Source organism: Somniosus microcephalus, chromosome 8 (assembly GCF_052327205.1).
Source record: "Somniosus microcephalus isolate GS21.2 chromosome 8, FLI_Smic_1.0, whole genome shotgun sequence".
Classification (NCBI taxonomy): Eukaryota; Metazoa; Chordata; class Chondrichthyes; order Squaliformes; family Somniosidae; genus Somniosus; species Somniosus microcephalus.
The window spans coordinates 71372763-71516941 of NC_140994.1; the positions used below are offsets into that span (position 1 = coordinate 71372763).

Consider the following 144179-nt stretch of genomic DNA (forward strand, 5'->3'; position numbering starts at 1 on the left):
AGGTACAGGCGGCGATACAGAAAAGACTCGAGTAGACAGGTGGTTTGGATATGAGAAAACCAAGATTTTATTGAAATGGAAATTAACACAATCTTATGAGAAGTTACTAGTATAAAATTACAGACAAATACAAAATAACCATACTTATACGGGGAATGGGGAACACACGGCACATCGAGAGAAAACAACTATCTTAACAATCCCCCTTATCCTTATCCCACCCCTTATACCTAACTAGATTAAGCTATGAGGGGCCAGAATTCATGCTCACCAATCCAAAATAAAGCCAACTGTTAACGAGTGCGAGTTTTGAAGTCTGGTCTCTGGTCCTTCTAGGTACCCCATTGCCACGTGGTCTTCAGGGGCGTGGTGCTGGGTCTGCTACTGCGACACACCTTCTCCCCTCTGCTGCCGTCATCGTCTCGTCGCGATGGGTTCTCCTCTTCTCTCTCGGGCGGTCGTCGGCGGCACCGTTGTGCCTGCAGGGCAGTTGACAGTTTTAACTGCCTAGATTTTCCTACCCAAGCTTAAGAACACCAGTCTATTCGTCGTGGTGTGGCCACCTGCGTTATTGCAGTGTTCAACGAGATACTTGTCTTCCCAAGTGCCAGCTTATAACTAGGCGCTTGGTTTTCTTATCGATACGGTTTTCGCTGCTCTGCTCTGCCCTTATTGAGTTATTATCGTCTTCTTTGTCTCTACTCGTCTCGTCGGACTACTATACAAGTCCTGGGCTACCTGCTCAACTTCGTCTCGCCCCTTTCTGCGGCCTGGGCATCCTGGATGGCTATGGACTTGGGTCTCGTTCCCCTTCCCTGCAGTTGGTATGGTGTAACTGGCTACTGAAAATCTGCTACGGGGAGAGAACCCACCACGAGGCCAGGGCACGAGTATGAGCGGCAGCCCAAGAGGCCGGAGCCACGAGAGCAGAGCAAGAGCCAAGAAGAGCAGAGTCAAGAGAGTGATTGCTACCCGGGGCCTCCAGTTATACTCCTCACGAAAACCCTTATCTGCGAACCAAATCAGGTTACTTCATTGTCCCAATCTTGGCGGGCTAGTTTAAATAATTGTAGCAATCTAAACTAACTGTTTTTAGATGGCCGTTGATCGCACCTACTGGCCTGATGTCTGAGCTGTATTGTTATTAATGCATCTTAATCGGCCTGTCCAGCCTCGATGGCTTTTAAAAGCTGTTTCCGATTATTTATGCAAACAACTTGATGGCCTCAAGTATTTGGCTTAATGCATATTCAGAGTCCTGCTGTCTGCTTTTCAAAATACAAAAGTCCTTCTTCACAGAAACTGCATTTTAGGTTTCGATTTCCCCACAAGCTGCTTGGGCCACAGAGTCCAAGCTTTTAAAATCTTGCAGGCTTTTGGCCACGAGGTGCGGACGCCATCTTTGGGTACCCTTTTAAAAATGTCCACGCAGGGTCCCTTTTATTAATAGTAACCTTTGGAGAAATGTGGAAATTTTGCGAATCCTACACATTCTCCCAGGCGGATGACAATTCCTGTACCACCACCCTCTGGGTTCTATCGGTCAACCAGTTGCATATCCATTGATTCTCGCTTTGTTTATTTTCAGTACCAGCATTTCCCAAGGAACTGTATCAAATGTCCATACAGTAATCCAAGTACACCACATCCACTGCCTTACCCCTATCTAGCTCTTTTGTCACAGCCCCAAAGAAAACGGGCCTGGAATTTGCAGTCAGCGGTGAAGCAAAGGCGTTTGCCGATGGCCCCCAAGTAACAACAACAAAAACAACTTGTATTTATATAGCGCCTTTACATAAGAACATAAGAAATAGGAGCAGGAGTAGGCCAATCGGCCCCTCGAGCCTGCTCCACCATTCAATAAGATCATGGCTGATCTGATCCTAACCTCAAATCTTCTATCACTCTCCATCCCACCCGAACCCATGTGATCTCCCGGGAGAGGCGAAAAACCAGATAAAAAACCCAATGGCCAATTTGGGAGAAAAAATCTGGGAAATTCCTCTCCGACCCATCTAGGCGATCGAAACTCGTCCAGGAGATCACTCTGTCCCTATATTTTCTACAGTACTTACCTTCTGTAAAGGCGATCTCCACCCCAGCCAGGAACAGGAATAAAACCATCTCCTGAAATCTAACACAGAATTAGAACACAAGAAGTAGTAAAGTAGTAAAACATCCCAAGGTGCTGCACAAGAGTATTATAAGACAAAAAAAATTGACACAGAGCACATATGGATAAATTAGGGCAGGTGACCAAAAGCTTGGTCAAAGAGGTAGGTTTTAAGGAGCGTCTTAAATGAGGAAAGAGAGGTAGAGAGGCGGAGAGGTTTAGGCAGGGAATTCCAGAGCTTTGGGCCTAGGCAACAGAAGGCACGGCCACCAATGGTTGAGCAATTATAATCAGGGATGCTCAAGAGGGCAGAATTAGAGGAGTGCAGATATCTCGGGGGGGTGGGGGGGTTGTGGGGCTGGAGGAGATTACAGAGACAGGGAGGGGCAAGGCCATGGAAGGATTTGAAAACAAGGATGCTAATTTTGAAATCAAGGCGCTGCTTAACCGGGAGCCAATGTAGGTCAGCGAGCACATGGGGTGATGGGCGAACAGCTCTTAGTCCGAGATAGGACACGGGTGTCTCTAAGCTCTGCACAGGGATCTCGCAATCTCTGTGGCGAGAATTTCGGGTTTTCTAATGCGTAATTCAAATCAGCTGAAGGGGATTCCCAGCGAAGCTGTGACATCAACAGGCTGTCTAAGCAGCCAATCAAAATGCAGTATTCTCACAGACAACGAAATAGGAAGTGAGTAAGCTCTTAAAATTCTAACTGTTTAAAAATGTTAGAGAGAGTAAAACAAAGATTGGGACTCTCCCATGGGGAAAGGGTAAACATGAAATAGAGATGAACATTCAAATTAAAATTTTTATTAAAATGGATAAATTTGACACTCCACAAAATTAAAATTAGTTTTTCAGGGCCATAGCCTTTGTTTAGCAGTCAAGACGCTGTTAAATCCCCAGTTACACCTAATCCAAATGGGTCTAACTTTTAACGGGGTATTTAACAGCGGTATTACCGTGGAAGAACTGAAGTTTTCATCAGTTTCCCTGATTTGACAGATTTCACTGATTGCAGGCTCTGTGGGGCGGTGGGGGGGGGAGTTGGGTGGGGAGAGTGGGTGTGGGTGGGTGCACTGCGCAGCCTGTGGAGGAGCAGTGGATGACAGTCCGCAACTTCAGGACTTCCGCGTTAGGCTGCGCAAGTGCTAAATCCTGAAGTGGCGGTCAGTTTCAAAGGTGAAATGACAGTGAACGCAGCCAGTTCACCATCATTAGGACCACAAATTCCGGGCCATTAAGTTAGATAAACAAGACTTCCCCTTCAAGAAGCCTTATTGGCTATCTTTTATGATTTTATTTCCATCCAGATGCTACATGAACTTATCTTTAATAAGGGGTTTCATAACTTTACGAGCAATGGACATCAAACTGACTGGTCTAGTTTCCTGAGTCACTTTCGCTACTTCTTTAGGAGTAACATCTGTCTTTCTCCAGTCCTCAGGCACATCTCCAGTATTCAGTTACAGGTAAGAAGTCACACAACAGCAGGTTATAGTCCAACAGCTTTATTTGAAATCACAAGCTTTCAGAGCGCTGCTCCTTCGTCAGCGCATCTCCACACCACAGTTACAGGTAGACTATCCTTTATCCGCACTTCTGAAAACCGAAAACCTCTGAAAACTGAAAGTTTTTTTGTGGAGCGTAAGTTGTGCGCACGACATAACCCGAGTGGCGCAAAACATGACCCGGCGCGGCCGATGCTTTTCTGACCTGATTTGCGGGCCAGCTTAGCATAGGAGTCAGCCGATATATTCCACTGAGAAGAAAAGGGTGTAAAAGAAAAGACAGCCATCCGTGGCTAAGTAAAGAAATTAAGGATAGTATTCGACTAAAAACAAGGGCATACAAGGTAGCCAAATCTAGTGGGAGGATAGAGGATTGGGAAAACTTTAAAAGACAGCAAAAAATAACAAAAAGATTGATTAAGAAAGGGAAGATAGATTATGAAAGTAAATTAGCAAAAAATATAAAAACAGATAATAAGAGTTTTTATAGTTATATAAAAAGAAAAAGGGTGGCTAAAGTAAATGTTGGTCCCTTAGAGGATGAGACCGGGAAATTAATGGTGGGAAATATGGAGATGGCAAAAACACTGAATGAATATTTTGTATCAGTCTTTACAGTAGAAGACACTAAGAATATCCCAACACTGGACAAACAGGGGGCTATAGGGGGGGAGGAGCTAAACACGATCAAAATCACTAAGAAAGTGGTACTAGGTAAAATAATGGGACTCAAGGCGGATAAATCACCTGGACCTGATGTCTTGAGGGAAGTGGCGGTAGGGATTGTGGATGCATTGGTAATAATTTTCCAAAACTCCCTGGACTCAGCAAAGGTCCCGGCAGACTGGAAAACTGCTAATGTAACACCCTTATTTAAAAAGGGCAGTAGACAGAAGGCTGGAAACTATAGACCGGTTAGCCTAACATCTGTGGTAGGTAAAATTTTGGAGTCCATTATTAAGGAGACAGTAACAGGACATTTGGATAATCATAATTTAATAGGACAAAGTCAGCATGGTTTTATGAAGGGGAAGTCATGTTTGACAAATTTGCTGGAGTTCTTTGAGGAAGTAACATATAGGGTGGATAAAGGGGAACCAGTGGACGTAGTGTATTTAGACTTCCAAAAGGCATTTGACAAGGTGCCACACAAAAGATTATTGCTTAAGATAAAAAATCACGGGATTGGGGGTAATATTCTGGCATGGACAGAGGATTGGCTATCTAACAGAAGGCAGAGAGTTGGGATAAATGGTTCATTCTCAGAATGGCAATCAATAACTAGTGGTGTTCCGCAGGGGTCGGTGCTGGGTCCCCAACTCTTTACAATCTATATTAACGATTTGGAGGAGGGGACCGAGTGTAACATATCAAAGTTTGCAGATGATACTAAGATGGGAGGGAAAGTAGTGAGTGAGGAGGACATAAAAAACCTGCAAGGGGACATAGACAGGCTAAGTAAGTGGGCAGAGATTTGGCAGATGGAATACAATACTGGAAAATGTGAGGTTATGCACTTTGGCAGGAAAAATCGTAGAGCAAGCTATTATCTTAATGGCAAGAAACTGGAAAGTACTGAAGTACAAAGGGATCTGGGGGTCCTGGTGCACGAAACTCAAAAGGTTAGTATGCAGGTGCAGCAAGTGATTAAGAAGGCCAATGGAATGTTGGCTTTCATTGCTAGGGGGATAGAATATAAAAATAGGGAGGTATTGCTTCAGTTGTACAAGGTATTGGTGAGACCGCACCGGGAATACTGCATACAGTTTTGGTGTCCATAATTAAGAAAAGACATACTTGCTCTCGAGTCAGTACAAAGAAGGTTCACTCGGTTAATCCCGGGGATGAGGGGATGGACATATGAGGAGAGGTTGAGTAGATTGGGACTCTACTCATTGGAGTTCAGAAGAATGAGAGGCGATCTTATTGAAACATATAAGATTGTGAAGGGGTTGGATCGGGTGGATGCGGGGAGGATGTTCCCGATGATGGGTGAAACTAGAACTAGGGGGCATAGTCTTAGAATAAGGGGCTGCTCTTTCAAAACTGAGATGAGGAGGAACTACTTCACTCAGAGGGTGGTAGGTCCATGGAATATGCTGCCCCAAAAAGCTGTAGAAGCTACATCATTACATAAATTTAAAACAGAAATAGACAGTTTCCTAGAAGTAAAGGGAATTAAGGGTTACGGGGAGCGGGCAGGAATTTGGACATGAGTCTAGGTTCAGATCGGACATGGCCCTGTGGGTAGCGGAGCGGGCCCAGGGGCCGTGTAGCCTTATCCTGCTCCTATTTCATGTGTCTAATTCTGTTAGATTCAGGAGATGGTTCTGTGATAGTAGATTGGCGGTTAGGATCAGATCAGCCATGATCTTATTAAATGGCGGAGCAGGCTCGAGGGGCCGATTGGCCTACTCCTGCTCCTATTTCTTATGTTCTTATGATATCCGGCTTTCCCACAACTGGTGGCGGCAGTCGAGACCCAGACCCCCGCTAAGTCAAGGAATTCAGATACGGAGCAGGGGGAGCTGTAAACAGACTGGGAGCGGCAGCACAAAGAAGCAGGAAGGGGAATGAGACACGGAACAGTCGCAAGAGGTAGCCTGAACTTTTAAAATTTATATTAAATACAAATACTAATACCAAATTAATTTAATGTTCAGAGTTTACCAGTCTGAAATAATACCTTCTTAAATCCGAAAATTTCCAAAATCCGAAACACAGCTGGTCCCAAGTTTTTCGGATAAGGGATAGTCAACCTGTACTGCAATTTTCTCCCTTATTATATCATAGAGTCATAGAATTATACAACAACAACTTGCATTTATATAGCGCTTTTAATGCAGTAAAACATCCCAAGGAGCTTTACAGGAGCGATTATCAAACTAAGTTTGACACTGAACCCCACAAGGAGATATTAGGACAGATACGAGGTAGGTTTTAAAGAGCATCGTAAAGGAGGAGAGAGAGGCAGAGAGGCGGAGAGGTTTAGGCAGGGAATTCCAGAGCTTAGGGCTGAGGCAACAGAAGGCACGGCCACCAATGGTTGAGCGATTATAATCAGGGATTCTCAAGATGGCAGAATTAGAGGAGCGCAGATATCTTGGGGGGGTTGTGGGGCTGAAGGAGATTACAAAAATAGGGAGGGGCGAGGCCATGGAGGGATTTGAAAACCAGCCTGAGAATTTTGAAATCGAGGCGTTGCTTAACCGGAAGCCAATGTAGGTCATCAAGCACAGGGGTGATGGGCGAATGGGACTTGGTGTGAGTTAGGACATGGTCAACTGAGTTTTGGATGACCTCAAGTTTACGTAGGGTAGAATGTGGGAGGCAGCCAGGAGTGCGTTGGAATAGTCAAGTCTAGAGGTAACAAAGGCATGGATGATGTAGTGTATGTACCTTGAAGCAGGAACTATATTCTGCAGCCCCTGTATACTGCAGTACCAGTAGTGAGCACCCCTGTATATAAGCCTGTGTAGTAACTTTGTATAGTAGTTCCAGTTTTGTCTCCATTCAGTAAACGCCTGTTATAACCAACTTCTGCAGTCCGTGTCTCAATTACACACGGACGTTACATTGGCGACGAACAGATCCGAACTTACCTACAGTTCTGCACCACCTCCCGGGGATCCATCCCTGAAGCGAAGTTGTTAGAGGTCGAGGCCAGAAGGAAGAAATCCCCCCAAAAAACAAACAAACAGAAGAAACGGGCGTCGACCGTGGGCAACCGCCTCTGATTCATCGAATTCGAAGATTTGCAGGAGAGGCTGTCGAGAGCTGGGCTTCGTTCTCCAGTCTATGGTGTTCCAGCTAATCAGGCTGGTGGCAGGTAGTACACTGATCCTTCCTGGGCTGCGGCGGGCTAGAGCTCGATCAGGTGGCTTTTCAACGGGGCCGAGCAGCGTTGTCGGCAAGAGGAGAGAGAGAGAGACGGTGGAGCACACAGGGCGCGGATGGTGCTACGAAGCCGGGCAGCGTACAGATCCGAGAAGAGGGAGGAAAGTGTCCCATAGGGTCTGCTCTGACGACGGGAACAGTAATTAAAATAAAAGAAATTAGAAGCGCAGAAAGCCGCGAGGAGCTGCAGTTTGCCACAGGGACCGCAGAGAGCGGCGTTGGCAGCAGCGCGGGGGGAAGTGCACGAAGACCATACGGCGTCGCCATCAAGGCATAAAAAACGCCAGCAACTGCGCTGGCAGCAGCGGAAAAGACAGAAAGCGCGGGAGGCGCCATCTTAATCCAGCGGGGAAGAAGGCAAAGTGCGGGAGGCGCCATTTTAGATCTCCAAGATGCCGAAGACTGGCAATATCACTGCCTTCGATAATGCAATAGAAGACTGGACCACGTATGTGGAAAGAGTCGAAGTATATTGCAAGGCAAATGAAGTAGCCGATGAGAAAATGGCATCGGTACTACTAAACTTAATGGGCGCAAGAACGTATGGCCTATTGCGGAACCTGATCACTCCAGTCAAACCAATGGAGAAGAGTTTTAACGAAATTGTTGATATCCAACAGGAACACCTAAATCCTACACCGCTGCTGATAGCAGAAAGATTTAAATTCCACAAGGGAAATCAGCATAAAGATGAGAGCAGTGCTGATTACCTTACGGAACTACGCAAGCTATCAAAGCACTGCCAGTTCGGAGCAGGACTGGCAGATACCCTACGGGACAAATTTGTCTGTGGACTCCTGAGTGAAGGAACCCAGAAGAGGTTACTCTCAGAGAAAGAGCTGACACTAGATAAGGCTTTCAGCGTGGCAGTATTGTACGAAGCAGCAGCAAGGGGAGCTGCGGAAATACAGCAAAAGCCACAGGAATACGGCACCCATGAAATGACACGGGGATTTGAAAAATGTTATTGCTGCGGCAGAACAATCCATGACCAGAACGACTGCTGGTCCAAGGACAAAACATGCAGGCAATGCGGAAATATGGGACACATTGCACGAGTTTGCAGGTCCGGGAAGAAGACTAACAACAACAAAAAGACTACTAAGGAAAATGACAGGAAAGTACAAAAGATGACGGACAGTAGTTCCGAAGACCAGAAGAGCGATAGTGAATCTGGGAACAAGAGACTAAGCTGTCTCAAACTACACAATGTAATCACAAAAGAGGATCACCGAACCATTTGGGTCACCCTCACGATAGCAGGGTCCCAAGTCAAAATGGAATTGGATACAGGATCAGCCCTGACCGTCATGAATCGATGAGACTACGAGCGGCTATTCTCACACATACCCTTGAAAGACACATCCATTGTCTTGAAGACATATACGGGGCAGAAAGTATACCCCAGAGGGAAAAAAGGGTGCCTGTCGAATACAACGGCAAGGAAATACAGAAATTGTATCTGTACATACTGCAAGATGGTGGACCACCGTTATTGGGACGTGAATGGATCAGAAAGATAAGTTTAGACTGGCACTCCATTCAGGCACTGACTGTGGCTGGTAAAAAGAATGACGACATCACACCTGGACGATTGTCAAAAATCTTGGCTAACGCTAAAGAAGTATTTCAACAAGAACTGGGAACTCTTAAAGGCGTAACCGCCTCGATAAAAATAGAAGAGAATGCAATTCCCAAGTTTTTCAAAGCAAGACCTGTACTGTATGCAATTCGCCCAGCCGTCGAGGCAGAGCTGGAGAATCTGGAGAAGGCAGGCGTGTTATCTAAGGTAGACTGGAGCGAGTGGGCGACACCCACCGTTCCTGTCATGAAGAAAACGTTAAACAATAAGTCTGAGGAGCCAAGGAAGGTTTGCATCTGTGGGGACTTCAAGGTGACTGTGAACCCAGTCCTTCACACAGTACAGTATCCTCTTCCGAGGATAGAAGATATTTTCGCCTCACTATCTGGAGGGAAACGTTTTACAAAAATTGACCTAGCGCAAGCATATTTGCAGATGGAGGTTGAAGAATCCTCTAGGAAATATCTCACGATAAACACTCACAAAGGTCTTTACCAGTATAAGCGACTGGTATTCGGAGTTGCATCAGCTCCGGCTATATGGCAAAGAGCGATGGAACAAGTCCTGCAAGGGATTCCGGGGACTCAGTGTTACTTGGACGACATCCTAGTGACAGGTGAAAATGACAGTGAACACCTTGCCAACCTAGAGCAGGTGCTCACTAGACTAAGAGAACATGGGCTACGAGCCAATCGCCCCAAGTGCGAGTTTTTTAAGAAACAAATATCGTATTGTGGCCACGTGATTGACGAAGAGGGGTTACATAAGTCCCCTGACAAAATTGAAGCGGTAGTTAAGGCTCCAGCGCCTGAAAATGTGTCGCAACTGAGGTCATTCCTTGGATTGGTGAATTACTACCGTAAGTTTTTGCCGAATTTGTCCACAATTCTGCACCCATTGAACGCCCTGCTACAAATTGGAATAGCATGGAAATGGAGCGATGAATGTAAGCGGGCCTTTCAGTAGTGTAAAGGCCTGATCACTTCAAGAGAAGTATTGGCTCACTACAACCCATCACTACCGATAAGACTGGCGTGTGATGCGTCTCCCTACGGTGTTGGAGCGGTACTGTCACATAAATCCCTTGATGGTTCAGAGAGGCCGATAGCTTTTGCGTCACGCTCGTTAACTGCAGCCGAGCGTAACTATGCCCAGATTGACAGAGAGGCCCTCAGCCTGGTGTGGGGGGTGAAGAAGTTCAATCACTACCTGCACGGACAGAAATTTACTCTACTAACTGATCATCAACCTCTTGTCTCTATTTTCAACCCTAAGAACGGCGTCCCGATAATGACAGCACAACGGCTACAGAGGTGGTCCCTTTTCCTAGGAGCACACCAATATGACATCGAGTACAAAGGAACTAAACAGCATGGGAATGCTGATGGATTGTCGCGCCTACCGTTGCCGACGGTGGAAGAAGCACCTGCAATGGATCCTGTGGAGATATTCCACTCGACCATAGTCGAATGTCTACCTGTGATGCATGCAAATATAGAAAAGGAAACACGAAATGACCCGACACACTCCAGGGTCTATGATTTAACGGTGAAGGGATGGCCAGCACATGGTGAACCACTGTTGCCAGCATTCTCGCCGAGAAGAGAACAGCTGTCAGTGTGCCGAGGAACCTTGATGTGTGGATCCAGAGTAGTAATTCCACCCAAATTGAAGGATAGAGTGCTCAATGAGCTTCATGAGGGTCATCTGGGAGGGGTAAAAATGAAGAACTTAGCCAGAGCGTTTGTGTGGTGGCCGGGAATCAATAGAGAAATCGAAGAGATGACCAAGAGCTGTACAGGATGCCAGAAGGTCCAAAACGCCCCACCACAAGCCCCTCTACATCCATGGGAGTGGCCCTCATCTCCATGGCAAAGGGTGCACATTGATTTTGCTGGTCCCTTTATGGACTCGATGTTTTTAATTGCGGTGGATGCACATTCAAAGTGGCCAGAGGTAATAAAAATGTCCTCAACCACCACAGAAAAAACTATCACAGTCTTACGAACCATATTCGCCAGGAATGGGCTGCCTGAACAGATTTGCTCTGACAATGGACCACAGTTTGTGTCTGAAGAGTTCCGGAGGTTCTTAAAGAACAATGGTGTTAAGCATTACACATCCGCCCCATATCATCCAGCCACCAATGGATTGGCTGAGAGGTTTGTTCAAACATTCAAGAAGGCTATCAAGGCAATGTGTAATGAAGATATACCCCTACAACACAAGGTGGATAACTTCTTGTTTGCCTACCGGAATGCGACACATGCGGTTACCAACCAAACTCCAGCCATGATGTTCTTCAATCGAAGACTAAGATGCCGCTTGGATTTGGTTAAGCCAAACATCAGAAGAGATGTGGAGAACAGGCAGTTTCAGAATATGAATGAAAGGCCAACCAGGAGTTTCAAGATAGGTCAATCAGCTTTGGCCTGGGACTACCGCACAGAGAAATGGCAGCCAGGAACGATCTGCACACGGCAAGGACCTCTAATGTGTACCGTGGACGTTGGAGAGAGCATTGTAAGACGCCATGCTGACCAGATTCTAGAGTCACTGGAAAACGTCAAATCTACACCACGATCCTATACACCTGGTGATGAAACCGAAGTACCAATTGCATCTACCTCAAAATCGGTGATATTGGAAGCAGACGAACCAAACAACGACGTTGATCCTGAATCAACTTTGCCAGAAGAACCTGATACCCCAAAGAGGCATTATCCGGACAGAATCAGGAAGCCTCCTCAAGGACTGAATTTATAATTGATTAACTTCAGCTAATGTATATAGCAACTGTAATTGTAAATATGTTATTTAATTATTAATCGAATGTTATGTACTGTTTAGCTAAAAGGGGAGGAATTGTAGTGTATGTACCTTGAAGAAGGAACTATATTCTGCAGCCCCTGTATACTGCAGTACCAGTAGTGACCACCCCGTATATAAGCCTGTGTAATAACTTTGTATAGTAGTTCCAGTTTTGTCTCCATTCAGTAAACACCTGTTATAACCTACTTCTGCAGTCCGTGTCTCAATTACACACGGACGTTACAGATGAGGATTTCAGCAGCGGATGAGCTGAGGCAAGGGCGGAGACGGGCGATGTTATGGAGGGGGAAATAGGTGGTCTCAGTTATGCTGCGGATATGTGGTCGGAAGTGCATTTCAGGGTCAAATATATCACCAAGGTTGTGAACAGTGTGGTTCAGCCTCAGACAGATGTTAGGGAGAGGGATGGAGTCAGTGGCTAGGGAACGGAGTTTGTGGCGGGGACCGAAAACAATGCCTTCGGTCTTCCCAATATTTAATTGGAGAAAATTTCTGCTCATCCAGGACTGGATGTCGGACAAGCAGTCTGACAAGTTAGCCACCGTGGAGGGGTCAAGGGAAGAGGTAGTGAGGTAGAGCTGGGTGTCGTCAGCGTACATGTGGAAACTGACGCCGTGTTTTCGGATGATGTCGCTAAGGGGCAACATGTAGATGAGAAATAGGAGGGGGCCAAGAATAGATCTTTGGGGAACATCAGAGGTAACAATGCGGGAGCGGGAAGAGAAGCCATTGCAGGAGATTCTCTGGCTACGATTAGAGAGATAAGAATGGAACCAGGCGAGTGCAGTCGCACCCAGCTGGAATACGGTGGTGAGGCGTTGGAGAAGGCTGGAGTGGTCAACCGTGTCAAAGGATGTCATTTGTGACTTTAATGAGAGCTTTTTCAATACTGTGGCAAGGGCGGAAACCTGATTGTAGGGATTCAAACATGGAGTTGCGGGAAAGATGGGCACGGATTTGGGAGGCGGCAACACGTTCAAGGACTTTGGAGAGGAAAGGGAGGTTGGAGATAGGGCGGTCAAAGGTTGTTTTTTTGAGCAGAGGTGTGATGATCGCAGATTCGAGGGAGAGGGGGCAGTACCTGAGGAGAAAGACCCGTTAACAATGTCAGCTAACATGGGAGCCAGAAAAGGAAGTTGGGTGGTCAGCAGTTTGGTGGGAATAGGGTCGAGGGAGATGGAAGTGGGTCTCATGGACAAGATGAGCCCGGAGGGGTCATGAGGAGAGATCGGAGAGAAACTGGAGAAAGATGTGAGTTCAGGGCTAGGGCAGAGGGGAACCTTAGACGAAAATCTGGCCTGGTGGGCTTGGGGAAGGAAGGGAAATGGCACAGGCAGCTTAACGGATGGTATCAATCTTAGAGACAAAGAAGTCCATGAGCTACTCACACTTGTTGTCGGAGGTGAGGGTGGCGGAGACAGAGGAGAGGGCTTTAAGAAGATAGTTAGCAGTGGAGAATAGAAGCTAAGGTTTGTCTTTGCATTCCAGAATGGTTCTGGAATAGTGAACAATTTTGGCAGACGAGAGCAGGACCCAATAATGTTTTATGTGGTCCAGCCAGATCTGGTGGTGAATGGCTAAACCAGTTGTCCGCCATATCTGTTCAAGTCTGTGTCCCTTGGACTTAAGGGTGCAAAGATGAGGGCCGTACCAGGGGGAACGGCCAGGGTGTGAGAGAGTAATTATTTTAATAGGGACTAGTGCATCAAAGGTGGTGGTGAGGGTGCGTTTGAGCAGATTGGTAGCTGCAGAAATGTTGTGGTGATTGGAGGGCCAAAGGCTGGATAGTTGGGATTTCATAAGTGCAGTTGTAAGAGGGCTGGGAGAGAGTTTTTTTCCAGGTGCGGACACAGAAGGAAGTAGGGTTGGGGGAGGGGTGGAAGGGGGATATGGGTGGAGAGCGATACGAGGAAGTGGTCAGAGATGGCCTTATCACCAGCTACAAGGCACAAGTAAGGAGTGTGTTGGAATACTCTCCACTTGCCTGGATGAGTGCAGCTCCAACAACACTCAAGAAGCTCAACACCATCCAGGACAAAGTAGCCACTTGATTGGCACCCCATCCACCACCTTAAACATTCATTCCCTCCACCACTGGTGTACCGTGGCTGCAGTGTGTACCATCTACAAGATGCACTGCAGCAACTCAAAGGCTTCTTCAGCAGCACCTCCCAAACCCGCAACCTCTTCCACCTAGAAGGACAAGGGCAGCAGGCGCATGGGAACACCACTGCCTCCGAGTTCCCCTTGAAATCACACACCATCCTGACTTGGAAATATATCGCTGATCCTTCATCGTCGCTGGGTCAAAATCCTAGAACTCCCTCCCTAACAGCACTGTGGGAGCACCGTCACCACACGGACTGCAGCGGTTCAAGAAGGCGGCTCACCACCACCTTCTCAAGACCAATTAGGGATGGACAATAAATGCTGGCCTTGCTAGCGACGCCCACATTCCGTGAACGAATAAAAAAAAACCTGCGATTGACATGATGGGAGTAGCGAGGCCATGAGAGTGGCAAGGTCGAGGGGATGGCTGTGAATACGGGTTGGGGAATTTACATGGAGGGAGAGATTAGGGGAGGATAGGAGGCTAGTGAACTCAGAGGAGAGAGAGCATGATGAATTGAGATGGAGGTTGAAATCACCGAGGATGAGAAGTCGCTCGGTGCAGAGGCTGAAGGAGGAAAGCTGTGAAGATATCTCAGCAATAAAAATTTTCTGGTACTTAGGTGGGCGGTAGAGAATGAGAATTTTAAATGGGAGGTGAGAGGGATGGAATAAGGTGAGATACTCAAAGGAGGAGAAAGTGCCGGAGGAGTAGGGGGACAGACCAAGGTGTGATAAGAACATAGGAACATAAGAAATAGGAGCAGGAGTCGGCCATTTGGCCCTTCGAGCCTGCTCTGCCATTCAATAAGATCATGGCTGATCTTTTACCTCATCTCCACTTTCCTGAGCTATCCTCATATCCCTTGATTCCCTTAATATTCAAAAGTTTATCGATCTCTGTCTTGAATATACTCAATGACTGAGCCTCCACAGCCCTCTTGGGTAGTGATTTGGTGATTAGAGCCACACCGCCACCACGGCAGTCTGGGTGGGGCAAGTGGTGGAAGGTCTAGCCAGGCGGGGAGGCTACATTTAAGGGTAAGGTGTTATCACCCCTCAACCAAGTTTCTGTAGGGCCATGCTATCGATGCAATCATCCACGATAAGCTTATGGATGGCAAGGGCCTTGTTCGTAAGTGAATGGGCATTCTGGAGGAAGATGCGGAGAGAGTCGGTGATGGCTGACCCACTGCCAGTCTCCACAGGGCCAGCGCTGGGGGGGATGAGTTGGACCGGAAGGCGATTGGCAAGATTAGGCCCCTAGTGGCTGGGCGGGAAGGTCGGCGCGAGAGTAGGATGGGACAGGTGGGGTTGCTGCTCGTAAGGAGGCAGCTACGAGTGCCTCGATGGGCCCTTCGTAGGATGCCAAGAGAGGCACAGTAGGAAGCTGTAGGCTTATCTAAGAGGAAGTCAAGCCTGTGATGGCGACAGGAGAGTAGGAAGGTCCAATCTATCGATCTCTGTCTTGAATATACTCAATGACTTAGCCTCCACAGCCCTCTGGGGTAGTGATTTGGTGATTAGAGCCACAACACGCTCTTTCCCCATAGCCCTGAAAATTTTCCTCCTTCAATTATATATCCAATTCCCTTTTGAACATTACTGCTGAATCTACTTCCACCACACTTTCAGGCAATGTATTTGAGATCATAATAACTCACTGCATAGATTTTCCCCCCTCTTGTTGCATCTAGTTCTTTTAACAATTACCTTAAATCTGTGTCCTCTTGTTACTACCTTTTATGCTACTGGAAACAGTTTCTCCTTATTTACTTTATCAAAATCCTTCATGACTTTGAACACTTCTATCAAATCTCCCCTTAACCTTCTCTGCTCCATATAATTGAAGTCCCCCATCCCTGGTAACATTCCAGTAAATCTCCTCTGCAACCTCTCCAAGGCCTTGACATCCTTCCTAAAGTGTATTCAATATTCAGGAAAGACAGGCAAAAAGGAAAAGGAGGTGGGGTAGCATTGCTGGTTAAAGAGGAGATTAACACAATAGTAAGGAAGGATATTAGCTCTGATGATGTGGAATCTGTATGGGTAGAGCTGAGAAATACCAAGGGGCAGAAAACATTAGTGGGAGTTGTATACAGACCCCCAAACAGTAATGCTAAGGTTGGGGATGGCATTAAATGGGAAATTAGAGACGCGTGCAATAAGGGCACAGCAACTATCATGGGCGACTTTAATCTACATATAGATTGGGCTAACCAAATTAGTAACAATACTGTGGAGGAGGAATTCCTGGAGTGTATACAGGATGGTTTCCTGGAACAATATGTTGAGGAACCAACTAGAGATCAGGCCATCTTAGACTGGGTATTATGTAATGAGAAAGGATTAATTAGCAATCTTGTTGTGCGAGGCCCCTTGGGGCAGAGCGATCATAATATGATAGAATTCTTCATTAAGATGGAGAGTGAAGTATTTGACTCAGAGATTAGGGTCCTGAATTTAAATTAAGGAAACTACAATGATATGAGGTGCAAGTTGGGTAGGATGGATTGGGGAACGTTACTTAAAGGGTTGACGGTGGATAGGCAATGGCAAACATTTAAAGATCGCATGGATGAACTACAGAATTTGTTCATCCCTGCTTGGCATAAAAATAAAACAAAAAAGGTGACTCAACCGTGGCTAACAAGGGAAATTTGGGATAGCATAAGATCCAAGGAGAGAACATATAAATTGGCCAGAAAAAGCAGCAAAACTGAGGATTGGGAGCAGTTTAGGATTCAGCAAAGGAGGACAAAGGGATTAATTAAGAGGGGGAAAATAGAGTATGAGAGTAAGCTGGCAGGGAACATAAAAACTGACTGTAAAAGCTTCTATAGATATGTGAAGAGAAAAAGATTGGTGAAGTCAAGCATAGGTCCCTTGCAGTCAGAATCAGGGGAATTTTAATGGGGAACAAAGAAATGGCAGACCAATTAAATACATACTTTGGTTCTGTCTTCACAAAGGAGGACACAACTAACCTCCCAGAGATGTCGGGAACATAGGGTCTAATGAGAGGGAGGAACTGAATGAAATCAGTATTTGTAGGGAAATAGTGTTAGGGAAATTGACGGGATTGAAGGCCGATAAATCCCCAGGGCCTGATAATCTACATCCTAGTGTACTTAAGGAAGTGGCCCTAAAATAGTAGATGCATTGCTGGTCATCTTCCAAAATTCTATAGACTCTGGAACAGTTCCCATGGATTGGAGGGTAGCTAATGTTACCCCACTATTCAAAAATGGTGGTAGAGAGAAAATGGGGAATTATAAACCGGTAAGCCTGACGTCAGTAGTGGGGAAAATGCTAGAGTCCATTTTAAAAGATGTAATAGCAGAGCACTTGGAAAACAGTGACAGGATCGGACAAAGTCAACATGGATTTACAAAAGGTAAATCGTGCTTGACTAATCTACTGGAATGTTTTGAGGATGTAACTGGTAGAATAGATAAGGGAGAACCAGTGGATGTGGTGTATTTGGACTTTCAGAAGGCTTTCGATAAGGTCCCGCAGAAGAGATTAGCATGTAAAGTTAAAGCACAAGGGATTGGGGGCAAGGTACTGACTTGGATAGAGAACTGGTTGGCTGACAGGAAGCAAAGAGTTGGAATAAACAGGTCTTTTTCCGAGTGGCAGGCAGTGACTAGAGGGGTACTGCAGGGATCGGTGCTAGGACCCCAGCTATTCACAATATATATTAATGATCTAGACGAGGGAACTAGATGTAATATCTCCAAGTTTGCAGACGACACAAAGCTGGGTGGGCATGTGTGCTGTGAGGAGGATGCAGAGAAACTCCGGTATGATTTGGATAGGTTGGGTGATTGGGCAGATGCATGGCAGATGCAGTATAATGTGGATAAATGCGAGGTTATCCACTTTGGTGGCAAAAACAGGAAGGCAATCTGAATGGCAATAGATTGGGAGAAGGGGAATTGCAATGAGACCTGGGTGTCCTTGTGTACCAGTCGCTGAAGGTTAGTATGCAGGTGCAGCAGGCGGTTAAGAAGGCAAATGGTATGTTGGCCTTCGTAGCGAGAGGATTCGGGTACAGGAGCAAGGATGTCTTGCTGCAGTTGTACAGGGCCTTGGTGAGACCACACCTTGAGTATTGTGTGCAGTTTTGGTCGCCTTATCTGAGGAAGGATGTTCTTGCCATGGAGGGAGTGCAGCGAAGATTCACCAGACTGATTCCTGGGATGGCAGGAATGACGTATGAGGAGAGATTGGGTTGATTGTGCTTATACTCGCTGGAGTTTAGAAGAATGTGAAGGGATCTCATTGAAACTTATAAAATTCTAACAGGACTAGACAGACTAGATGCAGGAAGGATGTTCCCGATGGAGGGGGAGTCTAGAACCAGGGGTCACAGTCTAAAGATAAGGGGTAAGCCATTTAGGACAGAGATGAGGAGGAATTTCTTCACCCAGAGAGTGGTGAACCTGTGGAATTCTCTACCACAGAAGGCAGTTGAGGCCAATTCATTAAATATATTCAAGAAGGAGTTAGATATATTTCTTAAGCTAAAGGGATCAAGGGATATGGGGAGAAGGCAGGGACAGGGTACTGAGTTTGGATGATCAGCAATGATCTCATTGAATGGTGGAGCAGGCTCGAGGGGCCGAATGGCCTACTCCCACTCCTATCTTCTATGTTTCTACATTTCTGTGGTGCCCAGAATTGGTCACAATACTCCAGATGGGGCCTAAGCAGTATTTTAAAAAGGTTTAGCATAACTTCCTTGCTTTTGTACTCTATGCGTCTATTTATAAAGCCAAGGATCTCGTATGCCTTTTTGACAGCCTTCTTAACTTGTCCTACCACCTTCAAAGATTTGTGTACATACATCTCCAGGTCTTTCTGTTCTTGCATCCCCTAAAAATTGTATCATTTAGTTTATGTTGCCTCTCCTCATTCTTCCTACCAAAATTAATCACTTCACAGTTCTCTGCATTAAATTTCATCTGCCATGTGGTTCCCATTTCATCAGTCTGTCTATGTTCTCCTGCAGTCTATTGCTATCATCCTCACTGCTTACTACATTTCCGAGTTTCATCTGCAAACTTTGAAATTGTGCCCTGTATACCCAAGTCCAGGTCATTAATATATATCAAAAAGAGGAGTGGTCCTAATACTGACCCCTGGAGGGCACCACTGTATACTTCGCTCCAGTCTATAAATCAACCATTCACCACTACTCTCTGTTTTCAGTCCCTTAGCCAATTTCATATCCACACAGCCACTGGCCCTTTAATCCCATGGACTTTAATTTTGCTAACAAGTCTATTATGTGATACTTTATCAAACCCCTTTTGAAAGTCCATATATACAACATCAACCGCACTACCCTCATCAACCTTCTCTGTTACTTCATCAAAGAACTCAATCAAGTTAGTCAAACACGATCTGCAGTTAACAAGTCAGTGCTGACTTTCATTTATTAACCCATATTTTTCAAGTGCCAATTAAGTTTGTCCCGGATTATTGTCTCTAAAAGTTTTGCCATCACCAACGTTATGCTGACTGGCCTGTAGTTGCTGGGTTTATCCCTCTCCTTTTTTGAACAGTGGTGTAACACTTGCAATCCTCTAGTTCTTTGGCATCACTCCCATATACACTCCCATATAAGGAGGATTGGAAGATTGTGGCCAGAGCCTCTGCTATTTTCACTCTTACTTCCCTTAGCAATCTAGGGTGCATCCCATCCAGGCTGGGTGACTTTTCTACTTTGAGCGCTGCCAACCTTTAAAGTACCTCCTCTTTATCTATTTTTATTCTCTTCAATTTTTTTACGACCTCCTCCTTTACTGTGACATTGGCAGCATCATCTTCTTTAGTGAAGACAGATGCCAAGTACTCATTTAGTGTGGGAACCCGCATGGTCCCTAGCTATGCCTGCCTTTTCATGGGATTTGTGGAACATTCTTTGTTTCAGTCCTACTCAGGTCCCTTCCCTCACCTCTTTTTCCAGTATATCGATGACTGTATCGGTGCCATTTCCTGCTCTTGCCCCGAAGTGGAAAATTTCATCAAATTTGCTTCCAATTTGCACCCTTCCCTCGCCTTCACATGGTCCATCTCCAACTCTTCCCTTCTGTTCCTCGACTTCTCTGCCTCCATTTCTGGGGATAGGCTGTTGACCAATATCCATTATAAGCCCACCGACTCCGACAGCGACCTGGACTACACTTCCTCCCACTCCGCTTCCTGTAAGGACTCTATTCCATTCTCCCAGATTCCCTGTCTCCGTCGCAACTGTTCTGACAATGCCACCTTCTATACCAATGCTTCCGATATGTCTTCCTTTTTCCTCAGACGAGGATTTCCCTCCACTGTAGTTAACAGGGCCCTCGACCATTTCTGTTTCATTTTCCCGTGCTTCTGCTCTCACCCCTTCCCCTTCCTCCCAGAACCACGATAGTGTTCCCTTGTCCTCACCTTTCACTCCACCAGCCTCCACATTCAACGGATCATCCTCTGCCATTCCCACCACATCCAGCGCCATTCCACCACCAAACACATCTTCCCCTTTCAGCATTCCGAAGGGACTGTTCCCTCCACGACACCCTGATCTACTCCTCTATCACCCCCAACACCCATTCCCCTTCCAACGGCACCTTTCCATGCAAGCGCGGGAGATGCATCAGCTGCCCTTTCACCTTCCTTCCCACCGCCCAGGGCCCAACACTCCTGTTAGGTGAAACAGCAATTTACTTGTAATTCTTACAATTTAGTATACTGTATTCGCTGCTCACGATGCGGTCTCCTCTACACTGGGGAGACCAAACGTGGATTGAGTGACCGCTTTGCGGAACACCTCCATTCAGTCTGTAACCATGACCCCAAGCTTCCGGTCGCCTGTCACTTTAATTCTCTGCCCCATTCCCACTCAGACCCCCTCTGTCCTTGGCCTCCTACACTGTTCCAATGAAGCTCAACATATACTCAAGGAACAGCACCTCATCTTTCTATTAGGTACTTTACAATCTTCCGGACTCAACACTGAGTTCAACAATTTCACATCATGACCTCTGCCCCCTTTTTTTTCCGGATGGCAGCTGTTTCTAATGCTTCTGATATTCCCATTTATACCTCCTCTAAACCCAACTTTTGTTTCTTTACTTGTCTCATTACCATCTCCTTTCACCTTGCACCATCTCTGTACTTGCTTGAAACATGTTACACCTCAACCTGAGACCTGAACTCTGTTCCTCGCTTCACAGATGCTGCTGACCTGCTGAGTATTTCCAGCATTTTCTGTTTTTATTTTATAACTCATTTAGTACCTCAGCCATGCCCTCTGCCGCCACAAGAAGATCTCCTTTTTGATCCTTAATTACCCCCACCCTTCCTTTGACTACCCTTTTACTATTTATATGTTTATAAAAGACTTTTGGGTTCCCTTTTATGTTACCCACTATTCCATTCTCATACACTCTCTTTGCCCCACTTCTTTCCTTTTTCTGTTCTCCTGCGTACTTTCTATATTCAGCTTGGTTCTCTACTCAATTATAAATCTGACATTTATCATTATCCTCCTTTTCCTGTTTCATTTTATCTTTAGTCATCCAGGGAGCTCTAGCATTAGGTTCCCTTCCTTTCCCCCTCCTGGGAATGTATCTACTCTGTACTCGAACCATCTCCTCTTTGAAGGCCTCCCGTTGCTCATTGACTGTTTTACCTGCCAATTTTGAATTCCAATCCACCTAGGCCAGATCCCTTTTCAACTCACTGAAATTAGCTCTCTTCCAGTTGACTATTTTCACATTTGATTGTTCCTTGTCCTTTCCACAATTACTCTAAACCTGATGATGTTGTGGTCACTGTTTCCCAAAAGCTCCCCCACTGAAACATGAAATAACAACAGAAAATGCTGGAAAAACTCAGCAGGTCAGGCAACATCCGTGGAGAGAAATTTGAGTTGACGTTTCGGGTTGGACCCTTCTTCAAAACTGGAAAGAAAAGAAACTACATCGGAGGCAGGGCTGCGATCGGACAAAAGAATAAAAGAAACAAAAGAAGTAAAAGAGATTAGAAGCTAGACGGTAATAGGCTGGGATTAGGTGTAAAGTGTACTGGCAGGGCAAAAGATAGCTGCCAGGTGTGAGGGAGAAACAAAAGGAAAGGGGGGGGAAAAGGAGTGGAACAATTACAAGAGAAAATGAAATGGGGGCCGAGCTTATGATCTGAAATTGTTGAACTCGATATTGAGTCCGGAAGGCTGCAGACTGCCTAATCGGAAGATGAGGTGCTGTTCCTCGAGTTTACGTTGAGCTTCCGTGGAACAATACAAGAGGCCAAGGACGGTGAGGTCCGAGTGGGAATGGAGCGGTGAATTAAAATGACAGGCGACCGGAAGCTCGGGGTCACCCTTACGGACTGAACGGAGGTGTTCCGCAAAGCGGTCACCCAATCTGCGTTTGGTCTCCCCAATGTAGAGGAGACCGCATCGTGAGCAGCGAATACAGCATACTAGATTGCGAGAAGTACAAGTAAATCGCTGTTTCACCTGGAAGGGGTGTTTGGGGCCCTGGACAGTGGGAAGGGGGGAGGTATAGGGGCAGGTGTTACATCTCCTCCGCTTGCACGGAAAGGTGCCAGGCGAAGAGGAAGGGCTGTTTGGGGTGATAGAGGAGTGGACTAGGGTGTCTCGGAGGGAGCGGTCCCTGCGGAATGCTGAAAGGGGAGGGGAGGGGAAGATACGTTTGGTGGTGGGATCACTTTGGAGGTAGCGGAAATGCCGGAGGATGATCCGTTGAATGTGGAGGCTGGTGGGGTGAAAGGTGAGGACAAGGGGAACCCTATCGTGGTTCCGGGAGGGAGGGGCAGGGGTGAGGGCAGAAGTGCGGGAGATAGAACTGACACGGTCAAGGGCAGTGTCAACCACAGTAGAGGGGAATCCTCGGTTGCGGAAAAAGGAAGACATGTCTGAAGCACTGGTGTGGAAGGTGGCGTCGTCGGAGCAGATACGGCGGAGGCGGAGAAACTGGGAGAATGGAATAGAGTCCTTACAGGAAGCGGGGTGGGAGGAAGTGTAGTCCAGGTAGCTGTGGGAGTCAGTGGGCTTGTAGTAAATATTGGTCGATAACCTATCCCCAGAGATGGAGACGGAGAAGTCGAGGAAGGGAAGGGAAGAGTCCGAGATGGACCATGTGAAGGTGAGGGAAGGGTGGAAATTGGAGGCAAAGTGAATGAAATTGTCAAGTTCGGGGCGAGAGCAGGAAACGGCACCGATACAGTCATCAATGTATCGGAAAAAGAGGTGAGGGAGGGGACCCGAGTAGGACTGGAACAAAGATTGTTCCACAGCCCACGAAAAGGCAGGCATAGCTAGGACCCATGCGGGTACCCATGGCAACACCTTTGATTTGGAGGAAATGAGTGGAGTTAAAGGAGAAGTTGTTCAATGTGAGAACAAGTTCAGCCAGGCGGAGGAGGGTCGTGGTGGATGGGGACTGGTCGGGCCTCTGTTCAAGGAAGAAGCGGAGCGCCCTCAGGCCATCCGGGTGGGGGATGGAGGTGTAGAGGGATTGTACGTCCATGGTGAAAAGGAAGCGGTTGGGGCCAGGAAACTGGAAACTGTTAAAGTGGCAGAGGGCGTCCGAAGAGTCGCGGATGTAGGTGGGAAGAGACTGGACAAGGGGAGAAAAGATAGAGTCAAGATAGGAAGAGATAAGTTCTATAGGGCAAGAACAGGCTGAAACGATGGGTCTACCAGGGCAGTGAAACATGCTCCACTTGCCCCAGTTCATTCCCCAGAACTAGACCTAGCACTGCTTCCTTCCTCGTTGGGCTGGAAACACACTGATCAAGAAAGTTCTCTTGTTCATATTTCAGGAATTCCTCCCTCTCTCTGCCCTTTATACTGTTGTTTTCCCAGTCTATATTGGATAATTGAAGTCCTCCATTATCACTCTAAATGTTTTTGCAACTTTCTGTAATTAGCCTGTAAATTTGCTCCTCTATCTCCTTCCTGCAATCTGGCAGTCTATAGTGTAGCCTAGCAGCGTAATTGCTCCTCTATTGTTCCTTAATTCTGACCAAAGACTCTGTCTTTGATCCCTGAGATCTATTTACCATACAATTGCACAACTGTTTGCCAACCATGTAGTAATGTCACAACATAACTTTGCAACACCCTGTAATTCGCTTTCCAGATCAAATAAATTACCTGTCTCCTTCTTGGCAAATACTGAGGCAAAAAACCTATTTAGCACCTTTGCTGCCTGTGTGGCATCAGTTGTCTTGCCCTCACCTGATCCCACTTTCAGTGGCCCCACTCCATCCCTCATTTTTTGTTTCCTCTTAATATAACTAAAAAACATTTTATAATTATCCTTTACTTCCCATTGCCATATTCAATTTCAAATTTCCGTTGCCGTTTTGATACCCTATTTACTTGATGTTTGCGACTGTTGACATTACTATAGAATGTTATACAAAATAGTAATAATATACATATTAAGACAGAGGTAAATGTAAGTATTAACTTGTAGTTAGCTTTAAAAAGAGACACTTTTCGGATCAGATTTACATTTCAGTGTGTATCTACACCACAGCTATTGGTCTGTGGCCAGCAGTTGTAGTTCTAGTTCTAGGCAGGTGGAAGCAGGTATACACACTGCCTAGTTGTATCAGGAAGGAGCTGTTAAAAATGAGGAGCGGTGTAGCGCTGCCCTCTTTACATTGAAATTGAGGTTAAGTGGGTTTATATGTCGGGGCGGGGGCTGTCCCAACACATCATGTGCTGTCAAACTGAAACAGTGTGGGACTCCCCACCTCCTACCCCACTCGCTGTAGTCAGATTGGCCACTGGCTCCAGATATTAGCACTGGTGTGAAGCAGAAATTGTACTGCACTCATGCTAAACTTGCAGTGTTAACACATCCATACAACCTGCTCACAAAAAACAGCCTAGCCAGTTCAAAACCAGATAAGTGGTAACTTCACCACACCCCATCCCACCCCACCTCACCCTCTCACCCCTCACCCTACCCCTCTCCCCCTCACCCCTCTCCCCCTCACCCCACCCCCTCACCTCCCCACCCCACCTCACCCCCCACCCCTACCCACCCCACCCCACCCCCTCTCCCCCTCACCCCACCCCCACCCCACCTCACCTCACCCCATCCCAACCCCTCACCCCCTCACCCCACCCCACCCCACCACACCCCTCACCCCCTCACCCCACCACACCCCCTCACCCCCTCACCTCACCCCCCCACTCCACCACCTCACCCCACCCTCTCTCTCAATCTCCTTACCAAGCAAAAGCCAAAGCTTAGGGGTCCTCCTATCCCCACTCCCCCCACTCCTGTATCGACACTGCGGTTTAGCAGCACAGAGCTCTGGCAAGTTCTCGCGGCTTATCCAGCTAGGACTCCCATACCTGACTTGCAAGGTGGCCTGGAGCTAAAAGGGAGGAAAATCCATCCCCCAGAAATAGGTCTCCCCCCTCCACATTCCATTAATGAGCCACGCTGGCTAGGCACACGAATAGGAGTAGGCCATTCAGCCCCTCGAGCCTGCTTCACCATTCAATTAGATCATGGTTGATCTGTACCTCAATTCCATTTACCTGCCTTAATTTCATGGAGTCAATTATCAACAGCACCCTGCAGACCTGCCTCTCTCAAATGATGGTCTATCAAGGCTGTCACAAAGGATCAACTCAATTCCAATCTCCCATTACCATCTGCGTTACCTTCAAGCCAACTCAACCCTAAAGAGGTTCTGCTTACCATCCCCTGGCTCCCCCCCCCACCCCCACCCCTCCTTTCAAAGTTTATGCTGCAAGAATCGCATGGGCCAGATATAAAATTAAAAATTGGGGAAGAATTCTGTAATGTTATCTATAAAGTGTAGAGAAAGACATCCTTAATAAGACTGGATTTTAAAACATGCTTTGCATTAGCAAATGACTAATGTGCAACATGAAGCATTGATTCAGGTACTATAATACTAGCTTCATGAATAAACTATCTGATTGCGTTCCAAGTGCTGAGACAAGTGACATCTGTGTTCATTTTAGAAATTTCTGATTGTGCCATTTGAGAGGAGTGCTCTGTGATTCTTAAAAAATCAAGGTGGCCATGAGTGAGTTCAGAATTTGTACTCAGGTGAGCCCAGTTAAGATCATCAGTATTATTCCAGCCGCTTTCAAAATTCTGATTGTAAAACATGGTGTATGAATTGCACTTATCTGTATAGATAAAAAAGAAAAACACTAGGCTCAGAATCTGGACTAAAAATTCAGAAAACTATGAAAATACACAGTAGTTCTGTCAACAACTGTAAAGACAAAAATAACCGAATCCTGATGAGGTCCATTGAAGGCCTGCCACCTGACTCACTTGTCTACATACTTGTTGTGTATGTACCTTTAAAGAGAATAACTGGTCTCAGACTGCAGTACCGGCAGTGACCACCCCCTGTATAAAAGGCGCTAGAGAGCCTCTGTTGTTTTAGTTTTGTTTATGCCTTTCACCAGTAAAGACTTGTTTGTTTCTCTCCTGCTAGTCTGTGTCTCAATCATTCACGGACTTAACAATACTGACAGTCACTGCACGTCAAAAGTAATCCATTGGTCGGGGGGCACTTTGGCACATGCTGAGGTTGTGATAAGTTGCAAGTATCTTTCCTCTTGTCTTCCTATTCACATTTCAGTTGCTGACAGACTCGCTGTGTATTTCCACCATTTTATGCTTTTATTTCGCACTTTCAGGTGGTGGTTTCTGTCTTATATAAATGGAGGTGAAATTACTTATTCAATGGGGCAACTCACTCGGGTTTTTACTGAAATAAAATGGTAGAAGAGGAAAGCTGTGTCTAATTGTGCTAAATGGGACACATTCAGAACAGATCCAGCAGCAGCATCCATGAGGCGCTGTGGGCCATCAGCAGCAGCAGCAGAATTATATTCCACCACAATTTGTAACCTCATGGCCCAGCATATCCCTCACTTTACCATTACCAGCAAGCCAGGGGACCAACCCTGGTTCAATAAGGAGTGTAGAAGAGCATACCAGGAGCAGCACCAGGCATATCTAAAAATGAGGTGCCAACCAGGGGAAGTTGCAACACAGGACTACATGCATGCTAAAAAGTGGAAGCAGCATGCGATAGACAGGGCTAAGTGATTCCACAATCAACGGATCAGATCAAAGCTCTGCAGTCCTGCCACATCCAGTCGTGAATGGTGGTGGACCATTAAACAACTAATGGGAGGGGGAGGCGCCATGAATATCCCCATCCTCAATGATGGTGAAGCCCAGCACGTGAGTGCAAAAGACAAGGCTGAACCGTTTGCAACCATCTTCAGCCAGAAGTGCCGCGTGGATGATCCATCTCAGCCTCCTCCTGAGGTCCCCACCATCACAGAAGCCAGTCTTCAGCCAATTCGATTCACTCCAAGTGATATCAAGAAATGGCTGAGCGCACTGGATACACCAAAGGCTATGGGCCCTGACAACATCACGGCTGTCCGGCTGAAAACTTGTGCTCCAGAACTAGCCAAGCTATTCCAGTACAGCTACAACACTGGCATCGATCCGACAATGTGGAAAACTGCCCAAGTGATGGAAGGTGTCATCGACAGTGCTATCAAGTGACACTTACTCACCAATAATCTGCTCACTGATGCCCAGTTTGGGTTCCATTAGGACCACTCGGCTCCAGACCTCATTACAGCCTTGGTCCAAACATGGACAAAGGAGCTGAATTCCAGAGGTGAGGTGAGAGTGACTGCCCTAGACATCAAGGCAGCATTTGACCGAGTGTCGCATCAAGGAGCCCTAGTAAAACTGAAGTCAATGGGAATGGGGAGGATAACTCTCCACTGGCTGGAGTCATATCTAGCACAAAGGAAGATGGTTGTGGTGGTTGGAGGTCAATCATCACAGCCCTAGGACATTGCTGTAGATGTTCCTCAGGGCAGTGTCCTAGGCCCAACCATCTTCAGCTGCTTTATCAATGATCTTCCCTCCAACATAAGGTTAGAAATGGGGATGTTTGTTGATGACTGCACAGTGTTCAGTGTCATTCGCAACTCCTCAGGTAATAAAGCAGTCCATGCCCACATGCAACAAGAACTGGACGACATTCAGGCTTGAGCTGATAAGTGGCAGGTAACATTCCCACCACACAAGTGACAGGCAATGGCTATCTCCAACAAGCGAGAGTCTAAACACCACCCTTTGACATTGAACGGAATTACCATCGCCGAATCCCCCACCATCAACACCCTGGGGGTCACCATTGACCAGAAACTTAACTGGACCAGCCACATACTGTGGTAACAAGAGCAGGTCAGAGGCTAAGTATTCTGCAGTGAGTGTCTCACCTCCTGACTTCCCAAAGTCTTTCTACCATCTACAAGACACAAGTCAGGAGTGTGATGGAATACTCTCCACTTGCCTGGAGGAGTGCAGCTCCAGCAACACTCAAGAAGCTCAACACCATCCAGGACAAAGCAGCCCGCTTGATTGGCACCCCATCCACCACCTTAAACATTCACTCCCTCCACCACCGGCGTACCGTGGCTGCAGTGTGTACCATCTACAAGATGCACTGCAGCAACTCACCAGTGCTTCTTCAACAGCACCTCCCAACCCCACGACCTCTTCCACCTAGAAGGACAAGGGCAGCAGGTGCAAGTCACACACCATCCAGACTTCGAAATATATTGCTGTTCCTTCATCGTCGCTGGATCAAAATCCTGGAACTCCCTACCTAACAGCATTGTGGGAGTACCTTCACCACACGGTTCAAGAAGGCGGCTCACCACCACCTTCTCAAGGGCAATTAGGGATGGGCAATAAATGCTGGCCTTGCCAGCGACGCCCAGATTCCATGAACTAATTTTTAAAAATCATTTGTAAACATTTCTAGGGAAGAGTGTCAGGTGGTGACTGTGTCGGTGAAATATGGCGGATTGCACTCACACTAAACAACTACAGTAATAGCAATGAGCAATGTGTAGTAAGTGACAACACAATACACATAATGCTGATTAATGAATATTTATTCATATAAACAGTAGAAGATTATATTAATATGAAGATTTAGCTATGCCATATATATGAAAGGCATTGAAGGCTTTTATTGGTTAAGGCACAATGTAAAAGCCATTCCATATCTAAAAATAAATATATATTTCTGGTCATTTGATTGGAAGGCACTAATGGATACAGGTGATTAAAGCTGAAGCAGTATTCTCTAGAAGCTAAATATACCTTCTGCTGCATTAATTGTTTTGTATTTTGCTGTAGCCATTATTCATATTGAAAGCAAATTTAAAACCCATCAAACACCTTTTGAAGTGTACCGCATTCTTTATTAGAAGGCAACTCAGGTGAAACTTAAATTGAAAAGTTCCTTCATTTAGTTCCGACCTGTATGAGTCTGCCTGATGCTCCTGGTGCTGGAAACTACATAACTCAGTTAACTCATAACTCAGTTAAACCAGATAACTCAGTTTATTCTCCAGTTTTCATATTCTTCCTTGATTTCTCACCAGGGGTGCCCCCTGTCCGTATTAGCTTCCTCACCTGGCTACGGGGGACATTATAATTTGTGGACCTGCCCAAATCCAGTGTCCATAGTGTTCTGTGATCCACCGACAAGAGGCACAGTCAAAGGAGAATGAATTGAAACGTCCAGTTTTGACTTCCCCAAGATGGGATGTTTCACTGTTGTCTGACACTTGGTTGATGAGCAATCAAACTTGCCCAACTGAGGAGAGTGAGCAGCAGTGACCAGTACCTCTGGGACCTGAATTGTAAACCTTTTAGCTCATCCTCACAGACTGAACTTCACAGCTGGTGCTCATGAAAATTAAAGTATGGATGCTCCGATGTTCTGATGGGTGGATGGTTTGATTTGGATTTAGTCTGATACTATTCCCAGTGTGAACACAATGTAATGCTTTGAGGCTACGCTGGGGAGCAAAAACAACATCCCTTTCTCCCCCATGACAGACATGATTTAAAATGTTACTTTAATTACAAGGCAGTGCCTTTGTTCAGTGTGGCAGCCTTTATCATATAGCACCGACAAGAAGGTTTAGATGGAGACACTGCTGTGAAGTAAGTGGATCAGCTTCCTGTTAAGAATTAAAATCAAAATAGTTTGGGGGCACAAATTATTTAGGGATTCTGTGTTGACTGGAACAATTATCATTAAAAGGCACGTTCTTCCTAGTGTCTGTGACTTGTCTGTGTTGCTTTTGTCTCTGTTCCTTCACCTACTCACTAAGTTACAAGGTCAACGTTTAACAAGTGGAGTATAGGGCAGGGGTTATTACAAGTAAGACAATTATTTACAATTGGTAAGAGAGCAGATCATGAGCACAATTATCAAAAACAATGGCCAGAACAAATATTCTTTCATCATATCCAGAATCCTAATGTGTAAATTAGCAGCTCATTAAATCCTGAGCTGCTGATAAAAGACATAAATGTAAAAGGACTTCAAAGCATCTCAGTGCCTAACTGTAATACAGACAGCAAAGGTAAAATTCGACTAAACATGCGTGGTGTTTTGTAAAGAATGTCAGGGAAAAAAATGACTTGTACTTGCTACAAATGTTACTATTCACATTCTATACAAGCTTACAAGGCACCCGGCAACAATCTGACCCTTTAAAACTAGATTGCACTCAACATGTCCCGTCACACAGCAGTTTTGTCAACATTTGAGGTAATTCATTTTAGTGCAAACCACCAGCAGGAAACACTTAAAACAGTGTTGCACTCAGCACCTTTGAGAAGAAACTCCGTATAATGTTAAATCATTTCAAATTGTTCCCATTAATGCTTGATTGTTACTTTATATATATATATATAATAAATATGAAGTTAATGGCTACAGCAAGGGACTGAAAAATCTTTACATTTATTGAAACACATTAAGGAAAGAATAAATAGGCATTTTAGAAATTGGAATGAACAATAACCTATTTTTCCAGCTAGGTCTTTGTTCTGTCATTTGGAAACCAATCGTTAATAAGTGTAAATCAAATCGAACTGAGATGTAATAATTGCATGAATTAAGAGAATATAAAGAAGAACAATTGCAAGTAAGGAAACAGCTAGCTTTATATTCCACAAACTGCCCTTTGTATTGTGAAGAGTAAAACTTTAATTGTTCTTTTCCAGCGAGGAATAGTATTCGGTCAGCACCCTCCAAGCCTTGGGAGCCATGAAGCCTTCAGGTGGATTTTTATTTTCACGAGCAAGCTGTCTCATACGAGTGCCAGAGATGAAATCAAAACTTTGACGTCTAAAAGAAATAGCCATGAGATATATTAGCAAATGTAGCATTTAAAATTCTCATCATATATTAATGGAAAAAATATGACAATCATGTTGGTCATGACAATCAGGGGTCACCGTTTAAAAATAAGAGGTCGCCATTTAAGACAGAGATGTGGACAATTTTTTTACTCACGGAGGGTCGTGAGTCTTTGGAACTCTCTTCCTCAGAGGGCGGTGGAAGCAGAGTCTTTGAATATTTTTAAGGCAGAGGTAGATAGATTCTTGATAAGCAAGGGGGTGAAAGGTTATCGGGGGTAGGTGGGAATTTGGAGTAATCAGATCAGCCATGATCTTACTGAAAGACGGAGCAGGCTCGAGGGGCCGAGTGGCCAACTCCTGCTCCTAATTCGTATGTTCGTATGAGGTGATAGGGTGAAATTCATCTCGGGTGGTAAGGCAAGACTGCCGATAGGGAACCGGCAGCCCGTTTTACACTCGGCCTGATTTTCTCTCTCCATTGTGGAAAACGGGCTGCCGGTTCGCTATCGCCTGTTTTTGCGCAAGGTGAATTTCAGCCCAATAGATTCCATCCACCTTTCAACTGAACTGTCAGCAAAGTGTGCAGTTAACCATTTAATGCAGGACTTTTCAATGTTCACAGAATGAAATGACTCGGGTTTTTAATAATAATTTGGATCCTGGGTGATGCAGTAGCTCATTGCTTTGATACAACAAAGTGCAGTGACACGAGTGGGATGAGATGGGAAGAAGATGTTAGGTGCAAATGTCAGTCTTAGACCCGTGCTAGCACTCCCGCCTCTGAGTCAGACGTTTGTGGGTTTAAACCCTAGTTCAGAGACTTGAGCGCATAATCTAGGCTGACACTTGACATCTACACTGTCTGAGGTGCCATCATTCAGATGTGATGTTGAACGGAGGGAGGCCCTACCTGCTTGGGTGGATATGAAACGGTCCCATGGTACTATTCAAAGAAGAGCTGGGAAGTTGTCCTGGTCAACATTTATCCCTCAACCCAACACCACTAAAACAGATTATGTATTGGTGGAACCTTGCTGTGCCTACATTATGACAGCGAGTGCACTTAGGCTGTGAAGTGCTTTGGGACGTCCTGAGGCTGTGAAAGGTATAATATGAATGCTTCTTCCTTTAACCTTGGTCATGCCAATAGAAGCACTGCAGAGAAATTAAGTGTTTTCCCCAGGGGTCAGAGGGAGCTAACTCACCCTGAGCAATTTTTATGTACCTCCTAATGTATAAACTGAGTGATATTGGCAGCGTGATTTAGGTTTCCGCCGTGGCTCAGTGGGTAGCACTCCGAGTCTGAAGGTTGTGGGTTCAAGACCCACTCCAGAGACTTGAGCACATAATCTAGGTGCAGTGCAGTGATGAGGGGGTGCTGCACTGTCGGAGGTGCCGTCTTTCAGATGAGATGTTAAACCGAGGCCCTGTTTGCCCTCTCAGGCGGACGTAAAATATCCTATGGCACTATTTTGAAGATCAGGGGAGTTCTCTCTGGTGTCCTGGCCAATATTTATCCCTCAACCAACATCATTGAAACAGATTATCTGGTCATTATCACATTGCTGTTTGTGGGAGCTTGCTGTGCGCAAATTGGCTGCCGCGTTTCCTACATTACAACAGTGACTACACTTCATAAGTATTTCATTGGCTGTAAAGAGCTTTGGGACATCCTGAGGTCATGAAAGGTGCTATAGAAATGCAGGTTCTTTCTTTCTAGAGGCCAGAAATTATGCTGTCTGCTTTTTTGTGCAGGAGAATCTAAAGAGTGGTTGCTTTTCATATACAAAATTGCAGGTTTTTATCAGCACCAAAATAGTACAGGTGTGGTACCAGCATCCTCCAGAGTTATCGCAAAATGGGGAAATAATGTGTAATTTGAAGCTTCCAGGTCAGGACTGCTGTAACGTTAGAGTCTTGTGTCTGTCAATCACACAATGTAGTGGCAAGTTCAGCACTAAATTATCTGTGCCCGGCCGTCTGTAGAACTGATAACTGGAGTGGAGGAGGGGGAAATTTTCAAGTTCCAGGAAATGTTTTACTGAATGACCTTGTGAAGGTGTACCTAACAATCCCACAGGCTGAATGTGTTGTGTGGTTCCTGAAAACATGAGTTGAATCATTGACCTTATATCACCACTTCAAAGTTGTCAATTCTATTATATCATGACTGGGAGGAACACACCTTAGTAAAGTTAATTGCAAAATACTGCGGATGCTGGAAATCTGAAATAACAACAGAAAATGCTGGAAATACTCAGCAGGCCAGGCAGCATCCGTGGAGAGAGAACAGAGTTAACGTTTCAGGTCTGGGACCCTTCATCAGAACTGGAAAAAGCTGGAGATGTAACAGATATTAAGCAGGTGCAGAGACGGGGGGGGGGGGTTAGGAGGGGAGGAAGAAATAGAAAGAACATCCTGTACTTTTGTAAAAGGCAGGAAAGATAAAATGTTGCAAATGGGAATGGCAAAAATCATATTGCATGAAAAATGGGGGCAGGGAAATTGTTGAACTCAAAGTGCCCAATCGAAAGATGAGGTGCTGTTCCTCGAGCTTACGTTGAGCTTCATTGGAACAATGCAATAGCCCGAGGACAGAGAGATCAGAGTGGGAGTGAAGCGGTGAATTAAAGTGACAGGCGACCGGAAGCTCAGGGTCACCCTTACGGACTGAATGGAGGTGTTCCGCAAAGCGGTCGCCCAATCTGCGTTTGGTCTCCCCAATGTAGAGGAGACCGCATCGTGAGCAGCGAATACAGTATATTAAATTGCAAGAAGTACAAGTAAATCGCTGTTTCACCTGGAAGGGGCGTAAGCTCGAGGAACAGCACCTCATCTTTCGATTGGGCACTTTGCAGTCTGCCGGACTCAACATTGAGTTCAACAATTTCAGATAATTATCCCTGCCCCCATTTTTCATGCAGTATGATTTTTGCCATTCCCATTTGCAACATTTTATCTTTCCTGCCTCTTACAAAAGTACAGGATGTTCTTTCTATTTCTTCCTCCCCCCCCCCCCCCTGTCTCTGCACCTGCTTAATATCTGTTACATCTCCAGCTTTTTCCAGTTCTGATGAAGGGTCCCAGACCTGAAACGTTAACTCTGTTTCTCTCTCCACAGATGCTGCCTGGCCTGCTGAGTATTTCCAGCATTTTCTGTTGTTATTTCAGATTTCCAGCATCCGCAGTATTTTGCAATTATATTAGTGTTTGGTTCACTGCCACCTCTCTTCTAGGAATGCCTACCTTGAAGAAGTTCTGCTCTTCTCTCCGACGGGAGTTCCGTTTATCCTCTATTCCTTTCTCCCAGTTTCTCCGTCTCCGCCGTGTCTGTTCTGACGATGCCACCTTCCATACTAGTGCTTCTAACATGTCTTCTTTTTTCCTCAACCGAGGATTCCCCTCTACCGTGGTTGACACGGCCCTTGACCGTGTCCGTTCTATTTCCCGCACTTCTGCTCTCACCCCTGCCCCTCCCTCCCAGAACCACGATAGAGTTCCCCTTGTTCTCACCTTTCACCCCACCAGCCTCCACATTCAACGGATCATCCTCCGCCATTTCCGCCACCTCCAACGTGATCCCACCACCAAACACATCTTCCCCTCACCTCCCCTTTCAGCATTCCGAAGGGACCGCTCCCTCCGCGACACCCTGGTCCACTCCTCAATCACCCCCAACAGCCCTGCTCCTTCACCTGGCACCTTCCCGTGCAAGCGCAGGAGATGCAACACATGCCCTTTTACCTCCTCCCTTCCCACTATCCAGGGCTCCAAACACCCCTTCCAGGTGAAACAGCGATTTACTTGTACTTCTTGCAATTTAATATACTGTATTCGCTGCTCACGATGCGGCCTCCTCTACATTGGGGAGACCAAACGCAGATTGGGCGACCGCTTTGCAGAACACCTCCGTTCAGTCCGTAAGGGTGACCCTGAGCTTCCCGTCGCCTGTCACTTTAATTCACCGCTTCACTCCCACTCTGATCTCTCTGTCCTCGGGCTATTGCATTGTTCCAATGAAGCTCAACGTAAACGCGAGGAACAGCACCTCATCTTTCGATTGGGCACTTTGCAGCCTGCCGGACTCAACATTGAGTTCAACAATTTCAGATAATTATCCCTGCCCCCATTTTTCATGCAGTATGATTTTTGCCATTCCCATTTGCAACATTTTATCTTTCCTGCCTCTTACAAAAGTACAGGATGTTCTTTCTATTTCTTCCTCTCCTCCTAACCCCCCCCACCCTGTCTCTGCACCTGCTTAATATCTGTAACATCTCCAGCTTTTTCCAGTTCTGATGAAGGGTCCCAGACCTGAAACGTTAACTCTGTTTCTCTCTCCACGGATGCTGCCTGGCCTGCTGAGTATTTCCAGCATTTTCTGTTGTTATTTTACACCTTAGTAAAGGTTCATTTTTACAATTAAGAGTTTTGTGGGAGTCATGCTCCCTTCTGACATGATCAGTTACAAAACCAAATTCCGCAATTGTCACACTTGGAGCGCACGTGTTATAATGGCTGGGATTTGTGAATTCCTCTTTCTCTGCGCCTACTTATTTGGACGACACAAAGCTCTATACATCCAGAAGAGCAAGACATTCTAGGTTGTCAGCTGCTCTATCATTGCTGCTTTATCATTGGCTGGCAAATGGCGTGTTTGTGAATGCTTTATCTTTCGGGGCACCCATTTAGTGGGCCAGCTGAGCACTGGCAAAACTGTCCCCAAGCAGTGACTGGGGACTCTTGAGAAACAGGCTGGCCATGACTGGTTGGAAAGCCAGGGGTTCAGCTACAGTGCATGGTACTAAAGGCTGAACTGTCACAGTTCCTTAGATTTGATTCATAAATCAGAATTGAAAGCTTGTTCTTGTAACTTCTCACCTTTCTGGGTCAAAGAAGTCCATGCACTTCTTATCCTTGTTGTATGCAGCAACTCTGAAGGGTATGATCTCCACAGAAGTTAGACCTGGTGCCATGCCCAGAATCTTGGCTCCGTGTGTTGGCTCGTACAGATCTTTCTTGGTCACTGGATGAGGCATGCCAGCAGGATCACGGCCTACAATGTAGAAATTGGCTCCAGCCATCATTCGGGACCTGCAGTGCCACTGAACCTGCAAACAAAAAGCATCGTTAACAAATAAATGAACTAACTACAAGCTGCTGGTGGGCAGCAGTTCTCAATAGATTCCAGTGGCACAAACACAAAAGCAAAATATCGCGGATGCTGGAAATCTGAAATAAAAACAGAAAATGCTGGAAATACTCAGCAGGTCAAGCAGCCTCTGTGGAGAGAGAAACAGAGTTAACGTTTCAGCTTGATGACCTTTTGTCAGAACTGTGTTGGCTCATACAGGTCTTTGTTGGTCACAGGATGAGGCATGCCAGCAGGATCACAGCCTAAAATGTAGAAATTGGCTCCAGCCATCACTCGGGACCTGTAGTTCACTCGGTTAATCCCGGGGATGAGGGGATGGACATATGAGGAGAGGTTGAGTAGATTGGGACTCTACTCATTGGAGTTCAGAAGAATGAGAGGCGATCTTATTGAAACATATAAGATTGTGAAGGGGTTGGATCGGGTGGATGCAGGGAAGATGTTCCCGATGATGGGTGAAACTAGAACTAGGGGGCATAGCCTTAGAATAAGGGGCTGCTCTTTCAAAACTGAGATGAGGAGGAACTACTTCACTCAGAGGGTGGTAGGTCCATGGAATATGCTGCCCCAAAAAACTGTAGAAGCTACATCATTACATAAATTTAAAACAGAAATAGACAGTTTCCTAGAAGTAAAGGGAATTAAGGGTTACGGGGAGCGGCCAGGAATTTGGACATGAGTCTAGGTTCGGATTGGTCATGGCCCTGTGGTTAGCGGAGCGGGCCCAGGGGCCGTGTAGCCTGATCCTGCTCCTATTTCGTGTGTCTAATTCTGTTAGATGCAGGAAATGGTTCTGTGATAGTGGATTGGCAGTTAGGATCAGATCAGCCATGATCTTATTGAATGGCGGAGCAGGCTCGAGGGGCCGATTGGCCTACTCCTGCTCCTATTTCTTATGTTCTTATGTAGTGTCACTGAACCAGCAAACAAACAGATTCAAGTGGCAATTGGCCAACCAAACAAATGACCAGCCATGAACTCCGTTTGTTCAAAGCACAGACCAAGGGCCTGAATTTCCAGGGGCCCTGCTCTGCCGCCACCAATCTGCTGCGCCCCTCACCCCGTTGTAAACCCCAAGGTCAGAGCCATTTACATAGGGGAAGGGACGGGCACCTGTGTCACTGGGGCTGAAACAATTTAAAGTTGCCACATTCCCAATGGACCATTGGTCTTCCGGGAAAGCAGCACTTGTGGGCCTCACTTCCATGAGGATCTGGTCCTGGCACGCAGTACGCATCGGGAAAACTGGGTGTTGGCAACAACAGAGGCAAAACCGGCACCATCCTGCTCATTCTGCCTCTTCCCGTGGCCTTTCTTTATACATGGGTCCAGATGGTGAGTGCCGACAGACTGTGCAAAGCACCAGTGCTAAACCTGATCCTATTCTCACCTAGGCCGGGAACTTCCTTAGGGCTTCACCCACTCCGTACTGTACCTTCACCAGAAATGCATCGGAAAACCAGTTTATCAGTGTAAATTAGGGAGGTGAAGTGGGACAATCCCAGAGGAAAACACACGGGGGTAAAATTTAAACTTAACGTTGCTGTAAAACGGGTAACAGCAGAATGGCAGCCTAATATACACCCTGCCCGAAGTCAATGGAAAGGAAAATCAGGTGGGCTGTATGATGGGAAGCCGATCTGTTGCCGCCCGTTTTGTACACCTGCTGATTTTGCCCCCACACTTTTCAGCACAGATCACTGGACATGATTGGGAGCAGGGACACTGATTGTTTTTCCTTTCACATCAGCCCACCGACACTGAGGCACACTGTTAGTGCTCCATCCCTCCCCCTTCCCCCACCGACACTGAGGCACACTGTTAGTGCTCCATCCCTCCCCCTTCCCCCAGCGACACTGAGGCACACTGTTATTGCTCCAGCCCTCCCCCTTCCCCCAGCGACACTGAGGCACACTGTTAGTGCTCCATCCCTCCCCCTTCCCCCAGCGACACTGAGGCACACTGTTAGTGCTCCATCCCTCCCTCTTCCCCCAGCGACACTGAGGCACACTGTTAGTGCTCCATCCCTCCCCCTTCCCCCAGCGACACTGAGGCACACTGTTATTGCTCCAGCCCTCCCCCACCGACACTAAGGCACACTGTTAGTGCTCCATCCCTCCCTCTTCCCCCAGCGACACTGAGGCACACTGTTAGTGCTCCATCCCTCCCCCTTCCCCCAGCGACACTGAGGCACACTGTTAGTGCTCCATCCCTCCCCCTTCCCCCAGCGACACTGAGGCACACTGTTATTGCTCCAGCCCTCCCCCACTGACACTGAGGCACACTGTTAGTGCTCCATCCCTCCCCCTTCCCCCACTGACACTGAGGCACACTGTTAGTGCTCCATCCCTCCCTCTTCCCCCAGCGACACTGAGGCACACTGTTAGTGCTCCATCCCTCCCCCTTCCCCCAGCGACACTGAGGCACACTGTTAGTGCTCCATCCCTCCCCCTTCCCCCACTGACACTGAGGCACACTGTTAGTGCTCCATCCCTCCCCCTTCCCCCACTGACACTGAGGCACACTGTTAGTGCTCCATCCCTCCCCCTTCCCCCAGCGACACTGAGGCACACTGTTAGTGCTCCATCCCTCCCCCTTCCCCCAGCGACACTGAGGCACACTGTTAGTGCTCCATCCCTCCCCCTTCCCCCACCGACACTGAGGCACACTGTTAGTGCTCCATCCCTCCCCCTTCCCCCAGCGACACTGAGGCACACTGTTAGTGCTCCATCCCTCCCCCTTCCCCCACCGACACTGAGGCACACTGTTAGTGCTCCATCCCTCCCCCTTCCCCCACCGACACTGAGGCACACTGTTAGTGCTCCATCCCTCCCCCTTCCCCCAGCGACACTGAGGCACACTGTTAGTGCTCCATCCCTCCCCCTTCCCCCACCGACACTAAGGCACACTGTTAGTGCTCCATCCCTCCCCCTTCCCCCACTGACACTGAGGCACACTGTTAGTGCTCCATCCCTCCCCCTTCCCCCAGCGACACTGAGGCACACTGTTAGTGCTCCATCCCTCCCCCTCCCCCACCGACACTGAGGCACGCTGTTAGTGCTCCATCCCTCCCCCTTCCCCCACGGACACTGAGGCACACTGTTAGTGCTCCATCCCTCCCCCTCCCCCACCGACACTGAGGCACACTGTTAGTGCTCCATCCCTCCCCCTTCCCCCACGGACACTGAGGCACACTATTAGTGCTCCATCCCTCCCCCTTCCCCCACCGACACTGAGGCACACTGTTAGTGCGCCATCCCTCCTCCTTCCCCCACCATGGATGACAGCAGTTAATGCAGCACAGAACTGCAAACTGTAGAAAACCACGTAGTGCCCAGTAAATCAATTATAAAAGATGCTGTACAAGTAATCCACTGTTCATATAGGACAGTGGGGCACTGGAGTTGTAGTAGATGTGAGATAAATGAGGCAATTTTATCTATCATGTATCATGGTATTGGCTTTCTTTCTGTTATGGTACTCATGGGGCTAAGAATCAGGTTCACACAGAAAGTGGCCCAGCTTGTTTTGACACATCATAGCTCCAGAATTTGGACTTACGGGGTAATTTTATGAGTCCGCTCCACCAGTAGAGGGCCTCACTCTCTCATGGTGCAAATTTGTGAGACCACCCGTCTGTAGTGTTAACTCATAAAATGATCTCTTATGTCTGTGTTAGGGAGGGGTCAAGTGATTCAATTGAAATACAAGCATCTCGTGGGTTTTATTTGTAGATACCTTTGATTGGCAGTTCTTTTGTTAGTTTAAGAGACACAGGGACCAGTTTTAATAGTAACCACTTGGCGTAAACACAGAGCGGTAGTGGCTTGAAAATGGCATCAGGCCATTTACTGCCCTGTTTACGCTGGCACTCGGGCTGTCGTCATCTTGGTGGCCCTTTAAATGGGCAGCCAGAGCGTCCACCTGTTTTAGGCAGGAGGCCACTTTTCATATGCAAATTGGGGTCTTACGATGTACATAGGACACAAGAAAGCTGTGAAGCAGATTCTGGTTCGTAGAAAAACTGTTTTGTGATATTTTGCCAACTATCGAAAAGAAGATACCGCAAAGTGGTTATGATCTGAAAGGTGCGGTGGTGGGAGCGGATTCAATAGTAACTTTCAAAAGGGAATTGGATAAATACTTGAAGAGGGAAAAATTTGCAGGGCTATGGGAAAAGAGCAGGGGAATGGGACTAATTGGATAGTTCTTTCAAAGAGCTGGCACAGGCATGATGGGCCGAATGGCCTCCTTCTGTGTTGTATCATCCTACGATAGAAACATAGAAACATAGGAGCAGGAGTAGGCCATTCGGCCCTTTGAGCCTGCTCCGCCATTCAATATGATCATGGCTGATCCTCTATCTCAATACCATATTCCCGCTCTCTCCCCATACCCCTTGATGCCTTTTGTGTCTCTATGATTCATTCTATGATTGCAATTTTAAAGTACAATTGATGGAACGTGTGCTGTACATGCTCCGCCCATTTGTACTGACGTTGAACGGCCTTAAAGGGACCACTGGAGGCTGCTCAAGGGGCCCAAAACTTTTTTAATCTTTTAGTTTAATGGGGCCAAGAGCAGCAGAAGGCTCCTCCTGGCCCCACAAAAATACTCCAGCCCGTTGTCAGCCCGTGTGCGACCCTCCCCCGCCCACTGATCACACAGGAGCCAACTAATTTCCTGCCATCCTGAGCTCCATCGGATGACTGGTGTGGTGCGTGCGGCTTGCTGGATCAGCGGATATGTGACCAGGGCCTCAAAATGGCTGGTGCTTTACGGCAGCAACAACGGGCGGGCAGTGGGCGCATTCCTCACTCCAACCACCAGCTTCGCACCAAAATGTTAAAATTGGCCCCACATCTTTACATTTTCGCTGTTCCAGTTATTATTTTTCTGGAAGACATTTCTCAGCCTGTCTTGTTTAAATTGAGCCGTATTCATCTGAAGCTATGAGAAAGAGATAAATAGGCCAGCAAGACAAATGACCATATTACAGTTAACATTCAGTGACCTTGAGCACGGTCCAGTTCACACTGAAGTTTAGTGCAACGGGAGCAACTGATTGTTACTTTCTATCTTCCGAGAAGAGATAATTAAGCCCGTAAGTACTGCAAATCTTCAGTGTGTCACTGCTTCTGTTCACTTTTCCATTTACTGCTTAATAAAGATGATTGGCAGTTTATAGTCTAAGAAAATTATCCAATGAATTGTTCATTCTACTGCCTTCCAAAGTCAGAGAAGATCATTTGAAGGTAAAGAAAGAAAGAACTTGGAATTATATAGTGCCTTTCACGACCTCAGGACACCCCAAAGCGTTTTACAGTCGATGTGAAGGCAGTGGTATAGCCAGCGCGCCAGCATACAGTAACCGTTCGATTCCTAGGCTCGCTACACATTACCTAGATAATGGGCAGGTAAACACATGATCTGGTTCAGAGGGAGAGAAGGCTTGCTTACAGGAGACGCTGAACCCCAGCAAAATATTTGGAGTAAAGACCCAAAAATGTAACAGATGCATCAGTTTAAAATCAATGAAATACTATTGGCATCTCACTAATAGAGACTCCACCTGCACCACCGTCAAGGTGCACTGCACAAAACTGGTCCCTAAAGTTTTACTGCAGCAAAGCAACATCCGGAACAGAATGAAATCCAATTAGGTTACCACTGCCTGTTACTACAGTCAGCAAGATTAACTGTTTGAGTTGCACGCTCAGAATGCCTTGCTACACAACAGGATAATCAAGTGCTAAACAATTCATCTCATTATTCTCACCTTTATAGAAATTTTCCGATTCAAGTTCTGTCAACGACTTTGGTTTCTGAGTGCTTAAAACATGTGTTACTCTCTCTTTCTGTTTAGATCAAAAGGTGAAACATGGTTCGTTACCCACTGAGAGGCTTCTGCTGTAAATTAACTAAAACCCACTTCCTCCAGCAGGATTAGTCTAGTATAGTTTCAATCACAGTAATTGCTGGTTTTGCACTTTTGATATGCCAAAATTCTTCATAGTCACTGGAGCATTTAAAGGGATGTAAAGTTCTGTGAGCTTTAAGGCATTCTTAACAATGCATGAGGTGATGGGTTGAAACTATGGAATGCTCATGATTTAAATGATGACGATAAGGGCTGTTTCCCAATTGGATTCTCCCGATGTGGACCCCTGATCATCTGTCCATTAATTTAGGTGGATAGAGAAACAGGGACTAGGGGCCCTTGATTTCCCGATTAGTATTCCCTGCAAGTTACTTCCAGACTCAACTGTTCCAATATGCTTGTGGTCAGCATCCCATTTTCTACCCTCCATAAACCTGAGCTCATCCAAAACTCTGTTGCCTGTATCCTAACCTGCATCTAGTCCCATTCACCCATCACTGACCTACAATGGCTCCCAAAGCCTCAATTTAAAAATTCTCATCCTTGCGTTCAAATCCGTCTGTGGCCTCACCCATCCCAATTTCTGTAAACTCTTCCAGCAGAACAACCCTCCAAGAACTCTGTGTTCCTCCAACTCTGGCCTCTTGTACATCCCCCACACCCATTGCCCACATTTGGTGGCCGTGCCTTCAGCAGTCTAGGCCCTAAGCTCATCTCCATATCTCCATTTCTCTCTCCTCCTTTAAGACCCTCCTTAAAACCCTCTTTGACCAAACTTTTGATCAGCTGTCTTTGGCTCGATGTCAATTTTTGTCTGATTACGCTCCTGTGATGCACTTTGGGATGTTTTCCTATGCTAAAGATGCAAAAAATTCAAGATGCTGTTGTTGCAAGTGCCACATTCTGCTGGAAGTGTCCGATTGGGGAATCAGCCCTGTGCTGCAGTTTTTGTCTCAGATGAATTCCCCAGATCTCCTGTAAAAGTGGGTCAGTCACCTGATGAATACATGCCCGTACTTCAGTGTGCCAGTGCAGCCTTCGGTCGCCTGAGGAAGAGAGTGTATGAAGACCAGGACCTCAAACCCAGCACTAAGCTCATGGTCTAAAGAGCAGCAGTGATACCCGCCCTCCTTTATGCCTCAGAGACATGGACCATGTACAGCAGGCACCTCAAAGCACTGGAGAGGTACCACCAATGCTGCCTCAGCAAGATCCTGCAAATCCATTGGCAGGATAGGAGCACCAACGTCAGTGTTCTCGCTCAGGCCCCAGCATCGAAGCTTTGACCATGCTCGGTCAGCTCCGATGGACGGGCCACATCGTCCGCATGCCTGATACGAGACTCCCAAAACAAGCGCTCTACTCGGAGCTCCGACATGGCAAGAGAGCCCCAGGTGGGCAGAGGAAACGCTTCAAGGACACCCTCAAAGCTTCCTTGAAAAAGTGCAACATCCCCACCGACACCTGGGAATCCCTGGCCCAAGACCGCACAAAGTGGAGAAGAAGCATCCGGGAAGGCGCTGAACACCTCGAGTCTCTTCGCCGGGAGCAAGCAGAAGCCAAGCGCAGGCAGCGCAAGGAGCGCACGTTAACCCAAGCACCCCACCCACCCGCCCCTTCAACCACCGTCTGCCCCACCTATGACAGAGACTGTAGGTCCCGCATTGGACTCATCAGTCACCTGCAAACTCATTTTTAATGTGGATGCAAGTCATCCTCAGTTCCGAGGGACTGCCTAAGAAGAGAAGGAACATGCCCGTACAGCACTTTCACTGATATTAAAGAGGTCTCCTCTGGCTGCCTGAAATAAACCAATGCCAGTAAATGCGGGTTTGGTGGTCACCTTCACAGCCACAGAGAGAGTAGTGTGGGCAGACGAGAATGGCTGCAGGCCTTCGTGCAGGAGGTAGCAGGCCTACCCTATTTCCTCTTTGGTGAACAACAACAGCAATTTGCATTTAGATAGCACAATTAATGTAGTAAAACATCCCATGGCACTTCACAGGAGTGTTATCAAATAGAGGGGTTCGGGAACCGGGAACCAAGTGGGTCAGTGAGCACTGGGGTGATGGGTGAACGGGACTTGGTGCGAGTTAGGATTCGGGCAGCAGCATTTTGGATGAGCTCAAGTTTATGGATGGTGGAAGATGGGAGGCCGGCCAGGAGGGCACACTCTTTTAATACACATCTTCTCATTAAGTGTCAGCTGTGGCTCAGTGGGTAGCACACTTGCCTCTGAGTCAGAAGGTTCGAGTCTCACTCCAGGGACTTGAGCACATAAAGCTCGGCTGACATTCCAGTGTAGTACTGAGGGAGTGTTACACTGTCGGAGGTACCGTCTTTCGGATGAGATGTTAAACCGAGGCCTCGTCTGCTCGCTCAGCTGGACGTAAAAGATCCCATGGCACTATTTCGAAGAAGAGCAAGGGAGTTCTCCCCGGTGTCCTGGCCAATATTTATCCCTCAATCAACACGAAACGGTCTTGCGTCTGCCGCTCACAGGAGCTGAGCAGTCCTAACTTGCCCACCTGCTTCCCCCCTTTCTTTGATCTCTTACTAACCTCCGTTGGCCCGGCGTACATCATGGGTGATGGGTAGATGGCGACAATGGTCGACTGCGGGTCCAACACCCCCTCTTCCAGAACCGCTGCGTGCTGTTTCATGCGCCAGTCCAGCGGAACATCGTCGTCTTTGGTCCAGCCTCCGAGCGGGTGCAGGAGCAGCATGGGCCGCTTGTAGCCTCGCTCCAGAAGCCGACGTTTTGTGTCATGCATCAGTAGAGCGTGGCCATTGTGAACAGGGTTACGGAGCTGGAATACAAAGACGGCGTCTGCAGCAAAGACAAGAAAGGATCACTTTCGCATTATGGAGGGAAACAATTATCGGCTATTTTACTGCACATAATTTGGTCGTGACTAATTCATAAGTTTATTGCGTTCATCCCTTCCCAATTGATAAGTTATTTTCTTCCCATTCTAAGAATAATAACAACTTACATTTATATAGTGCCTTTAAAGTAGTAAAACATCCCAAGGCGCTTCACAGGAGCGTAATCAGACAAAATCTGACACCAAGCCACATAAAGGAGATATTAGGACAGATGACCAAAAGCTTGGTCAAAGAGATAGAAGCCTCAGTCACTGAGTGCAAACCTCTTTGCAGTGATGCCTGAAGGGTTAAATCAAGAGCTTTGCTAGAGGGTAGAGACCTTTCGACAGCAATACCCTGTTATTAAATATCACTTTTATCCAATTGTGCTTCTGCAGTGTGGGCTGGTGCGGACAGTTGTCCCTCTCTCTGAGATGGTGCACTCCACTCTCATGCAAATTGAATCAAATGAACCCCAGTGAGCTCAAAAGTTGAGGTAGGTTTCAATCTTACAAACCGGTTTTGGTAATAAATGGTCAACTGCGAGCACCACCAAGCTGCATTTTACACATGGTCTGAAGCTGCAGTCCAATGCTTGCTCTGAAAGGGAGCATATTTACCCCAATGCATCACCGTGAAAACAACAGCAGAGCATTTGTGCACGCATCTACAGAAATACAGGCAAAGCAGTTAACTAGTTGAGAAAAGTCTACTGTTTAGTTTATCCAAAAATGCAATCTTACTACTTTTAAGGTGATTCCTAAACGTCTGCTCAAACATCTTATTACAACAGTTAGTTGTAGGTTATAGCTAGAAGCAAAGACCATATCATAGAACCATAGCGGTTTACAGAGCAGGAAGCCATTCGGCCCATTGTGTCTGTACTGGCTCTTTGCTAGAGCAATCCAAAACTGATCCCATTGCCCTGCTCTCTCTCCATAGTCCTGTATCTTCCTCTGTTTCAAATATTTATCCACTTTTCCTTTAAAAGGTGCAACGATCTACTATCTGTGTCAAAGTATTCCATGCTCCAACAACCGTCTGCATAAAGAAATTTCCCTTCTCACTCTCTTTACAGCAATTTTAAATTGATGATCCCTCGTTACTATCAAAACCCTTCATCATTTTTAAATCTCCCTCCCAATCTGCACAAACATAATTTTCAGTAAGATTTCAGTGTTGCACTGAAATCCACAAGGGACCACAGCGTGTTTTGTAATTGAATTATTAGTACTAGAGAAATCAAGAATGATATGAGAACATGGCTTGGACAAGAAACGACGCTTCTACAGGAGATCCAAGAAAGACGACTGCGATGGTTTGGGTACCTTTCAAGAATGGGAACAGCTAGAGCACCTTTCATGGCCCTGTATACAGAGGTTCATGGAACAAGTGGCCGAGGAAGACCAAGGAAGCACTGGATAGACAATGTTAAGAGTGACTTGTGACAGAAAGGAATGGAGATGACTGAAGCAGCCAGGCTAGTTCAGAACAGGCAACAATGGAGCGAATTCATTGTCGCAGCTGAGTTGAAGGATGGGAATTTAGTAGTAGTAGAGAAATTGTACCAGCGTTCATGTCCTTAAACTTCTGCTTGAGTTCCTTGGGAGTTAGGCGATACTGATCCAGGCCATCGTTCCACTGAATCCTCTCCAGTACCTGAAGGTCACCTCCAACAAGCCAGTCTCCACTTTCCATCACCATCTGAAACATTTATTTTTAGAGCAGCATTTATGAATGGACCATAGTCTCAATATCCCATCACCACCTCCAGAAATGAATAACTTTTGCACTTATCTATAAAACACAACACTTTGGGTCTGCTCTCCTTACTAATGAATCTTTTTGCTGCTTGTGCAGGTGCAAACAGCACCATCAGCTGGACTCAGTGATTCCCTGGCTACACCAGTGCCTAACTTAAAATCATTTGAGACATCCAGCCAGCAAGAAGCGACGTAGTGGCACAGCTCATTAAAGTGCTGAGCTGTGGTGCCAGGGAGGGCTGGACCATGGGTTGGTGAGCCCCCCAATCTCAGCTGTGTCTCTGTGGGGAGCGTTACAGAGAGGGCCACAACCTGACCCCAAATGAGATCCCCGGCACCTCCTGGCAGCCATTTTGGAGCAGTGTAGGTGGAGTAGAGTTGCCAACTCTGGTTGGACGTACTCCTGGAGTTTTCATCATAGGACTTCCTAGCTCAAAGCACCCTGCCCGGTCAAACAGCCTTTCCCTCCCACCATCTCCAATATTATAGCTAATAAACAAAAATATTCAAACAAAATGAAAAAACACAACCAATTTCTTTAATGCCCCTATGATTTTTCTCCTGCGTTACTTGCAGCAGTGTGCAGGAGATCTTTCAATCCTGGAGACTCCAGGATAATCCTGGAGGGTTTGGCAACCAGAGTTCAGTCACTTGCTCTTCAGGTGATTAAAAGGCAGTTGTACCTAGAAAATTGCTGAGAAAGCACTTTTTAAATATTGATATCAAAAACTGTCAGCTATAAATAGCCATGTAAATGAGCACGTAAATTGGGGAACGCTGGAAACTTGTTGGTAACATTGGCGGCCAAGGATAAGGGCCGCTGGCCAAGAGAGCGCAGGCAGCACCGCCATTTTGGTTACTGCCTGCTCATTACCATCAGCGTGGCGGTGATTTTCTAGTGTAACGCGCTCTTTGCAGCTCTAATCTCAGGAGAAGGCCAAAGGCCGCCTCTGTCTCCCGCTTGCAGTGTCGCGGAGCGGGGAAGAAAGGAGCGACCCGAACAGTTGCCGCTCGTGCTCCAAAAATATTAGCTGCCACCCGATGTTTGTCGATTTTTTGTTTGTTTATGACGTGAATGCAGATAAAAGAGATCCTTTCACAGATCATCTTCAATCGTTGCAATGGGGTTCACCCATTGATTTACTGACCACAAACACTGGAGGCCTCCCGGATAGCTGCTAGAAAATGCAACACCCCACCTACTGGTGGGCAAAAAAATGAAAGTTTAAAAGAAGAACTTCGGCAAAGGAAGCGTTTGAAGTTCCAGCGTCCATCCTCATCAGCCCTGCCAGACTTCTCGTGGCCGTCAACGCTGCTGAAAGACCTTTTAGCGGCAGCACTCACTGGCGTGATTTGACGCAGGCGGCAATGCAGAGAACACAGAAATGGATCAGCTGGCATTAACTCGGCATTGCATGCCGATTGACATCACGCTCCAAATCATTAACATGCTCTCGCCAATAGCAGGCAACGGCAGCGCTGCCCACCTGCCGAAAATGGCGGCCGCCGCAGGACCTGCCACCAGCTGGCGGAAGAATGCCGGCCACCGTTTTTGCCATTTTTTGGCAGTAACAGGTGGCGCAAGCCACCTGAATTTAAGTCTTGAAATATACTAAGCACTTCCTTTAATTCTCTCTGAGTCGTTTAACTTTCTTGGCTCACACATCTTCATTCCTAGTAGGGTTGCCCTCATCTAGTGGCGCCAGTCTTTAATCTAGTTTTCATCTTAGATATTTTAATCATACGGAGCCAATCTTTGGTGCTTTACAATTAGCAGCTTGAAGAGGCACACCGACCAGAAAGCGACTTTCCTACATCTTGCAATTCGGATTGGTTCGGACATCTGAGGAAGGCTCTTGGCTCAGTGTTAAATTAGGAGTCAGTGTGAAGCTAGGGACACTGTGAATTTAAAGGTCAGTGAGGTTAGGGGTCAGTGAGAAGTTTGGGGTCAGCGTGAAGTTAGGGGTCAATGAGAAGTTAGGGGTCAGTGTGAGGTTAAGGGTCAGTGTGAAGTTAGGGGTCACTGTGAATTTAAAGGTCAGTGAGGTTTGGGGTCAATGTGAAGTTTGGGGTCAGTGTGAGGTTAAGGGTCAGTGTGAAGTTAGGGGTCACTGTGAATTTAAAGGTCCATGAGGTTTGGGGTCAGTGTGAAGTTTGGGGTCAGTGTGAGGTTAAGGGTCAGTGTGAAGTTAGGGGTCACTGTGAATTTAAAGGTCAGTGAGGTTTGGGGTCAGTGTGAAGTTTGGGGTCAGTGTGAGGTTAAGGGTCAGTGTGAGGTTAGGGGTCAGTGTGAATTTAAAGGTCAGTGTGAGGTTAGGGGTCAGTGTGAGGTTTGGGGTCAGCGTGAAGTTTGGGGTCAGCGTGAAGTTAGGGGTCAATGAGAAGTTAGGGGTCAGTGTGAGGTTAAGGGTCAGTGTGAAGTTAGGGGTCACTGTGAATTTAAAGGTCAGTGAGGTTTGGGGTCAATGTGAAGTTTGGGGTCAGTGTGAGGTTAAGGGTCAGTGTGAAGTTAGGGGTCACTGTGAATTTAAAGGTCAGTGAGGTTTGGGGTCAGTGTGAAGTTTGGGGTCAGTGTGAGGTTAAGGGTCAGTGTGAAGTTAGGGGTCACTGTGAATTTAAAGGTCAGTGAGGTTTGGGGTCAGTGTGAAGTTTGGGGTCAGCGTGAGGTTAAGGGTCAGTGTGAAGTTAGGGGTCAGTGTGAATTTAAAGTTCAGTGTGAGGTTAGGGGTCAGTGTGAGGTTTGGGGTCAGTGTGAAGTTTGGGGTCAGTGTGAGGTTTGGGGTCAGTGTGAGGTTTGGGGTCAGTGTGAGGTTTGGGGTCAGTGTGAAGTTTGGGGTCAGTGTGAAGTTTGGGGTCAGTGTGAGGTTTGGGGTCAGTGTGAAGTTCGGGGTCACTGCGAAGTTTGGGGTCAGTGTGAGGTTTGGGGTCAGTGTGAGGTTTGGGGTCAGTGTGAAGTTTGGGGTCACTGAGAAGTTAGGGGGCAGTGTGACGTCCCTTGCCACCAACTCCATCCCTTTACTTGGCATCTGTCTGAGGCTAAACCGGATTGTTCGCAACCATGGTGTCGTATTTGACCCCGAGATGAGCTTCCGACCACATATCCGCATCATCACCAAGACCGCCTATTTCCTCCTCCATAACTTCGCTCAGCTGCACTCCTTCCTCAGCTCATCTGCTGCTGAAACCCTCATCAATGCATTTGTTACCTCTAGATTTGACTATTCCAATGCACTCCTGGACGACCTCCCATCTTCCACCCTCCATAAACTTGAGCTCATCCAAAACTCTGCTGCCCGAATCCTAACTCGCACCAAGTCCCGTTCACCCATCATCACTATGCTCGCTGACCTACATTGGCTCCTGGGTAAGCAGCACCTCGATTTTAAAATTCTCATCCTTGTTTTCAAATCCCTGCATGGCCTCGCCCCTCCCTATCCCTGTAACCTCCTCCAGCCCTACAACTCTCCGAAATATCTGCGCTACTCCAATTCTGATTTCTTGTACATCCCTTTTTTTAATCGCTCCACCGTTGGCGGCCATGCCTTCAGCTGCCGAGGCCCTAAGCTCCGGAATTCCCTCCCTAAACCACTCTGTTTCTCTACCTCTCTCTCCTCTTTTAAGACACTCCTTAAAATCAACCTCTTTGACCAAGCTTTTGGCCATCTGCCCTAAAATCTTCTTATGTGGCTTGGCGTCGAATTTTGACAACACACCTGTGACGCGCCATGGGACGTTTTACTATGTTAAAGGTGCCATATAAATGCAAGTTGTTGTTGAAGTTAGGGGTCAGTGTGAAGTTAGGGATCAGTGTGAATTTAAGGGTTAGTGTGAGGTTCGGGGTCAGTGTGAGGTTACGGGTCAGTGTGAGGTTAGGGGTCAGTGTGAAGTTAGGGGTCAGTGTGAGGTTAGGGGTCAGTGTGAAGTTAGGGGTCAGTGTGTGGTTAGGGGGTCAGTATAAGGTCAGGGGTCAGTGTGAAGTTAGGTGTCAGTGTGAAGTTAGGGGTCAGTGTGTGGTTAGGGGGTCAGTATAAGGTATGGGGTCAGTGTGAAGTTAGGGGGTCAGTGTGAAATTAGGGGTCAGTGTGAGGTTAGGGGTCAGTGTGAGGTTAGGGGTCAGTGTGAGGTCAGGGGTCAGTATAAGGTCAGGGGGTCAGTGTGAAGTTAGGGGGTCAGTGTGAGGTCAGGGGTCAGTGTGAGGTTAGGGGTCTGTGTGAGGTTAGAGGTCAGTGTGAGGTTAGGGGTCAGTGTGAGGTTTGGGGTCAGTGTGAGGTCAGGGGTCAGTGTGAGGTTAGGGGCCAGGGTGAGGTTAGAGGTCAGTGTGAAGTTTGGGGTCAGTGTGAAGTTAGGGGTCAGTCTGAGGTTAGGGATCAGTGTGAAATTAGGGGTCAGTGTGAGGTTAGGGATCAGTGTGAAATTAGGGGTCAGTGTGAGGTTAGGTGTCAGTGTGAAGTTGGGGTCAATGTGCGGTTAGGGGCCAGTGTGAGGTTAGGGGCCAGTGTGAGGTTAGGGGCCAGTGTGTGGTTAGGGGTCAGCGGCCTGCTAACCACCCTCCAAACCAATCAGGTAGATACCGAGTAACCGAAGGATTGAGTGCAGGCATTTGTCACGTACCTTAATGTAGGGATGCTTTTCACAGTTTGTTCCCCACTGTCGCGCACAGCGTTCCTCTTTCCTATGCGGATAAAATTCTGGGTTTTGAAGTATGGCCACCCTGCGTCCTGAATACACGAGGGCAAAGGCCGAACAGCAACTCAAGCGATCTTTGTCTTCCGTGCTTACCGGCAGGACAATTGGAATGGTCAGATTGATGACTCCACCTGTAGATAACAAGCCCAGTTACCCGACAGGACAGAATCCTTTACTACGAGGGGCATTTCAAAATAGCAGCAATTATTATCACTACATTATTCATATAGGAACATAATTAGGCCAGTCAGCCCCTCGAGCCTACTCTGCCATTCAGTTAGATCATGGTTGATCTGTATCTCAACTCCATTTACCTTTGCTCCAAATCACTCGATACCCTTACCCAACAAAAATCTATCGCTCTCAAGCAAGCTCCAATTGACCCTCAGCATCCATAGCCTTTTGGGGGACATTATTCCAGATTTCAACTATTCTTTGTGTGCAGAAGCACTTCCCGATTTCCCTCCAAAATGGCCTGGCTCTAATTTCAAGATTGTCCTCTCGTTCTTGATTCTCCCACCAGAGGAAATAGTTTCTCTGTATCTACCCTATCAAATCTTTTTAGCATTTTAAACACCTCAATCAGATCACTTTTCATGCCTCTATACTCCAGGGAATACAAGTCAAGTTATGTAACCTGTCCTCGTAATTTAACCCTCTAAGCCCAAGAGTCAGGTCTATGAAGTTAAACTCCACAGAGCAGCTGACTCTCATTCACTATTGATTCATTGGGGATGAACGTTATCTAGTTGCCTTCTCTTACAATCGTTATAATGCAAGGTTACAGTTCGCTTTCAGTTGTGGTAGCCCGATTTTAACTCCAATCATGGCAACATACCCCCTCCGTTCCCGCAGCCTTTCTGCAAGCTACTATTTTAATCGGCTCTTTTGAGCAGGTGTTGGGACACCTACTGGAAGCCAGTGGGGTCCTTAGTTAAATATGCAATGGATTTTAAGTATTATTTATCCAATTATTTTTATAAATAAATGAATGCTACTGTTGAATCTGTTTCCACCACCCTTTCAGGCAGTGCATTCCAGATTGTAACAACTCACTGCATTCACCTTGCTGAAGAGCACATTAAAGAACATAAGAAATAGGAGCAGGAGTAGGCCATTTGGCCCCTCGAGCCTGCTCCGCCATTCAATAAGATCATGGCTGATCATCGACATCAACTCCACTTTCCTGCACTATCCCCATATCCCTTGATTCCCTTAATATTCAAAAATCTATCAATCTCTGTCTTGAATATACTCAACGACTGAGCCTCCACAGCCCTCTGGGGTAGAGAATTCCAAAGATTCACCACCCGCTGAGTGAAGAAATTTCTCCTCATCTCAGTCCTAAATGGCTGACCCCTTATTCTGAGACTGTGACCCCTGGTTCTAGACTCCTCAGCCAGGGGAAACATCCTCCCTGCATCTACCCTGTCAAGCCCTGTAAGAATTTTGTATGTTTCAATGAGATCACCTCTCATTCTTCTAAACTCTAGGGAATATGGGCCTAGTCTACTTAATCTCTCCTCATAGGACAATCCCCCCATCCCAGGAACCAGTCTGGTGAACCTTCATTGCACTCCCTCTATGGCAAGTACATCCTTCCATAGGTAAGGATACCAAAACTGTACACAATATTCCAGGTGTGGTCTCACCAGGGCCCTATATAATTGCAGTAAGACGTCTTTACTCTTATACTCAAATCCTCTTGTAATAAAGGCCAACATACCATTTGCTTTCCTAATTGCTTGCTGTACCTGCAGGTTAACTTTCAGTGATTTGTGTACAAGGACACACAGGTTCCTCTGAACACCAACATTTTCCAATCACTCACCATTTAAAAAATAATCTGCTTTTCTATTTTTCCTACCAAAGTGCATAACTTCACATTTCTCCACATTATATTCCATTTGCCAGGTGCAAATAGTGATGCCAACACAATTTTGTGCAATTTGTTACTTGCCCTGATCCTTCTACTGTTACCTGGGGTCAGTGTGAGGTTAGGGGTCAGTGTGAGGTTAGGGGTCAGTGTGAAGTTAGGGGTCAGTGTGAAGTTAGGGGTCAGTGTGAAGTTAGGGGTCAGTGTGAAGTTAGGGGTCAGCGTGAAGTTAGGGGTCAGTGTGAGGTTAGGGGTCAGTGTGAAGTTAGGGGTCAGTGTGAAGTTAGGGGTCAGTGTGAGGTTAGGGGTCAGTGTGAAATTAGGGGTCAGCGTGAAGTTAGGGGTCAGTGTGAGGTTAGGGGTCAGCGTGAAGTTAGGGGTCAGTGTGAGGTTAGGGGTCAGTGTGAGGTTAGGGGTCAGTGTGAGGTTAGGGGTCAGTGTGAAGTTAGGGGTCAGTGTTAGGTTAGGGGTCAGTGTGAAGTTAGGGGTCAGTGTGAAGTTAGGGGTCAGTGTGAGGTTAGGGGTCAGCGTGAAGTTAGGGGTCAGTGTGAGGTTAGGGGTCAGTGCGAGGTTAGGGGTCAGTGTGAAGTTAGGGGTCAGGGTGAAGTTAGGGGTCAGCGTGAGGTTAGGGGTCAGCGTGAAGTTAGGGGTCAGCGTGAAGTTAGGGGTCAGCGTGAAGTTAGGGGTCAGTGTGCTCTGTGGAATTTAACTTCATAGAGTTGACTCTTGGGCTTAAATGGTTAAATTACGTGGACAAGTTACATAACATGACTTGTATTCCCTAACAGTAAAGGTGCATTTGCTTTGCAAATATTGACGCAAACACAATTTTGTGCAATTTGCTCTTTGCCCTGATCCTTCTTCCCCACTCTTTGCTACCTCTAGATTTGACTATTCCAATGCACTCCTGGCTGGCTTCCCATCTTCCACCCTCCATAAACTTAAGTTCATCCAAAACTCTGCTGCCCGTATCCTGACTCTTGGGCTTAGAGGCTTAAATTACAAGGACAGGTTACATAACTTGACTTGTATTCCCTAACAGTAAAGGTGCACTTGCATTGCAAATATTGACGCAAACACGATTTTGTGCAATTTGTTCCTTGCCCTGATCCTTCTTCCCCACCCAATCTTCTATTTTGTCACAGGACATCTTTTTAGCAGTGCACTGTGAAAGAAAATTGTGAATGTATTAACTTAAGCTAGTTCACAGTTGCCAGAGATGCAGATTTATTTGAATACAATGTCACCAATGTCCTTTACAATATTCAATGCCTCTGTGGAGTTCTTGTGGGGCGTCGTTCTAAAAGAAATTGCAAATTTACAATTTCAATTTGATAAAATCTTGGAGTGTGTCCTTCATACACCACTGGAATAAACCTACAGCATGGCACATAGTCTGAGAATAAAATCGTATATGGAACACCCTTCCTTTCAGACCTTACATAGGATTACATGGGCTATACGGCACAGAAACAGGCCATTCAGCCCAACCAGTCCATGCCGGTGTTTATGCACCACTTGAGCCTCCTCCCATCTTTCCTCATCTAAATCTATCAGCATAACCCTCTATTCCCTCCTCCCTCATATGCTTGTCTAGCCTCCCCTTTAATGCATCCATACTATTCACTTCAACCACTCCCTGTGGTAGCGAGTTTACACTTGCATTGCAAGTTTACATTGTCGCATCATAGCATCACCTTCTGTGATTTTATGATGCGACATTATCAAAGTTGTCCTTTTGTGACTTCTCCCAATTCCACGCACCATAAAAGGTCTGATGCCACATCTTATGGGCAAGTTTATTTTTCCCACAGCATGGAAATCTAAACTTTCACTCTTGGGTTGCCAACTCTCCAGGATTGTCCTGGAGTTGTCAGGAATCAAAGATTAAATCTCTTGGACACTGCTGCAAGCAACCCAGGATGAAAATCATAGGGAAGTTAAAAAATGGTGTTTTCTTTGTAGTCATTTTCATTGCTTGTTTGACTGGGCGGAATGGTTGGTAGCAGGAGCTCATGTGATGACATCTCCAGTAATGCGTCCAACCAGAGTTGGCAACCATAGTTCACTCCCAGAACTCATGAAATCTGTTGCTGTGACTCTGGCCTTCTGTGCCTCCCTTTACCACACTGCTGTTGGCAGAGTCTACAACAGCCCCCACCCTACTCTCTGGAATTCCCTCCCTAAACATCAGTGAGTAAAATGACCAATTTGTCTGTTTTGGTGGTGCTGGTTGAGAGCTGAATGTTGGCCAGGATACCAAGTGAACTTCCTGCTCTTTTTTCAAATAACACCACGGGATCTTTTACATCCACCTGAACAGGCAGACAAGGCCTTGGTTTAAATGTCTCATCCAATCACTGGCACCTACAACAATGCAGTACAAAGGCCTCTAGCTCCGAGGTTACAGCCTGGAGTCTTTCTAACAGGATGTTGTGTGTCATACGGCTACCTGGATTAGCACACAACCAGTTTTCCCAAACATTAATGACTGGGTCTTTCAAGGTTCTCCTGTACCCTGAGGCAATCTGTCCCCTGGTGACAGATGTCTCTATTTCCTTGTATAATCCTGGTTTGGCACTACTTTGTGAGTCTCTAGCAGTGTGTTGTAATGCCTCCTGTAGATGAAAGAGGGGTTGCCTATCTTTGGTGGAGTTTTCATCTTTATTCTCAGGCGCATCTCCATTCAATGTGTTCCTCTCCAACCACTCCAACAGGCTGTGGGTGACATGAATCTTGTCATTATGTGGAAATGACTTAGGAAATGATACTAGGCGGCCTGCTGGTGGTGCTGTCCAGGGAGAGTATAAATACTTGGGCATGGGCCCAGCTTGCTCAGGACATTCTTTAACAGGAACTAGTGAAGGACACAACTAGATCTCCATGTTGAAAAACAGTTGATTAAATTGACGTAAGAAAACTACTAAGCCTTGTTTAATACTTAGACCAAGTGCCTAGTAGTTTTCTTACGTCAGTGGGCGTAATTAATTTTTAAATATCTAAGAGGGAAAATGAAAATGGAACTTAGGGGTTGGGGCCAGTGTTGTTACTCTTTGCGGATGTGGGCAGGGACAGGCAAGTATGCCTCTGATATTATGACATAATGGGGGTAATTTTAACATAGGTGGGTGGGTGGGAGTGGGTGCGGGTGGGGGGGTTAAATGGAGGGAAAATTGGAAGCGTGTCTGGAAGTTGGCTTCAACCCGACGACCTCCGGGTTTTACCCAAGACCACTGCTTCTCTTGATATATATTAATGACTTGGACGTGGGCACAATTTTAAAATTTGCAGATGACACAAAACTTGGAAGTATAGTGTACAGTGAGGGGGAGCGATAGACTTCAGGAAGACATAGACAGGCTGGTGAAATGGCCGGACAAGTGGCAGATGAAATTTAATGCAGAGAAGTATGAAATGATACATTTTGATAGAAAGAATGGGGAGAGGACATATAAACTAAATGATACAATCCTGAAGGGGGTGCACGAACAGAGAGACCTAGGGGTATATGTGCACAAATCGTTGAAGGTGGCAGGGCAGGTTGAGAAAGCAGTTAAAAAGGCTTACGGGATCCTGGGCTTCATAAATAGAGGTATAGAGTACAAAAGTGTGGAAATTTTGATGAACCTGTATAAAACACTGGTTCGGCCCCAACTGGAGTACTGTACCCAATTCTGAGCACCACATTTTAGGAAGGATGTGAAAGCCTTAGAGAAGGTGCAGAAAAGATTTACGAGAATGATTCCAGGAATGAGGGACTTCAGTTATGTTGACAGACTGGAGAAGCTGGTGTTATTCGCCTTGGAGCAGAGAAGATTGAGAGGATATTTGATAGAGGTGTTCAAAATCATGAGGGGTCTGGACAGAGTAGATGGAGAGAAACTGTTCCCATTGGCAGAAGGGTCGCGAACCAGAGGACACAGATTTAAGGTGATTGGCAAAAGAACCAAAGGCAACATGAGGAAAAACTTTTTTACACAGCGAGTGGTTAAGGTCTGGAATGCACTGCCTGAAAGGGTGGTGGAGGCAGACTCAATCTTATCTTACAAAAGTGGGTTGGATAAGTATTTGAAGGAAAAAAATTTGCAGGGCTACGAGGAAAGGGCGGGAGAGTGGGACTAACTGAAGTGCTCTTGCAGAGAGCCGACACGGGCTTGACGGGCTGAATGACCTTCTATGATTCTATGAAGGGGTGGGCAGCCAACTCGCTCCCATGATAATGAGGCAGGAAGCCTCGAATTTAACTTGCTTTGCAGGTTTTATGGTGGCCGGTCGGGGTTCCCGGGCCTCGGAAATCCCGGCAGCTGCAGTGATGCGAGGACAGCCTCGGGAGCACTCGTTGTGTGCCGGGAGGAGTAGGCATGCTTTCTCCCGGCCCCCTAAGCTCCCCCACTCTCAGCCCCCGCCCATATAAACCTCGCCCCCCCCACCCACCCCCATCTCCAGGACCGGACCTATTTGGTCCTGGGTCGTCCTCTAGAGTATTCCCCACCCAACTGGAAGCCAAGCCTGTCAATCAGGCTGACTTCCGGGCGGGGATCCTGTCGATGATGTCAGATGCACGCTGTGTAGTTAAATCTCCACAGCGTGCAGGGAAACTCAGATTTCCGGTTCTCTCGCGTTACCAAACACTGCCCTCCACCCACCACCCCCCCCGCCGCCCCCAAAATGGGTTGGCAGGCAAAAATTCCACCCATTGAATCACAAAACGTCTTAAAGGGTGGTTGTCTCTTAGATAATATCACCCCCTCCACCCACCCCCCCTGCCAGCAATTATGACCTGGTGCAGGCTGCCTCTTTTGGGGGTGTATGGAGGATGGTTCTTGGTAGAAAAATAAAGATCCTGGCAAAGGGAGGCAAAATTTTTTCTCTTTGAGCATCGTCCATTTAAAATATATTACATTCTGTGTTCTGGGTTGGTTGGAACTGGCTGTTAACATTGGTACTGTTTCAATTCCTGTCTGATCTACTTTGAGAATCCAGGTGTGCCAATCAGGGATGAGGAGTGTGAAATATTAGATGAAATAAGCATAGTGAAAGAGGAAGTATTAAGAGGTTTAGCATCTTTGAAAGTGGATAAATCCCCAGGTCCGGATGAAATGTATCCCAGAATGTTAAGAGAAGTAAGAGATGAAATAGCAGAGGCTCTGCCCATCATTTTCCAATCCTCTCTGGCTACAGGTGTGGTGCCGGAGGACTGTTAATGTGGTACCATTGTTTAAAAAGGGAGAAAGGGATAGATCGAGTAATTACAGGCCAGTCAACCTAACCTCGGTGGTGGGAAAATTATTGGAAAAAATTCTGAGGGACAGGATAAATCTTCATTTAGAAAGACACGGATTAATCAGGGATAGTCAGCATGGATTTGTTAAGGGAAGGTCGTGTCTGACTAACTTGACTGAATTTTTTGAGGAGGTAACAAGGAGGGTCGATGAGGGTAGTGTGTTTGATGTAGTGTATATGGATTTTAGCAAGGCTTTTGATAAGTTCCTGCATGGCAGACTGGTCACAAAAGTAAAAGCCCATGGGATCCAAGGCAAAGTGGCAAGTTGGATCTGAAATTGGCTCAGAGGCAGGAAAAAAGGGTAATGGTTGAAAGGTGTTTTTGTGACTGGAAGGCTGTTTCCAGTGGGGTTCCGCAGGGCTCAGTACTGGGTCCTTTGCTTTTTGTGGTATATATCAATGATTTGGACTTGAATGTAGGAAGTATGAATAAGAAGTTTGCAGATGATACAAAAATTGGCCGTGTGGTTGATAATGAAGAAGAAAGCTGTAGACTGCAGGAAGATATCAATAAACTGGTCATGTGGGCAGAACAGTGGCAAATGGAATTCAATCCGGAGAAGTGTTAGATAATGCGTTTGGGGAGGGCTAACAAGGCAAGGGAATACACATTAAATGGTAGGACACTAAGCAATGTAGAGGATCAGAGGGACCTTGGAGTACATGTCCACAGATCCCTGACGGCAGCAGAACAGGTAGACAAAGTGGTTAAGAAGGCACATACTTGCCTTTATTAGCCGAAGCATAGAATACAAGAGCAGGGAGGTTATGCTTGAACTGTATAAAACACTAGTTAGGCCACAGCTAGAATACTGCGTGCAGTTATGGTCACCACATTACAGGAAAGATGTGACTGCACTAGAGAGGGTGCAGAGGAGATTTACGAGGATGTTGCCTGGACTGGGGAATTTTAGCTATGAAGAAAGATTGGATAGGCTGGGGTTGTTTTCTTTGGAACAGAGGAGGCTGAGGGGAGACCTTATTGAGGTGTGTAAAATTATGAGGGGCCCAGATAGAGTGGATAGGAAGGACCTATTTCCCTTAGCAGAGGAGTCGATAACCAGGGGGCATAGATTTAAAGTAATTGGTAGGAGGTTTAGAGGGGAGTTGAGGAGACATTTTTTCGCCCAGAGGATGGAAGGAGGTCTGGAACTCACTGCCTGAAAGGGTGGTAGAGGCAGAAACCCTCATCACATTTAAAAAGTACTTGGATATGCACTTGAAGTGCCGTAACCTACAAGGATACGGACCAAGTGCTGGAAAATGGGATTAGGCTGGATAGCTCTTTGTCAGCCGGCACGGACAAGAGGGGCCAAATGGCTTCCTTCTGCGCTGTACATTTCTATGATTTTCTGATTCAATCACAATTAGAGCTCCCTGTTTGTGGATGTTACTGATCTTTATCTCCCCTCTCCACAAAAGCGATTACCAACTAACTTATTCGTGGCATTGTGTTTTTCGCAACATTTCATCTGAATTTTTTATACTGCATTTTTTATTGTCCGCTTTTTAAAAGCTTGTTTTGTCTATTCATGAAGTGCTGAATCCAGTTCAAACTATGTCCTGGCTCATATATCCCTGAAAAACCTGTTTTTCATATACACAAGGCACAGTTTGTACTTTCTCCCAGGTTTACATGCAATTGCTTGTACCCACATACTTAAATAGAATTCAATCCCTTTGATTACCATCTAACTATGACTGTTATTTTTCTCTTACTGGTTTGACCACATCTTTGAAAAGTCAGAAAGATCTACTGAGAAAATTGCCAAGATTTTAAAAAATTGTTTGTTTGTTTTAACAATAAGGCAAGGAATCACATCACCTCACCAAAATAGGTGGAAGGTGTTCCTTAGGATGTAATGAGACAGGAGGGATTGCTCACTTCTATGAAAGAATAACATTTATCTTGAGATAGAACTGTCAAAATCCAGTCCCAGGTGACCCAAATATAGCTAAGCTCCAAATACAGGTAGACTATCCTTTATCCGAAAACCTCGGGACCAGCCGTGTTTCGGTTTTCGGAAAATTTCGGATTTCGGAAGGTATTTTATAAGACTGGGAAATTTGTCGGGGGTGGGTCGGCAGGGGTCAGGGTCGGCGGGGGGTCGGTGGGGGGTCGTCGGGGGGTCGGCGGGAGTCGGGGTCGGCGGGGGGGGTTGGCGGGGGTCTGCGGGGGGGTCGGCGGGGGGGTCGGCGGGAGTCGGGGTCGGCGGGGGTCCGCGGGGGGGTCGGCGGGGGTCCGCGGGGGGTCGTCGGCGGGGGTCGGGGTCGTGCGCACGACTTACGCTGACCCTCTGCTCAGCGTAAGTCGTGCGCCACTCTGGTCATGTCGTGCGCACGACTTACGCTGAACGAAAAAACCTTCGGTTTTTAGAGGGTTTCGGTTTTCAGAAGTTCGGATAAAAGGTAGTCTACCTGTAATAGAATTTCAGTAAGTCATAATTTATCTATTTATCTCGCTGCATCCTCCACATGCAACTAACCATCCTTTAACACTGATTAAGCCAGAGAGAAACGGGTTGAGTGGTTCTTACGATATTGGGACTTGTGCTACAACTTCCCGTCAGTTACTAATTCCAAAGCAGAGGAACAGCTAGTCGCACAAGTGAAGAATGTCACTGTCTGGAATTTCCAAGATGGGGGAGGGGGGGGGTCCTTTGCCAAAAGTTTGGAGGAAGCCCCAGATATTTCCCTGTGGGTTCCCCTGATCTCCTGCTGAAGTTACACCTGGAGATGGGGAGGACCCCACGGTAATTCAGGGCTCGCGTGTTTCTACTGTATTCCACACTTCTTTGCTTCACTGCAAGGCAGCTGACTGGGACCCCAAACCGCTTATGCTGTGTTTATAAAATCTTTAAGATTATGAAAGGGTTTGATAGGGCTGACGTAGAGAGGATATTTCCACTTGTGGGGGAGACCAAAACTAGGGGTCGTAAATATAAGATAGTTATTAATATGGGAATTCAGATGAAACTTCTTTACCCAGAGAGTGGGTCGAATGTGGAACTTGCTACCACATGCAATAGTTGAGGTGAATAGCATAGATGCATTTAAGGCACACGAGGGAGAAAGGAATAGAAGGTTTTGCTGATAGAGTTAGATGAAGAGGGGTGGGAGGAGGCTCATGTGGAACATAAACACCGGCATGGACCAGTTGGGCCAAATGGCCTATTTCTGTGCTGTAATTTCTATGTAAGTCTATAAAATCTGCTATGTAATTCAATGTAACTGGTTTAAGATGATACTGTTAGCTCACAGTGCTGCTTACCCTATTTGTACAGCAGGATGGATTCTACAGCAGCAACAGCAACAAGCAACTGATTGAAAGTTGCATTTGTAACTTTATTTCCTGATGCCGAACCTTCTGTAGTGGGTGTAGGAGGTTTAACAATGCGGACAAACCACTCTATACATCGGAACTGAGTTCTCGGCCTGTACATAGTATGTACAATTGGTCTACCTTGACTTGCACCTTTTAGGATCTATTTGTTTGCTCCCCTAGATCTATTTCTCTACTCCACTAATAGTGTTAGGTGTCAGCTGTGGCTCAGTGGATAGCACTCTCACATCTGAGTTAGAAGGCTGTGGGTTCAAAGCCCACTCCAGAGACTTGAGCACAAGGTCTCAGCTGACACTCCAGTGCAGTACTGAGGGAATGCTGCACTGTCAAAGGTTTGGATGAGACATTAAACCTAAATTCTCTAAGGTGGATGTAAAAGATCTCATGGCACTATTTCGAAGAAGAGCAGGGGAGTTATCCCTGGCGACCTGGCCAATATTTATCCGTCAACCAACATCACTAAAACAGATTAACTGGTAATTATCACATTGCTGTTTGTGGGAGCTTGCTGTGCATAATTTGGCTGCTGCATTTCCTACATTACAACAGTGACTACACTGCAAAAGAGCTTCCTTGGCTGTAAAGCAATTTGGGACATCCTGGGGTCATGAAAGGTGCTATATAAATGCAAGTCTTTCTTTCTTTTATCATTTAGAATATTGTTTCTTTCACTATTCTGTGCTTTTTCTGCATCTGCCACCTAACTGCCCACTCCACTAACCTATGTGCTCCTATCTTCTTCCTCACAGTTTGCCATCATCCCCAACTTTACGTCATCAGCATTCTTCATTGCCATTCCTCTTGTGCCTCTGTGCAAATCATTTATATAAATGGAAAGCAAAAGAGGTCTCCGCACAGATCTCTGGAGACACATCACCAGCCAATCAGTTAAACATCCATATACGCACACTCTGTTTTCAGTCCCCCAGCCATCTCTCATCCCTGCAGCTACACTCTTTAATACCATGTGCCTTCATGTTCATAACAGTCTCTTATGTGGCACCTTATTAAACACCTTCTGATTCTTCATTTCAAGGCAGTGATGATGTAGAGAGGAACGTATCAGATACTCTACTCCCTGCAAGGTAAGACCACCATACAATATGTGAAAATGATCACTTTCTACAGCTTATTTTTACTTTAGATAACTTTTCCATGTCATTAAATAAAATGCCAACAGGAGACTGGGCAACCTGCAAATAGCATGGAAGCTGAATGTAGCGGCATACTTGAACCTGGCAACGAAAGTGGTGCCCAAAACAGCAATGAAACTGTCCAGGACATCAGCTGGTATCTAATAGTGGTGAGAAATGCCACAAGTAGGTGAAACAATGCAAGCAACCCTGCCTCACTGTGAGGATCAGACACATTTTATACCAAAAAGACTCTAATGAATATAATGGAGACATTAAGGGCCATCATTATCACGGATACAGTTTGAAGAATTTGCAGTCAGTGATTCTTACCATCCAAGAGAGTCCCAAAGTGTAGAACTTGCAGAAACTCCCTCTCCCTCATGAAGCCTGAGAGTGGAGTCGCCCAACCTTCAGATAAGACCTGCACCCACTGCAGATCCAACTACAAAAAGAACAAATTACTGGGTGAATCCAATGTGCTACCACCTCACTGAACATACAACAAATATTAATGTGTGGCAGAGCCACCAAAGGACTCAGATCATTTGTATATAATTCCTTTAACAACATGTTAGCTACAGCCTGAGTCTGTATCTTTATTTATGCTGTTTAACTGTACAGAGCGTTGTTACTTTAACAGCGCGGCTAAAACGTGATGACATCACGCCGTTCATCACGTGATTCCCCACTGGCGGGAAAACGTGATGATGTCATGACGTCAGCCACGGGACTGCCGGAGCAGTCCTCGTGGAGCCTCCGAAGAGAGCAGACCGACATTTGATGTTATCCTGCAGTTTCTTGTTAAAACCTGTTTGTTTCATTAAAGTTCGTTTTGTTTGATCGCCTGAGTAGAACTCAGTCTTTTAGTTAGGAACCCACGTTCCTACATTGGTGACCCCGACTTTCGCGAACGGTTTTCGCGGAAGATCTTCAGCATGGAAATGAACGCCGTGACTCTGAAACTGCCACAGTTCTGGGAGCAACAACCAGCCACGTGGTTGATCCAGGCTGAAGCCCAGTTCGCCATCAGGAACATCGTCACGGATCAGACCCGTTATTACTACATGGTCTCCGCGCTCGATAGTGCCACTGCCTCGCGGATCGTCAGCCTCCTCGGTAGTCCTCCTACTGACTGCAAGTATGATACGTTAAAGGCGCGGTTGCTACAAGTCTTCGGGCTCTCGAAGTCAGAACACGCTCGCCAGCTTCTTGCTATGCCCGGCCTCGAGGACTCCAAACCGTCCGAGCTCATGAGCCAAATGCTCACGCTCTTAGGTGCTGAACCGGAATGCTTCCTCTTCCGGGAGCTATTCCTCTGCCAACTGCCGGAGCAGGTTCAGGCTGCCCTAGCCAGGTCCGAGGTCACAGACTGCGCAGGGCTTGCTGCCGAAGCAGATAAGATTTTCACAGTAACCCAGCAGTGCTGCGCTGCCACGAGACGCCCATCCCCCACAGACGCGGCTCCAGCTCCTCTTGCAGCGGGCTGGTGCTCCTACCATGCCCGTTTTGGTGCGAAAGCACGACGCTGCCGCTCTCCCTGCAGCTTTTCGCCCAAAAAAGAAACAAAGCTCCTGCGTTCCTGGCGAAGGAGGACCGGGTCTAATGGACGCTCCGCGGCTGCGATGGCCATCGGATCTTCGGGGAAACTTCTTTTCATCACCGACTCCCTATCGGGTCAACGTTTCCTTTGCGACACCGGGGCGCAGTGTAGCATCCTACCTGCGTCGAATCTCGATATGCAAGCTGGGGACCACGGCTTTTCCCTCGTGGCGGCTAATGGCGCAGCCATTCGAACTTTTAGAAAGCGGCGGGTCCAAGTGTGTTTCGGCGGTCAGCGCTTCCATTGGGAATTTGTCACGGCCACAGTCTCGCAGGCCATCCTAGGGGCGGATTTTCTGTGTGCCAACGGCCTCCTCGTCGATGTCCGGCACCGCCGGTTGATCAACGCGGCCACCTTCCACTCAATTCCGTGCCACCACGGTACCGCTGTGTCGTGCTCTATCGCCTGCGCGTTCCCATCTCCGGATGACTTCACTCGGCTCCTCGGAGAGTTCCCGGAGCTGACCAGGCCCACTTTCTCCTCCTCGGCCACGAAGCATTGTGTTGAACATCATATCACCACTACTGGGTCCCCGGTTTATGCACGGGCTAGAAGGCTTGAACCCGGCAAGCTCGCGGCTGCGAAAGCGGAGTTCGACATGATGGAGCGGCTGGGGATTATTCGCTGGTCGAATAGTCCCTGGTCTTCGCCTCTCCACATTGTTCCGAAACCGGGCGGCGGCTGGCGGCCATGCGGCGACTACCGACGCCACTACTCCTGATCGGTACCCGATCCCGCATATTCAGGATTTCTCGGCCCATTTGGCGGGAAATTCCATCTTTTCAAAAGTCGACCTCGTCTGGGGGTATCACCAGGTGCCCGTGCACCCACAAGATGTCCCGAAAACCGCAGTCATCACCCCTTTCGGCCTTTTTGAGTTCCTGCGGATGCCGTTTGGCTTGAAGAACGCGGCACAGGCTTTCCAGCGCTTGATGGACTCCGTGCTCCGAGACCTAAACTTCATCTTCATCTACCTCGACGACATTCTCATCACCAGCGCTAGCAAGGAAGAGCACATCTGCCATTTGCGTACCCTCTTTACACGCCTCAGTCAGCACGGTTTGATCATCAACCGGGCCAAGTGCCAGTTCGGCCTGCAGTGGATCGATTTCTTGGGACACCGCATCACATCAGACGGCGCCGTCCCCTTACTGATGAAAGTGGAAGCTGTTAACTCTTTCCCGCGCCCGCCAACCGTCAAGGCCCTGCAAGAGTTCCTTGGGATGGTCAATTTCTATCACCGATTCGTCCCTAAGGTGGCTCTGCTTATGCAGCCTTTATACGAGGCCCTCAAGGGCAAGTCCGGTAAGGATCCAATCAGCTGGACGGCCGAGATGGACCAGGCATTCGTCAACACCAAGAGCGCCTTGGCCAACGCAACCATGCTGGCGCACCCACTTCCAGGTGCCACCATCGCCCTTACCACCGACGCGTCAGACTACGCCATCGGCGCAGTGCAGGAGCAGTGGGTGAATGGCACGTGGCAACCGCTGGCGTTTTTCAGCCGTCAACTACGGAGAAATGAAAGAAAATACAGCACTTTCGATCAGGAGTTGCTGGCCCTTTTTCTAGCCATCCGCCATTTCCGGTTCTTATTAGAAGGACGTCCCTTCATGGTTTTTGTCGACCACAAGCCTCTAACGTTCACCATGGCCAAGACCGCCGAACTGTGGTCAGCTCGTCAACAACGTCACCTGACGTTTATTTCTGAATTTACCACGGACATTCAACATGTGTCTGGTAAAGACAACCTGGTAGCGGATTGCCTCTCCCGCGCGACGGTCCATGCGGTTCACCTTGGGATTGACTACGCCCTCATGGCTGTGGATCAGGCCTCGGACCCAGCGGTCCAATCATACAGAACCGTCCCCTCTAGTTTCCAAGCGACCGACGTCAGTTTCCAGGCCACAGGCACCACGCTCCTTTGCGACGTCTCCATGGGTGTTCCCCGACCTATCGTGCCAGTCGCATGGCGCCGGAAAGTGTTTGACGCCATACACGGGTTGTCGCACCCTGGTATGAAGGCTTCACAACGGCTAATGTCGGCGAAATTCATCTGGAAGGGTATGCACCTGGATGTCTGTGACTGGGCCAACACCTGCGTGGTCTGCCAGAAGGCCAAGGTCCAGCGTCATGTAAAAGCTCCAGAGGCTACGTTCGCTGTTCCGGAGTGTCGTTTTGACCACGTGCATGTGGACCTTGTGGGGCCACTTCCGCCTTCCCGTGGTTATACGCATCTCCTCACCATGGTGGACCGCACCAGTAGGTGGCCAGAGGCAATTCCTTTGGTTTCCACCACTTCGTCAGACGTCGCTAGAGCTTTCATCTCCTGTTGGGTTGCTCGTTTCGGGGTACCGGCAGACATCTCTTCCGATCATGGGCCACAATTTTCCTCGGAGCTCTGGAACGCTGTAGCTCAGGGGCTCGGCACCAAACTTCATCGCACCACCGCCTATCATCCACAGGCGAACGGCCTGTGCGAGCGATTCCACAGATCGCTTAAAGCCGCCCTACGGGCCAGTCTTCAAGGTGCAGGATGGGTGGACAGACTCCCATGGGTCCTTTTGGGTCTTCGTACGGCGCCCAAAGAAGACCTGCAATCGTCCTCGGCGGAACTTGTTTATGGCCAGCCGCTCCGAGTACCAGGGGATTTCCTCCCTTCTCCCACAGAGCCATGGTCCGCCTCCCAGCAACTCGTCAGCCACCAGGAAGTGGCCAGATGCTTCGCTCCAGTGCCTACATCAAATCACGGCCTACAGAGCTCCCATGTGCCGGCTGAGCTGAAGAACGCCGAGTACGTATTTATCCGCCATGACGCTCACTGGGATCCGCTCAAGCCCCCTTACACTGGTCCTTTCCGCGTCATCGAATCAGGAGACAAATCCTTTTCGGTCGACATCGGAGGAAAGCCAGATCACATTTCGGTGGACCGGTTGAAGCCGGCTCACTTGGACCTGGACCGCCCAGTCGTCATCGCTCAACCGCCGAAACATGGCCGACCGCCCGCAGCCGCCGTGCTAGATCAACCACAGCCACCCGCCAGCTCGACCACACTCGCCGCGCCAGCTCAACCACAGCCGCCCGCCAGCTCGACCACCATCCATCAGCTTCCTCTGCAGGGTTACCGAAGTCGCTCGGACAGACTTGTCAGGCCTCCTCGACGCCTCACTTTTGCTGTTAAAGACAATTCTGGGGGGGCACATGTGGCGGAGCCACCAAGGGACTCAGATCGTTTGTATATAATTCCTTTAACAACATGTTAGCTACAGCCTGAGCCTGTATCTTTATTTATGCCGTTTAACTGTACAGAGCATGGTTACTTTAACAGCGCGGCTAAAACGTGATGACGTCACGCCGTTCATCACGTGATTCCCCACTGGCGGGAAAACGTGATGACGTCATAACGTCAGCCACGGGACTGCTGGAGCAGTCCTCGTGGAGCCTCCGAAGAGAGCAGACCTACATTCGATGTTATCCTGCAGTTTCTTGTTAAAACCTGTTTGTTTCATTAAAGTTCGTTTTGTTTGATCGCCTGAGTAGAACTCAGTCTTTTAGTTAGGAACCCACGTTCCTGCAAATGCAATGATTCTTTTAGAGTTCAGATTTCTTCTAATAATATATAACCAGGTGTGGATTTAATATCAGTAACTGCCACAATATCCAAATGAAGTTTTAAATCTGTTGACATTTATTAACTTTTGTTTGAAGTTAAGTACATTTTTTCTCCCCTTTTGGTAGATGATAAACCTCTGACCTATGCACAATGTCCACAATTCTCTTGTACTGTGGCACAAAATGCGTACCTGGAGATTTAAGTGAATACTAACATAGACACGGTACAAACACTTTGGCCCCGATTTTCTGGCAGCCGTCGGGCGGCTTTTCATGTGGCCGGGGTCCGAAAATCACGGAAAAAGCGGGTCGGGACACCCCCCACCTGATTCCCCGCCCTGTCCGACTTTCGGACCGCCGTTTCTCCGTCAGCCGCTTCAGTCCCAGCCGCCGCTGGCGGGACTGCTCGTCGGAGCACTAATCACCAATGATCACCTTGTTAAGGAAGATTTTCCAGGGCCGTTGCGACTTTGGAGCTTTCCCCACATGAAACACGCCTGCGGGGAACCCCGCCGATGAGAGCTGGCGTGAAAACAGCTGGCTTGCTTGCTTGCAGCAGCAGGTCGCTGAGGGCTGAAGAGATTTAAATAGGCAGCATTTGCAGGCTGCAGGACCTTGTTGATCAAGGCTTGGGGGAACTTTTTGAAGCCTTAGGAGCAGCTGTAGAAAGAAAGTTGGAGCCTCACACACTTCTCCAGTGTGAGCGCCTGGGAAGCCCCTCTCACCACCCTAACTCAGCGCCCCCTCAATGGAGGCATCTGCCAGAAGCATGGGAGGCCTTTGGTACCTTCCCTTCCTGGCATTAGAGGATCTCCAACAGCAGAGGCAGCAGCAGCAGAACCAGGGACAGCAGGATGAGCACCAGGAGCACCAGGCTGCTGCTCACTCACCTGAAGTTGCACTGGCCAGAGGGGCCAGCGCTTGGAAGTGGCTTGAGAGCACCTTGCTGCACTTTAGGGGGCCAGTGGGACCCGTTTCTGCACTGGCAGTCCTACTCAGAAGGACTTCCATGAAGATCTGGTTTCTCTGTTCAACAGATGGCCAACGCTCCTCAAGAGATGTCATTCTCTTATGAGCACTCACCATGTTTTCCGTACCCTGGCAAGTTATCTCCTGCATGGAGGTTGCCAACCTTTCCATGGTGATGCGTTCATGTGCCAATGACTCCACAAAGGCTCTGCCCATGGTCGCTATGGACTCCTCCATTCGCTCCACACTCGCAGCGACCCTGGAGACAAAACCTGCCAGAGACTCCTGCATCTGTGCATGGAGATCCATCACCTCTTCTCTTGCCGATGGACCCAGAGGCAGAGGGTCGACATGCAACGCAGCTGAGCTGAGCTGGCAGAGTCCTGCGCCCTCCGACGAGGACTCTCCACTGCTGTCCCTGTCTCCAGAATCTGCTGAGGCTCACTTGTGAGCTGTGAAACACCAGGTGACAACACTACTCTATGTCCCGAAGGTCCCCCTGAGGTGTGAGTGTCTGCGCTGGTGCTGGGTGCGCTTACTTCTGCTGACGCTGCGCCCTCAGAGGTTGGAGCTTCCTCTGAGGAGTCTGGCTGCACAGCCTCTTCCTCCTCCACAGTGAGGACGGGGGCTCTGGATGGTACTGTGGGGGAGTAAAGGAAGGAGATAGAGATGTAATGCCAAGGTTCTTCTGGTGACTCCCAGCGAGTTGGCATCTGCTGACACCTGCATCCATGCAGCATTGGTCTCAGTGGGAGGCCTCTTCCTCCCTGACCTAGGGAACAGGACCTCACTGTGGGCCCTAACCCCATCCAATAATGCCTGCAGTGAAGCCTCGTCGAATTTGGAGGCAGCTCGGGGTCTGGCACTGACCACAGCTGCTGCAGGCTCCTCTGCCATCCTGTATGGTTCGTTTGGAAGCCTTCAGAGGATGCAGTGCTTGCTATGGACCTTGAAAGCACCACGAATGATTGCATCATACTGTGGGGATTTCTGACTCGAATTGGACAATTAGCAAGGCTTCCCACATGCTGGGAATCAATTGGCCACTTGAGGGAAAATTGCGTGGAGCTGGCTGACTCTTTTTTATGTGTGTCAGAAACCCCACATTCGGGGAAATCCGACCATTCCCCACACAAGCCGAAAATTGGGGCCTTTGTTTTGGTTTCCAATTTGATATAACAAATTGCTGACTATGGTCACTGCCTGTCCCATGAGGTAATATCATCAACTTCCAGTTATTTATACAGATATTCCTCTTCAGTGCCCGGGTAGGGTGGAAATGCTTATTGCAAATTCTGCTAACGACTTTATGCCTATTAACTTTGAAGGCATTGTCTGTCAGATAAAGGGGCTTATCTCTATCTGGGTGGGTGAGCAGTTATCCACAGGAATAATGCTCCCTTATAGGAATTTTATTTAAATCACTGATAAGAGGACGGTTGTAGTCTCTCCCTGCTTCCAATTTCGCACAACTAGACACAGGCTTCAACAATGCTCTTCAAGTGCCATATCCTCAGCAGGGCAAGAGAGCAGCCCTATACTCTCTCCAAAACTGGGGCCAATGTTTCTTTTCTACACAGCATCTGCCTTAAACATAACTGCTCTCGACTAGATGACACCTTTCACCTGCATACAGCAATATATTTAAAGAAAAGCTCTTCTGATGGGAAACCACTGGGGGAAGGGAGTCTGGCTCCTTTGTGTTGGCATTACAGTCACTCTGCAGTAGCTAGGCCTCAATAATTGTTCAAATAATGTACAACTGTGTAAAGCATTGGCGATCTTTTTTTTGTTTTATCGCAGTGTCACGTAAGTAAAGTATTTTTTAGAGTAGAATGCAAAAGTGTTACCTGCGTTATCTGCAGTGTGGGCAGAACCTGGGCAGCTTCACGTGCCAAGTCCAGCTTGTTTTCAAGGACAAAGAGTTCCTTCACTTCTTCATTTGCAGCAGGGGGAATAATGCCCTTAGAGTAACAATAAATACATCAGTTCTAAATTCTGCTGGCTGGTCTCCCAGAAAGTCAGAATGCGACTCATTAACTCTCCTTTCAGGGTGGGTTCCAAACATGTCCCAGTTCAAGAGTTCGTCTGTCCAATGTTGGTAATTAGTAACACAGTTTGACAGTCAGAACTGATAACCTGTACTTGGGCCCTAACTCACGTCACTGGTATAGCACCTGCTGTTCCAGAATTCACTTAAGGATAAATGTCAGGTTCCACCACAAGTTCCACATTACAGCGGCTCACGAGCCACAATCGCAGTATCTCACCAGTGACAGGGAGTTGCAGATGTTCCTCAGCTCCTTTAAGAGACTTGAACTCATTCTCACCTGTGCTGCTTGTGTTTTGTCCTCTCATGTGGCCACTCTGAAACTCAATCTTCCCTTCATGTTTGTTACAAAGGGAATTGGTACAAATGTGTTGTTGCGTGATTAAACCTGCACCCCCCCGCCCACCACACCCCCCTCTCCCCCACCCCCCAGCCCCCGGTATGAGTGAGTGGTTTCTAATTTGCCACAAGAGCAAGCACTGAAATGGAAATTTTTGACTATTAATAAATAAGAGCCAGCTTAGTGGATGATGCATTTGTGCACCGTACCATGTCAGAGTGTGCTGGGACAAAGTGACTTAAGTTCACAAGTTCAGATCTCAGCTGCACTAGCTCTATGAGCAGATGATCAGAGGCAAGGAAGGAAAGAGCAGATATATTGGAAAACAAGTCAACCTGGATCCTTCTGATACAGGTCTTAGTGGCTTACTACAGAGCAACATTGGGGGATGCCTGGGTAAAGCGCACACACACACACACACACGTGCACATCTATGTACACAAACATGCACAGGCACACATGTTTGTATGCTCACACACACACTTGCAAACACTAGGGCTTAATAGGGGTAGTTTTGTGAATTCCTGCTCCCAATGCATAGCTTTACCCACCAGGAGTGGAGTCAAGAATTTAGCTGCTCTCCCCATGATTTTCCATCCATTAGTATAATGAATCTACAAACTCCTCCATGGCCTCATTCCACCCTTCTTCTGCATTCTTTTCCAGCCTTTATGTCCCTCCCCATGTGGTCCAGGTCACATATTCTAGCCTTCTGCATATTCCCACTTCCTCCACTCTTGTTACATGGGAAGGAACTTAAGAACAGAGGAACAGGAGTAGACACATTCCCCTTACTGCTCTCTTTCTCTTAATATATTTCTAAAAACTTTTACTGATATGCCTTGCAAGTTTTTTTTCATATTCCTCTTTTGTATCTCTTATTACTTTAATGTATCCCTTTGTTTCTTTCTCTCGTTCTCCCAGTCCGCTAGATTTCCACTTTTCCTTGCATTTGTGTGAGCCTTTTCTTTTAGCTTGATACTGTCCCTTACCTCATGTGTTGACCGTGGTTGCTTAGCTACATGCAGAGATTTTGGCCTAGAAATTCAGTTGCTTGTGCCACCAGTTTGCGCCCAAAGAGGCCACTCAGAGGCTTTAGCGCCACTGGCCACAACCACCACGATATTTAGCGGGGCGCTAATGGCGGCGTTAGCCTGTAGCGCTGTGCCGCCACCGATGACGTCATCGGTGTGTGCAGCGCCCCGCTACCGCCCCGAGCGCCATATTAGGTCGCAGCCGCCTCTTCCGCGCCGGCCGCAAATAGCGACCGGTACACAGGGGCCTACCTGTGGCGGTAGTGGGGCGAGTTAAGGTGGAGGTGCGGCCGGCCGGTTTTTCGGTGGCCGCCTGCCCGCACCTCCGTCCCCGGCCTCCTACACCCACCCCCCCGTGGCATTGCCGGCTGTTTCCCGAGAGCCCGGCACTTCTCCTTGGTGCCGGGCTCATTTGCCGGCACTCGCGAGCGGGGATTGCGCTGTTGCAGGCACCTCCCCCTTAACAGTGGGAGGAAGGCCTGCAGTACCGCAGCCTGCCGTGCCGCAGCGGGTGGCGCTGCGGCACTTTGCGTGCCGAAATTCAGTTTCAGCGCCCCAAGCGGGGCGCCTAAAGCCTTGTTTAGCGGCCGGCTTCCATTTGGGGCGCTGAAACTGAATATCCCGATGGCGCAAGTGGCTCCGCGCGCAGCGGTAATTCCGGCGCCCAGGCGAGCTTGGCGCCCCAAACTGAATTTTTAGCCCCTTGCCTTTTATTGGTATGTACTGGTTTTGTATTGCACCAAAAGCTTCTTTGAATACTTCCCAATGTTTGTCTGTAAGTTTGCCCATTAACAGTTCAGCCCAGTTTATGGTGGTCAATTTATTTCTCATCCCTTCGAACTTTGCCTTACTTAAATTTTAAACCTTGGTTTGTGATTCTCCCATCTGGCTCTCAAACCTAATATCAAATTCAATCATATTATGGTCACTATTTGCAAGATGTTCCATCACCATCAGATTATTGGCAAAACCTTGAACTACCTTAGCACCTACTCTGGAATTCCCTTCCTCTCTCTATCTCCCTTCCTGTCTTTAAAAACCGTTAGCCTAAAAATTCAGTTGCTTTGCGCCTCCCGTTAGCACCTTAAGAGGATACTAACGGGGAGCAAGGCAACTAGTGCCTAGGCGCGGCGCCGCTAGCGCCTCCCGCGAAATTCGGCGGCGGTAACTGTTAGCGCCCCGCGGCGCTGCGCCTCCGGCGATGACGTCATCGCCGTGCGCAGCGCCCCGCTCGCACCCCGGCCGTGATCTTCGGTAGCGCCCCCTGACTTACCGCCGGATGCTATGTCCGACGGGGTCAAGGGGGCCTACCTGTGGCCGGGGTGGCGCAAGTTAAAGTGGAGGTGCCGAGCGGCCATTTTTGTTGTTGGCCGCCTGCCAGCACCTGACCCCTCTGCCGTTCCCGACCTCCTCTGAAGCCCCTCTGCGGAGTGCCGGCTGCGCTCCGTGAGCCCGGCACTTCTTGAGTGCCGGGCTCTTTTGCCGGCACTCTGATCCCGGTGGCCCAGCTAGGCCCCGGGTCGCGCTGCGCTCAGCCCCTCCCCTTTAATAAGGGGAGAAAGGCCTGCAGTACCGCGGCACGACGTGCCACAGCATGTGGCGCTGCGATATTCACTCACAGCGCCCCAAAAGGGCGGTGGGGCGCTTCCAGTAGCACTCAGCCTCTCTCTTGGGGTGCTACCGGTGAATTTCGGCTGCAGGGGCGCTAATTTTTTCGGGGCACTTAAAGTAGCACCCTGGTGAAGTTAGCGCCCCAAAGGGGGCACGACTCAAGTTTTTCCCCTTGGTGTCTTTCACCAACCTTTCGGTCACATCTCCTAACCCTCTCAAAATGGCTTGGTGTCTGTTACTTCACTCCTTGGTCAAAGGTGCTAAGCAAATGGAAGCTGTTGTTGATTTTTATGGAGCAGTATGGATGGTAACCGTGGAAACGCCTGTCTCTGAAAGCAGTCCACATTCAATACCAAAAGTAACACCCATAGAAAAGGTAGAAGAGGAATGCGAAGTGAAGGCTACATTTTGTTTGAATTAACATGTAATGGAAGAAATATTAAATTATCATTTATCCATAAGGCTGCTCCACTTGTAAAGGAAGGAAACTGAAATAAACAAAGCTCTTTCATGATTAATTTTTTGATTTTTATCAAAGCAAAACTTACTACTTTTGTTATTGATCTAGGTATTGAGGGCATAATCTGCATGTTTGCAGATGATACTAAGATCTGAGTGAATGTCAGGACTGTAGAGAATGCTCGACAACTACAGGCGGATCTTGATGTGTTGGGGGATTGAGCTTGTGACTGGAAAATGATGTGTAACTTAGAAAAGTGCAGTGTTATGCATGTGGGCCAGAGTGCTCTCCTGGACTAGTTTCAGCTGCCTAAAGGGGTGGGAGAGGAATTTCCCAGATTTTTTCTCCCCCAAATTGGCCTGTGTTTTTATCTGGGTTTTCGCCTCTCCTGGGAGATCACATGGTTTTGGATGGGGTGGGGAGTGTATATCGTGCGATGCACAAGGCCTCGCAGCTTTGTGGGACAGGCTGGGTGGACCAGAGGGTCCTTTCCTGTCCATCATTGTTCGTATCTTTGTAGAAATATCATAAAAACACATAATACCATCATTAACAGCTGTCTGTCTTTCAAGTTGCTGTTTTCTTTTCAGAAAGCCAGGTATAATTGCCAAGGACACTGGGACTTTTCACTTACCCCCTCCTCTAAGAGCTCCACCACCTGTTGGATGCATTCATTCACAGATGTGAGATTTGTTTTCAGCACCAGCTCAGAATTTTCAGGTTTCTCGTAGTCTGAATCAATACCAGTAAATCCTATACAAAGAAACAAAAATGAACCGAATAAAGCAGCGGAACTTATTATGGGACATGAAGAAATGCGTGTACAGATCCTTTCGGTTTTAACATGCCTTTTATGATCTAAAAAGAGTTGCACACGAAAACAGCTTTTCTAATATTGTAACGGGCAATTCATTCAACTTCTCCAATGGCCTAGTGGATAACAGGGCCTCTGGTGTAGTACCATACAGATCAGAAAAGCCCCTGTGCTGAGTGAGCTAATCTCAACTGGGGCAGCAGTAGGACCACTATAATTGACCTCAGAACCATTGGGCTAGGGGAAAGGAAAAGCCCAGGTTTCTGCTCCCACTTGAGGCCGATGGGTGGGTGTTGATTAAGAACACCATCAGGTTTGGCTGCAATGCTCTCAGCAATCTAGCAGTCTCTCCAGGTTTGCATGAGTGACTCCCTGCCCCCCCCCCCCAAGGCACAAGAGAAAGAACCAAGCCCTGGAAGTGGTGCACATGATTGAGTTATGAGGGCGGGCTAGAAAACTTGGACTCTCAGACTTTATTTTCCATCCATTAATTTTAAGGAAGGGGGCCATGCAATTTCTCCACGTGCACCTGAAGTGATTAGATCTGAGTTACATTCATGATCCAAGAAAAGAAAAGGTTGAGGGGGTAACCTCATAGACGGGTTTGCTAGGGTAGACGTAGAGAAGATGTTTCCACTTGCGGGGCAGTTCAAAACTAGGGGTCATAAATATAAGATAGTCACTAATGAATCCAATAAGGAATTCAGGACAAACCTTTTTACTCAGAGGGTGGTTAGAATGTTGAACTCTCTACCACATGGCGTAGTTGAAGTGGATAGCGTAGATGTATTTAAGGGAAAGTTAGATAAACACATGAGGGAGAAAGGAATAGGAGGGTTTGCAGGTTGGGTAAGATGAAGGAGAGTGGAAGGAAGTATAGACCAGTTGGGCCGAATGGCCTGTTTCTGTGCTGTAAATTCTATGTAATTCGATGTAAGATCCAGGATAGGAAAAAGTGTACATTTGGGCATTCATGACTGTGCATTACTTCACAGCATGGCGAAAAAGAGGCAATTTGGGCCCTTAGGACATTAAAGCATCAGCTGTGTGGAGTTTGAACATTCTCCCCGTGTTTGCGTGGGTTTTCTCCGGGTGCTCCGGTTTCCTCCCACAGTCCAAAGATGTGCGGGTGAGGTTGATTGGCTATGATAAATTGACCCTTAGTGTTAGGGGGATTAAATACGTGGGGTTACAGGGATAGGGTGGGATATGTGTTGGTGTAGGGGTTATGGGGATCGGGTGGGATATGTGTCGGTGCAGGCTCGATGGGCCGAAATGGCCTCTATCTGCACTGTGGGGTTTCTGTGATTCTGTGAAAACAGGAGGGTTTTTTCCTCAAATAAATCCCTAAGATTTCCATTCTCTTTCAGCTAGGAGTCCAAAATCAGAGCAGCTTTTACTGCAGTTGTTTGATGTTCCTGCATTTTCTTTGCATAGATACAGCAAGGTCATTCTGTAGATTAGGAGTGGAATATCAATGCTGCCCCTAGACTTTGGTTTTTCTCACACTTCTCCATGTAATATTGTAACTAGCCATGTTAAATGAACATTGTTTCACTGCACAAAATGGAGCTGCAAGTTCGCTATGCAGACAAACACACTTGTAACATCTCTTCAATTAACTGAAAGCCATCAATAATCCTGAAAGCTACAATTTGCAGTGGTGGATAGGTCTCACGTTTATCAGAGAATATTTAGCTGATTGTATTATCACAAGAGCTCTTCTGCTGATAGTGTGATAATTATACCTTTGATCTCTCCTGCTCTGGCCTTCTTATAAAGACCTTTCACATCACGACTTTCACAGATATCTAAAGGAGCATCGATAAAGACTTCAAAAAATGGAAGTTTGGAGATCTCGTGAATTTTTCTTGCCTTTTCACGATCCTAAAAATATAAATGAACATACAAAATCAACACTATTGGTTTGCGATGGATCAGGTTATTGGAGGCCACTGACACATTAATTCCTACTTAAATAATTCTGCCAGGCTATCTTGTGACCCTGTCAGCCAAAGAAGTATTGTGTTAAAGTCAATGCGATGCCATTTATTCAGCTGATTAAGAAATCAAGTTGTTTTCATTGTATTACATGGTTTGGAAGCATATCGATCCTTTCAGTATTTTTAATAGATGGTTTAAACGGTCTCGGTAACAAAATACAAATGTAATCCAAGCCAGCTGAAATTGCTCTCTATAATAATCTCACTGGATGTATTTTATACATATCCGTAGCTTTTTATCGTAACACGTCAATGTGACAGTTAGTGAGTGTTTTAATAATGAAATCGCCCATTTCAGTAAAATCATAAAATGAATTGTTTGCCTCTTAAATGACCTTGTCGAAAGCCTTTGAGAATAACGTTTCAACTATCAAATTGCTTCTTCCTGCATTTGCAATTACCCGTTGAAGAGAACTTTGGGCACTGGGCTTTTTTACTGACACAATTACAAAGAGTTAAATGTACTTACTCGTCCATCAATCAAATCTCTTCCTATATATCATTTATTAAATATGGGACTCAAGATGCAAGGGTCAATGAAAAGGATGAGCCTGTTGAGATACCGCGGCAAACGTGGGAGTCGAGACCAGAGCTATTGAAAACACAACTGCTTTATTCCAACCACATGACAAACAGGAACTAGAAAAGCCCGCGCATCCACTTAAATACTTCCCAGACAGGAGGTGCTCCCGGCAGCCTGTCCCTGCGGGAAACAAGTTGCTGGAGGAAAGGGCCCCCGGCTGGGGGCTTCTGCTTAGACTGTCTGTGCCGCCGTGAGCGGATTATGTCCAGTGGTGGCGTGTCGCCACAGAGCTCCCCCCAGAATCCGCTTAGGAGGAGTGGACGAGTTGTGACGGTGGTCTAATGGTTCTGCCGCAGCGGCTCTGAGTGGTCGCCGGTCTGGTTGGTTGGGTCGGGCGGTTCGCCGCCGGCTGTGCTGGCTTGCCGGGGGGACGGCCTCTAGTTGGAGGCTGGGCCACGGGGACCTGTTCCCCTGGTTCTGTGTGTGCTGGTTTGAGCCGGTCGATGGAGACTGTCTCGACCCTGTCGCCGAGTCGCAGCTTGAAGACCTTGTCCCCGGTTTGTAGTACCTCGTACGGACCGTCGTACGGGGGTCGCAGGGGCCCGCGGTGCGCGTCGTGTCGCACGAAGACGAAGAGCGCCTGCTGTAAATTTGGCGGGACGTGAGGTGCGACTTCGCCGTGTCGGTTGACCGGAAGTGGGGCGAACTGCTGAGCGGAAGAGAAAGAGTCGAGCCGCTGCTGTTCGGCCGACCAAGGCTTGGTAGGCTCCGGAAGGAATTCGCCTGGGACGCGCAGCGGTTGTCCGTAGACTAACTCCGCTGCCGAGGACTGGAGGTCTTCCTTGACCGCGGTGCGTAGGCCGAGTAGCACCCACGGTAGGCAGTCAGTCCAGGTACTGTCCTGCAGGCCGGCGCGGAGTGAGGCCTTGAGTGACCTGTGGAAGCGTTCACAAAGTCCGTTGGCCTGCGGGTGGTACGCCGTGGTGCGGTGGAGCGTCACCCCGAGGTTGCGTGCTGTGGCCGTCCAGAGTTCGGAGGTGAACTGGGCGCCTCTGTCGGAGGTTATGTCGGCCGGTATGCCGAACCTCGCAACCCAGGTGTTAACAAACGCCCTGGCGATGTCGGCTGTGGTGGTGGAGGTCAGCGGCACTGCCTCAGGCCAGCGTGTGTAGCGGTCGACCATCGTGAGGAGATAAGTTTGGCCTTGCGATGGCGGCAGGGGACTGACGATGTCGACGTGTACGTGGTCGAAGCGGCGGCTGGGTACCTCGAAGTCTCCCAGGGGTGCTTTGGTGTGCAGCTGTACCTTAGCCCGTTGGCAGGTGAGGCAGGAGGTGGCCCAAGTCCGAACATCTCTGCTGAGGCCGCGCCAGACGAAGCGCTTGGAGAGGAGTTTGACGGATGCGCGGGAACCCGGGTGAGAGAGCCCGTGGAGCGCGTCGAAAACGCGGCGGCGTCAGGTCTCAGGGACGACCGGCCTGGGTTGGCCGAGTGAGACGTCGCACGTGACTGCCGTGGCTTCGGGCCCGTGCGCGACCTTGGCTAGGCGTAGCCCTGGCAGGCTGGTAGCCGCCGAGAGGAGGTCTGGGTCCGTGAGCTGGGCCGCTGCTAGTTGTGCGTAGTCGACCGCGAGATGATTCGCACAGACGGCGGGACGGGAAAGGCAGTCGGCGACCACGTTGTCTCTACCGGAGACGTGCTGAATGTCCGTAGTAAACTCGGAGACGGCCGCGAGCTGGCGTTGCTGCCTAGCGGACCAGGGTTCGGTGTGCTTGGCCATCGCGTATGTGAGTGGCTTGTGGTCCACATACGCGGTGAAGGGGCGGCCTTCCAGGAGGAACCTGAAATGGCGGACCGACAGGTGGAGTGCGAGAAGCTCGCGGTCGAAAGTGGAGTATTTGACCTCCGGGGGGCGCAGTTGGCGGCTGTAGAAGGCAAGTGGCTGCCACGCGCCATTGACCCACTGCTCGAACATGGCCCCGACCGCGTGGTCGGAGGCGTCGGTGGTGAGCGCGACCCGGGCATCGGCCCTCGGGTGCGCGAGCAGAGTGGCGCCGGCGAGCGCGTTTTTGGTGGCGTCGAAGGCGGCTGCCGTGTAAGTGGTCCAGGCTACGTCCATCTTGCCGGATTTTCCTTGGAGGGAGTCGTATAGGGGCTTCATGAGGGCTGCGGCTCTGGGGATGAACCTGTTGTAGAAGTTCACCATCCCGAGGAACTCCTGGAGGCCCTTGATGGTTGTGGGGCGGGGGAATTGCTGGACGGCCTGCACCTTGTTGGGCAGGGGGACGGCCCCAGCAGGGGTGATGTGGTGACTGAGAAAATCGATCTCGGTTAGGCCGAATTGGCACTTCGCCGGGCTGAGGATGAGCTCGTGTTGGGCTAGGCGCCCGAACAGGATGCGAAGGTGTTCGAGGTGTTCCTGTTTGGAGGAGCTGGCCACGAGAATGTCATCTAGATAGACGAATAGGAAGTTCAGGTCCCGGAGGACTGAGTCCATAAAGCGCTGGAAAGCCTGTGCTGCATTCTTGAGGCCGAAGGGCATCCTCAGGAACTCGAACAGGCTGAATGGGGTGATGACGGCCGTTTTGGGGATGTCCGCGGGGTGTACGGGGACTTGGTGGTAACCGCGCACCAGGTCGACTTTGGAAAAGACGGTTCGTCCGGCCAGTCGGGCCGAGAAGTCCTGGATATGTGGCACCGGGTATCGATCGGGGGTGGTGGCGTCGTTGAGGCGGTGGTAGTCCCCGCAAGGGCGCCAGCCTCCGCCGGGCTTGGGGGCGATGTGGAGGGGCGAGGCCCAAGGGCTGCTGGAGCGGCGGATGATGTCGAGTTGTTCCATGGTGGTGAACTCGGCCCGCGCGATTTCCAGCTTGGCCGGGTTGAGTCTGCGGGCGTGGGCAGAAACTGGGGGGCCGGTGGTGGGGATATAGTGTTCCACACCGTGCTTGGCGGCTTTGGCCGAAAAGGTCGGGTTAGTGAGGGCGGGAAACTCAGCTAGGAGTGCCGAGTAGTCGTCCGTGGCTCTGGCGCGGCAGTAGGTCGTCAGGCCGGCCGAACGGGCCGGGGTAAAGGCGCCGGGGATGGGGGCCATAGTGTTGATGTCGACGAGGCGGTGCCTCGGAATGTCGACAAGGAGGCCGTGGGCTCGTAGGAAGTTGGCGCCGATGAGTGGGCAGAGGACCTTGGCTGTGAGGAACTCCCAGCGGTAGCGGCGGCCCGCGAGGTCGAGCGTGACCATGCGGGTGCCATATGTGCGGATTTCAGAGCCATTGGCTGCAGCCAGTGTGATACCCTGTGTGCCGCGTTGGATCTCGAGGGCGGAGGCGGGGGTGATGCTGAGCTGGGCCCCTGTGTCGCACAGAAATCGGCGGTTGGTTCTGTCGTCAGTGACGTACAGTAGGGGCTCCTTCTGCCCCGCGGCCATCGCGGGGGCCGGTGCGGGGGGGGGTTTGAAGGTACACGGTGGCGTGCAGCGTTGAGCCCTAGCGCCAAAACGGGTGTGGTAGTAGCAGTGACCCGGAGTGGTAGGGCGGTCGGGCCTAGCGGCCCGGAAAGCCCGCGTGGTCGTTGCCGTGAGGTCGGGCGCGACGTCGCGAGCGGCCTGTGCAGAGAGCAGCCGGTCGGCCTTTTCGGCTATATCATTCAGGTCCGTGGAGTCAGACTCCACAATGAGCGGGCGGATGCTGGCGGGGAGCTGCCGAATGAGTAGCGTGCGAAAAAGGGCGCCGGGGTTTTTGTCGTCTGAGAGGGACAGCATGTGGGAAAGCAGGTCTGATGGTGAAGCGTCACCAAGGCCGGGGAGGTCCAGGAGTTGGCAGTGGCGCTGGTAAGAGGACGTTTGAAATTTTTTAAGTAGCGCAGCCTTCAGATGTTCGTACTTGCCCTCTGTTGGTGGATTCTGCAGCGCTGCCCAAACCTTGGGGACTGTAGCGTAGGTGAGCGAGGCGACGAGGTAGTCGTACTTCGTGGCGTCGACTGTAATGCCTTTCAGCCGGAATCTGGACTCAGCTTGAACGAACCAGGCTTCGGCGAGGTTCTCCCAAAAGTCTGGTAATTTAACCGTGACTGCGTTTGTATCCGCCATGCTAGCTTAGGATTCGTCCTGAGCGTCGGGGTCACCAGTGTTGAGATACCGCGGCAAACGTGGGAGTCGAGACCAGAGCTATTGAAAACACAACTGCTTTATTCCAACCACATGACAAACAGGAACTAGAAAAGCCCGCGCATCCACTTAAATACTTCCCAGACAGGAAGTGCTCCCGGCAGCCTGTCCCTGCGGGAAACAAGTTGCTGGAGGAAAGGGCCCCCGGCTGGGGGCTTCTGCTTAGACTGTCTGTGCCGCCGTGAGCGGATTATGTCCAGTGGTGGCGTGTCGCCACAAGCCCACCATTTGTTAAAATATTTGTAAGAAACACTGATCTTTCAGACTGATGGGTAGATTGCAGAAGGATGCCATTTGGTTCCATAAATAACCAATCATGGAACTCGGTGCTAAAAATTATGGCTAATCTACAGAAAAGGAACCATGTTCCTTATTTAATTTCCAATATTTGGCAGCTACACCAAGATCAATCATTTACAACTGTGTATGGCAGAACTACAGTATTTCTGTGGTTTTTAAAAGGGTTTAGCACTCCTCTCCCCACGTCCCGTTTTCTGCCCCCAGGTTGGTGCTCTACATCCAAGCTATCCTCTTTGGTTAGGAACTGGGACAACCCATTCTGTCGACAATTCCACAGTACCATAAATGCTGCTCCTTCATTGATCCCCAGGAGACCAATTTCTTGGTATATCCTTTCCCAGCTGGGGTTTTTCCTTTGCTCCAGAGAACCTGCCCAACAGTTACAGTTTACAGAAAACTTAAGCAGGTGGCCAAGATTGAGATTCAAATTATTCACAGGTTAATGCTCCCGTGTTGAATTAGAGGTTGTTTTAAGAGGATGATGGTCAGTGACATCTATCTAGACAATGGAGGTTGGAATGAATTTACATAATGCAACATGTCAAGGATGAACAGTTTCTTCTTTCTAATGAACTTACCTTTTCAAATGGAGAGATAAAACTAGTGATACAGACAAGTCCAGCATCTGCAAACAGTTTGGCCACCTCAGCAATACGCCGGATATTCTCCTCACGGTCCTCAGAGGTGAAACCCAAGTTTTTGTTTAGTCCTTGCCTAATGTTATCTCCATCCAAAGAGTAACAAGGAATACCATGGGTGACCAAGTACTCCTCCAGTGCAAACCCAATGGTGGTCTTTCCAGCACCTGATAGACCTGAATAGAAAATATTGACATCAATTTATTTGGAATGAGCATTCTAAAATTCTCAGGCCTTCCTGATGACAAGTTAACATTCAATAAATTCACAGTAACACATTTGCGTTTCAATGTCTCATATTGAACAGCCTCACTTGAAAGAATAGTTTTGTGGCATAACATTACTGGGAGGAAGAGAGAGAAAAAAGAGAGAAAGAAAGAGAGAGAGAAAGAAAGTAAGAAAGAAAGAAAGTAAAAAATAAAATAAAGAAAGAATCATTGGTACAACCACCACCAAGGATGATCGGAAAATTGCTGAGAAGAATATCTTCTGTCAAAATTGGGAGTGGGAAAGGTAGCAATGCTTGTACCTGTACCATCGGCTCAGATGGGAAGTTTCTGAGTGGTGTGCTGTTTCTCCAGCTCCTATAACACTTTTGTATTACCTCACAAGCCCACCATAAAAGCCAATGGTACCAGCGCTATTGCTCCAGATCTGGCAGCTTTCCCCCACCTGTTATTCTGATCCCCACTGCTGCTGTAATCTGGGATTACCTGCCCCCTCCCCAATTCTGCTCCTGCAGACTAGCTCCAGTTTGAGTAGCAGGAGCAGTATTGCACTTGCAAGCACAAACCTGCTGAAAGAGCACAGAGCACTATGCTTATTGCCTGAGCAATGACGAGATTAATGAAAAGTTCTGGAGTGGGGTGTGTGTTGTCTTTACTATAATTATGTTGAAAGATTTGCATGTGATACTAATAGTCTTAGATAACATGTTACCTGTCAGCCAGACAGTGCAACCACGGAATCCACTGCGGGTGCCAACAATTTGGCCTCTCTTGTTTCGACTAACATGATGGGACTGATAGACCACGTTGGTGGATTTCTGAATTTCCTGTGAGAAGAGAAAGTGTTATTTGTTAGCAATTTTCTGACAGGGCATTTTACCAGAAAGAAATTTACTGGGACCAATTTTCAAGTATTACCATACAATAGAAGAAACACAAGAAGAAAGTAAATAAAAGAAAGTTTACCACGTGTCGTTTGGTTGTGCCTGTCAGACTAGGAATCTATCATTGACATCTCTGCTTCGTATTTTGTCACCCCTTTCTTTAGGCCCCCAGCTGCCTGATGCCCCATTTCTGGACAGAAAAGGCAAACACGTAGGCTGCTTCTAGGCCTCTGCCTGTGGGAGTCTTGATGTGGCTCTAGCAGATGTACAGGAGCAGCTAGGCCTAACTCAGCCAATTATATTTTCTCCCTCCCTCTGGCACAATAATGACCTTTAACCTGCAGCATTCTGTGTGTTGTCAACAGTGATCTGAAGTCCACCCTGTAATATAAATGGGGCTGACTCCAAAACTCAGGGGGTCACCAGTATTAACCTTACATGGGAGATTTACACAGGGAGTTTTTAGACAGGTTCAATTCCTAGAACTGCCTATAGATGCTACAACTACTTCTGGAACAAGCTTTTTGATGAGTCTTAGAAATATATACTGTAATTGTTTTTAGTTGAAAATAATATAAAAATTAGTGTAACTGATACAACCATCACTGATCGCGGGGTCACATGTTCCTTTATAAATAAAGCAAATGAGCATTAAACAAGACACACATTGTACTGTTCTTTAATAGATGATACTGGGAAAAGAATGATTGAGGATTTTTGTTTACTTAAACTCATGTCCTAGTAGATTAACAAAAACAGGATGCAGTCCATTAAAAGCAGCCTTTCCCTCAAGTTCTAAACTTTGCGATCTTGTACAAAAGAAGAACTGGATTATTGCCAACCTGTTAGTGGGAGTGTAAACCAGACGCAAATATAAAACTTCCAAGAGTTCTCTTTTCTGAGTTAGAATTAATTTGCCTTGTGATATATAATAGAAGAGCAAATGCGATATGTTTGGTGTACATCACGGATTAGCTTGCAATTGTGCTTAATTGTGAGTTACGAGTCTATTATCAGTGCGCTTTCTTGACTAGAACATTGCAGACAGTCAACATTGAGGCAAATGATGATGTGGTGAGTCTGACTAGGCTTCCCCACTCTCCTTTCACAGACAGTCCTTGTTCTACAGTTATCATGGCGCATGTGTTGATTAGGCTTTAGTTAGCGGTCTTATAAACATAAATCGGACTATTGTCACCCCGTTAGTTGGAAATGGAAGCTATAGGCAAATATAAAACTTTCCCAAGTTTGAACAAAGGATGCTGACAGGTTAAACCTATACTGTGGCACGATTCAGCCAAGCTTATATTGGCACTAATTAGTTATTCACTAATTCCATTCTGAAACAACAGGACTTCTGGTTAATTGTGGGATTCATTCACAAAGAAGCAGTCTTTCAATGACATCTACATGGATTTACATTGTGTTTCGACGCTAATTCCTAAGTCATCGCATCAGTGCTTTTGCACAATATAATAATTAAAACCCTGCTTTCAGGCTGCTGCTTTCTAGAATCAAACCACTGTCTGTAAATGGTGTACATCAATACAACTTCAACCAAGGCTGAAAATACTTTACAGCTTGAGTTCTCCTTATAACATTGCCTCCAATAAACCTCACTTCTCTGTGCTTCTCCCAATTTATACTGCAGCAGATCAAGGGAGATCAAACCTTGGATTCACATCCTGAGTGGAATTATGGTTTATAGTGCAACATAGTGATGGGGAGGGGGGTCTATTTGAGTTCCTAGGTGGTCTAGTGTCATGCCCACTTTTATTACAAGTTTGTTTTTACCAGTTTTGAATGGGACCTTGCTTTGCATAAAATGGCTGCCATGTTTGCCTACAAAACAACAGTGACTAGACTTCAAAAATAATTCACTGGCTGTGAAATGGGGCTTTCTGAGGCTGTGGAAGGTGCTATATAAATGCAAGTTTTTTTTTTCTGTCTGCTTACTTTGACTGACTGCTCCATCTTTCATTCGAATTCTTACATTTAATAGTGCATCAATGAAGGCCTCAAGAGATAGAATAATGGGCAGAGTTACCATTATTCTGTTCCTATTGAATGATGTGTTAATAAGGTAAAGAAATATTGATATTTTGTGTTGTGCTAGTGTGCTAGAATTCTGAAGGCCATGATGATTAAAAATAAAGGTAATAGTGAAAACAAAAATATTTTTCAATAGGTATATGTAAGTTTCACATTTTATTGAAATTTGTAGCCAATACTTGATGGAGAACTGGGGCACTCCATTGTGCATTGTCCATTGTGAGTCTTCCATCTCAAATTGAATGAGACAGAGCTTGTGATGCCTGGGTACCCCAATTAATCCATGTAATGCACTCCAATGTTTGCTAGCTTATTTGCTGCTTACGTTTTCAGAAATAGTCCCGCTTTTTCAGTGTTGTTCCACACACCAAACGACTGTATGCATGTCTTGTTGTAGCAATCCCCAGCTGTAGACAGCATGCTGATGGGAAATAGTGCCAAACAAGAGTGAAACAGCATAAAAGAAAGAGTTAAGTGAGTGAGAGGATTCAAATTTTCATTAAGCAAGAGGAGCTTGGTATCATCATCATAATTTCAGAAATTCAAGAAGGTACAGCCGGAGGACAATGCAACGGTCAAACAAGCACCATTTAAAACTAGGAACAAAATGAAGGCATTCAGTCGAGAGTCTCTGGAAACTGCACAACCAACTTAAGATAGTTTTCACAAAGGAACTGCATGAATGGAGGCTGTTACTTAAGTAATTAAGGAAGTTTCATCTTACACTGTGCCATTGTCTTTGAAACTTGAAATTCATGTCTCCAGTGGTGCACATATTGTTAATTCAAGCATTGTAAAATTTAGGCCACACCCCATTACTGTAAATTGAGCCCTATTCATGACAACTAATAGGGCAACATAACAAGAAGGTGTAGCGAGTAACAACTGAAACTAGGACAGTGCATAAATTTCACCCTGGCAAAGATTTAAAGAAAGTAAATTTACATTTCCGTCATTGAAAGAATAGTTTTCAGATCAGGCTTTTTGTTGCCCATCCCTAATTGGTAGTGGTGAGCCGCATTCTTGAACCGCTGCAGTCCGTGCGGTGAAGGTATTATTTCTTGAATGTGTTTTTTTTAATGAGTAATTTAATTCAGCAAGTACAACATGCCAAACTGAATAATTTTACCAGGCAACAATACTTTGGTAAATATTTGATGTTATCAGACCAGCTTTAATGGGAACACTAATCCTAAATCAAAAACCTATCCTAACTTTTAACATTTACACCTAGCAAAGATTCTGGTGATAAGATAGAGCATAATGGAAAATGAAATACATTATAAACCAGTAAATCTTATGATTAGCATCAACTGAACAAAAGTAACTCTCCCGTTTCTACCTGCCAGCGATAACAGCAGGTTTAAAAAAAAATCACATAATCATTGAGAATTGAACAAATCACTCACAATTCCTGAAGAAAACTCTCTGTGCCAAAGTAAAACAGTGAAAACTTCCTTGCAGCCCTCTCTTAAATGATGCAGTCTTCATAGCATGCAAGGTGGCTAAACATGTGCATTTTATAAATGATCAAATGGATGGCTAAGCAGCCATTCATTAGTACCTCTGGAACAATGTTAATTTGGAATAGTCAGGACATCAAAGACACCTGAAGCATCAACAACAACTTACATTCATACAGTGGCTAAGGAAGCTGACAGGGTCAGGGTAAGAGGCAAGACGTTGGGAAGATTGAACAATTAGAGACTAGAGAAGGACAGGAACCCAAAGAAAGGCTGGCTTGTGAAAATAGGGAGAGAAGTAGTGAGGCAAAGTGGTTTTGAAAGAATGTTTCAGAGGGTAAGGGCATAACTGTAAGATTAGTGTTTGATGTGGGGCAGAAGGGATGGAGAACAAGGAGTGATTGGGAATCAAGTGAGTGAAGGATGTGGGCTGGGTCAGGATGTATGGCTGGAAATGATTACCAGGGTGGGACAAGCTTGTGAAGAGATTTGAAAATGAAGTCAAGGATCCAGATTTGCTGGAAATCAAAGAACCAGTGGAGCTTGGTGAGGATAGGCCTGGCGATAGTTCAGGAGAGAACTTGAATCAAGGAATGCTGGATTAGCTGTAGTCTGGATAGAGGAAGTGAGGCTGGATTAGAGAGCACTTGAGAAGTTGGAACTCAAGATGATGACAACGTGGATGAGGGTTTCAGCATCAGAGGGGTAGGGGCATAAACGGGCAACATTCCAGAAGTGGAAGAAGTCTGTTTTGGTGATGGACTGTATATGGTGCAGAAAACTCAGCTCAGGTTTGAAGAGAATGCTGAGTTTACACGCCATCAGGGTCTCAGTCCCAGCAAGCAGGTAGGGAGGCTGATGGAGTCAGCACCAAAGCTCATTGGTGATAGCGAGAGCTGAGCAGGATGACTCCAGTTGTGCTGATGTTGAGCTTTTGGAAGTTTTGTCTCATCCAGGACTTACTGTCAGAGAGGAAGTCAAATAATAACCCTGGAGCCAATGGTGGTGACAGTGCGGTACAGTTGGGTATCATCAGCTTACGTTTGCCCCCATGCTTGCAGATGAAGTCAACAAGGAGTAGCAAGTAGACCATAAATGGGATGAACCAAGAAGGTACCATTTGAGAACAACAGAGCTCACCATGAGGACACAATAAAAGAAACCATGTGAGGAGGTGCAGTGATTGTGTTGGCACAGGTAGCAATAGAACAACAAAAGCATGGTGCTATGGAGGTAGACTGTGATGAGAGGTGGTGAACAGGAATGAAGGGTGTTAAAAGTGAAGGAAAAATTGAAGAGAATGAGGAAGGACAGTGAGCTGTTACAGTCAAATAAAATGTCTTTGATTACTTTGACCAGAGTGGTTTCGGTGCTGTAGGGTAAACGGAAACTGCATTGAAAGGATTCATACAGGGAATGGTAGGACAGGTGAGTGCATAGTTGGCTGCTGAGAAAATGGACTTGAAAAGGTTGACAGAGCAGGTGGTGGGCTCAATTTCTTGGGGAAAAAGGGTAGGATAGAGATAAAACAGCAGTCAAGACGATAGTGGGGTCTAACTGTTTAAGCAGGAGATGATGATGACAGTGTTATAAGAGGGTGGAAATAATGCCTGAAGAGAGAGACTGACAATATCAGTGAGCCTGGCTATGTAGAGCTATGTAGAGAAGGTTGGCTCCTGAGAAAATGGGTTTGAAGAGGTTGACAGGACAGATGGCAGACTCCCTAAATGAAATAAATCTTAATGAGGGCTTGGGAAGAGATGGGGAAACACTGCCGAGTGTAAGGATGGGAGCTAGGTTGGGAGAACAATTAGGAGGAGTGAGTAGTTTGAGAGTACAGTGTGGGGAGAGAGACAGCCAAGCACTGATCTCAATTTTGGAAACAAAGACGTCCATGATCACCTCTTATCTCAAACAGAGGTGAGGATGGAGGTTGCATAGGAAAGAGGTCAGAGGAGATGTCGGGTTGTACTTGTATAGAGAAGTTTGGGATTGTTCTTGCCCTCCAGTACTACTCTAGCATAAGAGAGAGAAAGGCTTTACTGCTTGATATGGTGAAGATAAATCTGTCAATGAGCAGCCAAATTGGACATACTCCATGTGCTGTAGCATCTGGCCCACAGACTTGAGACCAAGGAGATGCCTGTTGTACCAGGGAGAGCAGTGGGGGTGGAGGACTTCCAGGATATAGCAAGAACAAGGGTATTCAAATGGTAGTAAGGCATTTATTGAGCAGAGTAAATGAGGGGTCGATGCCAGAGGCAAAGTTGGAAAGACTGCAGGTGAAGGAGTTCTAATCCAGGGACAGCAAAAGAAGGTGGATGGATTAAAGGTGGGAAGAGTGATGTGCATGATGACAAACAGAAATGAAGAAATGGCCAGAGATGGTCATCAGTAATTGTGACCTTGGAGATATTCATCTGATAGTAAGGTCAAAGGACTGCCCAGGTCATTGGGTGGCTATGGATGCAAGTGGGAGAGTTAATGTAAAGGGCAAGTCTAATAGGAGAAGGTAGGGTGAAGCTATTGGACTCAGAGAAGCAAGGCACCCCCAGTGAGTGCAAATCGCCATCAGTGAGCTATGTTTTGGTTAGGCCCAGGAAGGCAAGAACCTAAATTGTAAGAAAGTAGACATTTTTCAAGGAAGTGCAGGGGAATGGGTAGCCAGCAAATACCAAAATGCATCCAACTAAATCTAAAAAAAACCTCACCAACTTTATGTGTACCATGACAATTTCCCACTTTCTCCCCTCCTTTAATCCTTGCTCACCATTTTAGTAACTGCCTCCACGTGAAACTTTACTTCCTAATGTCCTCCTCTCACATTAACTTAGCAGGCACCCCTGCTCCCTATGCTCCATCAAAATCCTTGGAGCCTCTCTCTCGTTGCACTCTGCTTTTCCTACTGCTCCATCTCTGGTGCTTGCATTCTTCAGTTGGACCTTTCACATTGTAAGTCTCAAGATGCTTTGGGAATCTGCAAGTATGCAAATCCCACCCTACCTGAGTAGGTAGGAACACTGTCCTCCCCAATCTGGAATCTGGTTTTAAATTGCAACATAAAATGAAAATATGCCGACTAAACTCCCAGATCTATTTCTTCCCAGCATATCACAGCTACAGCTGAAGAGTTGACGTTCATTGGTCATTTTTGGGAAGACTGATTGTGGAGAAGTAGCTTTGAAGAGAGAAATTTGGAGAGATGGGCAGAAATGGAAGAATTGGTAGAAATTAGGGAGAGTAAAGGCAGGTGATCTGATTCCTAGTTCAGACCTGTAAATAATTACTAAGGATGTGCAAAAGCCGATCAAGCTGAATGTTGAGGAAGGAAAGTCCCACTCTATGTTGAAACAGGTGTGCTGTCAATAAAAGCCCAACCACCAAGAGACTCTTTTCTGAATGTATAGCACAATTGGGAGCTCAATGGTAATCCAATGTGCATGCTGCCCCCAAGCACATGGAAGTGAGTTTAAAAATCCCAATTCATGTGGTGGACAGGTTGCCAGCCAGCAACATGCCCATGCCAGGCCAAGATATTCATCCCAGATTGGGAATGCACCGAATCTCCACTACTAACTGTGGGATAGCAATTGTTTCCCGTATATTAACAGCTGCGTCTGGGGCCTGCCTTCAAATTCAGCTTTGACTAACAGATTGAGAATCCCTTCGCTCTGTCTTCTACAAGGGTTCCACAAAAGGATTTGCTGAACTTCAACCCATTTCCTAGTGGGTTCGAGTCCACACAACAAACTTCATTTAGCTCTAAGTTGGCAATCTGCCCCAGAAAAGTCGTGAAGCTAGTTGGTCTGGAAAAATTCACCCTGGTGCAATAGGGGGTGCTCTTGAGAGGCTGGGGTTAAGGCCGGTTATTGGACATCTGGTTGAAAGATTTTACTTTCCATTAAAAATGATGTAAAGGACGTAAGATGGGCACCCAATCCAATCTGGTCAGTTCCCGCCAGGCGGATTAGGTTAACGTTACCCTCTTTGTGTCAACATCAAGCACTTCCAGGTCAGGCACAACTCAACCAGCCTCAAAACAGCTCCTCCCCACCACCAACCCCACTGCACCAGGCTGGATTTTTGTATTTCTTTTAGCAGCCATCTTAATGACTTTTCTAAGGCAGAAAATGGGAACATGTTCCACTCCTCAGCACCTGACGTCCTTGGATCTGATGAGCACATATTTTAATGGAAAACATGCAGCAGCACAGTGTCATCATGGTCCGTTTATCACTGGTAGTGAACAATTACAGTCTTACAGTGCACTGAAAGTTGAACATTAATACTTGGATGTTTATTTTGTTTTGTGAGAACATAAGAATTGAATAGCATTATCTTCACAGTTATTTATAATACAACAACAACAACTTGTACTTATATAGCACCTTTAATGTAGTAAAACGTCCCAAGGCGCTTCACAGGGGTATTAAAAGACAAAAAATTTGACACCGAGCCACATAAGGAGAAATTAGGGCAGGTGACCAAAAGCTTGGTCAAAGAGGTTGGTTTTAAGGAGCGTCTTAAAGGAGGAAAGAGAGGTAGAGAGGCAGACAGGTTTAGGCAGGGAATTCCAGAGCTTAGGGCCCAGGTAACAGAAAGCACGGCCACCAATGGTTGAGCGATTTATAATCAGGGATGCTCAAGTGGGCAGAATTAGAGGAGTGCAGATATCTCAGGGGGAGTGGGGCTGGAGGAGATTACAGAGATAGGGAGGGGCGAGGCCATGAAGGGATTTGAAAACAAGGATGAGAATTTTGAAATCGAGGTGTTGCTTAACCAGGAGCCAATGTAGGTCAGCGAGCACAGGGGTGATGGGTGAACGGGACTTGGTGCAAGTTAGGACATTGGCAGCCGAGTTTTGGATGACCTCAAGTTTATGTAGGGTGGAATGTGGGAGGCCAGCCAGGAGTGCGTTGTCAAGTCTAGAGGATGAGGGTTTCAGCAGCAGATGAGCTGAGGCAAGGGTACTAATAGGATACTATTTCATGGACAAAGGCGCCCTGATTTAACAAGCATTAAGCTACTCAGGACTTTAATTAAAGAGACTGTTGCAAAATATTGTCCTATCATATTCTAATAGGAGCAGTGATTTCAGGATAATATGTGCAATCTGGGCCGTTTACATTGTGAAACCTCAGTGATGGTTGAGTCACAGAGACAGCTTCCTTTGTGGGCAAAATTTCAAACTGAATCTTCCAGGAAAAACAATCAGCAGAAATTACCAGTGAGGAACTTAATAAAACTTCCATTTGTAAAAAAAATTCCTAACTGTGGAGGCCTTCCCCTCTTTACAGCATCAGCTAGAACTGCAGCAATTACTTCACTAACAGTTCTTGTTGGCAGAGTTTGCTGCTATAATTTTAAAACAGTTTGACGCTATGGTGTGCCAGGTGTGTGAAACAGTAAAACAGTGTTTAAAAGACTTAAAAAAAAATCACTGTAGATGCTCTCAGCCGTCACTGTAATCCAATACTGTGCAATACTGAATACGTTCACTGTTCACACCGTACGTTCAACAGATTCTGTAATCTCACTTTACTCAAGCCCTGTTCAGTGTTGTGTAAATCTGCTGCCATTAAGGTTAAAAAGAGGACCCCTGTATTCATCACTTGGGATTCATTCCATTGAGGAAAGAGACATAATTTGAGTTAGAAGTCATGAATAATGTGGAGCCACACTGGTCATGATTTAGTATTTCCAATGCAAAGAGTCCAATTCCCTACGGAAAGTCAAGACTCATGGATCGTGAACGCTTGTGGAAGGGAACACAGATCTCTTCATAGGTCTGTTGGCATGAATTTAACAGCTTTGCCTTCTATAATGCCTTACATGGGTCGATAAAAAGAAAGAACTTGCATTTATATAGCGCTTTTTAATATCTCAGGACATCCCAAAGCAGTTTACAGCCAATGAAGTACTTTTGAAGTGTAGTCACTGTTGTAATGTAGGAAATGCGGCAACCAATTTGCGCACAGCAAGCTCCCACAAACAGCAATGTGAAAATGACCAGATAATCTGTTTTTGTGATGTTGATTGAGGGATAAATATTGGCAAGGACACCGGGGATAACTCCCCTACTTTTCTTCAAAATAGTGCCATGGGATCTTTTATGTCCACCTTAGAAAGCAGACAGGGCCTCGGTTTAACATCTCACCCGAAAGATGGCACCTCTGACAGTGCAGCACTCCCTCAGTACTGCACTGTAGTACTAATAATGGTCAATTTTTGGTACCCACTTACTAACTGTTCAAAGGAAGATATACATAAAGATTCTTGTCTAAGTTTTGTTTGCATTTCAACCAATTTTCAACGAATTAATGCAGAGGACCAGTGCACCATCAAGGTCATGTAATAACATGGATCCTGCTGCTGTCTCCTCGCCTTTAAATGTATTTGAAAGGAAAGCTATGGTGAGCAAGGCAGATAGGAGTTTGCAGAACAGGTACCTCATACTTAGAAGTTACAACATTGAAACAGGCCATTCGGCCCAACCAGCCCATGTTGCCATTTACCCTCCACACGAGAACATAGTTCTAGTCACATTTAACCACCCTGTTCCCTTATGACTTCAACTGCTTATCCAATTTAATCTTGAATATTGCGATAGTTTCCACTAATCTTGGAAGTGAATCCTGCAGCCTTACATATTGATCTGGTGTAGTTGGTAGGTAGTAGCTTATCTGAAGTAGTCTGGGAAATGTAAACATACCGGTGAGTTAGCAAAGTTGTCATCGGAGAATACGAAGCTGCATGAACAGATATTTTCCCTTGTGAGCTGGCACCTAGACCATTGTCATCGAGGTACAGTTTTATTCAGTGACATAAAGCAGTAGGACATCAGGGAGAAAAAACACCTCACACCACACAGTAAAAAGATTTGTCTTCTACCACAGAAAAAATAGCAATGGGGTGAAAGAAAATAAATCGTTTCAAGCCATTGGGAAGTCCTGACCGCCCCAATGAATCTAGTGCTTGTAAGTCAATGATTTATTTGTGAAAAAATAAATCCAGTGGCTTTAGATTACTCGCAATACATTCAGAAAAGAGTCTCTTGGTGGTTGGGCTTTTACTGACCTGTTTCAACATAGAGTGGGACTTTCCTTCCTCAGTACAACACCACGTTCACCGACAACATTCAGTATAACTTTTAAAATAATTTTTTAAAATGGTACCAGAGAGATCCGAAGAAGAAAGACTTATGTGACATCCTTATAGCTTTCCAAAAAAATATAACTTTAATAAGTCCTAGCAACTCTTTCTTTATGTTGATGTCTTAGCTCAAATTTGTTAGCATAATTTTATGTAAAAAATAAACCCAGAAACTAAATACTGCTAAGTGTTGTGGCAATAATGATGCTCAGGCACTGAACCACGAGATTAAAACCCTGCTGAAAATTTCAATTCAGAATTTAGAGGAAGATTCCCTGGACAGGGTTTATCTGGTACAGGTCTGCTCAGGCTATTGGGTGATCTTCAGACCGAAATGAGCTGTATCAAGCATCTAAGCTTTACGTGAACCATGACTCTGGGCCAGATCATCACGTGACATTGGCCAGTTGGGGTGGACTAGGGAATGTATATAATTGCATATATGCCGGAACTGCTATAAAAGCACTGACAATGTCGTCAACAAACTAAATATTCAATTGGAATGTTAAAACTTTTATTATAATACTTAGCCCAAGTTGAGAACTGCATATACAGTATTGAGCTAATGCAATGTGTGAAAAAATGTGTGGCAGAAATTGTTTGAGTGAAAACTCTGACTACAACGCTTCTCTGTCCAACCGAAAATAATTTTGCAATCTTCATGTTTCCTATTGCACGCTACTGAACTTTGGAAGTTCCTTTTAAACAGTAATTTCTTGGACAATTTGAAAGAGTTGTGTTAATATCCTTGTGAATCTTAACCTAACCTGTCATTTATCTGTATCTGTACAACATACTGACAGGCTAAAAATGTTGTTCTCTATTTTCAGCTGCTAATCTTGAGTTGTTGTATTCTATGACACTGTCCCTTAGTCACATCGCTGTGCTTTTATTGTATGTCTCTAAATCTGTAAGCATGTCTGGATCAAAAAATTGAAAGAGTCCATCTGTCCGTCCCCTTTAAAAGTTGTGAAATATATTAAATTATATCAGCTTGGCTCAGTGGTAGCACTCTCAATTCTGAATCAGAAGATCATGGGTTCAAATCTCATTCCAGGTACTTGAGCACAATACTAGGCCGAAGGCAGTAAAGCATTGCTGAATTCCTTTTAGATAAGATGTTAAACTGAAGACCTGTCTGCCTGATCAGGTGGATGTAAACAATCCCATGGCACTGTTCAAAGAAGAGCAGGGGAGTTCTGGTCAACCTTCACCTCTCAACAAACACCACTTAAAACAGATTGTAATTGGTCATTCAACTCATTGCTGTTTGTGGGAGCTTGCTCTCCACATTTTATAATTGCACAACCTGATCAGCCAAACTTTAAGTGAGGTTCCCCTTTTACTCAACTCAAATAACTATCGGTCTCTTCACATTGTGTACCATTGTATAACTGTCTGTCAAGTTGTGCAATGTAACAAGAATCTAGTTACACTGCATTTTTATACTATGAGGGTACCATTTCTCCTTTAGTTAAGGTTTATGACACACTTAATCTACATCACAATGTTTCACTTTAGCTTTAGCATAACTTCCTTACATGTGTTTTTTCTAGCTTTCTTATCATTTAAATATTGTTCTCTCGAGAACATTATCTGAATTTAAATAGTTCAGTTAATACTACAGTGATTCACCTTTGAACCACTACTTTATACAGTATTTGATGCGTTAATTATTTTCCAATTTTAAGTGGCTATATGCAGGTTTATGTGGCTGGTCCAGTTAAGTTTCTGGTCAATGGTGACCCCCAGGATGTTGATAATGAGGGATTCGGCAATGGTGATGCTGTTGAATGTCAAGGGGCGGTGGTTGGACTCTCGCTTGTTAGAGATAGTCATTGCCTGGCACTTGTGTGGCGCGAATGTTACTTGCCACTTATCAGTCCAAGCCTGAACATCATCCAGGTCTTGTTGCATGCGGTATTTACTGCTTCATTATCTGAGGGGTTGTGAATGGCACTGAACATCCTAATTTCTGACCTTATGTTGGAGGGAAAGTCATTGATGAAGCAGCTGAAGATGGTTGGCCCTAGGACACTACCCTGAGGAACATCTGCAGCAATGTCCTGGGGCTGTGATGATTGAGCTCCAGCCACCACAACCATCTTCCTTTGTGCTAGGTATGACTCCAGCCAGTGGAGAGTTTTCCCCCCGATTCCCATTGACTTCAGTTTTACTAGGGCTCCTTGATGCCACACTCAGTCAAATGCTGCCTTGATATCAAGGGCAGTCACTCTCACCTCATCTCTGGAATTCAACTCCTTTGTCCATGTTTGGACAAAGCTGTAATGAGGTCGGGAGCCGAGTGGTCTTGGCGGAACCCAAACTGGGCATCAGTGAGCAGGTTATTGGTGAGTAAGTGCCGCTTGATAGCACTCTCAATGACAACTTCCATCACTTTGCTGATGATTGAGAGTAGACTGATGGGACGGTAATTGGCCAGGTTGGATTTGTCCTGCTTTTTGTGGACAGGACATAGGTGGGCAGTTTTCCACATTGTCGGATAGATGCCAGTGTTGTATCTGTACTGGAACAGCTTGGCTAGAGGCACGGCTAGTTCTGGAGCACAAGTCTTCAGCACGACAGCCAGGATGTTGTCAGGGCCCAAAGTCTTTGCTGTATCCAGTGCGTTCAGCCATTTCTTGATATCACGTGGAGTGAATCGAATTGGCTGAAGATTGGCTTCTGTGATGGTGGGGACCTCATGAGGAGGCCGATAAGGATCATCCACTCGGCACTTCTGGCTGAAGATGGTTGCAAACGCTTCAGCCTTGTCTTTTGCTAGGCTTCACCATCATTGAGGATGGGGATATTCATGGAGCCTCCTCCTTCGTTAGTTGCTTAACGGTCCACCACCTTTCATGACTGGATGTGGCAGGACTGCAGAGCTTTGATCTGATCTGTTGATTGTGGGATCACTTAGCCCTGTCTATAGCATGCATCCGCTTTTTAGCATGCATGTAGTCCTGTGTTGCAGCTTCCCCAGGTTGGCACCTCATTTTTAGGTATGTCTGGCATGCTCTTTTACCCTCCTTATTGAAGCAGGGTTGGTCCTCTGGCTTGATGGTAATAATAGAGTGAGGGATATGCCGGACCATGAGGTTACAGATTGTGGTGGAACACAGCACCTCATGGATGCCCAGTTTTGAGCTGCTAGATTTGTTCTGTAATCCAACCCATTTAGCACAGTGGTAGTGCCACACAACACGAAGGAGGGTGTCCTCAGTGTGAAGACGGGACTTTGTCTCCACAATGACTGTGCAATGGTCAGTGCTACAGGTAGATTGGTGAGGACGAGGTCAAGTAATCTTTTCCCTTGTGTTGGCTCTCTCACTACCTGGTAGCTATGTCCTTCAGGACTCAGCCAGTAGTGGTGCTACCGAGCCACTTGGTACATTCTGTGCCCATGCTTCTTCAAAGTGGTGTTCAACATGGAGGAGCACTGGTGGTAATCAGCAGGAGGCTTCCTTGCCCATGCCTTCATGGGGTCCGGAGTCAATGCTGAGGACTCCTTCCTGTGGGTATGTCCTGGAAGGTGATGGAGGAGTTTGGGACATTGGCTGAAAGATATGATTCTGTGAGTATGACAATGTCAGGCTGTTGCTTGACAGCTCTCCCAATTTTGGCACAAGTCCTCAGCTGTTGGTGAGGAGGACTTTGCAGGGTTCACTGGGCTGGGTGTGCCATTGTCATGTCCATAGCCAGTGCCAAGGTCAATGCCATTTCAGAGAGAAGTTAAGAGTCAACATTGCTGAGGGTCTGGAGTCACATATAGCCAAACCAGGTAAGGATGGCAGATTTTCTTCTGCTAATGGACAGTAGTGAACCAAATGGGTTTTTACGACAAATCGGGTAGTTTCATGGTCAACATTACTGATACTAGCTTTTTATTCCAGATTTATTTAATTGATTTTAAATTCCTCAGCTGCCGTGGTGGGATTTGAACTCACATCTCCAGATCATTAGTCCAGACCTCTGGATTACTAGTCTAGTAATATTACCACTATACTACCGTTCCCTCATTCTCATTCCATTAGTAACGTGATTGGTAAAGTTACAAATTCATTAAATTCTTGTGAATGGAATTTAAATGGTAACACCGTTACTTTTTGACTATTCTGTTCATACAGTTTTAATGGAGGCTGCTTTATTGCAATGAGGTCATGAGTTGGAGTTTACATCTTTCCAGCGAGGTATGGCTGTCAGCTTGAAAATCTTGTCAGCCGTGTTTTGGATGGAACAAAAACATATGGTTTTGTGTACCATCATGTAAATGCCAGTATTAAAACTAATGCAAATACAATTTTTCTTTTAAATCCTTTTATCTCTTTCAGTGGAGATAAAGGTTCAGTAAAAGTTTGAAGCAAACTGATTATCAATTTCAATGTGCACAGCCCATTGCTGCTCATTAAAGAAAAGTTAAAGCATTTGAGTATAAGTGCTTTATGGGCAACTATGCTTCTGTACTATAACACCAGATGATTCATTATTAACTTAAATGTGTGAGCGACAAAAATCATGCTTGGTGGCACATGGCAAGTTTGGATAGTGCTGACTCCTAGCCTTAGCTGGATGGGGCAGGCCTGGTAGGCTGAGGGAATGAAAGTTGAAACATGGGCTTAGAATGGGGATGAGATTAGGGCTGGAAGGGGTGCTCAGAAGTAAAGGAGGGTGAAGGGAAATCTCGGAGCCACTGAGGTAGTCGGGGGTGGGACGTACTCTTGTAGACATGGAGGACAATTAGCATCTCTACTAAATTAGATATCACTCTCGAAAGGATAATACTATGATAAAGATTACTTAATATCTTGCAGTGTTCACTACTAATCTATTATTTGCTGTATTTTAAAGATGAAAAGAGTGTGTTTGTGTGTGAGGGAAAGACATGGGTGGGGGTGGAATCTGTGTATAAACATAATAAAAATATGAGAAAAGGCCAATTGTCCAAAGAAACCCATACGCACTTTGGGACGTCATGAGGTCGTGAAAGGCGCTCTATAAATGCAACTTCTTTCCTTATAATGTATGTGACGTAATAAAGACTCACTACGCACTTGGTTGTATAAAGCAAGGCTTTAATCGACTTGTAACAAAACATGGAGGTCTAGTTAGTAGTCACTAGCTTCCTGTTTCCAGACTGTCTCTGGCCAAGGTGGGCCCACGCCCGAGTATTTATACTCCTCGGGCGGCGCCCTCAGCTGGCCGTTCAGTAGTACTTCTTGTAGAAGTTGCGATTTATGACAGTATGGTTTGTCCTATCACGGTTCTGTTCAAGCATTTCCTGAGGGAGGCAATCAACACATAAAACTCCCAAGAAGATGAGACTCCCAGAAGATGAAATTTCTCCCACAAGTACTATCAATCTTCCAGTGTACATTCTAAAGTATAACACGGAGAAAATGTATATGTTGTGTGGTGGTAGGAGAAAAAGCAGAGACTCAGACTGATTAGTGAGATTTTTCAGTTAATGTTGGACTATGATTTTCAATATTCAATGGCTGTCCTTATTTATGTATTGCCCCATTAAGTGTCTTGGTGTAATTTGTGCATATAATTATAGATGGGCACTCCAGTGTGTTATGCTGAAATTTTCAGTTGCTTGGTTTGGGGACATTTAAGCAAGGTGCTGATGGGCTTCTCTCTATGTCAGATACCCAACTGACCAAAAGAACACTAACCTGCTCTAAAATTGTTCCTTCCAATCATCTGATAGTATTACAGTGACGTGTGAAAAATAGAAGGTTCAAAGGAAAGGAATTTCAGCAGTTTTGCTCATTATCAAATAGCTGTTTAAATCTAAAAGACCAGCTCAAAATGAAACGGAGTTCTTCTCTGACTCAGCACTAAGGTTGATCAAGGAGGTTAAAAGCCACATTAAGTCAACATCTTTGCCTGACCCAGAAATGTTTTATCATGACATGGAAAATTCTCTTCAATGATGTTAAAGCCTCACTGTGGCTGTATTAAAACATATTTTCCTCACTCCAACCAAGGTAAGTTGGAAAGGAAACACTGCAGACACACTTCAACTGTGGATTGATGAAATGCACTAGCGAAACTCGTTAGGATTGTAGATATGAATAGTGCACTGTATGTAAATGGGAAAACTTTTTTCACGAATGTTTTTCACCAGACAGGAGACCTGTCTGCTTCACCAGAACGTCACACCGTCCACATTGACCTACTGTAACAACCATCAGTGCCTCCCTTTAAAAACAATAGGTTTTAGTGTAGTTTCTTCGTAAAAAGCACTTCATTTTTTCCCCTCTGTGAGTCCCCTGTCAGGAGGTAGCTAGCCAACAGCCAATCTCTATTTGGTATTCATGGAAGGAAATACCAAAAGAACCAGCATCACTGGGGAATAGGTCTGATTTCATACTGAACTGTGAAAGTTTGCATTCATGAATGACCCACTGTTCATAATGCACAATCAATGTTTGTTGCACTCAGCACAGGCATACAAGCAACACCCTACATAACTCAGACAAGAACATACTGTACTTAGAACATATTGAAAAGAGCAGCTCTGTGTCAACTATGCCAGCCCTAGGTAATGAACACCTACATAATCTCTGTAAAATACCCACCTATTCAGATCATTGGCTGTACTGAAAAATTCAGTACAATATTAAATGTTTTTTTTAAATATCCTTCAAATGAAAATGAATACTGTTCTGTTTGTGTGCATACTCACATTAACACTATTCTGCTATTCTTAAATATATATTCACATTAACACTATTCTGCTGTGGAGATACAGATATATTCACATTAACACTATTCTGCTGTGGAGATACAGATATATTCACATTAACACTATTCTGCTGTGGAGATATATATTATATTCACATTAACACTATTGTACTATCCTTATATTATATATATACATTCACATTGTGCTTATATATATTCATATTAACACGTCTGCTGTGCTCACATATATCCTTTCAAAGTTGCTCTTTTTCTCTTTCCTGTGTCTGCTCTCGGCATAAATAACCAGAAGCAGACCGCAGCTGCCTGGTGAAGACCAGTGAATGCGGTGCTGCTATCCATGGCATGCATGCCTGGCGACCAGTAAACAGTGCTGCACGGACAGTAACTCCATTCGAATGATCTTAAGTCGCTACTTTCAACAGAACTCAAGTTTAAGAAAAGGCAATCCTTAATTGGCAGCTGAATGCCAGATCGGGACCCTCTCCGCCCCGCATACAGTAGATGACATCGGACTGTGAACTGCAACTTTGATCTGAAACTGCTCTGCTGCAGATTGCACCCCTTGTCTTACCGTGATCGACTTCTTGTTGCCTGACATGTTGCGATGTGGAAGCGGGATTAGAAGTGCTTCAGATCGATCTCCCTCTCCCTCTCTGACTGTCTAGATGGAAGAGGCTGGCTTGATGTGGAGGCGACGATTGCTTTTTAAATCACCCAGACACGTAGCATTTTACCCTCTCACCAGCCCCAGAGCCACCCCTCTGCATATTAACACCCAGCCACGTCATTGCCGGCTGCTCGGAACACAGGAAACCAGTTACTCAGTCACTTGGAAAAGTGAAGAAAGGCTGGTTTTGAAAGACATGTCTTCAGCAAGGATCCAGAAAGCTGAGCAGAAGGTGCTTGCTGGGGTGGAAAATAAAACAGGGACCTGAGGAACAATGGAATTCACACTTCCATGTTATCCCAAAGCAAGGAGACTTGTACTTTACTGTTTTCAGTTTCTCTCTCGCACACGAACTTAAATCTGAAAACTTCAAAGTTTGCCAAGGACGCACTCATTGTTTAATGGTACTGAAGTGATACATTTCTCAGTGTTAAAGAATATTTGCCCCATTTTCCTCCATCTCATATAAATGGAAGAGTCCAGCCTTCGTACGGGAGATATATGCTCCTATATTTTGATCAGATTTCATGCAAACATTGTTTTGCTTTGCAACTTTTCTGAAATTGAACGTTAGGAAGACCTAAGCCTTTCTTTGGCTCCTGCCAAAATTGCTGCTCCTTTGACGCTCCCTCCCTGCCTGTTCTACCAGGCTGTGCACTGCCCCATCATCCTGTCTGACCCAGTGCTGAGCTTCAAACCCATACCTTATGTATCACCAATACCCTTGTTTACTTCCACCTTTCTGTTTGAACCCCCTCCACTCCGACCTCACAGGAATCGAATCCACATTTATGACACCACTCGACCCATCTCTCCAAAGTCCTTCGCCAGCCTCCTGCCCTCCACCCTTCATAAAGTTCAACTCATCCAAAACGCAGCGGCCCACATCCTGTTCCACATTAAGTCCTACTCGCTCACCACTCACATTCTTGCGGACCTACACTGGCTTCCCTTCCCCCCAATGCATCAAATGTAAAATCCTCTTTTCATAAACCTCTCCATGGATTTTCCCTTACCTCTGCAAACTCCTCCAGCTTTAGATTCCCTCCAGTCCTTTTATTATTATGCCACCACCACCACCGCGCCCCCCCCCCACCACCAGCTGGTATACCATTGATGGCAGAATCTTCAGCCATCTCTGCCCTACTCTCTGGAGCTCCCTCCGTAAACACCGCCCCCCCCCACCTCTCTATCTCTCTAACCATCTCAAAGTCCATCTTTCCAATCAAGCTTCCACTCACCTCTCCTAACTCTCCCATAAAAATTTGGAGTCCATTTATTTTTACTCTGTGAAGTACCTTGGGGTCTTTTTCTAGGTTAAAGCTAATATAAAATGCACATTGTTGAATATATTCAAGTGCAACCTAACCAGTTTTGCTGGGTGGATGGAATATAACAGGCTCATAAAATCATTAACCTTTCTTGTGTCAACAGTTCCCTTGGCTTAGATATATTTTATACAACAGAAAAAGCCTTCAGAACCACCCTTTGAGGAGGTGAAAAAAGCCACACAATGCTTACAAGAAGGTAGCTGGATGGCTCTGATTTTCCAAATGCAGAGCTTTGTGTCTTGTCAAATCAAAGCAATAATATTCTATCCAAATGAGAATGGTAAGGTCCTTGGATGTGATTGGAAGGACTGTTACACGAGGGAATGCTGACAGAGCAGCTGCAAAGAAAGATTTAGGAAGAGTAAAATGTGGTCTTTAACATGGTACAGAGCTGCTATTGGGCTCAGCAACATTTGGTGAAAAGCTGGCACCACATCTGACCATGACAAATTGGAACTGTGCTTTGTTTAGAATGGGAGCTATCTCAGCCAAATGGTGATATAATATTTGTACCTGAACCTGTGAGATTGTTCTTTTTGAACAATTAAAAGTTAAATTAGGGTCAGAATAACTCTTTTTAAAGGAACACAAATGAGATTAATTGTGACAGAAATACCATAGAATTAAATATATTTCAAACCTGTTTGCCTCAAACAAGTAAGATTCTTGGAATCAAATCAGATAGGACTAAAATTTTATCTAAGATTTATTAGAAATCAAATATATATTTCTAGGGCAGCAAGAGCAGCACTGGGCTCTTTATTTAGATATTAAATATCTGGTAATGCTTACATAAGAACATAAGAAATAGGAGCAGGAGTAGGCCAATCGGCCCCTCGAGCCTGCTCCGCCATTCAATAAGATCATGGCTGATCTGATCCTAACTGCCAATCCACTATCACAGAACCATCTCCTGAATCTAACAGAATTAGACACACGAATTAGGAGCAGGATCAGGCTACACGGCCCCTGGGCCCGCTCCGCTACCCACAGGGCCATGACCGATCCGAACCTAGACTCATGTCCAAATTCCTGCCCGCTCCCCGTAACCCTTAATTCCCTTTACTTCTAGGAAACTGTCTATTTCTGTTTTAAATTTATGTAATGATGTAGCTTCTACAGCTTTTTGGGGCAGCATATTCCATGGACCTACCACCCTCTGAGTGAAGTAGTTCCTCCTCATCTCAGTTTTGAAAGAGCAGCCACTTATTCTAAGACTATGCCCCCTAGTTCTAGTTTCACCCATCATCGGGAACATCTTCCCTGCATCCACCCGATCCACCCCTTCACAATCTTACATGTTTCAATAAGATCGCCTCTCATTCTTCTGAACTCCAATGAGTAGAGTCCCAATCTACTCAACCTCTCCTCATATGTCCATCCCCTCATCCCCGGGATTAACCGAGTGAACCTTCTTTGTACTGACTCGAGAGCAAGTATGTCCTTTCTTAAGTATGGACACCAAAACTGTACGCAGTATTCCAGGTGCGGTCTCACCAATACCTTGTACAACTGAAGCAATACCTCCCTATTTTTATATTCTATCCCCCTAGCAATGAAAGCCAACAATCCATTGGCCTTCTTAATCACTTGCTGCACCTGCATACTAACCTTTTGAGTTACATTAGCAGTTTTCCAGTCTGCCGGGACCATTGCCGAGTCCAGGGAGTTTTGGAAAAATATTACCAATGCATCCACAATCCCTACCGCCACTTCCCTCAAGACCCTAGGATGTAAGCCATCAGGTCCAGGTGATTTATCCGCCTTGAGTCCCATTATTTTACCGAGTACCACTTCCTTCGTGATTTTGATCGTGTTTAGCTCCTCCCCCCCTATAGCCCCCTGTTTGTCCAGTGTTGGAATATTCTTAGTGTCTTCTACTGTAAAGACTGATATAAAATATTCATTCAGTGTTTTTGCCATCTCCATATTTCCCACCATTAATTTCCCGGTCTCATCCTCTAAGGGACCAACATTTACTTTAGCCACCCTTTTTCTTTTTATATAACTATAAAAACTCTTACTATCTGTTTTTATATTTTTTGCTAATTTACTTTCATAATCTATCTTCCCTTTCTTAATCAATCTTTTTGTTATTTTTTGCTGTCTTTTAAAGTTTTCCCAATCCTCTATCCTCCCACTAGATTTGGCTACCTTATATGCCCTTGTTTTTAGTCGAATACTATCCTTAATTTCTTTACTTAGCCACGGATGGCTGTCTTTTCTTTTACACCCTTTTCTTCTCAGTGGAATATCTTTTTTTTGGAAGTTGTAAAATAACTCCTTAAATGTACACCACTGATCATGTATCGTCTTACCCTTTAATCTATTTTCCCAATCCACTTTACTCAATTCCGCTCTCATACCTTCATAGTCTCCTTTATTCAAGCTTAGCACGCTTGTTTGAGATCCAACCTTCTCACCCTCTAATTGAATATGGAATTCAACCATGTTATGGTCACTTATTCCAAGGGGATCCTTTACTAGGACATTTTTAATTAATCCTGTCTCGTTACACAGGACCAGATCTAAGGTTGCTTGCCCCCTGGTCGGTTCAGTTACATACTGCTCAAGAAACCCATCCCTAATACACTCAATGAACTCATCCTCAAGGAAGCCATGCCCAAGTTGATTTGTCCAATTAATATGATAGTTAAAATCCCCCATAATTATAGATGTTACCTTATTACAAGCCTCAACTATTTCCTGATTGATACTCCGTCCAACAGAGTTGCCACAGTTCGGAGGCCTATAGACTACGCCCACTAGTGTTTTTTTCCCCTTATTATTCCTTACCTCCACCCAAACTGTTTCATTGTCCTGATCTTTTGACCCAATATCATTTCTCTGTATTACAGTGATTCCTTCCTTTATTAACATAGCCACCCCACCTCCCCTTCCTTCTTGCCTGTCCTTCCTGATCGTTAAATAACCTGGTATGTTTAATTCCCAGGCATTGTCACCCTGCAGCCATGTTTCTGTAATGGCCACAAGATCATACCCATATGTAGTTATTTGTGCCATTAACTCATCTATTTTGTTACGAATGCTACGTGCATTCAGATAGAGAACTTTCAAAGATGTTTTGTGACACTTAGTTCCTGCTTTTGCCCTTTTTATTACTTTACCTTTTACTCCATACCTTCTGCCCCTTCCTGACATGCTCTGGTTTATAATTTCCCCACTGCTACCTAAGTCTATGACCTTCTCTGTTGTCATTTGTATTATTTGCTCTCTAGGAACCTCCCCCCCACTAGTTAGTTTAAAGCCCTCTCTACAGCCCTAGTTATATGATCCACCAGGACTCTAGTCCCAGCACTGGCCAAGTGAAGCCCATCCCAACGGAACTAATAAAGGAAGGAATTACCTTCAAATAATTCAGGTAAAAATCCCTAATAGCCTCTATTACATGAAGTGACCAAATTAGATGGATGGCAATTGTTCCTTCTACCCTCTGCTGGTGTTCAGAGGGAACACTGTTTCACTTATCAGGACAGTGCACCAACCTGGCAAGATTCTACGAGGTGGTCCCTAGATTACTTCAGGGCTCCCTGGTAATGCAATGCATACAAACTTTGCTTTCTAAATGATTCTGCTTTTCTTGTTGAACCAGGCACTGAATGTAGTCTGGTTTTACTTTGACCCTTAATAGGAAGGAAATGCGTGCTATGTTTATAGAACATAGCAGATTATATTGAACTACATAGAAATTACAGCATAGAAACAGGCCATTTGGCCCAACTGGTCTAAGCCGATGTTTACGTGCCACCTGAGCCGCCTCCCACCACTACTTCATCTCACTTTATCAGCATATCCATCTGTTCCTTTCTCCCTCATGTACTTATCTAGCTTCCCCAGATAAAACTGGTCACTGCAGTGCATTATAAGCTCCTTATCGTTAGAGCCAGCAAATCAAGGAACAAGACCACCTTGGATCTAATTAAGAAAGAGGGTTGGAAAATTGACTCCTGAGAGATGCTGTCCTTCTGTGGTGGATCATGTTAATAGTTTGAACATACTTTTCCCCTGCTAACCATAGATTTTTATCATTGACATTCTTATTGAAAGAAAAGATTTTACAATGTAATACATCAAAGTATGGTAACAGTCAAAGGGTGTTTATAAAATGGGATTGCCATGCCATTACGGGTCAGGCATGTGACTGTCTTTGACCTTTGCACTACTTCAGCCATGGTTTGGGAATTTTGTAACTATGAATAGCATTGTGAAAAGCAAAGCGAGAAAACTTGGATCGTGCAACATTAGAGATAATTATGGGGCTGTACGATGTGGCCAAGCCCTATCTGAACACAGATGGTGAGGAGGAGGAGGGCTTGTAGTGTGCAGTGGTAGCAGGGCCCAGCATACTGGCTACAATGCAGACATTGTTCAGCACCACAACAAAAGTTGCAAAAGCAAAGCTAGTGGTTCCCGTGCCTTGACGGACAAACTGTGAAAATACATGAAGCAACCATCAACCAAAACTAATGTGAGCAAGGTAAGAAAAGGAAAACTGGCCTCTTGAGCATCCCTGATTTTAATCGCTCAACCATTGGCGGCCGTGCCTTCAGCTGCCAAGGCCCTAAGCTCTAGAATTCCCTCCCTAAACCTCGCCGCCTCTCTACCTCCCTTTCCTCCTTTAAGACGCTCCTTAAAACCTACTTCTTTGACCAAATTTTTGGTCATCTGCCCTAATTTCTCCTTATGCGGCTTGGTGTCAAATTTTGTTTTATATCACTCCTGTGAAGCGCCTTGGGACATTTTACTATGTTAAAGGCGCTATATAAATACAAGTTGTTGTTGCTGAAAAACACTGGCTCAGTTTAAGCATCAATCTTCAATAGTACAGGACCTCTGCCACCCATACAGGGAAAGAAAACTGTTATCTGTGCAGAACCAAGAAATACTATTAAAAGCTCTGCCCTTTAAAACAGGCTGTAGCAAGGGGAGAGCGTCATCTAATGGTAATGATTAAACCCACCTGCAGAGACCACGCTTGTGACTGGAACAATGCTACAGCCCATGTGGGCAAGGGCTTCATTTATAGTGAGCTTAATGGAGGCGTCACTTGTTTGCATGACCAGGCCAAACTACTAGAACTATCTGAATGCAGATGAGGAGCAGGAGGCTTTGCAGTGTGTAGTGGCAGTAGGGCCCAGCTTAATTACTTGGGGAATTACAGACCGGTAAGCCTGACATCAGTAGTGGGGAAAATGCTAGAGCCCATTATAAAAGATGTAATAGTAGAGCACTTGGAAAGCAGTGTCAGGATTGGACAAAGTCAACATGGATTTACAAAGGGTAAATCGTGCTTGACTAATCTACTGGAATTTTTTGAGGATGTAACTGGTAAAATAGATAAGGGAGAACCAGTGTATTTGGACTTTCAGAAGGCTTTCGATAAGGTCCCGCATAAGAGATTAGCATGTAAAGTTAAGGCACATGGGATTGGGGGCAAGGTATTGACTTGGATAGAGAACTGGTTGGCAGACAGAAAGCAAAGAGTTGGAATAAACAGGTCTTTTTCCGAGTGGCAGGCAGTGACTAGTGGGGTACCGCAGGGATCGGTCCTTGGACCCCAGCTATTCACAATATATATTAATGATCTAGACAAGGGAACTAGATGTAATATCTCCAAATTTGCAGACGACACAAAGCTGGGTGGGCGTGTGTGCTGTGAGGAGGATGCCGAGAAACTCCAGGATGATTTGGACAGGTTGGGTGATTGGGCAGAAGCATGGCAGATGCAATATAACGTGGATAAATGTGAGGTAATCCACTTTGGTAGCAAAAACAGGAAGGCAGATTATTATCTGAATGGCAATAGATTGGGAGAAGGGGAAGTGCAACGAGACCTGGGTGTCCTTGTGCACCAGTCGCTGAAGGTAAGCATGCAGGTGCAGCAGGTGGTTAAGAAGGCAAATGGGATGTTGGCCTTCGTAGCGAGAGGGTTTGAGTACAGGAACAAGGATGTCTTGCTGCAGTTGTACAGGGCCTTGGTGAGACCACATCTTGAGTATTTTGTGCAGTTTTGGTCGCTTTATCTGAGGAAGGATGTTCTTGCCATGGAAGGAGTTCAGCGAAGATTCACCAGGCTGATACCTGGGATGGCAGGAATGACGTATGAGGAGAGATTGGATCGATTAGGCTTGTACTCGCTGGAGTTTAGAAGAATGAGTGGGGATCTCATCGAAACTTATAAAATTCTAACAGGACTAGACAGACTAGATGCTGGAAGGATGTTCCCGATGGTTGGGGAGTCCAGAACCAGGGGTCACAGTCTAAGGATAAGGGGTAGGCCATTTAGGACAGAGATGAGGAGGAATTTCTTCACCCAGAGAGTGGTGAACCTGTGGAATTCTCTGCCACAGAAGGCAGTAGAGGCCAATTCATTAAATATATTCAAGAAGGAGTTGGATATATTTCTCAAGGCTAAAGGGATCAAGGGGTATGGGGAGAAAGCAGGGACCGGGTACTGAATTCGGATGATCAGCCATGATCGCATTGAATGGCGGAGCAGGCTCGAGGGGCCAAATGGCCTACTCCTGCTCCTATCTTCCATGTTTCTATGTTTCTAATGCAGATCTTGCTCAGCACCACAACAAAGTTGCAAGAACAAAGCTACTGGCAGAAGTGACATTGCTCATTTTAAAATGTGGAGATGTGTAGGTGGTACAAGAGATCACCTAATAACCCGCTTTCAGGTAGTTATAAGCTGGATGTTCTGGATGAAAGGGAACACTGACACAGTTACGGAATATGTTTTGATTGTGAATAGTTGTACAACTGTCCAGCAAGGTCAGTTGGGACTGAGCCTTTATTGATACCAAACAAAATCACTCTTGGAGAAAGCATCAACTCTTGGGGGATACTGATTCCCATTATTTTCACACCTGAGATGAGCATACTGGAACCTGTTAAAGTGCCAGTTACACATCAAGCTGACTGTACAGCTGAAGGCTTGGGTCTTGGTTAAAATATCTGAATTGATAAACTTGGCCTGTGATCAAACTACAAAGAAAACTCTCAACTGGAAGTGTTGGTGCATTTTGGAATATGGACGTGAAGTTTATCCTCAAAAAGTGACCTAAAGCTGATGTATGGGTGGTAAGTGAACTATGTGCTACTGGAACTGAGCAAATTCTCAGGACCATTCAATGTACAAAGATGAAAGAACTGCTTTATAATGACTAGGACATTGTTACCGAGGGACTGTGAAATTGTCCAAACAGCAGTGGCTTAATATGAGAGATGCAATGTTCATAAAATTATTGTTCCACCACCCCACTTCTAGGAAGCAATATCAGGTCAGGTCATCCAAGTGTTAGCTCAAGAGGTTACTAAATCATCACTGAGTCCATGGGTAGACCCATATCAAGTAGCCCAGAGCGCTTTGTAAACTACTGCCTTAAATAGTTATGGAGAATGCAGTGCCTATCAATTCTACCTATCAATGGTATCCTTGATCCCTAAGTCAAAGTGCATCGCCAATCAACTCTGTCCTCACTAGTAGCTATGGAGAAGCCAAGATCACTCTCAGAAACCAATCAAAAACACTTGAAATGTTTTCAAGTCTCACCCATTTGTGATATTCCTAAGCCTGTGTAATGCAACAGCAGTATTTAAATGGTTTGTGCAGACAGTTCTAAAAGACCTCAAGTAAACCCTATACCTGGTTAACTGAATTCATTCCCTTTTGTTCCACCTTTGAAATTCCTTTAGAATTGCTGGGAGAGGAATCCTCCCCAATGTTGCCAGGACTGTGGACTAAAATGTCGAGTTAAGTGAAGATGGTCATGGAGACCTATTCTTCCTAAATTAGAAACATAGAAACATAGAGATAGGAACAGGAGTAGGCCATTCGGCCCTTCGAGCCTGCTCCGCCATTCAATGAGATCATGGCTGATCTTCGTCTGAGATCATAGCTGATCTTACCAGTTCAGTACCCCGTCCCCGCCTTTTCTCCGTAACCCTTAATCCCCTTAGCCTTCAGAAATATATCCAATTCTCTCTTGAAAATATTTATTGAATTAGCCTTCACAGCCCTCTGTGGCAGGGAATTCCACAGGCTCACCACTCTTTGAGTGAAGAAATTCTTCCTCATCTCTGTTTTAAATGATTTGCCCGCTATTTTTAGACTGTGGCCCCTGGTTCTGTGCTCCCCGGCCATTGGAAACATTCTCTCTGAATTCAGCCTGTCCAGGCCTGCCATAATTTTATATGTTTCGATGAGATCCCCTCTCAATCTTCTAAACTCCAGTGAGTACAAGCCCAAACTATTCAATCTCTCCTCGTAGGTCATTCCCGCCATTCCAGGTATCAGCCTGGTGAATCGCCGCTGCACTCTTTCCATGGCAAGAACATCCTTCCGCAGATGGGGCGACCAAAACAGTACACAATACTCCAGATGCGGTCTCACCAGCACCTTGTACAGCTGTAGTAAGGTATCCCTATTCCTATACTCGAACCCCCTTGATATGAAGGCCAACATACCATTTGCCTTCTTAATCGCCTGTTGCACCTGCATGCTCTCCTTCAGTGACTGGTGCACAAGAACACCCAGGTCCCTCTGCACTTCCCCATCTCCCAATCTATTGCCATTTAGATAATAATCCACCCTCCTGTTTTTACCCCCAAAGTGGATAACCTCGCATTTATCCACATTATAGTGCATCTGCCACGTATCCGCCCATTCCCCCAACCTGTCCAAATCGCACTGTAGCCTCCTGACATCCTCATCAGAGCCCACCCCTCCTCCTAGTTTAGTGTCGTCAGCGAATTTGGAAATATTGCATCCAATTCCCTGATCCAGATCATTTATATATATTGTGAACAGCTGGGGTCCCAGGACAGATCCTTGCGGCACCCCGCTGGTCACTGCCTGCCACTCCGAAAACGAGCCGTTTATTCCAACTCTCTGTTTTCTATCCGCCAGCCAGTTCTCTATCCACGTTAATACTTTGCCCCCAATCCCATGAGCCTTAAATTTGCATGATAATCTTTTGTGTGGAACCTTATCGAAGGCTTTCTGGAAGTCAAGGTACACCACATCCACTGGCTCTCCCCCATCTATTTTACCAGTTACTTCCTCAAAAAATTCCAGCAGATTAGTCAAACACGATTTACCCTTTGTAAATCCATGTTGACTCTGTCCGATCCTTTCCCCATTTGTCAAGTGCTCCGCTATTTTATCCTTAATAATGGACTCTAGCATTTTGCCCACAACCGATGTAAGGCTTACTGGTCTATAATTCCCTGCTTTCTCTCTACCCCCCTTTTTAAATATTGGGGTAACATTAGCTACCCTCCAATCCACGGGTACTGTTCCCGAGTCAATGGAGTTCCGGAAGATGATCCTTAGAGCATCTGCTATCTCCAGGGCCACCTCCTTAAGTACCCTAGGATGTAGTTTATCAGGCCCCGGGGATTTGTCGGCCTTCAGTCCCCTCAACTTACCCAACACCATATCCCTAGAGATACTAATTTCTGTCAGCTCCTCCCTCTCATTAGTCCCTATGTTTGCCGATATTCCTGGGAGGTTATTTGTGTCCTCCTTTGTGAATACAGAACCAAAGTATGAGTTTAATTGGTCTGCCATTTCCTTATTCTCCATTATATATTCTCCCGAATCGGACTGCAAGGGACCGACTTGGGATTTTACCAGTCTTTTCCTCCTGATATACCGATAAAAGCTTTTGCAGTCTGTCTTTATGTTTGCTGCAAGTTTACTTTCGTATTCTATTTTCCCCTTCCTGATTAATCCCTTTGTCCTCTTTTGCTGTATCCTGTACTGCCCCCAATCTTCCGGTCTGGTGCTTTTTTTTGCCAGTTGATATGCCCTTTTTTTTGATTTTATGCTGTCCCTAATTTCCCTCGTTATCCACGGTTGAGTCACCTTTTTAGGTTTATTTTTATGCCAAACCGGTATAAACATGTTCTGGAATTCTTCCATTCTATCTTTGAATGCTTGCCATTGTCTATCCACTGTCAATCCCCCCAGAAACACCACCCAATCAATCTTACCCAATTCCCGTCTCACACCCTCGTAATTCCCTTTATTTAAGTTCTGGACCTTAGTCTCTGATTCAATTTCCTCACTCTCCATCTCGACTGAGAGCTCGATCATATTATGATCGCTCTGACCCAAGGGGCCTCGTACAAGAAGATTGCTGATAAGTCCCTTCTCATTGCACAATACCCAGTCTAAAATGGCCTGATCTCGAGTCGGCTCCTCGACATATTGGTCCAGATAACCGTCCCGAAAACATTCCAGGAATTCCTCCTCCTCAGAATTTTTACTAATTTGGGTAGTCCAATCAATATGTAAATTAAAGTCACCCATGATGACAGCTGTGCTCTTATCGCACGCTTCTCTAATTTCCCTTTTTATGCCTTCCCTCACCTCCATATTACTATTTGGAGGCCTATATATCACACCCACTAACGTTTTCCTCCCCTTGCTATTTCTCATTTCTACCCATACAGATTCCGTTTCATCCGAGTTAATATCCTTCCTTTCCATTGCATTAATCCCCTCCTTTACCAGCAATGCTACCCCACCTCCCCTACCTTTTTGCCGATCCTTCCTAAATATTGTATATCCCTGGATGTTACGTTCCCAGCCTTGCCCACCCTGCAGCCACGTTTCTGTAATCCCAATCAAATCATACTTGTTTACCTCTATTTCCACAACTAATTCATCCACCTTGTTCCTAATGCTTCTAGCATTAAGATACAAAGCCTTCAGGCTTGCTTTTTTCACACTCTCATTATGAATTAGTTTGGCCCTTTGTGTTTCTCTCCTTTGCTTATTGCTTCTCACCTTTCTACCATCTATTTCTAACTTCATATGACTTCCCTCTTTTCCACTACCTAGGTTCCCATCCCCCTGCCAAATTAGTTTAAATCCTCCCGAACCGCCCTAGAAAATATTACCCCGAGGACATCGGCTCCCTCACAGTTCAGGTGTAGACCGTCCCCTTGGTACAGGTCACTCCTCCCCAAGAACTGGTTCCAATGCCTCAAGAATTTAAATCCCTCTCCCTTGCACCACTGCTCAAGCCACGTATTTAGCTTATCTATCTTACTCTCTCTAAACTTATTAGCTCGTGGCACTGGTAGCAATCCAGAGATTACTACCTTTGAGGTCCTACTTTTCAATTTAGCTCCTAACTCCCTAAATTCAGCTTGTAGGACCTCCTCCCTCTTTTTACCTACATCGTTGGTACCTACATGTACCACGACAACTGGCTGATCCCCCTCCCCCTTCAGGCCTGGTTATTCTGATTCTTTCTAATGCTTGACTTCCTTCATCTCAGAAAGATTTGAATTACGACCTGCCAATATTGAAAGTCTCTGCTTATGTATGCATAGCATTAAAGGGGTGGTGTTGCCATGTTAAGGAGATTTCCTCATGTTCTGGAATAGCCAGAACTTTATTTTCCAATAGCTTATAAAATAAAAATAAATTTATAGCAGCAGTTTAGTGCCGTAATGATGCAATTATGTAATTCTGCCTTCCTAACTATATAAACATGATGGTGTCTTGTAAATCACTTCACCCTAGCAAAACTACCCCTTTAAAATCACACTGAAAGCATGTGAATGAGCCGATCTGTTGCCTTAAAATAACCTATTGATATTTTAAAATGTCAATAATTACTTAGCAAGGCAGAATAGTAAAAGCTCTCAGTGACGGGACAAAAGACACACTTACATTAAATGCAACCCAAAAAAAAGAAGAAAATTCTCTCTGAAATATGCTTTAATTTAAATTAAGAACAGATGCGTAATGAGAAATAGTGGAATAGCAAATCTATAACATCAGACTATCAGGCAAATTATTTAAAAAAACTCCCAAATCTAATGAGAATTAATGTTGGACTTTGTATAAAGTGTCACAATAGCTAATTCCAGGAGCTCCTGATACTGAACATGTATCTTGTTTTTCTTAAGGTCAAATACTCTTGGTCATACTTAAAAATGAGGTGCCAACCTGGTGAAGCTACAACACAGGACTACATGCATGCTAAAAAGTGGAAGCATCATGCTATAGGCAGGGCTAAGCAATCCAACAACCAACGGATCAGATCAATGCTCTGCTGTCCTGCCACATCCAGTCGTGAATGGTGGTGGACAATTAACAACTAACAGGAGGAGGAGGCTCCATGAACATCCCCATCCTCAATGATGGCAGAGCTCAGTCTTCTTCTTCTTAGGCAGTCCCTGGGAACCGAGGATGACTTGCTTCCACATTAAAAATGAGTTCTCAGGTGACTGATGAGTCCAATGAAGGACCTATAGTCTCTGTCACAGGTGGGGTAGACGGTGGTTGAAGGGGTGGGTGGGTGGGGTGCTTGGGTTGACGTGTGCTCCTTGCGCTGCTTGTGCTTGGCTTCCGCTTGCTCCCGGTGAAGAGACTCGAGGTGTTCGGCACCTTCCCGGATGCTTCTCCTCCACTTTGTGCAGTCTTGGGCCAGGGATTCCCAGGTGTCAGTGGGGATGTTGCACTTTTTCAAGGAGGCTTTGAGGGTGTCCTTGAAGCATTTCCTCTGCCCACCTGGGGCTCTCCTGCCGTGTTGGAGCTCCGAGTAGAGCGCTTGTTTCGGGAGTCTCGTATCGGGCATGCGGACGATATGACCCATCCATCGGAGCTGATCTATTTGTCACAGGGAAAGTCATCACAAGAGTCCTCCTCAATTGCCTTCTCCCAGTGGCCAAAGAGCTCCTCCCAGAATCGCAATGCCGATTCCGCCTACTAAGGAGCACAATGGACATGATCTTCACCGCGCGTCAATTACAAGAGAAATGCAGGGAACAGCACCAACCGCTGTACATGGCCTTCTTTGATCTCACAAAGGCCTTCGACACTGTCAACCGTGAGGGATTATGGAGAGTCCTCCTCAAATTCAGCGGAGCCCAGTAGGTTAGTGCAAAAGACAAGGCTGAAGCGTTTGCAGCCATCTTCAGCCAGAAGTGTCGAGTGGTTGATCCATCTTGGCCTCCTCCTGAGGTCCCACCATTACAGAGACCAGTCTTCAGCTAATTCAATCCACTCCACATGATATCAAGAAACAGCTGAGCACACTGGACACAGCAAAGGCTCTGACAGCATTCCGGCTCTCGTGCTGAAGAGTTGAGCTCCAGAACTAGCTGTGCCTCTAGCCAAGCTGTTCCAGTACAGCTACAACACTGGCATCTACCCGACAAAGTAGAAAATTTTGCAGGTATGTCCTGACCACAAAAAGCAGGACAAATCCAATCTGACCAATTACCGCCTCATCAGCCTACTCTCAATCATCAGCAAAGTGATGGAAGGTGTCGTCGACAGTGCTATCAAGCAGCACTTACTCACCAATAACCTGCTCACTGATGCTCAGTTTGGGTTCCGTTAGGACCACTTGGCTCCAGACCTCATTACAGTACATGCTTGGTCCAAACATGGACAAAAGAGCTGAATTCCAGAGGTGAGGTTAGAGTGACTGCCCTAGACATCAAGGCAGCATTTGACTGAGTGCGGCATCGTGGAGCCCTAGTAAAATTGAAATCAATGGGAATCAAAGGGAAAACTGGCTAGAGTCATACCTAGGACAAAGGAAGATGGTTATGATTGTTGGAGACCAATCATCTCAGCCCCAGGACATTGCTGCAGGGCAGTGTCCTAGGTCCAACTTCATCAATGATTTTCTCTCCATTATAAGGTCAGAGGTGGGGATGTTCGCTGGTGACTGCACAGTGTTCAGTTCCATTCGCAACTCCTCAGGTAATGAAGCAGTCTATGCCCACATGCAGCAAATCCTGGAAAACATTCAGGTTTGGGCTGATAAGTGACAAGTAACATTCGCACCACGCAAGTGCCAGGCAATTACCATCTCAAACAAGAGAAAATCTAACCACCTCACTTTGACATTCAGTGCATTAGCATCGTGGAATCCCCGACCATCAACATCCTAAGTGTCACAATTGACCAGAAATTTAACTGGACCAGCCACCAATGTTCGCTGTAATTTTTTTCGGGCCGCACAGCCCCAAAATGCTGCAGTTTTTAAATTTAAAAGCCAGCAAGGTGGCTGCACAGGATCCCTGGAGTGCTGTGCAGCCACGCAGCTTACAGGAAACATTGCCAGCCACATAAATACTGTAGCTACAAGAGCAGGTCAGAGGCTAGATATTCTGCAGCGAGTGACTCACCTTCTGAATCCCCAAAGCCTTTCCACCAACTACAAGTCACGAGTCAGGAGTGTGATGGAATACTCTCCACTTGCCTAGATGAGTGCAACTCCAACACTCAAGAAGCTCGACACCATCCAGGACAAAGCAATTCACTTGATTGGCACCTCATCCACCACCTTAAACATTTATTCCCTCCACCACCAGCGTACCGTGGTTGCAGTGTGTAACAACTACAAGATATACTGCAGCAACATGCCAAGGCTTCTTTGGCAACACCTCCCAAACCCGCAACTGTAGTGTATGTAACCGTTCCACCTTTAAGAGAACTATTTTAAGGGTTGCACTACTTTATCTTGGCTGCTGTATACTGCAATACCGGTGGTGACCACACCGGTATATAAGTGCTGTGTAATGATTTATTGGGCAGTTCCGCCCTGACCTTCGACTAGTAAAGACCTGTTAAATTTTACTCTTGTGGTCTGTGTAGTAATTCTCAATATAACTCACAGACTTAACAGTGGCGACGAGTACGATCTTACCCTGCGGCAGAGATACATCCAAGGCAGTTGAACGGGCGTCGAGAAGAGGCAGCCGCCCTCATCATTCTGCTGGGAGAAGACTCGGGTCTGCAGAGCAAAGGAAGAATTCTGACACGAAGCCTTCCATCAGCAACAGGCAGTGATCATCCCTTCTATCACGGTGGTGGGTAAGCCGATCAGCGACGAGCAGCAAGTTGGCCACGTTGGCTGTGAAACAGGGGAGGGAAGATTGGAGGATATAGGGGCGGAGAACTCGACCACGGCCGGGGAAAAGAGCCGGACAGAAGTCGGGGCCAGAGGCGCTGAGACTGGGGCAGCGTAAGGCACGGAAGCCGCGGTGAATGTAAACGCAGCCGGTGTGAGAGACCGGGCTGCAAGCGGGCTGGGAGACGCAACGGCGTCGAGAGCAAGCTCGACCGCGACCGGTGACAAAGGCCGGGCAGTTACCGAGGCCGCGAGGCGCTGCGACCGGGACAGCGAAAGGCGCGGGAGAAAATTAAAAAAAAACGCGGAGAACTCAGCCGCAGCCGGGGGGGAAAGGACCGGACTGCAAGAGAGGCTGGGAGGCACGATTCGAGAACCGCTTGCGCGGGAGAAAATATTTTTTTTTAAAAAAAAAACCGCGGAGAACTCAGCCGCAGCCGGGGGGTGAAAGGACCGGACTGCAAGAGGGGCTGGGAGGCACGATTCGAGAACCGCTGGGGAGGGCGAACGCAGCAATACGGCAATCGCCATTACAGCCAGCGGGGGAGAAAGGCAAACGCGGGAAGCCGCCATGTTCGTGGGCGGGGAAGAAGACAAGCGCGGGAAACCGCCATTTTGAAAAAAAAAAAGTTAAAGAAAAATTTCTTTTTGTTTCTCAAGAAGATTGCGAAGATGCCTAAGCGTGGTAACATCAACGATTTCGATCCCGATGTTGAAGATTGGGCCACGTATGTAGAACGCATAGAGATATATTGTAAGGCAAATAAAATATCAAATGAAGATAAAGCACTAACCTTACTAAACTCAATGGGTGCAAAGACATACGGGCTATTGAAGCATCTTCTATCACCAGCTAAACCGGCGGATCAGACTTTCGCTAATATTGTTGCTGTCCTGAAGGATCATTTGAACCCCACACCGCTGATGTTAGCGGAACGATTTAAATTTTATGCGAGAACACAACTGAAAGAGGAAAGCAACGCGGAGTACTTAATTGAACTGCGTAAGCTAGCGAAATACTGTCAGTTTGGGGAAAGACTGACAGAGGCACTGAGAGACAAATTCGTGTGCGGATTGTCGAAAGAAGGAACACAAAAGCGGCTGCTTGAAGAGAATGATCTTACACTTGATAAGGCTGTCTCTATTGCAGCATCGCACGAAGCCGCAGCGAGAGGCACTGCGGAAATGCAGCTGAAGGCAGCGGTACTCGGCGTAGATCAAATGGCTTTGGGTACAACGAAATGTTATCGTTGTGGGAAGACAAAACACGATCAGAACCAATGCTGGTTTAAAAACCAGGAATGTAGAAAATGTGGCAAGCTTGGTCACATAGCTAAAGTATGCCGGTCAGGAAAGAAGACCAGCAACAAAAAGTCACCGCAGGAAAAGTGCAGAAAGGTACATAAGGTGGCTGAGAAGAGTTCGGATGAACAGAATTCGGATTCAGACTCCAACAGTAAGGAACTGGGTAGTCTGAGAATTCACAATGTGAGTAAGGAAGCTGACCGACAAACTATCTGGGTCACACTGCAGATAGCAGGAGTCCATGTGAAGATGGAATTGGACACCGGATCGGCGTTGACGGTCATGAATAAGCAAGATTACAAAAGGTTATTCACACATATTCCGCTACGGGATACAGAGATAGTATTGCAGACATACACGGGGCAAAGAGTATACCCTATCGGAAAGATAAAAGTCAAGGTGATACACAAGGGCAAAGAACACCAAGGAATGGACATATATGTACTACCTGAGGGAGGTCCACCACTTCTGGGACGGGAGTGGATCAGGAAAATAAATATGGACTGGCACTCCCTAAAAGCAATAACGGTAGATTCCGGAAAGAAAGATGTCAAACCTGAACGATTGTCCAGAATATTGGATGAGGGCATAGGCAGCAGTGACAGTGACAAGGCAGGGAGTGAGAACTCGGTGAAGACAATCAGCTCAGACTCTGGAACTGATGATGGTAAGACCAGCCCATGTGCAAAAGACAAGTCTAAAATGGACTTGCAGACTAATGATGGAAAAACGAGGGAGTGCATAAATGCTTCAGAAGAGAACAAAGTATCAGAACAGAATTCCACTGAACAACAACAACATAGTTTGACAGAGAATTCTGAGTCTGTACAGTCTACAGACATGCACATTTCTGAGGAACACCGGGCTCGAACTCAACTCAATTTCAAACTACAACAGCAATTAGAACAAATGATTCGCCGTTTTGAGCAAGAGATGAATGCAAAGAAAAAGTTCTTTGACACAGAGTGGGAGAATCTGGAAAGACAGCAGAGGCAGCTGATTGAGAAAATGGAGCAGGAACACACAAACCGTCTGCGCGATGAGGCCAAACGGATCAAAGCTGAGCAAGAAAGGGAATATGTCAAATTCATCGATCAGTTGAAAGCTAAGAAGAAAGAGTACCCTTTTGTGAGCAGTGTCAGCAGTAATAAGCCACTCAGGGAATTGGTGGCAGAGGCAAAAGCTAAAGTGATGGAGGAAATAGAAGACAATAGAGAAGAAGCAGAAGATGATGACTCATCTGAACCATTATCACCCCTACCAGGTCATGCACGTGGTCCCTCCGAACTGAGCCAAATCAGTCTGGAAGTAGAAAAACTTCCCAAGGTACTCGAGCCTTTAGAAGTCAGTAAGGCTGGTTCTGGAGTTACGAAAGTTCAAGCTGGTAAGTCCAGTGAAGGACTATTAGATGAGTCACCCCAGCAACGAGAACCTACTACACCACCGAGCACTACTACACCACCGAGGCGTTATCCGGACCGAGTCAGGAAGCGCAGGAGGCGCCTCCGCAGAGACTGAATCTGTGAACTGTTTTCACATGAAGTTGTGTATATATATGTTATGATGTTATGTTTAATGGGGAATATATATATACTGTTAAGCTAAAAAGGGAGGATTGTAGTGTATGTAACTGTTCCACCTTTAAGAGAATTATTTTAAGGGTTGCACTACTTTATCTTGGCTGCTGTATACTGCAATACCGGTGGTGACCACACCGGTATATAAGTGCTGTGTAATGATTTATTGGGCAGTTCCGCCCTGACCTTCGACTAGTAAAGACCTGTTAAATTTTACTCTTGTGGTCTGTGTAGTAATTCTCAATATAACTCACAGACTTAACAGCAACCTCTTCCACCTAGAAGGACAAGGGCAGCAGGCGCATGGGAACACCACCACCTCCAAGTTCCCCTCCAAGCCACGTGCCATCCTGATTGGAAATATAATCACCATTTCTTCATCGTCGCTGTGTCAACAGCCTGGAATTCCTCCCGAACAGCACTGTGGGAGTACTTTCACCACACAGACTACAGCGTTTCAAGACAATGGCTAACAAAAATCTATCAATCTCAGTTTTGACATTTTCAATTGACCTTGCTTGTTGGGGGAGAGAGTTCCAGATTTCCACTACCCTTTGTGTGAAGAAGTACTTCCTGACATCACCCCTGAACGGCCTAGCTCTAATTTTAAGATTAGTCACCTTTTAGGTTCGCTTCATTAAACTCTAATCCAAATCTCAGAATTGCAACACACAGTCTGGGCGTGCCACTCACCTAATTAACTAGCCATTTCAGGCTGCTTTTCAAAGTCAATTTGTCAAATCCTTGATCTATATTAAATGCATGCTTAACTGATATAAAGATCTCAAAAGAGCCCTACATTGAATTTCCAGAATGGCAATATTTGATGTGCTCACCCTAAAGAATCCTCTTGAAGTCATTTAACAAGCGGCAGAAGTGCCAGCTTCAGTTTATGTCCAGGGAGATCTATGAGCGCGATCTTGCCAGCCCTGGGGAGGCGGGTATGGAGGCGGGACTGCCGGGGAAATGGCAGAATTTGAGGGTGGGTGCCCAACCAGCCTCCAGCCCGCCTCCATGCCATCTTGCCAGGAGGCGGGTAGTCGACCTGTGCCGGGTCCCGTCTCCTTGGAGACAGGAAGGGGATTAGTGCCACTTATCTGACTGTTAACAGGTAGTTAACAGGCAGATAAGAGGATTATCCCCATTTTGCCCACACAAGTGCGGGCTTCCCAAAGGTTCCGAACCCCGCCAGGGTCATTGGGGCGATAAGTGGGTCTTCGGGGGTCTGCGGGGTGCAAAAGTGCGCTGTGAAGGTAAGTGATGGGTGCAAGTGTGGAGAGGTGAGTATGTGAGGTAAGTGGAAAGTGTTAGAAAAAGTTTACTTACGTTTGTTTCTTTCTGCAGGCTTCAAGAGTTGGGTATGCAGAGAGTCTCGCACCTCCACGGCAGAGATGACAGATGGCTGTTGCATTCTCCAATACAACAACCATCTAATTTCTGCAAAAGAAAGAGGTTTGATGAGGTCTTGAATACAAGGACTCATCAAACAACAGAGAATGTCAGTGTTTGACAGCTTCACAGAACTGTCAAGCGATGACAATTCAGCTGTCAAACATCACACATTGACGTTCTCTGTAACCAGCTTTCCCTTAGTTGGCCTGCTAAGCCTGCTGGGCGGGCTTAACAAGGTCAATCAAGGGAAGATAGCATGGATTGGCCAGAAGTTGATGGAGGTGGGACTGAAACCTGACAAGTGGGAGTCCCACCTCCAAAAGCTTCCCATTGGCAAAATCCAGCCCTATATTTGTCCCAGAGGATATCCCGTATTGGGCCTGCAATCCCCAGAGCCCTGCTCTGCTGTCTGAAGTGCGAGGGTGCAAGATTCCTGCCCAGCAGTCTGCCCTGGCCCAGACCGCATCCTAAATTCTACAGCTGGGTCATTTACATAAAGTGAGCAGGTCTCCGCGCCATTTATGGTGCCCCTTGGGAGTCACCCCTCTAGGGACAAAGTATTTCGGAGCAGCACCTGCTGCTCTCGTGGAGTGGGTGGGGGGGCGGGGGGAGGGGGTGGGCAGCCCATTCTGGCCAAAGAACAATTTTTTGCTCCTCCCTTCCCACTGTCCAGGGCCCCAAACGCTCCTTCCAGATGAAACAGCGATTTACTTGTACTTCTTTCAACTTAGTATACTGTATTCGCTGCTCACGATGCGGTCTCCTCTACATTGGGGAGACCAAATGCAGATTGGGTGACCGCTTTGCGGAACACCTCCGTTCAGTCCACAAGCATGACCCCGAGCTTCCGGTCGTCTGTCACTTTAATTCTCTGCTCCCCTCCCACTCTGACCTCTCTGTCCTCAGCTTCCGACACTGTTCCAATGAAGCTCAACGTAAGCTCGAGCAACAGCAGTTCATCTTTCGATTAGGCACTTTACAGCCTTCTGGACTCAACATCGAATTCAACAATTTCAGACCATAACCTCTGCCCCCATTTCTTCAGATGGCAGCTGCTGATGATTCTGCTATTCCCATTTACACCTCCTCTAGACTCATCTTTTGTTTCTTTACTTGTCCCATTACCATCTCCTTTTGCCTTGCACCATCGTCCCTTTTGTCATTTAATCTCTCCTGATTTTCACCCTATCACAGACCTTCCCTTTTGTTCTTTTCTCCCCTCCGCCCTTTCCCTGCACTTGCTTAAAATCTGTTATATCTCTAAGTTTTTCCAGCTCTGACGAAAGGCTCATGGACGTGAAATGTTAACTCTGTTTCTCTCTCCGCAGATGCTGCCTGACCTGCTGAGTATTTCCAGTATTTTCTGTTTTTATTTCAGATTTCCAGCAACCGCAGTATTTTGGTTTTGAACAATTTTGTTCCCCTGGAGTTGATTTTGCCACTGCCATTTTCTAACAGCAATCCACTGCTCTGCGGCCCACTGCCATTACAAAAGTGGCATAGTGGGCCCCGCTTCTTCCAGGGTGTGCGGTGTGCAGGTGTACTTCACACGGGGCATATGTGAGATGGAATCGGCAGGTGATGTCATCCCATTAGTCCTGCCTCCTCTTCTGATGCCAGCACTGGTTGGGGGTCGGCGGGGGGGGAGTGGTGGGGAGGCGGGGGAAGGTACATGGATTCTGGGCCCATAGCATCCTTTCCCTCTGTTCCTTTAGGCAGGCCCATTAAATGGAGACTGGTTGCTCTGCAGTGGTTCTTCAAATTATCTAATTTATTATCAACCACTGGCTTATGTTTCAGTGCTTCAACTTCCTTCACAGCTCTGATAAGTCCTTCCTGACGGTTGTTCCTCCAACTCTGCAATTCCTGTTTTGCCTCATCTGCTCTTGAATTAATGCGATTTTCTTTATGCCTCTGAGGATCACAGGGCAGTGTGGAGAAGAGGCAGAGTCCACTGAGCCGCTGTTGCTGAAGGAAGGCCTCGCTAGTTCGTCAGGCTTGGATCTTTTACCCTCAATTTGTTTTCCCATTATTTTACTTGCTTTTTTTGGCAGGGAGAAACCCTGTTGCACAAATACTTCAAATAAAGCTGTGTGTAGGTTAGATGGGTGGCTTTGACAATCAGCTGGATCTCACTAATTATTTACCTCTGCATCATGTGATTCTACAGTGAAAGCTTTCGCTTAGTTCATCTCTCTTCTATTTCCTTCTCTCTATCCTTCTTGTTTTTATCCTTCCCTCCTTAACTTTTGCTTTATTTTTCCTCCCCTCCCCACCCCCTACCATCACCTCGCTTTCCTGACCTCTCCTTCCTTTGTTTATTTCCTTTTACCTTTTGTGACTATCTTTTTAACTTGTGGGGAAGTGGTGGGGGCGGGGGGGAGAAGGCTTGATAATGTTACTAGGTTAAAAAAAATTCTAGAAACACAGTGATGCGCCGAATTCACTGCACGATTCCATCCACAATGCCAGTAAAGGTTGGGAATCGCTCTCAATACCAGGTGGAACATCGCACTAGAACCTGATTAATATCGACACTGGATGCATGGCAGCAGAGTGCTTGATACTTGTAGTGTATGTGCCTTTAAGGGGAGAACTACTTTTTACAGCTCCTGTATACTGTAGTACCGGCAGTGACCACACCTGTACATAACCCTGAGTAGGGGTCTGTACTGTTTACTTTTAGAGCAACCCTCATCCAGTAAACACCTGTTGATTGTTCCTCTGCAGTCTCTGTCGATTATTTGAAGGACACACTACCTAAAGATTCCCGGATTCAACATTGGCGATGAGGTGATTCGAACCTACCTGCAACTCTGCAGAAGAAGGCCGATTCCATCAGTGCGGGCGTCGACCATCCTGAGAGGACTTGAGCAGGCAGAGGAGGCTGTGGAGAGCTGGGCTTGGTTCTCCAGCCGCGACGATCCAGCGCAGCGGGCTGGCAGCAGGTACGGCGCAGACCCTTCCCGGACAGCGGCGGCGAGAGCCGACTGACGGCACAGAAAAAGGCTGAGCAGCGTCGACGGGTAAGAGAGAGGGTAAAGCGCACAGGGCGCAGCCGGGGTTGAAGACCGAGCGGCGTCAACGAGAGAGGGTGAAGCGCGCAGGGCGCAGCTGGGGTTGAAGACCGAGTGGCGTCAACGAGAGAAGCGCGCAGGAAAATGCGCAGAGCGCGGCCGGTGTTCAAGGGCTGAGCAGCGTCCACGGGGGAAGAAAAGAAAGCGCGGGAGACGCCATTTGGGCCGCAGCTGAGAAGAAAGAGAAGCGCGGGAGACGCCATTTTGAGCCTGCGGAGAAGAAGGGAGAGCGCGGGAGACGCCATTTTGAGCCAGCGGAGAAGAAGGGAGAGCGCGGGAGACGCCATTTTTAGCCAGTCTAACCACACCCAGGGATGCAGAAGAGTGGCAGCGTCACAGCGTTCGACAATGAAGTCAAAGATTGGGCGACATATGTAGAACGCATAGAGGTGTACTGCAAAGCGAATGAAGTGCCAGATGCCAGGAAAGCACTGGTATTGTTGAATACCATGGGTGCAAAAACGTACGGCTTACTGCGAAACCTAGTCACCCCAGAGAAGCCAGTGGAAAAGGATTTTGAAAGTATTATGTCCGTGTATAATTGAGACACGGACTGCAGGAGTTGATTATAACAAGTCTTTACTGAATGGAGACAACCTGGAAACTGGAACTACAGAAGCCTGCTAGGGTCTTTTATACAGGGGTGGTCACTGCCGGTATGCAGTCTGAGACCAGTTATTCCCTTAAAGGTACATACACAACAATTCCTCCTCTTTTAGATAAACAGTACATAACATTCATTTAACAACTAAATAATAACTAATTACAATTACTGTTGCTAGATACATTGGTTGAAGTTAAGCAATTATAAGTTCAGTCTTTGAGGAGGCTTCCTGATTCTGTCTGGATAACGCCTCTTTGGGATATCAGGTTCTTCTGGCAAGGTTGAGTCGGGATCAATGTCGTTGTTTGGTTCGTCTGCTTCCAATATCACCGATTCTGCGGTAGATGCAATTGGTACTTCGGTTTCATCGCCAGGTGTATAGGATCGTGGTGTGGAGTTGCCGTTTTCCAGTGACTCTAGAATCTGGTCAGCATGGCGTCTTACAATGCTTTCTCCAATGTCCACGGTATACATTAGAGGTCCTTGCCGTGTACAGATCGTTCCTGGCTGCCATTTCTCTGTGCGGTAGTCCCGGGCCAAAACTGGTTGACCTATCTTAAAACTCCTGGTCGGCCTTTCATTCATATTCTGAAACTGTCTGTTCTCCACATCTCTTCTGACATTTGGCTTAACCAAATCCAAGCGGCATCGTAGTCTTCGATTGAAGAACATCATGGCTGGAGTTTGGTTGGTAACCGCATGTGTCGCATTCCGGTAGGCAAACAAGAAGTTGTCCACCTTGTGTTGTAGGGGTATATCTTCATTACACATTGCCTTGATAGCCTTCTTGAATGTTTGAACAAACCTCTCGGCCAATCCATTAGTGGCTGGATGATATGGGGTGGATGTGTAATGCTTAACACCATTGTTCTTTAAGAACCTCCGGAACTCTTCAGACACAAACTGTGGTCCATTGTCAGAGCAAATCTGTTCAGGCAGCCCATTCCTGGCGAATATGGTTCGTAAGACTGTGATAGTTTTTTCTGTGGTGGTTGAGGACATTTTTATTACCTCTGGCCACTTTGAATGTGCATCCACCGCAATTAAAAACATCGAGTCCATAAAGGGACCAGCAAAATCAATGTGCACCCTTTGCCATGGAGATGAGGGCCACTCCCATGGATGTAGAAGGGCTTGTGGTGGGGCGTTTTGGACCTTCTGGCATCCTGTACAGCTCTTGGTCATCTCTTCGATTTCTCTATCGATTCCCGGCCACCACACAAACGCTCTGGCTAAGTTCTTCATTTTTACCCCTCCCAGATGACCCTCATGAAGCTCATTGAGCACTCTATCCTTCAATTTGGGTGGAATTACTACTCTGGATCCACACATCAAGGTTCCTCTGCACACTGACAGCTGTTCTCTTCTCGGCGAGAATGCTGGCAGCAGTGGTTCGCCATGTGCTGGCCATCCCTTCACCGTTAACTCATAGACCCTGGAGAGTGTCGGGTCATTTCGTGTTTCCTTTTCTATGTTTGCATTCGTCACAGGGAGACATTCGACGATAGTCGAGTGGAATAATTCCACTGGATCCACTGCCAGTTCTTCTTCCACCGTCGGCAACGGTAGGCGCGACAATCCATCAGCATTCCCATGCTGTTTAGTTCCTTTGTACTCGATGTCATATTGGTGTGCCCCTAGGAAAAGGGACCACCTCTGTAGCCGTTGTGCTGTCATTATCGGTACGCCCTTCTGAGGGTTGAAAATGGAGACGAGAGGTTGATGATCAGTTAGTAGAGTAAATTTCTGACCGTGCAGGTAGTGATTGAACTTCTTCACCCCCCACACCAGGCTGAGGGCCTCTCTGTCAATCTGGGCATAGTTACGCTCGGCTGAAGTTAACGAGCGTGACGCAAAAGCTATCGGCCTCTCTGAACCATCAAGGAATTTATGTGACAGTACCGCCCCAATGCCGTAGGGAGACGCATCACACGCCAGTCTTATCGGTAGTGATGGGTTGTAGTGAGCCAATACTTCTCTTGAAGTGATTAGGTCCTTACTCTTCTGAAAGGCCCGCTTACATTCATCGCTCCATTTCCAAGCTACTCCCGTTCGTAGTAGGGCGTTCAGTGGATGCAGAATTGTGGACAAATTCGGCAAAAACTTATGATAGTAATTCACCAATCCGAGGAATGACCTCAGTTGCGACACATTTTCAGGCGCTGGAGCCTTAACTACCGCTTCAATTTTGTCAGGGGACTTATGTAACCCCTCTTCATCAATCACGTGGCCACAATACGATATCTGTTTCTTAAAAAACTCGCACTTGGGGCGATTGGCTCGTAGCCCATGTTCACTTAGTCTAGTGAGCACCTGCTCTAGGTTGGCAAGGTGTTCACTATCATCTTCACCTGTCACTAGGGTGTCGTCCAAGTAACACTGAGTCCCTGGAATCCCTTGCAGGACTTGTTCCATCGCTCTTTGCCATATCGCCGGAGCTGATGCTACTCCGAATACCAGTCGATTATACTGGTAAAGACCTTTGTGAGTGTTTATCGTGAGATACTTCCTAGAGGATTCTTCAACCTCCATCTGCAAATATGCTTGTGCTAGGTCAATTTTTGTAAAACGCTTCCCTCCAGATAGTGAGGCGAAGATATCTTCTATCCTTGGAAGAGGATATTGTACTGTGTGAAGGACTGGGTTCACCGTCACCTTGAAGTCCCCACAGATGCGAACCTTCCTTGGCTCCTCAGACTTATTGCTTAACGTTTTCTTCATGACAGGAACGATGGGTGTCGCCCACTCGCTCCAGTCTACCTTAGATAACACGCCTGCATTCTCCAGATTCTCCAGCTCTGCCTCGACGGCTGGGCGAATTGCATATGGTACCGGTCTTGCTTTGAAAAACTTGGGAATTGCATTCTCCTCTATTTTTATCGAGGCGGTTACGCCTTTAAGAGTGCCCAGTTCTTGTTGAAATACCTCTTTGGCATCAGCTAAGATTGTTGACAATCGTCCAGGAGTGACATCGTCATCCTTTTTACCAGCCACCGTCAGTGCCTGAATGGAGTGCCAGTCTAAACTTATCTTTCTGATCCATTCACGTCCCAATAACGGTGGTCCACCATCTTGCAGAATGTAGAGATACAATTTCCGTATTTTCTTGCCGTTGTATTCGACAGGCACCCTTATTTTTCCTCTGGGGTATACTTTTTGCCCCGTATACATCCTCAAGACAATGGATGTCTCTCTCAAGGGTATGTGTGAGAATAGCCGCTCGTAGTCTCGTCGATTCATGATGGTTAGAGCTGATCCTGTATCCAATTCCATTTTGACTTGGGACCCTGCTATCGTGAGGGTGACCCAAATGGTTCGGTGATCCTCTTTGGCGATTACGTTGTGAAGTTTGAGACAGCTTAGTCTCTTGTTCCCGGATTCACTATCGCTCATCTGGTCTTTGGAACTACTGTCCGTCATCTTTTGTACTTTCCTGTATGGTTCCTTAGTAGCCTTTTTGTTGTCGTTGGTCTTCTTCCCAGACCTGCAAACTCGTGCAATGTGTCCCATCTTTCCGCATTGCCTGCATATTTTGTCCTTGGACCAGCAGTCCTTCTGGTCATGGTTTGTTCTGCTGCAGCGATAACATTTTGCAAATCCCCGTGTCATTTCGTGGCTGCCGTATTCCTGTGGCTTTTGTTGTATTTCTGCAGCTCCCCTTGCTGCTGCTTCATACGATACTGCCACGCTGAAAGCCTTATCTAGCGTCAGCTCTTTCTCTGAGAGTAACCTCTTCTGGGTTCCTTCACTCAGGAGCCCACAGACAAATTTGTCCCGTAAGGTATCTGCCAGTCCTGCTCCGAACTGGTAGTGCTTTGATAGCTTGCATAGTTCCGTAAGGTAATCAGCATTGCTCTCATTTTTATGCTGATTTCTCCTGTGGAATTTAAATCTTTCTGCTATCAGCAGCGGTGTAGGATTTAGGTGTTCCTGTAGGATAGCAACAATTTCGTTAAAACTCTTCGCCTTCGGTTTGGCTGGAGTAATCAGGTCCCGCAATAGGCCGTACATTCTTGCGCCCATTAAATTTAGCAATACCAATGCCTTTTTCTCATCGGCTGTTTCGTTTGCCTCGCAATATACCTCGACTCTTTCCACATACGTGGTCCAGTCTTCTATTGCATTATCGAAGGCAGTGATATCGCCAGTCTTTGGCATCTTGAAAATCTAAGATGGCGCCTCCCGTGCTTTGCCTTCGTCCCCGATGGATCAAAATGGCGCCTCCCGTGCTTTTCTTTCTTCCCCGCCGAGCTAAGATGGCGCCTCCCGCGCTTTCCCGCCGCTGCCGCTGCTGCCAACGCTGTTGCTGGCGATTATATTTATTTTACTATCCTGTAATGGCGACGCCCTATGGTCTTCGCGCCTCCCCGATCGCTGCTGCCAACGCCGCTCTCCGCGGTATTTTTATTTTTCTATCGCGCTTCAATATTTGCTCCGTTAATTGAAGAACCGTTCCCGTCGTGGAGCGGACCCTCTGGGACACTTCCCTCCCTCTTCTTAGGTCCGAATGCTGCCCGGCTACGAAGCACCGGCCGCGCCCTGTGTGCTCCACCCCCTCTCTCTCTCTTTGCTTCCCGACTCGCTGCCCGGCCCCATTGCAGAGCCACCCGATCGAGCTCTAGCCTGCCGCAGCCCAGGAAGGATCAGTGCACTACCTGCCACCAGCTGGGAAACCACAGACTGGAGGACCAAGCCTGGCTCTCGACAGTCTCTCCTGCACTTTTCAATTCGATGATTTGGAGGGCGGTTGCCCACGGTCGACGCCCGTTTCTCGAGTTTCTTTGGATTATTTATTTATTTATTTTCTTCTGTCTTCGACCTTCAATAACGTCGTCTGAGGTGCTGCCGAGTTGCAGGTAAGTTCGTTTCTTACTCGTCGCCAGTATTACGTCCGTGTATAATTGAGACACGGACTGCAGGAGTTGATTATAACAAGTCTTTACTGAATGGAGACAACCTGGAAACTGAAACTACAGAAGCCTGCTAGGGCCTTTTATACAGGGGTGGTCACTGCCGGTATTGCAGTCTGAGACCAGTTATTCCCTTAAAGGTACATACACAACAGAAAGCATAGTGGCAATCCTACAGGACCACTTAAACCCCACACCGCTGCTGACAGCAGAAAGATTTAAGTTTCACAAAAGGAACCAGCATAAAGACTAAAGTAAAGCTGAGTATTTAACGGAACTGTGCAAGCTATCGAAACACTGCCAGTTTGGAACGGGACTAGCAGATACTTTAAGGGACAAGTTTGTGTGTGGGCTTCAAAGTGAAGGAACCCAGAAACGGCTTCTATCAGAAAAGGATCTTACGCTGGACAAGGCTTTCAACATGGCAGTATCACACGAAGCAGCCGCACGGGGCGCTGCAGAGATACATCGGAGACCGCAAGAATATGGCACAAATGAAATGTCATATGGAGCAGTGAAGTGTTATCGCTGCGGCAGAACAACACACGACCATAAGGATTGTTGTTTCAAGGACCAAGTGTGCAGACAGTGTGGAAAAGTAGGACACATAATAAGAGTCTGCAGGTCGGGAAAGAAAACCAGCAGCAAGAAACCTCCACAGGAGAAGTACAAAAAGGTACATAAGGTGACGGAGAGTAGTTCAGATGAACAGAAAAGTGATACAGACTCCGGAAGCAAGGAGCTGGGTTGTCTGAAACTACATAATGTAACCAAACTATCTAGGTCACGCTCAAGATAGACGGAGTCCAAGTGAAAATGGAATTGGACACAGGATCAGCCCTAACAGTCATAAACCAAAGGGACTACAAGCGGCTATTCTCACATATACCCTTGAGAGATACAGAGATTATCTTGAAGACATACACGGGGCAAAAAGTCTACACCAAAGGAAAAATAAGGGTGAATGTGATATACAACGGCAAGGAAACACCAAAAATGGACTTATATGTATTGCCAGATGGAGGACCACCACTACTAGTACGTGAATGGATCCGGAAGATACAGTTAGATTGGCATGCCATACAAGCACTGACGGTAGATGCCAAAAAGGATGACGACGTCACACCTGGACGACTGTCAAAAATGCTAACTGATGCACAAGAAGTGTTCCAGGAGGGACTCAGAACACTAAAAGGCATAACAGCGATGATCAAAATAGAGGAAAATGCAAGCCCAAAGTTTTTAAGGCCAGACCGGTGCCTTATGCGATCCGCCCAGCCGTCGAAGCAGAGCTGGAAGGTTTGGAACATTCTGGAGTACTGTCCAAAGTGGACTGGAGCGAGTGGGCTACACCCATCGTTCCTGTAATGAAGAGGTCGTTGAGTAATACGCCTGAGGAACCAAAGAAGATTCGCATCTGTGGGGACTTTAAGGTGACAGTGAAACCAGTTCTTCACACGGTACAATATCCGCTTCCGAGGATTGAAGATATTTTCGCCTTGCTAGCTGGAGGAAAACGCTTCACTAAGATTGATCTGGCCCAGGCGTACCTGCAAATGGAGGTAGGAGAAGCCTCGAAACAGTACCTCACGATCAACACTCACAAAGGTCTCTACCAATACAACCGGCTGGTGTTCGGGATAGCATCAGCTCCGGCTATTTGGCAAAGGGCAATGGATCAAGTCCTGCAAGGGATTCCAGGGACCCAGTGTTATTTGGACGACATCCTGGTCACGGGCGAAAATGACAGTGATCACCTCGCCAACCTGGAGCAGGTGCTCACTAGATTGAAGGAATATGGACTCCGAGCTAATCGCCACAAATGCGAGTTTTTCCAGAAGCAGATCTCGTATTGTGGCCACGTCATTGATAAGTCCCCTGAAAAGATTGAGGCAGTAGTCAAGGCTCCAGCACCGGAAAATGTGTCACAACTGAGGTCGTTCCTCGGGCTGGTGAACTACTACCATAAGTTCTTGCCGAATTTGTCTACATTACTACACCCACTGAACACCCTACTGCAAATGGGGGTACCTTGGCAGTGGAATGACGAATGTAAACGAGCTTTCCAGAAGTGCAAAGAATTGATCACATCAAAAGAGGTGTTGGCTCATTTCAACCCAGCACTATCAATTCGGTTGGCGTGTGATGCATCACCCTATGGTATTGGAGCGGTGCTGTCGCACAAATTCCTGGACGGCTTGGAGAGGCCAGTAGCCTTTGCGTCTCGGTCACTAACCTCAGCCGAGCGTAACTGCGCCCAGATTGACAGGGAGGTCCTCAGCCTAGTGTGGGGAGTGAAAAAGTTCAACCACTATCTGCACGGGCAGAAGTTCACCTTGCTGACTGACCACCAACCACTTGTCTCCATCTTTAATCCAAAGAAGGGCGTTCCGGTGATGACTGCGCAATGGCTACAAAGATGGTCCCTTTTTCTAGGGGTGAACCAATATAAAATAGAGTATAAGGGCACAAACAGCATGGAAACGCTGATGGACTATCACGCCTGCCATTGCCTACTGCGGAGGAAGCACCAGCAGTGGACCCTGTCGAAATATTTTATTCGACTATAATTGAACGCTTGCCAGTAACTAACGCGGATATAGAGAAGGAGACCCGAAATGACCCGACACTGTCTCGGGTATATGATTTGACGGTGAAGGGATGGCCAACACATGGCGACTCACTGTTGCCAGCATTCTCATCCAGAAGAGAACAGCTGTCAGTATGCCAGGGGACCTTGATGTGTGGATCCCGAGTGGTAATTCCACCGAAGTTAAGGGAGAGAGTGCTCAATGAGCTTCACGAAGGCCATCTGGGAGGGGTGAAAATGAAAAGCCTTGTTAGGGCTTATGTGTGGTGGCCGGGGATCGATCAGCAAATCGAGGACCTGACAAAGAGCTGCTCAGGATGCCAGAAGGTCCAAAATGCAGCACCACATGCCCCTCTACACCCATGGGAGTGGCCCTCCTCTCCATGACAACCGGTGCATATTGATTTTGCTGGTCCATTCATGGACTCAATGTTCTTAATAGCCGTGGATGCGCACTCGAAATGGCCTGAGGTGATCAAAATGTCCTTTACCACCACGGAGAAAACGATTGCAGTCCTATGGACCATATTTGCCAGGAACGGCTTGCCAGAGCAGATTTGCACTGATAACAGACCACAGTTTGTGTCCGAAGAGTTTCGGAAATTTATGAAAAGGAATGGGGTAAGGCATTACACATCCGCCCCACATCATCCAGCCACAAATGGATTGGTTGAGAGGTTCGTACAAATCTTTAAAAAGGCCGTAAGGGCCATGTGCAATGACGACATTCCACTGCAGCATAAGGTGGACAATTTCCTGTTAACCTACAGAAATGCGACACATGCAGTTACCAACCAGACCCCGGCCATGATGTTCTTTAACCAAAGGTTGAGATCTCGTCTGGATTTGCTCAGACCAAATGTACGAAGAAATGTTGAGAATAAGCAATTCCAGCACATCAATGAGAAGCCGACAAGGAGCTTCAATGTAGGGCAACCAGTCTTGGCCTGTGGCTACTGAACAGAGAAATGGCAACCAGGAACGATATGCACATGGCAGGGGCCACTAATGTACACAGTGAATGTTGGGGAGAACATTGTGAGACGCCATGTCGACCAGATCCTAGCGTCACAGGAACGAGTCAACCCCATGTCTCGCGTACCTGGTAATGAACCAGACATACAGGTAGCATCTACCCCAGAAACAGCAGTATCGGAAGCTGATGAACCAACCGACGACAGGGGGCCAGAATCGCCTCCGCACCAAGAGCAAGACACTCAGGAAAGGCGCTATCCAGAAAGGATCAGGAAGCCGCCCCAAAGACTGAATTTATAAATGGTCTATTTTCAGTTAATGTTGCATGTTAAAAGTGTTAATTGTTAAATGAATGTTATGGTACTGTTAATCTAAAAGGGGAGGAATTGTAGTGTATGTGCCTTTAAGGGGAGAACTACTTTTTACAGCTCCTGTATACTGTAGTACCGGCAGTGACCACACCTGTATATAACCCTGAGTAGGGATCTGTACTGTTTAGTTTTAGAGCAACCCTCATCCAGTAAACACCTGTTGATTGTTCCTCTGCAGTCCCTGTCGATTATTTGAAGGACACACTACCTAAAGATTCCCGGATTCAACAATACTGATGATAACATGGCCGGAAGCTTTCGGTGATGCTATCACCATATTTATCTTGTGATATTGAAGAAGGTCATTTGGCCCATCTTAGCTCATCCTTCCAGAAAGATCTTATAGTCCCCCCATTATGGCATCCAACTGTTTCTTAAATCATTCCAGTCTTTTCACCTCCATTATCCTACCTGGAAATCCATTTTATATGTTGACCACTCTTTGTGTGAAGGAAAACATCAATCCTAATTTTTTCTTTTAGTAGTTTGAACCTGTGTCCCTTTATTCTACTGAATCTCAGAATTTACAGCACAGGAGGCCATTCAGCCCATCACGCCTGTGGAGTTTCTAGCTGTTCAACTGGAGTTATCTACTGTAAAAGCATTTCTCTGCCCTTTCTCCTTATCCTTTAATACATAATATACTGTTATGGGTCAGTTTGAAATAGTGTACTAGATCTACTCTTTCTACCATATACTACATTATAGCAAGTAATAGCTTGGCTTAGCTAGTAGCTTCTGAGTCAGAAGGTTGTGGGTTCAAGCCCCACTCCAGGCCTTAGGCTGACACTTCAGTGCAGTATTAAGGCAGTGATGCATTGTAGGAGAGTGACGTCTTTCAGATGAAACATCAAACCGAAAACCCATCTGGTGATGTGAAAGATCCCAAAGAACTATTCAAAGAAGAGCAGGGAGTTTTCCCAGGGCTCTGGCCAATATTCTCCCTCAATCAATGCCCAGAAAAACAGATTAACTGGTCATTCAGGTCATTTTGCTGTTTGTGGGATCTTACTGTGCACAAAATAGCTGCAATTTTTGCCTATATAATAGAGATTGCACTTTTAAAGTACAGCAGTAGTTAGAATAAAATCATAGAAGCACTTTGGAATGGCCTTCTTTCTTTCACTCTGTAAGACCACCTATCAGTTGCCTCCTTCCAAGGCTGAACAGCCCAATTGTCTCTAGTTTTTCCTCCTAACTCAGTCATTTGAGGTTAAGGATCGATTTTGTTGCTCTTCTCTCCCTCCAGAGCTTGAATGTTGCTTTTGACAGTCAGACAATAAATGACACTAGGAGGGGCCTGCAAAAAGGTTGGTTGCTCATCCAGTGTCTCAATGACAGCATGGAATGTGGTTAAAGTTGAAGTTAAAGGATGGGTACTACAATTATCCAGTGAGAATCCAGATATGAATTGGAACCCTCTTAGATCAGCCTAGCCCACTTCCACCTCCGTATGTAAACAATGAGACCGAAACACCTGCATACAAAAAATATTGTTGAATTCCTTTCATGCATAGATTGCCTTGATTTTCAGTGTAAATGTAACACAAGCATATGCACAACAGTAACTGATGAAATTAGTGTCAGCTATGGCTCAGTGGGTAGCACGCTTGCCTCTGCCTCAGAAAGTTGTTGGTTCAAGTCCCACTCCAGAGACTTGAGCACAACAAATCTAGACTAATGTTTCAGTCCAGTATCGAGGGAGTGCTGCACTGTTGGAGGTGCCGTCTTTCAGATGAGATGTTAAACCGAGGCCCCATCTGCTCCCTCAGGTGGAAGTAAAAGATCCCAAGGCACTATTTCAAAGAAGAGCAGGATCAATGTCCTCATTCATCCCTCAATCAACAAAACTAAAAAAACAGATTATCTGGTTTGTGGGAGCTTGCTGTGTGCAAATTGACTGCTGTGTTTCCTACGTTACAACAGTGGCTACACTTGAAAAGTACTTCATTGGCTGTAAAATGCTTTGGAGCATCCTGAGGTTGTGAACGGCGCTATAGAAATGCAAGTTCTTTCTTTCTTACATTTGGACCTTATGAGTTGGTCACTCGCCTGATAACTCGTGAAGTGGTTTCGTAATTTGTGGAGGAAAGGTCGAATGGCTCGAGACTGATGTCAATACGGTTTATAGTGGCTATTTTGTTGTCAACAAGTAAAAATTAACACATGCAAGTATTTAAGCGACAGTTAACAGAACAGAGCAAGAATTGATATTAACCACTCCTATTGTGGGTAGAATCCAGTGCCTCGTTCGCCAGTCACCCTGTCAAGTTGCGCCTTCTTTCCTTGCCTTTACTCTACACCTTCCAGCGTGGCTCCTTGTGTTGCCTTGAATATCTCTTAATGTGTCTCTTAACCTCTCCTGCCTTCTATCCTATCACAGACCTTCCCTTTTGTTCTTTCATCTCCTCCCCCCTTACCCAGCTCCTACACTTGCTTAAAAATCTGTTCCATTTCCTGCTTTTTTCCAGTTCTGATGAAAAGTCATCGACCTGAAATGTTAACTCTGTTTCTCTCTTCACAGATGCTGCCTGACCTGCTGAGTATCTCCAGCATTGTCTGTTTTTACTGCAAACCCAGCTCTGCTTTTCAACCCAGCGAACAAGGAAGCTGTACAGACTGCTGTCCCCCGCCCCCCTCCACCCCGAAGAGTCAATCACTCTAGCAACACATCTGCACCTCCTCCGGAACCATCAAAACTGTAGTTAGCACCTCTGTTCAGCAGATAATGGCCATCCTGTTTGTTTAGCTACCAATCAATTTAACCTAAACAGTCTTTGGGGAGGGTTCCTGATCCTCCATTTGCAGATACGCCTGGGCCAGATCAATCTTAGTAGCGATAGCGAGGCGAAAATATCTTCAATCCGCGGAACTGGATATTGTACGGTGTGAAGGACTGGGTTCACTGTTACCTTAAAGTCCCCACAGATGCGAACCTTCCTTGGTTCCGCAGGCGTGCTGCTCAACGACTTTTTCATCACAGGGACGATGGGTGTAGCCCACTCGCTCCAGTCTACCTTGGACAGTACACCTGAACGTTCCAGACTCTCCAGCTCTGCTTCGACGGCTGGGCGGATCGCATAAGGTACCGGTCTGGCCTTAAAAAATTTTGGGCTTGCGTTTTCTTCAATTTTAATCATCGCTGTCATGCCTTTTAGTGTTCCGAGTCCTTGCTGGAACACTTCTTTCACGTCAGTTAGGATCTTTGACAGTCGCCCAGGTGTGACGTCGTCATCCTTTTTGTCAGCCACAGTCAGTGCCTGTATGGAATGCCAATCCAGTTGTATTTTCCGGATCCATTCACGTCCCAGTAATGGTGGTCCTCCATCTTGCAATACATACAGCTCTAGCTTTGGTGTTTCCTTACCGTTATATATAACGGTCACCCCTATTTTTCCTTTGGGGTAGACTTTTTGCCCCGTGTACGTCTTCAAAATAATTTTTGTGTCTCTCAAGGGTATGTGTGAGAATAGCCGCTTGTAGTCCCGTTGGTTTATGACTGTTAGGGCTGATCCTGTGTCCAATTCCATCTTTACCTGGACTCCTGCTATCTTGAGAGTAACCCAAATGGTTCGGTGATCCTCCGTTGTGATCACATTATGTAGTTTCAGACAACTCAGTTCCCTGCTTTCGGAGTCGTTATCACTCTTTTGTTCATCTGAACTATTCTCCGTTATCTTATGTACCTTCTTGTACTTTCCTTTGGTAGGCTTCTTATTGCTGGTTTTCTTTCCCGACCTGCAGACTCGTGCTATGTGTCCTACTTTTCCACACTGTCTGCACACTTTGTCTTTGAACCAGCAATCATTCTGGTCATGTGTTGTTCTGCCGCAGCAATAGCACTTCTCTGTTCCATATGACATTTTGTTTGTGCCATATTCTTGCAGTCTCTGTTGTATCTCTGCAGTGCCCCGTGCTGCTGCTTCATATGATACCGCAATGCTGAAAGCCTTTTTTAGCGTAAGGTCCTTTTCAGATAAAAGCCGTTTCTGGGTTCCTTCACTTTGAAGCCCACACACAAACTTGTCCCTTAAGGCATCTGTCAGTCCCGCTCCAAACTGGCAGTGTTTCGATAGTTTGCGCAGTTCTGTTAAATAATCAGCATTGCTTTCATCCTTATGCTGGTTCTGTTTGTGAAACTTGAATCTTTCTGCTATCAGCAGCGGTGTGGGGTTTAACTGTTCCTTTAGCATCATTACTATGTCTTCAAAACTCTTTTCCATTGGCTTCGTTGGGGTTACTAGATTTCGTAATAAACCATACGTCTTTGCACCCATTAAATTTAACAATACCGATGCTTTCTTGTCATCTGACACCTCATTTGCCTCGCAGTACACCTCTATTCATTCGACATATGTAGTCCAATCTTCGACTTCATTGTCAAATGCGGTGATATTGCCACTCTTCGGCAGTTTGGGTGTGGTTTAAAATGGCGTCTCCCACTGGCTTAAAATGGCATCTCCTGCGCTTTCCTTCCTCCCTCGCTGCTGCTGACGCCGCTCCCGGCGGTTCTCGTGGCAATGGCGGCGCCTCACGGGTTTCTGCGCTTTTCTCTCTCCCTCTCTCCGACGCTGCTCGGCCCCTGAACACCGGCTGCGCCCTGTGCGCTCTGCCCTCTCTCTCTCTCCCCCATCGACGCTGCTCGGCCCTTTGCTGTGCCGCTTGGTCGGGCTCTAGCCCGCCGCTGTCCGGGAAGGGTCTGCGCACTACCTGTTGCCAGCCCGCCTCGCTGGACCACCTCGACTGGAAAGCCAAGCCTGGCTCTCGACAGCCTCCCCCACAATCCTCGAGTCTCTGCTGGATGACTGGGCGGCTGCCTGTGGTCGACGCCCGAGTCTCTGGCCTTGACCTCCAATCCACTGATCTCCAGGAACGAATCCCCGGGAGGTGATGCAGAGTTGCAGGTAGGTTCGAACCTGCCTCGTCGCCAATGTTACGTCCGTGTATAAGAAGACACAGACTGCGGAGAACGGTACAATAGGTGTTTACTCAATGTGGCTCAGACTGCAACTGATCTATACAGATTACTACTCAGCGTTATATACAGGTGTGGTCACTGCCGGTACTACAGTATACATGAGCTGTAAAAAGTAGTTCCCCCCTTAAAGGTACATACATTACACGCTCCACAGATGCTGACTGACCTGCTGAGTATTTCCAGCATTTTTTGTTTTTATTTCAGATTTGCAGCATCTGCCATATTTTGCTTTTGAATAAATTCAACCTGTTGTTTCCTGCCTGGCATTTTAAAGGAATATGAGATGAATTTAAGCCCATCCCAGATGGCTGTGATCTGGCTGCAAGTCTATATACCGGCTTCTGCCCCTCCATTGTCTGGCCAAGCTGATAGTAACACCTCACATGGGATGCCTTCCACACAATGTGGGAAGTGTCTGTACCTACTTTCCCTTTATCCTGACTGATCTCCAATACTAGCATATCCTTATCGCACAATGACCCCACGATGTGATTAACTTCTGACTCGCGTCAGCAGTCTGTAGGCTTAAACATTATCACTTTGAATGATTCACAATGCAGGATGGTTAACACGGCCAAGCAAGAGATGTCCATTTTACTCTGTGCCCAATATTCTTACAGTGAGTGATGAAGCCTCAAAAGAATTGTGATCAATGTTGCAAGTGGAATATAAATCACTTTACAGATTTTATAATTGATCCTGTTTATGCTACATTGGTAAAATGAATGAGATAATTAATTACATAAAGGGGTATAAGCCATAAGTTTAATGGGGCACTGGATTCCTTGGTGGTTTGGCTGCAGTATATGTACTCATTGTTGTTTTACAGTGTGTGCTTTAACTGGTTGTGTCTTGAATACTCTCCAACTAAATTAAGGGTAAAAGAGTTGTAGTAATGGGATCTGATATAATCTCATCAAATACACACTTTTTAATGGAACAACTTCCTTGCGTGTGGCATAAACTTATTGCTATTTTCATTGATTTGAATTTTCTTGTGATAGGAAATGCACACAGACTTTTGAAGCTCGAAAGGGCCGGCAGTGCTCGAAGGGATAACATTTTTCTGTTAAGTGTTTAAGTGTGATTCCCTTCTTGAGTTATGTAAGGTTGATATCATAGAAAACATTAAGTGAAGTAACTGAATGTTGAGTAACCATCTGAGCCTTAAAGCAGATTACACATACTTCCTGTAGCCATTTAACGGGGAAGTAAAAATCCCATTTTCATTTTTAACGCAAGAATTAAACACTTCTCTTTATCCGTACACACATCAACGGGCCTCCCCGGGGCTGCTCTGTAATCAGTTGCAGAGAGGGATGTGATGGCATCAAGAATGTCTATGCTTAGGGAAGTTCATAGCTTCCTCACTCTGTACACTCAGGGGGAAAAATTCAGTATCGTCCCGTTTGGGGCGCGATTATCGGCCGTGCGCAAAGTTTAGCGCCTGGCGCTAATTATCGCCTCCGATGGCAAACTTGGCTTTTATCGCCCCTGGAGGTGATTGGAGCACTAAATCAGGTGCTACACACCTCCCTTAAGGCGCAAAGGCCGAGGAGCGAGGCGCTAACTCAGAGCGCGGGCGCAGCGCAGGTGCTGTCAGTTAGCCATGGAACACAGACACACTGGCGCCGGACAGTTTTTAAAGGGGAGGGTCGATCTTGCTCTCCAGCCACAGCCTGCTCATTGGAGCCTTGAATCTTGGCCTGGAGAGACCTGTGCCTAAATCTTACAGCCAAGGACTATGGAGAGGGCCAGGAAGCGAGCACAGCGCTTCAGTGAGCGGGCCTTGGAGGCTCTGGTTGGCGCGGTGGAGCGCAGAAGATCAATACTGTACCCAGAGAGTGGCAGGAGGCCTTTGCCGCATGATTACAGAAGAGTGTGGAGGGAGGTGGCTCAGAGCGTCTCCTCAAGGAGCATGGTGCCCAGGACCCATATCCAATGTAGAAAAAAGTTCAATGACCTCACTTGGGTCGTCAGGGTGAGTGGCTCTTTTTCAATACCTCTCCATCCCTCCATCTTAATCTCACTCTATGGCCAGAGGGTCTTAAAACCCCAATGCCCAACACTCATCCAACACCTATGGCCCTCTCATGAAACACACACGCACATTCCACACTTTGTATACAGTAAGGGCTATTCACCTATGGGAGGCACATCAGGCAAGACCATGGCTGCATACAGTAAGGGCTATTCACCTATGGGAGGCACATCAGGCAAGACCATGGCTGTATATTTACTCAGACGCCGTCCTTTTTCTTGCAGGCCAAGCTATCTCATAATAGGAGACAGCAGCAACAGATGGGTGGAGGGCGGCCTCAGCTGCAACCACTCAGCGATCTTGAGGAGCGCGTCCACAGGATTGTGGCAACCCGGGTGATCGGTCCCGTCTGGAGAGGCCAACCGCGTTCTGGACAGCAATGGTAAGGTCATCACCTTTTTGTCCTCTCTCCTTCCACTTGTCCCTCAGAACACCAGTCTTTAACACTTTCAATCCAACTTACCAAATCGCTGCACTCATTCCTCTTTTACTGCCACCCTGTCCTCACGCTAAGGCCACTCTTGTGCCTCCCTGCTTTCAGATGGTGATTCACCAGCTGAGGAGACGGGGCCACAAGCTGCCTGTGGGAGTGAAGCTGCAGGTGAGGAGGAAGATGAAGCCGGAGCATCAGCGCCACCCTCTCCCGAGGAAGCCCAAGCCCACACTGGGAATACACCTTCCCTGGAGGGGAGCAGGGGGGAAAGGTCTGATGAGGGTGAAGCTCCAGGACCCAGCGGGCTGCAGCAACGCGATGGGGGTAGGGAAGCTCGGGGGCCTTCTCTCCGGAGGGAGAGTATGCCAGCGAGTCCTACTGCACTGGACGCAGAGGAGGAGCGACTAATCGCTGAAATGAACACCCAGGCGGTGGACATACACACTGAGCTCATGGGTGCAGTGGGCAGGGTGCCCGAATGCATTGAATCACTGGCAAGGAGTGTGGAGCACTTCGCTGTAGCACAGGCGGATGCCACGCAAATGTTTAGTGCTGCAATTCAGTCACTGGCTGCCATGACCCCATCTCTGACTGCTCTCATGCAGACTCAGATTGAAGCCAAGCGAGCACGAACTGCTGCCATCCTCGCTGGTTCGGACACATTTCCCCAGGGCTCTCACCGTGCCGCAGCAGGCCAGCAATCTTTGCTCCAGCAGATTGCTCCGGATGCATAAGTGCTGCCCTGTGGGAGTGCCAGTGTGTCGGTCGAGCAGGGAGTTGCTGTCCTCTCTCAAGATGACAGCATTCCTGCTGCCACCACTGTCACTTCTCCACTGCACTTGCCACAGACTGCTGCCACCCATGCAGAGTTGGTGCAGTCTGCAGTCGGGCCCTCCAGGCCCAGAGCTGGTCGGGGCCATCCTTCGAGGGCATCTGCAGTCTCAGGTTCTGACAATCAGCAGCCTTCCACCAGCCTTGCTGCAGCCACTGGGGTCCCATTATGGAGGAACAGTAGGGTGGGAAGGGGGGAAGTGCGCAAGTGAAGGAGATCACACTCAAAGGGCAAAAA

At 46.6% G+C, this 144179-nt stretch overlaps 1 protein-coding gene across 1 annotated transcript; it reads right to left on the reverse strand.

Moving 5' to 3' along the window:
* Positions 1 to 29055: 29055 nt before the first annotated feature.
* papss2b (3'-phosphoadenosine 5'-phosphosulfate synthase 2b) lies at positions 29056 to 102759 on the reverse strand. Its single transcript, XM_085994874.1, has 12 exons — positions 102516 to 102759; positions 84392 to 84506; positions 83393 to 83628; positions 77575 to 77713; positions 75647 to 75765; positions 71368 to 71481; positions 63667 to 63778; positions 51624 to 51829; positions 46818 to 46953; positions 44943 to 45211; positions 36227 to 36456; positions 29056 to 31331 (listed from the first exon to the last, which is right to left on the reverse strand). The coding sequence occupies exons 1-12, from the start codon at positions 102540 to 102542 to the stop codon at positions 31190 to 31192; spliced, it is 1845 nt and encodes a 614-aa protein (XP_085851000.1). The 5' UTR covers positions 102543 to 102759; the 3' UTR covers positions 29056 to 31189.
* Between the last annotated feature and the right edge of the window lie 41420 nt (positions 102760 to 144179).

What these genes read in the sequence shown, in the direction of transcription:
- papss2b (XM_085994874.1), bottom strand. Translation starts at nt 102,542, where the DNA reads ATGTCAGGCAACAAGAAGTCGATCACG. An exon ending in TGGAGCTCTTAGAGGAGGGG is followed by an intron (nt 71,482 to 75,646) that starts GTAAGTGAAAAG and finishes TGTTACTCTAAG; the next exon opens with GGCATTATTCCCCCTGCTGC. An exon ending in CTTTGGGACTCTCTTGGATG is followed by an intron (nt 51,830 to 63,666) that starts GTAAGAATCACT and finishes TGTTATCTACAG; the next exon opens with GTGGAGTCATCAATCTGACC.